At 34.2% G+C, this 144,179-nt stretch overlaps 8 protein-coding genes and 1 long non-coding RNA gene across 9 annotated transcripts; 5 read left to right on the top strand and 4 right to left on the bottom strand.

Annotated features, from left to right (window-relative positions):
• Nucleotides 1–1,436: 1,436 nt before the first annotated feature.
• Nucleotides 1,437–2,472, bottom strand: LOC144553980 (uncharacterized). The gene is made up of 2 exons (XR_013511494.1): nt 2,375–2,472; nt 1,437–1,830 (listed from the first exon to the last, which is right to left on the bottom strand). It is a non-coding gene; the product is annotated as an uncharacterized LOC144553980 (long non-coding RNA).
• A 26,867-nt stretch (nt 2,473–29,339) lies between these two features.
• Nucleotides 29,340–29,882, top strand: LOC144553735 (uncharacterized). The gene has a single exon (XM_078301938.1). The coding sequence runs from the start codon at nt 29,340–29,342 to the stop codon at nt 29,880–29,882; it is 543 nt and encodes a 180-aa protein (XP_078158064.1).
• Nucleotides 29,883–54,590: 24,708 nt separating this feature from the next.
• LOC144554545 (uncharacterized) lies at nt 54,591–58,519 on the top strand. The gene is made up of 2 exons (XM_078302859.1): nt 54,591–57,606; nt 57,957–58,519. Exons 1-2 carry the CDS (start codon nt 54,639–54,641, stop codon nt 58,313–58,315), a joined length of 3,327 nt encoding a protein of 1,108 aa, XP_078158985.1. The 5' UTR covers nt 54,591–54,638; the 3' UTR covers nt 58,316–58,519.
• Nucleotides 58,520–63,278: 4,759 nt separating this feature from the next.
• Nucleotides 63,279–67,414, top strand: BCE2 (2-oxoacid dehydrogenases acyltransferase family protein). The gene is made up of 7 exons (XM_078302567.1): nt 63,279–63,737; nt 64,239–64,364; nt 64,823–65,196; nt 65,302–65,549; nt 65,859–65,947; nt 66,130–66,357; nt 67,089–67,414. Exons 1-7 carry the CDS (start codon nt 63,444–63,446, stop codon nt 67,200–67,202), a joined length of 1,473 nt encoding a protein of 490 aa, XP_078158693.1. The 5' UTR covers nt 63,279–63,443; the 3' UTR covers nt 67,203–67,414.
• Nucleotides 67,415–68,212: 798 nt separating this feature from the next.
• On the bottom strand, nt 68,213–73,505 carry LOC144554293 (epoxide hydrolase 1-like). Its single transcript, XM_078302620.1, has 4 exons — nt 73,115–73,505; nt 70,956–71,138; nt 70,336–70,577; nt 68,213–68,529 (listed from the first exon to the last, which is right to left on the bottom strand). Exons 1-4 carry the CDS (start codon nt 73,475–73,477, stop codon nt 68,283–68,285), a joined length of 1,035 nt encoding a protein of 344 aa, XP_078158746.1. The 5' UTR covers nt 73,478–73,505; the 3' UTR covers nt 68,213–68,282.
• Nucleotides 73,506–79,812: 6,307 nt separating this feature from the next.
• Nucleotides 79,813–116,692, bottom strand: LOC144553949 (ethylene-responsive transcription factor ERF071-like). Its single transcript, XM_078302123.1, has 3 exons — nt 116,689–116,692; nt 80,650–80,886; nt 79,813–80,557 (listed from the first exon to the last, which is right to left on the bottom strand). Exons 2-3 carry the CDS (start codon nt 80,819–80,821, stop codon nt 80,028–80,030), a joined length of 702 nt encoding a protein of 233 aa, XP_078158249.1. The 5' UTR covers nt 80,822–80,886; nt 116,689–116,692; the 3' UTR covers nt 79,813–80,027.
• On the top strand, nt 95,309–99,807 carry LOC144553948 (endoglucanase 3-like). Its single transcript, XM_078302122.1, has 8 exons — nt 95,309–95,689; nt 96,312–96,518; nt 96,830–97,030; nt 97,430–97,522; nt 97,616–97,777; nt 98,327–98,438; nt 98,527–98,690; nt 99,175–99,807. Exons 1-8 carry the CDS (start codon nt 95,435–95,437, stop codon nt 99,505–99,507), a joined length of 1,527 nt encoding a protein of 508 aa, XP_078158248.1. The 5' UTR covers nt 95,309–95,434; the 3' UTR covers nt 99,508–99,807.
• LOC144554380 (protein neprosin-like) lies at nt 113,585–116,354 on the top strand. The gene is made up of 5 exons (XM_078302701.1): nt 113,585–113,635; nt 114,474–114,647; nt 115,029–115,082; nt 115,295–115,447; nt 115,786–116,354. The coding sequence occupies exons 1-5, from the start codon at nt 113,585–113,587 to the stop codon at nt 116,176–116,178; spliced, it is 825 nt and encodes a 274-aa protein (XP_078158827.1). The 3' UTR covers nt 116,179–116,354.
• A 10,131-nt stretch (nt 116,693–126,823) lies between the features above and the next one.
• Nucleotides 126,824–130,931, bottom strand: LOC144553733 (putative disease resistance RPP13-like protein 1). The gene is made up of 3 exons (XM_078301937.1): nt 130,449–130,931; nt 127,548–130,222; nt 126,824–126,953 (listed from the first exon to the last, which is right to left on the bottom strand). Exons 1-3 carry the CDS (start codon nt 130,806–130,808, stop codon nt 126,824–126,826), a joined length of 3,165 nt encoding a protein of 1,054 aa, XP_078158063.1. The 5' UTR covers nt 130,809–130,931.
• Between the last annotated feature and the right edge of the window lie 13,248 nt (nt 130,932–144,179).

The raw sequence follows: 144,179 nt of genomic DNA, 5'->3' as shown, positions 1-144,179 counted from the left end.
GCATTTTCCTTTTTTTAGTTAGAAACTTAGAATGTTATTTTTGTTTTTAGTATTTGAGAATCTACATGTAGTCAATTTTGTTTTTCTTTTTTATTGGCTTCATTTGTACTAATTAAGAACTGTTGTATTCTAATTTTCCAAACACATCACTTATCAATTTGCTGCTTGAATCTGACATTTGTTGAATTGTCGGTATATGGATAAGAGTATGGCATGGAGAGTGAAGACACTGAATGATGAATGGCGAGGGATGATGTTGTTTTGTATTTATATTTAATTGATATGCAATCCTACTTTGGTGTTGCACGAGAAATGTATATTACTAATTTTAATTACTAATTTTAATATATGCATGTTTTTGTGTATCACTTTTGCAATGCCAAACCAGTAATGATACTGAAGAAAAGCTTCTTCCAATAATTCCTTCTATTTACTTTTCTGGCAAGAAATTGGGGAAGCAAATTGTGAAAAGTGCCGCTTTTGTTCTAGACATATATGTGAATTAGTTGCTTAATGGTCTCAAGCTTTTACACTATGTGATTAATTTGTTTGTAATGGTTCTTGTTTGGAGAATAGACTGATGTCTATTTGATGAATTTATTGTAATTTTTGGCGCAATGTACAATATAATTTACTATCATATTGTGTGTGATTTATTGTTTATAGAATAAATTAAATGTGTATAATTTTATCTTGTATGTTAAATTTTGAGATGATTCTTGTTTAAGACACTGGTACTATTTTCATGTTCCTATGGTACCACTTTTTGAATATCATAATGTCTCTATTTGGGCTTCCAACTTCCAAGTGCCATTTTGTAGGAAGGTGAGTTGGAGGTGATGAGAGATGTTAAAGAAAAGGAAAAAATGAGATGCCAAATAAATGATATTTCTTTTGAGAGTATCATTGTTGATTTGTTTATATTTCTTTTGACAGTCATCTTTCTAAAGAGGTCCACTGTCATGGAACAAATATATATGAACTTGCACCATGGAATAAGTTAAAGGAATTTTGAGTTAAATTGCTAGAACAAATATATATATGATCTTGCACCCTGGAACAAATATATATGACATAATTCAAGTCAAATTGCTAGAACCAACAACATTCATCAATAATTTTGAGTTCCACGATGTATGCAAAGTTCTGACACAGGGGTATTGTGAAATTTACACAATGAACCCTTTTGTTTCTAAAAATCACAGTAAACAATTTCTCTCAAAAAAGCAACAGTAAACAAGTACCTGAAAATGAGACAGTATGTCAAAAAAAAAGTAGTAAACATCCACTGTCTCACCGATTCATGCACCAACTCAGTTTAGAATAATAATTCTCATGGAAGTAATAATTTTGTTCATTTATGCATGAATTCAGATGAGATAGTTCAATCAATTTCAATATCGTACCTATCATCCATTGAAAAAAAAAATAGAGAATGCATAGGATAAAAGCCTATAATACAATATCTCTATAATAAGAGTTCATACAAGCATTGACCACATGTAACAAAAAATGATTAAATACACTAAATAGAACAATTTGAATTAAAACCACACAAATTAAGTATGGCACACAAGTTGTATCTCTACAACAAAATATTATTCTCTCTATACAAAACTGGTACTTCAACTGGAGCACTGTCCTCTCTCTCCTTCTACCGAAAAGTCTTTTCTTCATCTGTTTCCTTGGAACTGATTGTTTTGAGTTGTGCTTCAATTTTTTTTTCCAGTATTTATGGAGGTACTACAACCACTGGCACTCGTATGGCTTTAAAAGTGTTGCATCTAGCTAGTTCAAGATTATTGACATGGAAGGCAAAGTCATGGTGGGCTGCAGTTAGAGAGAATTGTTACACGCAATAGTAACAAAAACTCAAAGTGAAAATTTCGTAAGTTCAAAAGAGAAAATTTCACTAGGAATGCTTAACAGTAAAAAAACTATCAAATTAAGCGAGCACTCAAACTGACATCAATTAAATCTTATTAAAGTGTTCTCTATGCAAGGGTGTAAAGGCCACCCAACTCTAGCATTTTTTTAACTGTTTCAAAGAAGCAAAGATTTCTAATTTATCAGTTCTGAATGCTTTTGCTTTTACCAGTAACAAAATCATATCCAGTTGTGGTCATCGATCATCCAGTACCAAATCCGTACCAGTTCAAGTTTTAGGCACTGTCCTAGTACAAATTGAACAAGAAATGAGTATTTAATTGTACTAGTTCCAGTTTCATGTTAAAACTTAAAAGCTATTGGATGAAAAAAAAAATGGGTATTGAATGAAGTTTTTTATTGGGTTTTTGCCCACCAGATATTCTCAAATTCCATCAAATTGGACCAGTAAAAATGAATCTACCAATCTTAGTGACAAGAGAAATACCAGAAGTTAGTGGAAACAAGGCGATGGCGTGGCGACAACTTCTAGGGTTAAAGTGTGGTGCCGGGGTTTAAGGTGTTTTTCAGTTACTGGACCCTCCAGTTAACGAATAGCAGAAAGGAAAGACAGCGCAAAAATTTTTGATTTAGGAATGATATCTGGCCATTGATTAAACATTAGATGTGCGGTCACTGATTGGTGTCAAGATGTGTCACCAAAAATAATGTAATTTTATCCCTCCTCTATTATCTAATAGCAATTACGACAAATTTCCTCGCATTACTTAAAATTACTGGCATGAAAAAATACACAAAATTACTTAAAATATTATAGAAGTATCAATTTAAATTGCATGATAAAATACACAAAATTATAGAAAAAAGATCTGCATGAAATTAAAAACATGAAAAGTATTTTAGGAACTGAGAAATGAATGGGTGTATTCAGTCATAAATTGGGTGCCTACCAGAAAGTCTTTGCCAACCTTAATGTGATAACGACTAGAACTTGTATCTCCAACACTCACTAAGTCTTGACGACTGGACTCTTCTCTGATTGAGAAATGCGAAGACTTACTCGGTCATTAATTAGTTTCCGGTACCATCACTCCATAGTAATCCTTTCTCTATCAAATTTCTATTCTAATTTTTAAAAAATAAGTTTCAAAGTCAGTCGTCTATGATTTCTTTAGAAGAGGTCTAGCTCTGATTAATTGTGATGTAATAATAACAACACCACTTGCTGTGAAATTTCACATTATTTCTCACATATTAAGTTTGTTTCAGTTGTCTATTTGTTTTTTCTTATATAGGGCCTCGTTTTGGCACTTATAGCCAAAACCTCATATATCCTCTCTCTTTTTTTCGGAAATAGAGAGGATATATGAGGTTGATTATATTCTCTCTCTCTATCCCTCACATAGAATAGTAGTTCGTGGGAAACATTTTAGAAACTAATTATTTTCTTGTAACACAATGCATATATGAAGTCAGCTATTAACGGCAAAACCAAACCCTATATAAGAAAAACCAACAGACAATTGAAACAAGCTTAAACTGCAAGGACTAAGGATAAAAATTACCAAGAGTTGTCTTTATATCACACTACAATAATCAATGTGAGAGTTATTCTAAAGAAAACATAGACTACTAATTTTGAAAATTCTTTCTCAGACTTTGAATAGAAATTCTTTCATCTTGACAGGACAGCTTTGACACTGCTTGATTCGAATAAATGATACTCTAATAGAAGACAATCTAATAAATGATACTCCAATATCTAATAGAAGACAATCGAATAAATGATACTCTATATTATTTGTTTATGATATTAGCAATAAATTTTATTTAATTTTGATACTTAATTAGATGAATAATGAAACATAAGAATATTTTATAAGCAATAAAAGTTTCTTCATACAAAATGCATTTTCTTGTATCACACAAATTGTATTACTTGATTTATACGTCTCATCATATCATATGCATTCTAAATTTCTAATAATTTTACCGTCTACTAAGCAAAATCTTGTTTGTCATCAAAATTGAAATTTGAATTTCTGAATGATATCACCATCATACATATACAAAATCTTTACCCACTTAAAATATTTAGCCAGCCCAACCAAGTTATGGTGTGTGTATAACAGAAACAACTTGAGGAAACTTTTTTTATTACACAACTCAAGGGAGCATTTTTATCGTAATTTTTTGAATTATAGTTTATGCCATTAATACTGTCCGAAAATTATTAATCTTTGAAGAACAATTAAAGTCTGTCAGGCTTATGTACGAGTTAGAAGTCGACGAATGGAATCCAAAATAAGTAGATTATTCCTTCATACAACGGGCCGGGATTAAGATCCCACAGGCGAAGCCCATTTAGGACCCAAAACTTCATCCTCATTTTCTTCTCATTTACCAGGGTTATTATTACTATTTTACCATGTTTTTTTTTATCTTATTCAGTCTTCAGCAACATTTTTTTTTAGCTGTTTAATTCTTTCGAATATTTTTTTTATTATGAATTGGCACCCTCTCTTTTACACTTCTTTTGTCTAAATTGTTAATTTATATCCGGACCTTAAGATAGCTCTACAAATTGAAGCCTCATTTGTTTGAATTCACAAATTGTCACACCCCGCGGCCACGGGATGCGACAGTACCCCGCCGTAAGCATACAACTCCGTGTATACTTACAAGACAATTCAATTTACATTCAAACATTCACAACTAATAATATAAAACAGAGTTTATAGATATAAATCGAAGTACATAGTCTGGTCAGAATATAATACATCAAAAGTATTTCATCCGGATACTACCCATAAGGCCTACCCTAAATCTCTACAACAAAACATATATATATATATCTAGGTCATATAAGGGTATACAACCAAAGGCCTACTACTCGCGTGTCTCCCCGGGATCAGTCGCACCAGAACCTGTAAAATAACCCGAAGGGTGGGGGTGAGAATAAATTCTCAGTGCGAATTTGCCACAGTTAGATTATTGGACTTGCAATCAAACTCCATATTCAAAAATGAAACCCATACAATAGCAATTCAATCAAACACATTCAATAATAAAAAGGAATGCATATGTTCGACAACAAATAATAAACCGAATCAAAGTTTACGGAATTTCCAAGTTGAATCTCAAACGGTTTGTAGCAACTACAGATGTCCTTTCGAGCTGGACCCTTTATCAAACCCACATCTATAGGGTTACTGACACCTACAGATGGCCCACCGAGCTGGACCCTTTATCTGACACCCATCTGTAATCGCTTGGCTTAACCGTTTATTAAGGTCTGGTTCAAGTCACATAAAGAAAATTCTCTTTAGAATCGTTTCCAATATTCGTAATATTCAATTGACCTTCCAAATGCATTAACCCGTAGGAGAATGCCACTGAGCCACAGACGTTACACATGTCACCCACGATTCCAATTCACACCTCATAACATAATCACCCTCCCTCGTCCCAACCGGTACTGGGAAACATTGAGGGCCGTTCACCTAAGGCCATTAGGATCCTGGGAATCAAAGCCAGCATACAGCCCGACTTTGCAAATTCATTGGATCTAAGTGCTTAACTTCGTAAATCCATTCACATACATATCAAATCGTGGTGATTTTCAATCAAATCAGATCATAATAGATCGAGACAACCTACAACCATACCAGCATGCAAATCACTCAAGTCACATCAATTCGAGTTTAATTTGATTGGGCTATGCAAATGTTTTACACAATTCAATGATGCAATCAATGATATTCAACATGACAAATGAATAAACAGTTTAATTCCTGAAAATAAAGTATCAAACAAGCCCAAGAATCCCGCACCTGATTACGAAGAGCGTATCTCACGCTTACGGTTCAGATGTCTCGAAAGGTCCTGCGAACTCTTGCTCAGCCGAGCCTATGCCTATAGTAGCATATACGTATTTGGTTTAATATTTGTTCGACTATCGACATGTTTACTCGAGTCATATTAGTTTAAATCATACTTCCCTTGACCAAATCCTTATAACCACATACAATTTACCATTTGGTCCTACAACCCATACACATTTCCAAACATGGGAACATTTGCAAAAATACCCATTTAGTCACTCATTTCTCTAACTCCACAAACCCTAATTCGATTTAACCCAAAATAATTTCAGATTTTGGAAGGGGGAAAAACTTATCGATTAACACCTCTAATTGTTGGATCAAACTAGATAAATCACAATTTTTCACCAATTTTCGGATTTGGACCAAACCCTAGATGGAAAATCAAGGTTTAGATGGAATCGAGAAAGAAATTACCAAATTCACAATATAGAAGCTCAATAGAGATGGGTTACTCACAAATTATACACAATATTCGGGTTCAAGCAAAAATCCTAACAATGGTGAGAATTTCGGATTTTGAGAAGAGAGGGGAAAAATGAAGTACCAATTGGAGCAATAGATGGTTACGAGGGAGAGAATCAACAATTTCCGACTTTCTTCTTCAATTTCTCCAAGCTTTTGATGGATTTTAGAGGGAGAAGAGGGTCTCTCTCTCTTTTTCTTTCTTTTGGGCGGAGCACACAAGGAAGGGGAAAAGGATGGAGAGAAAGAAGGAGAGTCAACAGGAATTTTGCTAAATAGACCCTCACACTGTCGGATAAAACGTTATAACGTTTTGGTAAATCGTTATAACGATTCAGCTGGTGAAAAATGCAGGAAATAGCGTATAAAACACATAATTTAGTGTATAAAACGTTATAACGTTTTCTGAAAACGTTATGACGTTTTATTTGAATCCAGCCTTCATAAAATTGTCATTTTTATCAAGTTTTACAGTGAAAAACGTTACATAACGTTTTAAAAACGTTATAACGTTTTAGGATTATTTATTTTTTTTGAACGTAACACAAATTAGGACAATCCAACATAATGTTTTTACTTCGAGTTTAAATTTATAATTAATTATCAGTGTATTCATCAGAACTTGTAAAACTTCCAATCTCTTTGTCAAAATTAACATCAAAATATCTTATTTGAACATTAAAATTAAAGTTTTTTCTTTAAAACCGTTTTCCTTAATGAATTCATTATTGTCTTTTATAAAAGTTTAAATTGACCAATTTTTCCTACCTCTTAGGTATAAACTTTTATTTTATTCAACGTCCTTTGTATTTAAATTGGTCCAACCAGTATCACATCCCCACATGGAGCTGAGATACGAATGTCCTATGTTCTTCTTAATTTATATGCATTTAATTGGGAAGATGTAATTAAGCCTACAAAAAGAAATAGGGAGGATGTGTTTCAAATGATATCCTCTGCGGAGTTTTTCCGTGCGGAGCTTTTAATCTGGTCCATTCGTTTCGGATCGGACAGACCGGATTAAAAGTTTAACAAATTTGGAGAATTTTTTTTTTTAAATTCGGGCAAGATCTGATCTGGTCCGTCTGATTCGAAACGAACGGACCAGATTAAAAGCTCCGCACAGAAAAACTCCGCAGACGATACGCTTCCGGATGTGTTTACTATGTTCCTCCTCAATGTATTTGACTTTGTTTGCAACTTCAAAAATGAGGAACCAGGATGGTTTAAACAATCTCATAGATGTTATTTTGTGACACGAGAGATAGGGTTTTTCAATGGGCATCAAATCAAATTCGGTCTAAATATTATATCTAGACAGTTGTACTCACGTTAAGATTTGTACTTATTTTAGAAGAATTTTACGTACCTTTAAAAATCTTAATATTACATATTTTCCCTTCTAAAATTCATAATATCATATCATTCAAATTTAAGAAATTTATTAATTAATCAAATTTATTATCTTTTCTATTAACTTAATTTTAAATTTATTCTCATTTTATTCTTTATTTAAAATAATTAATATGTTAACTACTGAAGAGAAATATTTTCAATACCTAAAATACAAAACGAACCTAAGATATAGGGTAACCATATAATTTGTTTTTCGAAAAAAAATAATGTGAATTATACACAGTTCTTTAATTAAAACATTATATATATGGTTGGTGTTTAATATATGTTTTTTACTTAAAAATCGTGTACGAATGTCTTTGCGAAAAATATTAGTGTTATTTTTCAAGAAACGTATACGGTTCTACGTACAATATTGTGTACAATTTACTGATAGTTTCATATACGATGCCTCTAGACATGGTTTTTCAACTGTGTACAACCCCATTTTATAACTGTGTACAATCAATGTTTCTGTAGTAGTGTATGATTACAATCGACCTTTTTTTTGCAAAATCCTGCGAAAAATTCACGCACGATTGCTAAGAGACAAACTGTGTATGAATTTTTATATAAAACACACAGAGATATGTTCACTTTAACCGTGTATGATTTTCAGCTACAATACACGGATTTTCAATATAACCATGTGTAAACATTCATACACGGATTTTTCATTTTTCCTCTCTCTACCATCTTAATTTACAGACAAATTTTTCAAAAACATATCAAATCCGTGTATGATTGATTTTTTTTGTAGTAGTGAATAACGAACAGCTGGATGCTTGCTTCAATTATGAAGACAAATTAAAGCAAGCCAGTTATTAGAAAGTAGCGAGCACTGATAAGTTAGTAGTAATACTTTTGGTTACACAATTAATCTATTCCTGATTTCAAATATCGAAGCACAGTTGCGTCAAAAAATATTTGCAAACATTCCGTTTGATAGTAGTAAGATTATTGAAATGGAGAAGTTAAATAAATAAAAGTCATGTAATTTTATTTTGAGTAATTATAACAAGCCCCTCACCCCTGTCCCCCCATTTATCCTCACACTCTCTCACTTCCTTAACTGTCATATCCCCTCAATTATTTGGCTAAAAATTTTCATTTATCCCCGCATTAAATTAGAGTCATTTAATACCAATTCCCGCATTAATTATGCTTTCCTCTAATAACAATTCCCGCATTAATTATTTCTTTAAAAATAATTTCCGCATTAATTATACTGTTATCTAATAACAATCCCCGTTAATAAATGTTTATTTGTTATTTCTGAGAATTATTTATCCATGTAACATAAAGTATTTATCCATATAACATAAAGTATTTATCATTATGTATGAGAGTATTTATCATTGATGTTTACTGTAACTTGCAATTATGATTGAGAAATATTTATCTATGTAACATAAAGTATTTTTCCATTTAACATAAAGTATTTATCCTTATACATGAGGGTATTTATCATTATGTCTAAGAGTATTTATCACTGATGTTTTACTGTAAGTGCAATTATGTTTGAGAAATATTTATCTATGTAACATAAAATATTTATCTTTGTAACATATAGTATTTATCCATGTAACATAGAGTATTTATCATTATGTCTTAGAGTATTTATCATTGATGTTTTTACTGAAAATTGAAATTATGTCTGAGAAGTATTTATCTATGTAACATAAAGTATTTATCATTATGTGTGATAAGTATTTATCATTGGGTGAGGGGATTGTTTATTTAATGGTCCCCAATTGTGCGGGGACAATCCAAAAAAAAAGGAAATTTTGTGCGGGGATAACTGACAAGTATTTATGATGGGATTGTTTATTTAATGGTCCCCAGTTGTGCGGGGACAATTCAAAAAAAAAGGAAATTTTGTGTGGGGACAATTAATGGATTGATTTATTCAGTTATAAATAGAGATCATTGCATAGGGATTAATACTTTGCAAATTCAGGATAAATACTTTGATACTTCAAGTTAAATACTAACATTTTTTGCGGAGTATTAATGATTGAGCGGTCCCCCCATGACTTTTTTGGCAATTAGTGCGGGGTTTTTTGCGGGGATAGACCTGCGGGGATTGTTATCATGATCCTTTTATTTTATGAGAAACACATATAATATTAAGATGGTGGGGAGAAGGATGTACGCATAAAATTGAGAAGTTCAATAAATAAAAATCGTGTAATTTTATTTTTATAAGGAAAATAAAAAATACTTATAAAAATTTACAAATATTTAAAAAATAAAAGAATAAATGAGTAGTGACAAATTTAGAGAGAGGTAATTGTTGACCCAGGATGCACATTGAAATTTCCTCAAGTTATCCCTGGCGGCTCCTGCCACGGAATTTCAAAGAAATTTCCTCAAGTTATTTGAGGATCTTTCCCTCCAGAAAGAAAGGAAGATCTTTGCAAATACGGAATAACAGTCAGCATACCTTTTTATAAAAATCCAATATTGACCATTCAAAAGAAAGATCTTTTCCCATGTCCGAACTTTCAACTTAACCATTCAAAAGAAAATAAATTATTATGGTCCATATTGTTGGAAATTTCGGAAGGATACAATGAAACAAAGAGAAGAATTTTGCTGCTGAAATTAACTTCTATTGCTTGATTAAATTCGATTACAACATGCTGAATTTATAACTAAACATTATTCTAAATAAGGAATCCACTAACCCCACTACATGCTATTTCTGCCTAGTGTAAATAAGGAAACCATATTCTCCACTAACTCAACTAAACATAGAAATACTAACTCTAGAACACATGACAAATACAGACTTCTAATTTTGGAGAAATTCAAACCCACTAACTTCGGCAGCCATCTAAATTAGATGTGTTAATTTTGAATCAACTTCCAACACTCCCCCTTGATTCAAAATAGGTTACTCCAAGCTTCAACATCATCTTCATCTTCTAAGTCATCATTCCAGATCTTCGTATCCCAACTGTCATCCTCCCATGTCGGTTTCACCTCTTCTATCTGCTCCTTAGCCTCTTTGATAGCAGCTACTTGAGATTGTGACTTGGCTGATTCATCAAACACTGTGGATTCTTCCACAACATTATCAGCCTCCATGACCTCCTCTTCAACCACCTTGGGCTTTTGCTTCTTTATCTCATATTTCAACCTCTCTTTAACCTCAGTTGTACCAGAACTTATACTGCCCAAACCCTCAGCACTTTGTGCAAGGAACTGCAGTCTGATAGCTTCCAAATTTTTCTGCTCCTTCTTTTGTTTCCTAGTTAGAAGCTTGCCCTCTAGCATCTTCTTCAATTGCTTCTCCTTTTCTTTCTCCTTCTTTCTTGTCTTTGCCTCCTCAGCTGGCAATGCACCATATATCATTTCTTGCACTGACACATTGGTCTTCTTTACGTTCTTCTCCACTTTGGTCTCGGTTTCCATCTGCACATGCTTCTCATCAGATTCTGCTTCAGGTTTCGAATCTTGCATGTTAACATCTGTTCTAGCTGTGGTCTCTTTGGGTACTTCAGTTTCCTCCTCTGTGATTGTTGGCTCTTGCTCAGGATTGGCTTCTACAACATGTAGTCTCATCAAGAAAAGTCTCTTTTCTTCTTTCTCTGCCTCCATCTGTACAGGCTGGTCGAAACATGATTCTACCATCCTCAGCACTTGTGTATCAGTAATGGTAACTAGATCCCCATCAGAATCCTTGTACTTGATCAGCACAGATTTTAATGAAGGAAACCTCTTCGTCACAATATCTCTCAACACCTTGAAACTACATTTTTCTGGCATCTGAGCCAGCCGTATATCTTGGTTGTACACCAACTTCAATGGCCTCTCATGAATGAGCCCTACATTCTCCACCTTGAGGGCTTTCTCATCAAACAAAATATTTCTACCCACCATGATTTTGCTACTTTCTGGACTGCTGCCACCATTATCTCTTGTGTGCACTGCTACTGTGCCCTTGTTGCTTTCATCAATCTTGCTCTTGGTGTATGCCATGAAGAGTGCCGGTTGGTCATTTTCTTTTACAGCATAACTTGCTTGATTCTCCTCCCTTTGTTTCTTGTAGCACTCGGATTGGTAGTGCCCAAACTTATTGCAATAGTAGCATTGGATGTTCTTCTTGGCTTCATGGCACTCAGATTGATAGTGCCCAAACTTGTTGCAATAATAGCACTGGATGTCCTTCTTGAATTCATCATATGATTGACTATTTTCAGCAGTGTTGCTTCTACCTCTTACTCTTCCTCTTCCCTTGCCGAAATTGCCTCTGCCTCTACTTCTTGATGTCTCCCTCTGCATGTAAAATGCCTTGTCATCGCCTTTATCTTCAGCCTTTGACATCCTTGCTTCATGAGTCTGCAGTGATCCCATGAGTTCATCAAAGGTGTAGGTTGCTAGATCTTTGGACTCTTCAATTGCTGCAACTACATGATCAAACTTGGGTGTTAGGCTCCTTAACACCTTCGCCACCACCGTCTTCTCTTCCATGGTGTCTCCAAATGCTCGAATTTGGTTGACCACCCCTTGTACTCTTGAGAGGAAAATCTGCACGGATTCTTCCTTGTTCATCTGCAATGTTTCAAAGTCCCTGCGTAGGCCTTGAAGTTTGATTGCCATGACTCGAGTACTCCCTTGAAATGCTGTTTTCAGGGTTGTCCACGCCTCCTTTGCGTTGGTGGCTGCTGCAATTTTCGAGAAGATGGTGTCATGCACTGCTTGTTGGATGAAGAATAGCGCCTTCGCATCTCGCTTCGCTGTTTCTGTTGGTGTGGGATCTGCGGTCGGTGCTCCCGTCTCCACCAATTCCCATAGACCTTGCGACTTGAGCAAAGTTCGTATCTTGATGCTCCAGAACTCGTAGTTGTCTCCCTTGAACAGCGGAATCGACGGATTTGAAACGCTCATGTTCTCTGCCATGGTCGGATCTGCCCTGATCTCTAACCTTTGGCTCTGATACCAATTTGTTGGAAATTTCGGAAGGATACAATGAAACAAAGAGAAGAATTTTGCTGCTGAAATTAACTTCTATTGCTTGATTAAATTCGATTACAACATGCTGAATTTATAACTAAACATTATTCTAAATAAGGAATCCACTAACCCCACTACATGCTATTTCTGCCTAGTGTAAATAAGGAAACCATATTCTCCACTAACTCAACTAAACATAGAAATACTAACTCTAGAACACATGACAAATACAGACTTCTAATTTTGGAGAAATTCAAACCCACTAACTTCGGCAGCCATCTAAATTAGATGTGTTAATTTTGAATCAACTTCCAACACATACAAGACAGAATAACAGTCAGCATTTGACGAATTTGAGGGAATCTATTGTTGTCAACTTCTTTCTAACTATACATCTCCCTTTAACTATAAGAAGAACACTATGGGAGAGAAACCCATTTCCCTCATTACACAAATCATGGAACGTTGTTATAACGTTCGCATTATCTACCTCCTCTTAAGCTTATCCTCCATTTCTCTCGCTTCCATAGTAACCACCAGTAAAACTGACCTATCAGCACTTCTCTCCTTCAAATCCCAAATACATGATGACCCATTTGGAGTCTTTTCTTCTTGGAACGAGTCACTGCACCACTGTCAATGGCAAGGGATTTTGTGTGGCCGGCACCATCCTGATAGAGTGACTGCTCTCGTTCTTGACTCCAAACAATTGTCAGGTTATATATCTCCATCTCTAGCAAACCTCACGTTCCTCCAAAGGATGAGTCTCTCTGTTAACCAGCTAAGAGGTAGCATACCGGTAGAGATTGGGTACTTGGGTAGGCTACGTTTTGTTAACTTGAGTGTGAATTTTCTTGATGGTAGCATTCCATCTACTTTAAATAATTGTTCAAATCTAGAAATTTTTTCATTGAGAAATAATAATCTTCATGGAAGCATCCCATCAAATTTAGCACAATGCAAAGAACTTAAACATATCAATCTGGCGAATAACTTCCTCACAGGAGGCATACCATTGGAATTCGGCCTCATCCCACAGCTCCAATTATTACGAGTATCTGTCAATAATCTCACAGGATCAATTCCATCCACCTTGGGGAACCTTAGTAGCCTAATATATCTTTATCTTGACCAAAATTATTTTGATGGCAATATTCCAGAAGATCTCGGCAAACTTACAAACCTATCAGGTCTTTCTCTTTACAAAAATAACTTCACAGGTTCCATCCCACAAACCTTAGGTAACCAAACCAAACTATCACTTCTCTATCTTGATCATAATAGCATTAGTGGTAACATCCCGTCTGGCTTGGGCAACCTTACTAACTTGCTGCAACTTTATCTTTACAAAAATAAATTCTTTGGTTCCATCCCACACACATTGGGTAATCTTGAAAGTTTAACAGATATTGACCTTATGGAAAATATGTTGAGTGGATTCATCCCTGATGAACTCGGGAAGCTTCAAAACCTCCAGTATTTTAGCATTTATCATAACAAGATTTCAGGTGAAATACCACACACCATTTATAACCTATCAGCATTATATGCTTTGGATCTTGGATTTAACCGGCTTGATGGAACTCTCCCTTTTGATATGTGCAATGGTTTACCAAACTTAAACTATCTACTCCTCTATTACAATCAACTCAAAGGATGGATCCCACAATCCATATCCAATTGTTCTGCCCTTATTGTGGTTTCATTACATAATAATTACTTTAGTGGCATGATACCATCTACTTTTGCCAACCTCACCCAAATGACCCAACTATATCTAGATAAAAATGCGTTTCAAGGATCCTTACCGTTGGAGATATGTGATGTTCCAGGCCTTCGGGTGCTTGACCTTTCACATAACAAGCTTTATGGTTTAATACCTCCTTGCTCTAATCAGTCAACCTTAGAAATTGTAGATCTGAGCCACAACAATCTAACCGGAACCTTTCCAATAACATGGCTGAATATTTCTCATATTAATGCCATAAACATCCGGAAAAACCATTTATCTGGAGAGCTTCCAATCAAGATTGGTAAGGAATCCCATCTCAGAATACTTCAAGCAAGTGAAAACCAATTAGGAGGATCGATACCTGAACAAATATGTCAATTAAAATATTTACGCATATTAGATATATCCCATAATAATCTTTCCGGACAAATACCATCATGCATTACTAATATGGGAACAACAGAACACAATTTTCCTTCCTTCAACGGATCAATAGATTTTGAATTCGAACTAATGTCAAAAGGAAGGTTATATTTCTATGGGGAAATGTTTTTACAAATCGAGTGCCTAATAGATATGTCTTCCAACAAACTAGTAGGCAAGATTCCTGAAGATATCGGTAAAATGAATTGGTTGATAGCTCTAAACTTGTCGAACAACCATTTAAGTGGTGCAATACCGGATTCCATTTCCAATTTGAACCAATTAGAAAGTTTGGACCTCTCTTACAACTCTTTGACGGGGGAAATACCGAGAGACCTTACTAAACTAACCTCGCTGGAATCCTTCTCTGTGGCATATAATGATTTATCCGGTAGTACATTAGGTGTGGAAGCACAGTTTTGTACATTTGGTAATAGCAGCTATGAAGGCAACCCGAACCTCTGTGGGCCTCCCCTATCAAGAAGTTGTGTCTCTATTATTGGTACAACACGGCCTTTTATGAATAAAATGAGTGACGATCGAAGGTATGAAGGCACCGATTTTCTCATATTGTTCTGTTCTTTTTCCTTTTTCTTTGTGGTTAGTTTTTGGGGCTTCATGGCTGTTCTTTATTACAAGAAAAATTGGCGCTATGCTTTGTTTATTTTGGTGGACCGGTATGGTGATATGATATATGTGAAGGTTGTTCGTTTGGGTAGAATGATTAATTGGAGCTGTTCGAAATCAATGGGATAATTGAAGGACCATTTATTTCAGTTCTAGTTTGGAAGGACATCTTTTATTACATGTTTATGTATTCCTTAAAAAAATATTTGGGCGAACTTTTATGTATGTATTTTATGTCTATGCATAAATATTTTATATTTAAAGTGTCCAACAAGTTTCACCACATGTAAACTTGGTACCATTATGTGATTTTGTAAACATGGAAACAGTATATGATTCTATAAAACAACCCTCGGTTACATAATAATCCCAATGAAGACCCTAACTAAATCGGAGGAAGAAAATATTTTAAACTGGAGTTCCAATGGACCGTCCAGGTAAGGCCCAAAATTAAAAAGGATGAAAACAAAAACTGAAGCTGATTTGACAAAACATGCTCCGATATATTTGAAACATACTTTGACTAGTCAAAGTGAAGTTAGCATGAAATATTTTATACCAATAAAAGAAAGTACATCTCCTGCTCGGTTCTATTATCATTTCATTTTATCAGAGTTCAAGTGGGCAGCACTCGAATATTCTGCTTTAACATTTTTTTCTAGCCTTTAGACCAAATTTTATTGAACGTAGAAGAACTTGTACGTGATTCGATCCGTTTGAAATCACATCAGTTTCAATGAGCCGGGCTTAATTCTCACCTGTGAAGCCCATTGAGGACCCAAAAGATCACGGGCCGGGCTTTTTAGTCTTTTTAGAAAGTTTAAATTGATCAATTTATCCGACCTGTAAAGTATAAACTTTTATTTTATTCAACTTCTTTTGTATTTGAATTGCAAAAGCAAACACCATATAATAGAGTCGGCTTATGCCATTGCACTTAGTCCATGGTTCTTGATCTAAAGCTAATTAAAAAAAAAAAGTGTACTTTTATAATTAGATCTTTAATTTTTTATTTTGAAGGTTATATCTTCAATCTTTTATGTACTTATATATTTTAAGCGTCATATTAATCAATTTAAAAGGCCTGGGAACTACTTGACAAATAAAAAAAAGTGTATACGAAATATTTCTCAACTTATTAAAATATATTTGTATATACACGATCGTTTTTTTTTTTTTTTCTTTTGAAGGAAAAAAGTTCATGTCATAGCTAAACTCATGTTTTGAAACTGTATATATTAGAGACAGTAATTATATATGGTTAGAAAAATTAATTTTCTATCAGAAAATTTTTAACTAGGGATCATCGGCATGAAACGTTAATGAATTTTTTTTTAAGATGAATTACATGTTGTAAAAAATTGACGAATCAGCGTGAACTGTTAATTAATAATGTTATTTTTTTTTAGAAAAAGGTGAATGACGTGCTGTTGAAAATGTAAATCATGTAAACAAAATAAAATAACGGACTTTTAATATAAAGCGATCATTTATCAGGTAATTGGGCCAACCGACTTTGTTTAGTTATCATACATGTTCGAAAATATTTTATTTTTACATGATACGTACGCAGTTATTACGTGCGCAATCAATTTTAGTAGAATTCAGTAAAATTTGATACAATTTGAGTTTTAACTATTAATTTATCATCTCCGTCTATTATTATTATTATTTTATTTTTTTTGAGAATTCAAATGCAAACCACTACAGCTAGCAATAAAAGGTATATATCAACGACCGGGGATTTAGTTGCAGATATTTGATCACTTATACTAAGATGATAACATCATCGGTCGCTCAATATAATGTCGCCTCGGTCATTAATTGATACGTTTTTTTTTGTCACTGATGGTGTTTGATAATGATTTCATATAGGGATTTTCAGCCTCCAATTATCAGTCGTTGATGTTCTGTCAGCATTATTTTTTTTGTTATTTTTGTCATTTTAATTACTTTTCTCAAAACATACACAATAGATCGATTCAATTGTAATATAAAATGTTGTACAAATCACAATTCTGTTTTGAGATACAACAGTAACAGTATCGACATACAACAACTCTTTGCCCTATTAACAATATCCTCAACCGATGACATGGAAGGAAGGAGTTATGCTACTGAGGTCAAAAATAGAAAAATAGAATGGAAGGAGGGAGTTACACACACATACACACACTAGTACAGAAAATGCGACCACACACTGATAGCTGTAATTCGTGTAGATCAAATGCACATAATTCTTAATGTTGATCGTACGAATCTGATCGGATACGTAGCTCTAGAAATTGGACTCAATTAGTAATTGAGCTATTTCGCCCTGCATTAATTCACCTATCTCAGTTCTCTTTTCTCAGGTACATTTGATCATCTCTTTTCTCAGAGCAGACGATGGGCCAACCAGAAAAGATGTGTACTCCAACAGTCATTCGGAGCAGCTGCCAGTCAGTCAAACCGTATGCAAATCTTTCCGGGTTTACTGAGGTAATGCAAATTCATATTTAAATTAGTTGGCCTATGCCTTAGTTTCATATATATTTAGATTTTATTCGAGAAAATATATATATTTGTACAGGAGGCAGAACTAAGCTGCAAACTCCTAGCGAATGTAGATGGAAATACTCTTGTAGTGGCCATGGGGACAATTCATGTTCCAGTTGTACCCGGTGGAACAATTCACAACAGGCCGATGCCGCCCGACCATGCAAGAGTAACGGTGGATGCTATTCACGATGCGGACTTCCTAGAGATCCCCTTACCTGTACCAAATGGTGAGCAGTTAACCCTTGCATCGGTCCTCGGTAGTTTCACTGCATGGCCGATGTCCATGATAGTGACAGGTTCAGATGAGGTATATTATTACTAAGTTCTTATACTTCTTAATTTGTATCTATATGACAGAGTTATAGTTGATTCTGGATTTTATTTCAATTTATTACGAAATTTTGCAGGAACCACGCAAAGAGGTACAGGTTCCTGGAGGTCAGAACGCAACGAGTCACGTCAAGACGTTTGATCATATCAATTTTGACAAGCTGGGATGAACATTCAAGCAGCTGCGTGATCGGTTTTCGGAGCTAGATGGCAGTCCATTCAAAATCGATCCGCCACTTGATCTTTTTTGTTCACCAGACTCCATATCCGTTTATGCAGATGATTATGCTGCCTTGCTTAAACCACGGGAGTGGCTCACTGCACCAGTCATTCAGATTTGGATACTGTGAGTTAATATTCATAATAATTACATAATTTAGTACTTTTAATTCAAATTTCACAAAATTGAGAACACCTATATGCCTTTTTCTTTTTTAGGTATTGGCACAAATTCATCAAGGAGGAATTTCCCGATTAGCAGGTTAGTTTCATGGACCCCCAGCGAACGAATGCCACCATACTGAATGATGACTGAGGACATACACTTCAATACATAGGGGAAGCACTCAAAGCAAATCGGGACAAGAGATTGATATTCATACCTTATCATCAGATGTTAGTGTTATATATATATTATAATTTAATTATATTTCTTTCTATTCATATAAATTATAGAATATGACATGCTACAAACCTAACATGCAGAAATCATTGGACATTGGCTGTGCTTATGCCAAGAGAAAGTGCATTGTACAAGAAGAGTAAAAAAATGCTAATGATCACTGCTGCAGTCGAGGAGTAAGTGCCTTCCTAAATTTTACGTTTGTTTACAATGCTAATGATTTTCTTTTTATTTTATCATTTTTAATATCTCTCGTAAGTACTGATCGTTCAATGTGCTCATATTTCAACAGTGTCTTCATCAGGGTAATGGGTACTTCTTTAACGATTCATAACGACTGCAAAGTAATAGTTTCTATTGAGATATGATTATAGGGACCTAGATGCAAAAAAATGTGAATATCTAGACATATAAGCCAGTTGTATGCTCATTAACATATATTTCAATTTTTTCAAACTTGTTATATAGTGCCCACAACAACCCGCCGGCTGGGAATGTGCATATTATGTCATGTTGCTCATGCAAGACATAATAAACGAACACATCAATTCTTTTCCGAACTTAAGGGTACATATGCATTTATATATTTTTCAAAGCTAATTAAGCATTGTTGCTTCAAATATAATAAAATACACAATTAATTGTGCCTACTCTTATATCTTTTAAAAAATGCAGGATATTCCTGCCAAACATATTGTCCAATGCTTGGCCGACTTTCGAAAAATGTGGGTTCAAATTTTCTTAAATGAAGTAAAGCCGAGAAGAAGTACAAAAATTTAGGATGTGATATGTAAACTTAATTTGCATGAACATGAATTGTTTGTAATAATTTAGGATTTGTGTATGATATTTAATTTAGGATGTGTATGTAATTTGTATGCATATATATTTCAATATTTGTATGTGATTTGTATCGGTAGCATATTGGGCCAGCATATATATATGGAAGCTGGCCAAATAAATAAAATTTTATTTTTTAGATTCAACCAAACATCAGGATCGGTTCTATTCCAAAAAACCAATCTAGAAAACTATTTTTAATAAAAAAATTTAAAAAAAATATATCAAGATCGGTTGTACAAACAAAACCGATCCAGATTCTAACCTATCAGGATCAGTTATACATAAAAATCGATCTTGATAAGTACACATCTGGATCAGTTTTGTTTGTACAACCAATCTTGATATGTCTAACAATATAAAAATTTCAAAAAATATATCAAGATCGGTTGTACAAACAAAACCGATCCAGATTCTAACCTATTAGGGATGGTTATAAATAAAAACCGATCTTCATAAGTACACATCTGGATCGGTTTTGTTTGTACAACCGATCTTGATATGTCAAAATATAAAAATTTCAATAAATATATCAAGATCAGTTGTATAAACACAACCGATCCAGATGCTTACTCATCAAGATCGGTTTTTATGTATAACCGATCCTGATAGATTAGCATCTGGATCAGTTTTGTTTGTACAACTGATCCTGATAGTGCAACATCTGGATCGGTTTTAATTAAAACTGATACTAATTGTATTTTTAATGGGTATTAAAAAACGTTGGAAAAAACTATTAGGATTGATTCTGAGATATAACCGATCCAGATAATGCCTATTAAGATCGGTTAGTTAAAAAATAATAAACCGATCCTGATAGTATCAGTATCGCCTTCATCATGATCGGTTATATTCCGATACTAATATGCGTATATAACTGATCATGATTCCTCATTTTCCGCTAGTGCCTCTTTTTTGTGTGTAATAAGTGTCACACCCCGCGGCCACGGGATGCGGTAGTCTCCCGCCGTAAGCATACAACACCGTGTATACTTACAAGGCTTATTCAATTTATACTCAACAATTCAAAACAATTCAATATAAACCAAGTTTATATATATATACACAAATCAGAGTACATAGTCTGGTCAGAATATAATACAACAAAGGTATCTCATCCGGATACCAACCATGAGGCCTACCCTAAAACTATACTCCAAAACATATCTAGGGTCATGAGATCGTAAGCTACTATGGCCTACTACTCGCGTGCCTCTCCAGAATCCATAGCACCCGTACCTGTAAAAATAACCCGGAGGGGTGGGGGTGAGAATAAATTCTCAGTGCGAATTTGCCACAGTTCAGACTATTGGACTTGCAATCAAACTCTATATTCAACAATGAAACCCAAACAATAATAATGCAAACAGATATATAAAATCATAAATAACAGAATGCCAATACTCGACAACAGTCAATCAACCTGAAACACAGTTCACGGAATTTCCAAGATGAATTTCAAACACAACATATATTTGGCTTAATTCGGATCATTAGGGCTTGTAGCAATTACAGATGTTCTTTCGAGCTGGACCTTTATCAAACCCACATCTGTAGGATTACAGACGCCTATAGATGGCCAACCGCTGGACCCTTTATCTGACACCCATCTGCAATCGCTTGGCTTAACAGTTTATTACGGTCTGGTTCAAATCATATAAAGAAAATCCTCTTTGGAATCATTCCAATAGTCGTAATATTCAATTGACCTTCAAAATGCATTAACCCGTAGGAGAATGCTACCGAGTCACAGACGTTACACATGTCACCCACGAGTTCTATTCACATCTCATAACATAATCACCTTCCCTCGTTCCAACCGGTACTGGGAATATCGAGGGCCGTTCACCTAAGGCCATTAGGATCCTGGGAATCCAAGCCAGCATACAGCCCGACTTGGAAAATTCATTGGATCCAAGTGCTTAACTTCGTAAATCCATTCACATACATTCACATACACAGTTCTTGGTGACTTTCAATCAAAATCAGATCATGATAGATCGACACAACCTATAACCATACCAGCATGCAAATCATTCAAGTCACATCAATTCCAGTTTAATTTGATTGGGCTATGCAAATGTTTTACACAATTCAATGATGAAATCAATGATATTCAACATGACAAACGAATACACAGTTTAATTCCTGAAAATAAAGTATCAAACAAGTCCAAGAATCCCGCACCTGGTTACGACGAGTGTACCGCTTAGTTACGGATCAGGCGTCTCGAATTTGCCTCGTTAAGTCTTTCTCGACCGAGCCTACACCTATATTATACGTATACTTGGTTTAATTCGGGTTCAATGGTCTATACGTTTACTTTAGTTTACCAATGGTTCATACAGTCCTAATTAAATTCTTATGCTTTGGTCTCGGTTCTTTTCGGTTCCTTCCTTCTTACTTAAAAACCTTTAAAACTCACACAATTTACTTCTGGGTCCTTTAAACTCTACACAATTCCACTTAGGTTACCATTCATTCACCGTTTCACTACTTTGGTTCTCGGATCAATTCAATTCACCAATTGGTTAACCCTAATTTGGTCAAAACCTCAATTCAGCCGTTAATTGTTCTAGAAATTCAGGATCAAGAGGTAACCTTACTGATTATGAGCCAAATCAGTTGGATTAAACAAATCAATTCGTGATTATACTCAATTTGGGTTTTGGCTCAAAACCCTAGAAATCAAAAATCCTCAAATCGGAAGGAAATCATGAAAAAGATTGACAAATAACAAGCAAGGAGTGTAGAGGAACTAGTCCTCGAGCAATTCGAACACAAATCTCGAGTTTAAAACGAAAATATGAGAAATCGAGAAATCTGAGCTTTTCGAGAGAATTAGAAAGAGAAAGAAATACCAAATAGGAGAGCTAGGAGAGATCCTCGGCTGCTTACTCGGTTCCAAACTCGATTTCTCGCAACAATCGGAAGTCTGAAAGAAACGGAAACTCACACGCTCTTTTTCTTCTCTCTTGGGCGAAAATCACTTAAAAATGGTGAAAATAACGAAGTGGGAGAGAGAGAAGGTTTGATTTGTGTTTTAGGGTTAAAAACACTCTGAATGCGGATGCACCCATCCGCACTGCGGGTGGCTTGACCCGCACTCAGCACTTAGTCGGTTTTCAGAACATGAAATTTAACACAGAAATCATCCGCAGTGCGGGTGGCTTCACCCGCAATGGGAACTTAGTAAATTTTTGACAGAATTTCAGCAAAAAAGTCCGAGCGTAATGCGGATGCATTCCACCCGCAGTGCGGGTCAATCCATCCGCACTGAGGACTTAGAAGAATTTCAGAAAAGTTCAGGTCAACACAAAAATTCATGAGTGCGGCTGAACCCATTCGCAGTGCGGGTTACTCATCCGCACTCAGTACTTAGTCAATTTTCAGAAAATTCAGATCAACACATGGTTTCATGAGTGCGGATGCAACCACCCGCAGTGCGGGTCAATCCCATCCGCAGTGCGGGTCAATCCCATCCGCAGTCAGCCTATAAAGTCTCCAAATCTCGAAATTTCGACGGGGTTTTGATTCATACTTAATTTACTTATTTAGATGAACCTTAATTAAGGTTTAAACTTCCATTTTATTAGCACAATTTTCGATTCTTGCTTTTAATCATTTAAATTTAATTATTAAAAATTTCGCAACGTAACAATAAGATAGGAACGAGTCAGGCTTCTAATCAAAACAATACAATCAAAAGAGTAAAAAAAAGGCATGAATTGCTAAATGAATTTTGAGCATAGAAAAAATGGAATAAAAGATATTATCTATGATAATACTTCACAAATCAACTCAAAAATAGAATAAAAGTTGTCTTAAAAAATTCAATTACATCTCTCTTCATAATATGAAAATTAGATGAAACTATTGTCTTCAAATTGCAGCTCCATTTCGTACCAAATTACATAATTTAGAAATCTTAAATCGGAGCCACTATCAGAGTTACAAATATATATATATATATATATATATATATATATATATATATAGAGTTGGGCTATGGTGCATTGCAATGCATAGGCCATGGTGTGCATTGGACCATAAATCACCGATTCAAAGTCCAAATGACCGATCCAAACCGTTCATCTTGTTCTTCATATTAATATGTGCTTGGAGACCAAATTTTATATTTTTTGGAATTTTTTTACTATTTATTAAGCCACTTTGAAAATCGCTGATCCAACGGTGGCTTCTGATTTTACTGTTCCAAACAGTCACCGTTGGATCAGCAATTTTCAAAGTGGCTTAATAAATAGTAAAAAAATTCCAAAAAATATAAAATTTGGTCTCCAAGCACATATTAATATGGAGAACAAGATGAACGGTTTGGATCGGTCATTTGGACTTTGAATCGGTGATTTATGGTCCAATGCACACCATGGCCTATGCATTGCAATGCACCATAGCCCAACTCTATATATATATATATATATATATATATATATATATATATATATAACACGATCTACTCTCATTTTTAAGTCTTTGCCATTGTGATCTTTGTGGACCATGCTATCCTGGAAATTTGCAAGTCATTTGTTTCCAGGTCAACACCAAATACAGTTATGTAATCATTATATATATATATGAGTAGAACTAGGGTGCTCTTAAGCTCACCAAAGTTTTGGTAAGCTTAACTCTAAAACTCATCAAATCGATTTCAAATGACGAATCCGAACCGTTGAAACCCGCCTACCTTACGTGTGATGCATCTACATTTGAAATTTTTAAACATTCGAATTAATTTAGTATTAAGTCAAGCGGTCAAAATTAGAAGGTTAATAAATTTATTTTAGTGCATTCATTTTTGAACCTTTTTTGACCGCTTGACTTTATACTAAATTAATTCGAATGTTTAAAAATTTCACATGTAGATGCATCACACATAAAGTAGGCGGGTTTCAACGGTTTGGATTCGTCATTTGAAATCGATTTGATGAGTTTTAGAGTTAAGCTCACCAAAACTTTGGTAAGCTTAAGAGCACCCTAGTTCTACTATATATATATATATATACTAGTATCGTGCTCGTGCGTTGCGACGGGACATATTATAAAATTGAATAAAATATGAAAATACTTTGTTATTGATATTCAAACATAATAAAAAAAACAAAAGATAAGGAAAAAAATAAATAACAGTAAAAGAAACAACAATAAATGAAAAAAAGATCAAATATAACATGAAAAAATTCTTGAAGTATCAATGTCATTGATCCTCTTCGATCAGAAATGGACAAATAAAATATGAAAAAGTAGATTATAATTGTTAAAATTGAAAACATATAATAAAATTAATATGATTCGAAACCGAAAAAAACCGAACAAAAGATTTGAAAGGAAATTAGAATTATTGCAGATTTTTTGGACAAATGAATTAATAGGAATTATCAAAATAGTTAGGATTTCGAAACTGGCCTGTAAATAAACTTAGCAGTTAGCACTATCTAATTCTATAAAGCAACAACTCAATTTTCACCACTCAGGCGGGTGAAAGATGGAGGGCCTAGCCCTATATCTCAATACATATCCCTAAATGAAGCGCTCACAGAAGGATCCGATGTTCTTACATACTATACTGGTACAGTATCGGACTTGTTTGATCAAGCAGATGAATTAGAGTGGCGTTGGAGTGCTACTGGTAAATATTCAGCAGCTTCAGTTTATAAGTTGTTGATTTCAGCAGGCAAAACTCGATGGGGGGTTCATGGAGATTTGGAAATCAGCAACTCCTTCTAAGGTAAAGATATTCTCACAATTACTACTACACGATAGATTATTAACTCGAGAAGTACTACTGACAAGGGGCATCCAAGTTGACGAATATTGCATGCTATGTGATGAGTGCGCATTAGAAACTTCCCGCCACCTCTTCTTCCAGTGTAGTAATGCAAGAGCTGTGTGGGCACAATTTGTAGATATCATGCTAGAAATTGATCCTGTAAGTGAGACTTGGGAAGCATCAAGGCAAAATTACTGTACCAATGTAATGAGAAAAAAAGAGGAGTGGGTAGTAAGATTCATGTCAGTCCTATGGTCGTTATGGAGACAACATAATGAATTAATTTTTAGGGGTACAAAACTTTCATCTACGCTTGTTGCAAACAGAGAAGAAGAGGATGCAAGAATGTGGCTGAAAATTTATGCAAGGGGCAATGTACCAGTACCATAGGCTGGTATAGTGAGTAGTAGAAGAAGTTCAAGTGTAATTGATTACATAATCTTAGTATTACTGTATTTAGGATTTGTTGTTGTAAACAAGTTTATTAATGTATTTTTTGGTAGTCACTACCAAGTTTTCTAAAACAACAACTCAATAACTTACAATTCTGAGGCCAATTTCCATCTTCTCAGCATCCAAACAATCTGATATAACCTGACCTGGAAGAGTACAAACTAACGGCACAATTCCCATTGTCCCGACCAGCTCAGCTGCATGCTTCGCTTCTCCAGCAATCTCTATAAGCGACAGTCCTGCATCTGCAGCTGCTCCCGCAACCTGTCAAACAATTGACCAAAAGTTTAGACGGTGCAATAAACAAGAAAGGAGATCAAAACTTTGTAACCCTCAGACTTCAAATCTTCAGCTGGCAAGCCAAAATTAAGCCCATCTCCTGTGTAATTCTGATATATCCATAAACCAACTGATTAAGAACCAAAAAGGAGAATAGGGTTTGATATTAGAACTGATATGGCTTAATAACAGGTCTGTTTAATTTCATTTACTCGACACACTCTCTTGCTGCAGCCGTACCATTTCTGCTTCTCACTTTTGTCAGTTAGAAATAGTATTTTAGTGAACATTTGGAAATCTGCTTCATATGCAATTGCATGACTATAACAATTAATATTTAGAAATTTTCATTACCATAACTATCAGAAGACATCCCTTGGGGCCAATAACAGCTCAGATGGCATGTAAATAAGCCAAACGATTTAACTTGCTCCGATGGTAATTAAAAATTGAATATATAGTCTATTAAAAACTCATTTTTTTCCATAGAAGGCAGTTACCGTTATTTATTTGCTCTTGAAGCTCTTGAAGGCAATATGGTACCATATATAGTTCGTGATTTGCAATTATAAATTTGGTACCATATATTTGAATAAAAATATTAACCTTGTTGAAAACCTTTAATCATGAAAACAAAGAAGGGGAAACAATTCAATAACCCAATGATTTAAATCAAAGATGGGGATCTGAAAAGGGGTAGGAAATTGACCTGAAATTGAAGAAGAGAAGGAGAGGAGGCGATGTGAAGTTCTTCACAAAATTAATACACTTGATTCCGATATTTGTTAACCTGATAGTACAGCCATAACTAAAGTCAATACAGGTTTATTTCATAAAAAACTAATTGACGAAAAATGTCACTTCTAAAGCAACCAGTAAGTATCCTCAGAGTTGAAAGCATGCTTCACTTAATTTTAACAGTGTTTTACAAAATCACAAATAAACTCAATTAAATTTGTTCATAGCCCAATAGAATTCTCATAGTAGTTGCAAACATGCAAACTTGTATCGCTTATATTAACAGTGTTTTACAAAATCACAAATAATCACAGTTAAATTTGTCTCGTAGCCTAATAATTTTATCAACAACCTAGTAAGGGAAGCACGTTACTTCTTAGTAGGGGCATCCAAATGATCGGTTTGGTTAAAAGAGAATTAAAATAGTAAAATCCAAAATTTTATTCGGTTTTCAAAAATCTAAACGAACCGACCAAATTAACAACTGAACCAAAAAAAACAAAGTACATTTGGGTATGTTTGGTTGAACCTAAAAGGGAGATTAAACCGAACCAAATATAAAACACTGAAGTTATTCATAACTTCAACCGAAATGAACCATTTAAACCCAAGAACCAAACCTTTTAATTCAAAATTTGTTGGTTTAGTTGAAAACCAAATAAACCATATCCAATAAACACCCTTACTTGTTAGTATTCATAGTTAGATTTCTCAATGTAAAATTTTTTTACCAGAGGGGTCTTGACATCAACCCAGCTCTCTTCTTCACTGGAATGAACACTGTTATTCCGGCTAGAACCATGTAAATTCTCATCTGACGAAGAGCGACCACATTTGACTATGCACAAGTACTCCTTTGTTCTTTCTGCATCCTTTGTATAAAAAGTCCTGGCACTCGTTCGAGCATAAACTCTGTGAATTTCATACTTTCCCTTAAAGAACACTGCACAAACCAAAATTGATTGATTGAATCCAAAATTGGTAATAAAAAATAAGGATTTGTAAGTGCTAAAGTTGTTGTTGCTTTACCAGTGACTTCGCACGATGAAGGATCATCGGAGATGGATGGTCGGAGTAGAAGTGTCCCATCAGAAGTCAAATCGGGAGCGTCTTCGTCGGAGGTGTCGACAGAGATGGAAGCTTCTAGAGACTACGATCCCTTTGCCACTGTCCAGTTCATCTCACAACTCCATCCCTTCGTCGACGATCCTTCTTCCCCTTCTCTCTCCATCTCTCTCTCTTAGGTTTTTTTTTTCATTGGGAAGAAGGGTTGGGGAGGGGATGGGCAACAACAAAGTTTCGCTGGGGAGAGAGAGAGAGATGGCTGGGGGCGGGTTGAGGTGAGAGAGCGAGAGAGATGGCGGAGAGGGCTGAGAGAGAGATGGCTGAGGCGATTGTTATTTCTTTCCCTTTGAGAAAAGGTATCGGGGAGACGGGGATTAGTTTTTTTTTTCCTTGGGAAGAAAGGATCGCTGGGAGAGGCACCTCCAGCGAATGGATGAGCGTCTCAGCGAAAATATTTGAACATTTGAGATTTAATCTGCACGATTTTTTATTCAAATCCAACGGTGCAGAACGAAAAAACATGTGGTAATACATGTGGCGATACATGTGGCGGGTCCAAGTTGAACTAAATGTAGACTTCTACACATATAAATAATGTATTTAATCAAAATAATGCAGATTATTTAACTGGAGGGTTCAGATTCAATTCGAATTTAGATAAATCAATCCCGACCGTTGGAGTTTCAGGACAGCCTACTCAATTTAAGATGCATAATATAGAGGAGATATATATATATAGAGAGAGTTAGGCTGGGGTGCTATGGATAGCATAGTGGCCTCCCGTGCTACGGCTCAATATTCAAGTTTTCAAAATCCAAACGGTCGATCCGAACCGTTCATCTTATTCTCCATATTAATATCTGCTTGGAGACCAAATTTTATAATTTTCTGAATTTTTTTACTATTTATTAAGCCACTTTGAAAATCGCTAATCCAACGGTTTTACTGTTTTGTGCAGCCACCGTTGGATCAACAATTTTGTAAAATACTTAATAAATAGTAAAAAAATTCAGAAAAATGTAAAATTTGGTCTCCAAGCAGATATTAATATGGAGAATAAGATGAACGGTTCGGATCAACCGTTTGGATTTTGAAAACTCGAATATTGAGCCGTAGCATAGAGGCCTCTATGCTATCCATAGCACCCCAGCCTAACTCTATATATATATATATATAGAGGAGGGTTAAAATGCACCCTCTTTTTGTGCTCCTAATGTGCATCCTCCGCAAGAAGCGCTAACGGGGCAACAGTGCCGTACTCCGCTCTGGTGGGGACCAGCGGGTACATATGTGCCTACAGGACCTCAGATGCTAGAAGAAGTAGCAGCAAAGACGAAAGTTGTATTAAGTCGGCTTAAATCCGCTCAGGATCGACAGAAGAAATATGCTGACATACATCGAAGACTATTAGAATTTCCGGATGGAGATCATGTGTGGCTACGAGTATCACCTGTCAGAGGTGTGCATAGATTCGGCGTTTCGGGGAAGCTGAGTCCTCGATACATTGGACCATTTCAAATTACTCGACGAGTTGGGCCGGTAGCTTATGAACTGGCATTACCACCAGCGCTGGATAGAGTTCATCCAGTGTTTCATGTATCACAGTTGCGCCGATATGTAAAGGACCCGTCGCATTGCATCGACCACTCAAACCTACATGTACAAGATGATCTAACCTATCAAGAAGAGCCGATGCAAATATTGGACAGAAAGGAACAACGGCTCAGAAGTAAAGTGATCAGACTCGTATTAGTCAAATGGGGACGGCATTCCGATAAGGAAGCGACGTGGGAAAGCGAGGAGAGCATACGCGCGAAATATCCGGAATTGTTCGACGATTCAGGTACGTAATCAAGTTCAGCGGACTGAACTTTATTTTAAGGGGGGGGAGAAATGTAACATTATAAACTTGATTATAATAAAAATATATATACAATGGTGTAATTGGAAAATATGCATTAAAATTTATATAAATGAGTTTATGTAAATAAAATATATGTATATATATTTTTTTTATAAATATATATATATTACAAATATTTGTATATATATGTTAATATTGAATTTAGAAGGATTAGGGTGCATTAAAATTTTATATAAGGTTATATGGGTATAAGTCACATCCTTATGTAATATTAGAAATGTGGAGGGACCTATTTGCAAAAATACCAAAACCCTTGTCATAATCTTCTCTTGGTACCGATTGGTACCATTGTGGTACCGTGGAAAAAAGAGAGGAAAGGGAGAGTGCGCAAGAGAAAGGAAGAGAGGAAGGGAGAGAGTGAGAATCGCGCAATCGATCGAACCGTTCGTAATTTCGAGATCAGAACGAAGCCCTCTACGCAAGTAAACAATCGAATTGGTATATATCTCTCAATCTCTTAGAATTTCTATTGAAACCCTAGTTTTCGATTTGATTTGTAATTCTTTCGTTTAAAGCTCGAATTTGAGTCTCGATTCACTATCTCATGCATTTAATCTCAATTCTTGAATAATTAAGTTGAATTTCTTGAATTTAGGGTTTTGGAAATAGGGTTTAGGGTTTGGAAATGTTATTAGGGTTGTAAAATTCTGAAAATGGTGGAATTTGTTTATCTATTTCGATCGAAAACCGAATTGTTGCTTAATCGAGTTATTAAACTTGTATCGACCAAATTATGAATTAAATAGACCAAAATTAAGAAAGTTAAAGCTTGCTTTGGCTGTGAAATAAACAAAAAGGTTTATTGGATTGAACTATATTTGTAGAAGATATAGAAAATTCATATGTAATCTTATTCTTATATACTTGTACCTATACCAATTATGACGTGGATGTGGGTTTGAAACCAAACCCGGTACCAACCTCCAACTAGCACTATATTAATGTTTTATTGTTATGGTGATATTGAGGATGTGGTTCTGACCATGGTACCGATCAGTACCAGTAGGTTTTATCCATTATTCCGGTTCCAGCTATCGAATTGTTAAAATAGAAGAATAGGAGGAATTGACCTATTAAATTACCATAAGCTACTAATACAAAAACTTGTCAGAAGTACCAAGTATATAATATTGAAGATTGAGAATGAAATCTTTGTTATTTCTTGATCGAGTTCAATTACACTGTACATGGGTCTTATATAGATCACATCTCTAATGTAACTAGCAATGACAAAGAGTCTATTACAAGCAATTTATTTAAGTTGTACAAGGTCAGATATCTAAACTATCCTCTATTTAGAAAAAAAAAAAAAAAACAAAGTTATGTAATTAAACCCTAATTGTGTATATATTCTAAATAGAATCTATAAGGCAACCGAGTACGGGATCTCAAGAGACGTCTGAGACGTAAGGTTGGTATACGAGCAGCATATTCAGGTGCGGGGTTTCTGGACTTGTCTGATATTTTATTTTCAGAATTAAATTGTTGTTTCGTTTGACATGTTGAATATTTATTGATTGCATTATATGAATTGTGCATTGCATAAGCATAGCCCAAATATGATTGAATCTGAATTCTGTAATTTGAATGACTTGCATACTGGTATGGTTTATAATTGTGTCGATCTATTATGATCTGATCTTAGATGAAAAGTCACCGGAATTGGAAAAAGGAAAGGAATGGAATATGTCACCAAAGAGTGACGAAATTGCAAAACCTGGCGCGCAGGTTTTGGTAGGACTCTAAAGCTTTAGTTTACCTAGGCTGCCGTAAGCCCTCAACCGGTTGAGGCAGGGGCAATGTGATGATTTGTGGATTGTATGAATATGGGTGACTAGTGTGAACGTCTAAAGCATTATCCGGCGTGATATGCATTTGAATGATCGATTGAGATTACGTTCTAAAGGAATTGAGTGAATTTTCTGAATATGACTTGTAACCAGAAACTTAGGAAACGGTTAAGCCAAGCACTACAGATGGGTGTCAACATTAGGGTGGTAATTGGTGGTCCATCTGTAGGTGTCTGGAACCCTACAGGTGTCGACGGGAACGAAGGGTCCAGTTGGATGGTACATCTGTAGTTGCTACCAGACGTAATTAAAAGAATTAAGCCCTATATGTTCTTTAACTTGAGATTCGATTTAGTAATTCCTCTGTTGTGATTTCATTTGATTAACTGCTGTCAGGTATATGCATTTAGCTTTATATACTGTATATATATATGCACTGTGTTGAATGTGATTTCTTTTTGAAAATAAAACTTGATTCCAAGTCCAGGGATCCGTTGTGGCAAATTATCGCACTGAGAATTTATTCTCACGCCCGTTGGGTTATTCTTTTTCAGGATCTGGCGCAGCTGGTAGCGGAGAGGCACGGCAGTCTTAGGCCTTGGTATTTGTCCTTTTCACCAGTGACTTGTATGATATCTATGATACTTGTCAGGTTTTGGGTTTATGGTTATATGGTGCTACTTTTATATATGTATGATATATATGTGTATGTGAGGTGATATGTATATATATGTATATATACTTAGATTTTTGTATGCTGTGACACTTGTGTATGTTTGGAACTGAATTGGTATATGTGGTTATATCTATTTCGTAGTACTGTGTTGATATATATGTATAACTGTATGTTTGAATGGGGTTTAATTTGGGGAATTTGGGAATTGAATCGTAATTGCCTTGTAGGCATACGGGAAACTGTATGTTTACGGCAGGGACCCTGTCGCATTTTGTACAGGATGGCTACGGGGTGTGACAGGTCTCCTGAGGTGGTATCAGAGCATGGTTAAGCCTAAACCTGAACCAGTCTGGTAGGATACGTGAGAGTGATACGTAATAAGGGGATCGTAACGGATAACGAGGTATTTCGTATAATGATTAGAAAAATAAATTATTATAATCTTATTTTAGGTGTAGTACAGCACTATGGAGACACGTAGAGGCCCAGGACGACCTCGAATAAATCCAGTTATCGTTGAGCCAGCAGCTGCTCGGGATGGAAACGAGTCTGAAGGTTCTGGAGGAGGGCAGAACCGAGACAGAGAACTGGATGATAGGCTGATTGCGGCATATGAGAGGGGCCGTCAAGCAGCCGAAAGGCGAGAGGCAGCACCGGTAGATCAGAGAGGTACCCCTGAGGAGTTCCGCAAGCTTTATGACTCATTTATGCGCTTAAACCCACCGCAGTTCGATGGCACCGGTGGGTATGCAGAAGCGGAAGAATGGTTGGGGAAGTTAAACTCAAAGCTCGTATTGTGTCGGGCACCGGAGGAGGACATGGTGGAGTTAGCGGAACAAATGTTGAATGGAGATGCGAGATTTTGGTGGAATGGCGCTCGACGAAATTACGTCGGGGAAGCGGTAAAGATCCCTTGGGAGTGGTTCGAGCAGCAGTTTACTCGGAGGTTTCTGAGTAACATTCATAGGGAGGCTTTGAGAAGGAAGTTTCTAGAGTTGCGTCAAGACGGACGACCGGTAGCCGAGTACAACAATGAGTTCTTAGCTTTGTCCAGGTATGCTACAGATGTACAGGCTGACAGAGTTAGGTATCACAGACAGTATTTGGACGGGTTAGACGGGAGCATTTCTATGATAGTTGACACTCCGAATGCTACCGAGTTACAATCGATAATGGATCATGCTGAGCAGGTTGAGATGCACGCGAAAAGGAGAAAAGAACAGTTTGCAGAAAGGAATGTGAAACAACGGGCTGATCAGAGTCGGTCGGTTGTGAGGTCGAGAGGAGACTCGTCAGCAGTTAGACCCCCTCAAAGACAGATTATGACTCCTCGGCCATCTTATGGACCGGTAGCTACCTCAGGATTGCGACCGGGATTTCAGCCGAGTTCTGCACCAATGTGGTGCCGTTCTTGTAATCAAGCACATGATGAGCGTAGTTGCAGATTCCGAAACAACTCGTGCTTCGTATGCGGCAGTAGAGGTCATTGGGCGAGAGAATGCCCGAAAGCAACTTGGCAGATTCCGGGTAACAGCAGTGCAAGAAGTACAGTGAATCGGGGTAGAGGTGGACCACAGTCGCGGGGACGGGGTATGCAGCAAACCAGCGGAGGCAGGACTGTAGGACGAGTGTCAGCTCATGCATTGGGTGTTTCAGAGATTGACCACGACACTTCAGATGTGGTACCGGAAGGTGAGAAAGGAACGGGATATCAGACGGATGTGATGACAGGTATAATTTCTATCTCGGATCATGATACATACTGCTTGATAGATACAGGGTGCAGTCACTCGATCGTGTCAAGAGCGTTAGTAGAGAGCTGTCAATGGCCCGTCGAAACGAATAGCCAAGTGTTAAATGTTCAGACTCCTTTCAGTTCCACCGACCAAACCATTAGTGTCTGCCGAAACCGAAAAGTCAGAATAGATGGAAGAGATTTCGAAGTGGATTTATTAGTAATGGAGATTTCCGGGTATGATGTGTTACTGGGAATGGACTGGTTAACTCGGCACGAGGCAACAATTGATTGTATGCATCGTCGGGTTCGCTTTACCACGGCAAGAGGTATGTCCTGTGTACTCAACTGTAGAAAAATTGGAAGACTGATACCTTTTGTTTCGGCCGTAGAGATGAGGCGGCTGATAGAGTCTGGATGTACCGCTTATTTAGCAGCAGTGATCTACACTACCACAGAAGTTCCGACAATTAACACCATTCCAGTGGTATCCGAATTTATAGATGTATTTCCCGATGAGATAGCAGGGCTACCACCTGAACGGGAAATAGAGTTTGGCATTGAGTTGGTACCAGGAACAACATCGATTTCGAAAACTCCGTACCGGATGGCTCCAGCAGAACTAAAAGAACTCAAGGCACAATTAGAAGATATGTTAGAACACGGGTTTATCAGACCCAGCACATCGCCATGGGGTGCTCCAGTATTGTTTGTGAAAAAGAAGGACGGAACCTTAAGATTATGCATTGATTATCGGGAGCTGAATAAGGTAACCGTGAAAAATAAATACCCGTATTGACGATTTATTTGATCAGTTACAGGGTTCTTCGATTTATTCGAAGATTGATTTGCGGACCGGGTACCATCAGTTGAGGATCCGGCCGAGTGATGTAGACAAGACTGCATTCCGTACGCGCTACGGGCATTACGAATACCTGGTCATGCCGTTCGGGCTAACGAATGCTCCAGCAGCCTTTATGGATCTGATGCATCGGGTATTTCACGACCTGTTGGACTCGACAGTGGTGGTGTTTATAGATGATATACTGATATATTCGAAGTCGCGGGAGGAACATGAGGTACATTTACGTATGGTGTTACAGAGACTACGAGAACATCAGTTATTTGCTAAATTTTCGAAGTGTGAGTTCTGGTTGGAGAAAGTGACATTCCTCGGGCATGTGATCTTGGGGGAAGGGCTAACGGTGGATTTAGATAAAATTAAAGCTGTAACATAATGGAAAAGACCTGAGACGGTTACGGAGATTCGTAGCTTCTTAGGGTTAGCAGGGTATTACAGAAGATTTGTGCCCAAATTTTCGCAGTTGGCTGCTCCGCTTACAAGATTGCTACATAAAGGTATAAAGTTCAATTGGGGTATTACGCAGGAACAAAGCTTTCAAGAACTAAAGAATAGACTGGTAACCGCACCGGTACTTGCCATGCCAATAACCGACAAGGAATACACTGTGTTCACTGATGCATCCCGATCAGGACTCGGGTGCGTATTGATGCAGGATGACCACGTGATTGCTTACGCCTCTCGGCAATTGCGACCGCATGAGCAGAACTATCCAACTCATGATCTTGAATTAGCTGCGGTGATATTTGCATTAAAAATTTGGCGGCATTACTTGTATGGAGTGAAATGCCGTATATTTACCGATCACCAGAGTTTGAAGTATGTTTTTACGCAACGGGAGTTGAATCTGAGGCAAAGAAGGTGGTTAGAACTTATGAAAGACTATGATCTGGAAATCCAATATCACGCGGGAAAGGCGAATGTGGTAGCAGACGCACTGAGCAGAAAGAGTCAGGTAAACCTGGCATCTATTATCACAACCGAAACCTGTCTTCTGGAAGAAATGCGTAGGTTGAATTTGTATGTTGGTGCTTCGAGAGAATTTGCGTTGAAGGTAGCGGATAAGCATATCGGAACTAAATCTGAGGTAAGTTCATCGGCAGTTGTATCGGTGATTGTGGCATCAGTTGAGATTCGATCCGAATTACAAGAACAAATCCGAGCAGAACAACAAAATGATCCAAAGTGCCAGCATTTCCGACAACTTTATGAAACAAATGCGGATTCACCATTCCAAGTGCAAGCAGACGGGGTTTTGCGATTTCACGACCGCATATGTGTTCCAAATAATGCTGAGTTGAAGAATCTGATTTTAGCGGAAGCACATGAGTCGGGGTACGCTATTCACCCCGGAGAAGTGAAGATGTACCAAGACTTAAAGAAATATTTCTGGTGGCCGAAGATGAAAAGAAATGTGCAGAGTTATGTTGAAAAGTGTCAGACATGTCAGCAAGTCAAAGCCGACAGAAGGACAAAGGCGGGGTTACTGAGACCGTTGGAAATACCGATCAAGAAGTTTGAATCAATCACGATGGATTTTGTGACAGGATTACCAAGGACCGTTGGCAGGTATGATGCTATCTGGGTTATTGTAGATCGATTAACGAAACTAGCCCATTTTATTCCACTCCGAATTGAGACTTCCGGAAGAGAACTAGCTGATCTGTTTTTGAAATATCAATTCAAGTATCACGGTTGTTCAAGAAATATCATTTCTGATCGAGATCCTCGGTTTACTTCGCACTTTTGGGAAAGCTTTCAAGAAGCGATGGGTACCAAGTTGAGGTTTAGTACAGCACACCATCCGCAGACCGACGGACAATCTGAGCGAACTATACAGACATTAGAAGATATGCTCAGATCCTGTGCATTGGAGTTTCGAGGTTCCTGGATTGATCACCTGTACTTAGTGGAATTCGCATATAACAACAGCTATCATTCCAGTATTGGCATGTCGCCGCAAGAAGCGCTAACGGGGCAACAGTGCCGTAATCCGCTCTGGTGGGGACCAGCGGGTACATATGTGCCTACAGGACCTCAGATGCTAGAAGAAGTAGCAGCAAAGACGAAAGTTGTATTAAGTCGGCTTAAATCCGCTCAGGATCGACAGAAGAAATATGCTGACATACATCGAAGACTATTAGAATTTCCGGATGGAGATCATGTGTGGCTACGAGTATCACCTGTCAGAGGTGTGCATAGATTCGGCGTTTCGGGGAAGCTGAGTCCTCGATACATTGGACCATTTCAAATTACTCGACGAGTTGGGCCGGTAGCTTATGAACTGGCATTACCACCAGCGCTGGATAGAGTTCATCCAGTGTTTCATGTATCACAGTTGCGCCGATATGTAAAGGACCTGTCGCATTGCATCGACCACTCAAACCTACATGTACAAGATGATCTAACCTATCAAGAAGAGCCGATGCAAATATTGGACAGAAAGGAACAACGGCTCAGAAGTAAAGTGATCAGACTCGTATTAGTCAAATGGGGACGGCATTCCGATAAGGAAGCGACGTGGGAAAGCGAGGAGAGCATACGCGCGAAATATCCGGAATTGTTCGACGATTCAGGTACGTAATCAAGTTCAGCGGACTGAACTTTATTTTAAGGGGGGGAGAAATGTAACATTATAAACTTGATTATAATAAAAATATATATACAATGGTGTAATTGGAAAATATGCATTAAAATTTATATAAATGAGTTTATGTAAATAAAATATATGTATATATATTTTTTTTATAAATATATATATATTACAAATATTTGTATATATATGTTAATATTGAATTTAGAAGGATTAGGGTGCATTAAAATTTTATATAAGGTTATATGGGTATAAGTCACATCCTTATGTAATATTAGAAATGTGGAGGGACCTATTTGCAAAAATACCAAAACCCTTGTCATAATCTTCTCTTGGTACCGATTGGCACCATTGTGGTACCGTGGAAAAAAGAGAGGAAAGGGAGAGTGCGCAAGAGAAAGGAAGAGAGGAAGGGAGAGAGTGAGAATCGCGCAATCGATCGAACCGTTCGTAATTTCGAGATCAGAACGAAGCCCTCTACGCAAGTAAACAATCGAATTGGTATATATCTCTCAATCTCTTAGAATTTCTATTGAAACCCTAGTTTTCGATTTGATTTGTAATTCTTTCGTTTAAAGCTCGAATTTGAGTCTCGATTCACTATCTCATGCATTTAATCTCAATTCTTGAATAATTAAGTTGAATTTCTTGAATTTAGGGTTTTGGAAATAGGGTTTAGGGTTTGGAAATGTTATTAGGGTTGTAAAATTCTGAAAATGGTGGAATTTGTTTATCTATTTCGATCGAAAACCGAATTGTTGCTTAATCGAGTTATTAAACTTGTATCGACCAAATTATGAATTAAATAGACCAAAATTAAGAAAGTTAAAGCTTGCTTTGGCTGTGAAATAAACAAAAAGGTTTATTGGATTGAACTATATTTGTAGAAGATATAGAAAATTCATATGTAATCTTATTCTTATATACTTGTACCTATACCAATTATGACGTGGATGTGGGTTTGAAACCAAACCCGGTACCAACCTCCAACTAGCACTATATTAATGTTTTATTGTTATGGTGATATTGAGGATGTGGTTCTGACCATGGTACCGATCAGTACCAGTAGGTTTTATCCATTATTCCGGTTCCAGCTATCGAATTGTTAAAATAGAAGAATAGGAGGAATTGACCTATTAAATTACCATAAGCTACTAATACAAAAACTTGTCAGAAGTACCAAGTATATAATATTGAAGATTGAGAATGAAATCTTTGTTATTTCTTGATCGAGTTCAATTACACTGTACATGGGTCTTATATAGATCACATCTCTAATGTAACTAGCAATGACAAAGAGTCTATTACAAGCAATTTATTTAAGTTGTACAAGGTCAGATATCTAAACTATCCTCTATTTAGAAAAAAAAAAAAAACAAAGTTATGTAATTAAACCCTAATTGTGTATATATTCTAAATAGAATCTATAAGGCAACCGAGTACGGGATCTCAAGAGACGTCTGAGACGTAAGGTTGGTATACGAGCAGCATATTCAGGTGCGGGGTTTCTGGACTTGTCTGATATTTTATTTTCAGAATTAAATTGTTGTTTCGTTTGACATGTTGAATATTTATTGATTGCATTATATGAATTGTGCATTGCATAAGCATAGCCCAAATATGATTGAATCTGAATTCTGTAATTTGAATGACTTGCATACTGGTATGGTTTATAATTGTGTCGATCTATTATGATCTGATCTTAGATGAAAAGTCACCGGAATTGGAAAAAGGAAAGGAATGGAATATGTCACCAAAGAGTGACGAAATTGCAAAACCTGGCGCGCAGGTTTTGGTAGGACTCTAAAGCTTTAGTTTACCTAGGCTGCCGTAAGCCCTCAACCGGTTGAGGCAGGGGCAATGTGATGATTTGTGGATTGTATGAATATGGGTGACTAGTGTGAACGTCTAAAGCATTATCCGGCGTGATATGCATTTGAATGATCGATTGAGATTACGTTCTAAAGGAATTGAGTGAATTTTCTGAATATGACTTGTAACCAGAAACTTAGGAAACGGTTAAGCCAAGCACTACAGATGGGTGTCAACATTAGGGTGGCAATTGGTGGTCCATCTGTAGGTGTCTGGAACCCTACAGGTGTCGACGGGAACGAAGGGTCCAGTTGGATGGTACATCTGTAGTTGCTACCAGACGTAATTAAAAGAATTAAGCCCTATATGTTCTTTAACTTGAGATTCGATTTAGTAATTCCTCTGTTGTGATTTCATTTGATTAACTGCTGTCAGGTATATGCATTTAGTTTTATATACTGTATATATATATGCACTGTGTTGAATGTGATTTCTTTTTGAAAATAAAACTTAATTCCAAGTCCAGGGATCCGTTGTGGCAAATTATCGCACTGAGAATTTATTCTCACGCCCGTTGGGTTATTCTTTTTCAGGATCTGGCGCAGCTGGTAGCGGAGAGGCACGGCAGTCTTAGGCCTTGGTATTTGTCCTTTTCACCAGTGACTTGTATGATATCTATGATACTTGTCAGGTTTTGGGTTTATGGTTATATGGTGCTACTTTTATATATGTATGATATATATGTGTATGTGAGGTGATATGTATATATATGTATATATACTTAGATTTTTGTATGCTGTGACACTTGTGTATGTTTGGAACTGAATTGGTATATGTGGTTATATCTATTTCGTAGTACTGTATTGATATATATGTATAACTGTATGTTTGAATGGGGTTTAATTTGGGGAATTTGGGAATTGAATCGTAATTGCCTTGTAGGCATACGGGAAACTGTATGTTTACGGCAGGGACCCTGTCGCATTTTGTACAGGATGGCTACGGGGTGTGACAATTTGAACTTTGAAAATGAAGATATGAGGGGAGGGTGCACGTTAGGAGCACAAAAGGGAGGGTGCATTTTAACCCTCCTCATATATATATATATATATATAGAGTTAGGCTGGGGTGCTATGGATAGCATAGTGGCCTCTATGCTACGGCTCAATATTCAAGTTTTCAAAATCCAAACGGTCGATCCGAACCGTTCATCTTATTCTCCATATTAATATCTGCTTGGAGACCAAATTTTATAATTTTCTGAATTTTTTTACTATTTATTAAGCCACTTTGAAAATCGCTAATCCAACGGTTTTACTGTTTTGTGCAGCCACCGTTGGATCAACAATTTTGTAAAATACTTAATAAATAGTAAAAAAATTCAGAAAAATGTAAAATTTGGTCTCCAAGCAGATATTAATATGGAGAATAAGATGAACGGTTCGGATCGACCGTTTGGATTTTGAAAACTTGAATATTGAGCCGTAGCATAGAGGCATCTATGCTATCCATAGCACCCCAGCCTAACTCTATATATATATATATATTTGTTATAGTTAGTTGGCAAGGTCACAATAAAAATAAATAAAAAATAGAAGTTGACAAGGTACCACTAACAATTGTAATAACAAAAAAAAAGTATTTCCAGAGCACTAAATGTATGTTATTAACGCAAAGCACTAAATGTAATCATTGAAGCTAATTGAACTTAAAATAGGTCATCGGACCTACTCCTATCTCCCATTCATTTATTTAATTTATTATTATTATTTTACAAAGTTTAAATTGACCAATTTTTCCTACCTCTAAAGTATAAACTTATTTTATTCAAATCCTTTTGTATTTGCATTGCAAAAGCAAACACCATATAATATTAAGTCTCTCCGAAAAGAGATTGGGCTTATGCCATTGCACTTAGTCCATGGTTCTTGATCTAAAGCAAATTAAAAATAAATAAAAAATGTACTTTTATAATTATATCTTCAATCCTTTTTTTTCAAGCTTATATCTTCAAAATCAATTTAAAGGGCCTGGGAGCTACTTGGCAAATAAAAAAAAATGTATACGAAATATTTCTCAACTTATTAAAATATATTTGTATGTAGACGATCGTTTCTTTTTCTTTCTTTTTTTCTTTTGAAGGAAAAAGTTCCAAGTCATGGATTCATATATTTTAGCTAAAGTCATGTTTTGAAACTGTATATATTAGAGACAGTAATTATGGTTAGAAAAATGAATTTTCTGTCAGAATTTTTTAACTAGGGATCATAGGCATGAACCGTTAATGATTTTTTTTTAAAGATAAATTACCCGTGTTGTCAAAAATGTGAATCATGTAAGAAAATGACGAATCAGCGTGAACTGTTAATATATATAATTTTTTTTTTTTTAAAAAAGGTGAACGACGTGCTGTTGAAAATGTAAATCATGTAAACAAAATAAAATAACGAACTTTTAATATGAAGCGATCATTTATCAGGTAATTGGGCCAACCGATTTTGTTTAGTTATCATACATCTTCGAAAATATTTCATTTTTACATGGTACGCAGTTATTACGTGATCAATCAATTTTAGTAGAATTTAGTAAAATTTTATACAATTTGAGTTTTAACTATTAATTTATCATCTCCGTCTATTATTATTTTTTTTAGAATTCAAATGCAAACCACTATAGCAATAAAAGGTATATATCAATGATAACTTATACTAAGACGTCACTGGTCACTGATTAATGTCACCTCAGTCGTTGATATGTTTTCGGAGACCGATTTTGTTTTGTCACTGATGGTGTTTGATAATGATTTCATATAGAGATTTTTATTCTCCAATTATCAGTCATTGATGCTTCTGTCAGTATTATTTTTTTGTTATATTTGTCATTTTAATTACTTTTATCAAAACACACACAATAAAATTATTCGATTATAATATCAAATATCGTACAAATTACAATTATGTTTTGAGATAGAACAGTAACAATATCGACATACAATAACTCTTTGCCCTATTAACAATATCGTCAACCGATGGAATAGAAGGAGGGAGTTATGTTACTGAGGTAAAAAATAGAAAAATAGAATGGAAGGAGGGAGTAACACACACATACACACACTAGTATAGAAAATGCGACCACACACTGATAACTTTAATTCGTGTAGATCAAATGAACATAATTCTTAATGTTGATCGTACAAATCTAATCGGATACCTCTAGAAAATTGGACTCAATATGTAGAGATGTGATTCAGTAGCTCGGACGGATGCGGGAAAGAAGTTAAGGTGGCGATTTGGGCCCAAATCCGCTTAGAAAAAAAGAATTTGAATCCGATTACTGTGTCTTACTGATATTTTTTTTGCTCATTGGTTCAAGGGAATTTCTTAGTGCATATATACAAAAGACTCCAAAATGATTTACAATTGGGGTCCCATGTCCCAACTTTCATAGTCAGTCATCACATACCCGGTCTTCACGGCAACAATATAAAATATTTTTCAACTTTCATAGTTAGTCATCTCAACTTTTATAGACAGCTGGGGCTCGGATGTTCATTCTTCCTTTGTCACATTCTCATGTGTTAATAATCAAAGTGGCAAAGCACAAAAACACAGTACTAATGCCAAGAAAATCTCAAAAATGTTTCCCTTGTTTTTTTCTTTTAATTACATTCCTTTAAATAAAATAACAGGATAAGAAGATAACAAAATTGACAATACTTCTTTTTGTGTGTAATAAGATAGGAAGGGGTCAAGCTTCTAATCAAAACAATACAATTAATCAAAAGAGCAAAAAAAAAAAAATTTGAATTGCTAAATGAATTTTGACAATAGAAAAAATGGAATAAAAGATATTATCTATGATAATACGTCACCAATCAACTCACAAATAGAACGAAAGTTGTCTTCAAAAATTCAATTACATCTCTCTTCATTATATGAAAATTAGATGAAACTATTGCCTTCAAATTGCAGCTCCATTTCGTAGCAAATTACATAATTTAGAAATCTTTAATCGGAGCCACTATCAGAGTTACAAAAAAAAATCTTGAATTGGATTAAAAATATAACACACGATCTACTCTCATTTTGAAGTCTTTGCCATTGTGATCTTTGTGGACCACTATCCTGGAAATTTGCAAGTCATTTGCAAGTCAACACCGAATACAGTTCTGTAATCATTCTCTCTCTCTCTCTCTCTCTCTCTCTATATATATATATTATAGTTAGTTGGAAAGGTCACAATCAAAAAAAAAAAAAAAAAGGTTGGCAAGGTACCACTAACAATTGTATTAATAAAACAAAAAGTATTTCCAGAGCACTAAATGTATGTTATTAACACAAAGCATAATCATTGCAGCAATAACCATACGAATATTGTGACCTTTGTAGGGACCTTGAGTCCTGTAATTAATCATTCTTGCTTTTAAAAGTAATCAAGAGTGCATAATTTATCATTCATTTATAAGCTTACTAGAATAATGACATGCATTAAAAAAGTAGCTTATATATAGGTAAGCATATAACTCCACCTGTATAATTTCTATACAGCCTATTCCAAACCAGAAAAAAAAATTAAACTTTTGATCTAATAGCTATAGTAATATCCACTACGTAGGAGGTCATTGATTTGAAGTTCAATCCGGCCCCCACCTTCTTTAAAAAATAAAATTAATAAATACCACTAAAATCTCAAAAGTGTTTACCTTGTTTGTCTTTAATTTACATTTCTTCAAATAAAAAAGCTGGATAGGAAGATGACAAATTAGCAATCGTTCTTTACTCAATAAATATTGAGCATAAAAAATGTGAAATAAAATTACACCTCCGGTAATACTCAACCAATCAACTCAAAAATAGAAAAAGAATTGTCTTTAAAATTCAATTACATCTCTCCATAATACGAAAATTATATGAAACTATTGATTTAAAATTATAGCTCCATTTTTGTAGCAAATTATAGAATTTAGGAACTTTGAATTGAATTAAGAACGTAAGAGACTCGGTCTATACAAATAAGTCTTCGTATCACAGGAAAAAAGAGCATGTCTCCACTAAATTCTACTAGACTGGAATTATAATTGTAGACCCTGCTAGCCTGGAATTTACAAGTCATTAGCAGGTCAACATCAAATACAACTCCCTTAAGTATAAGAAGAGCACTCTGTGAGAGGAACCCATTGCCCTTATTACACAAATCATGGAACGTTGTTATAATGTTTTCATTATCTACCTCCTCTTAAGCTTATTCTCCTTTTCTCTCGCTGCCATAGTAAGTACTAGTAAAACTGATCTATCAGCACTTCTTTCCTTCAAGTCCCAAATACATGATGACCCATTTGGAGTCTTCTCCTCATGGAATGAGTCACTGCACCACTGTCAATGGCAAGGGATCTTGTGTGGCCGGCACCATCCTGATAGAGTGACTGCTCTCGTTCTTGACTCCAAACAATTATCAGGTTATATATCTCCATCTCTAGCAAACCTCACGTTCCTCCAAAGGATTAGTCTCTCTGATAACCAGCTGAGAGGAAGTATCCCGGTAGAGATCGGAAACTTGGGTAGGCTTCGTTTTGTCAACTTGAGTGTGAATTTTCTCGATGGTAGCATTCCATCGACCCTAAGTAATTGTTCAAATCTAGAAGTTATTTATTTGAGAAATAATAATCTCCATGGAGCCATTCCATCTAACTTAGCACAATGCAAAGAACTTAAAACAATCAACCTGGGATATAACTTCCTCACAGGAGGCATACCTTTGGAATTCGGCCTCCTCCCACAGCTCCAATTATTTGGATTGTATGCCAATAATCTCACAGGATCAATCCCTTCCACTTTGGGGAACCTTAGTAGCCTAAAATTTCTCTATCTTGACCAAAATAATTTTGTTGGTGATATTCCAGATCATTTAGGAAAACTTACTAAGCTGTCACGTCTTTATCTTTACAATAATAACTTCACAGGTTCCATCCCACCTATCTTAGGTAACCTTACCAAATTATCATTTCTTTGTCTTCACCAAAATAACATTAGTGGTCATATCCCGCCTGGCTTGGGCAACCTAACTAACTTGCTGGAACTTTATCTTCATGAAAATAAATTCTACGGTTCCATCCCACATACCTTGGGTAATCTTCAAAGTTTAAGATATATTGATCTTTCCAAAAATATGTTAAGTGGATTCATCCCTGATGAGCTGGGGAAGCTTCAAGACCTCCAGTTTTTTAAAGTTTATCATAACAACATTTCGGGTGAAATACCACACACCATTTATAACCTATCAGCATTATATGATTTGGATCTTGCATTTAACCAGCTTGATGGAACTCTCCCTTTTGATATGTGCAATGGTTTACCATACTTAATATATCTATTCCTCCATTACAATCAACTCAAAGGATGGATCCCACAATCCATATCCAATTGTTCTACCCTTATTGTGGTTGCATTAGAAAATAATTACTTTAGTGGCATGATACCATCTACTTTTGCCAACCTCACCCAAATGACCCAACTATATCTATCTACAAATGAGTTACAAGGATCCTTACCGTTGGAGATATGTGATGTTGTAGGCCTTCGGGTGCTTGACCTTTCACATAACAAGCTTTATGGTTCAATACCTCCTTGCTCTAATCAGTCAACCTTAGAAATTGTAGATCTGAGCCACAACAATCTAACCGGAACCTTTCCAATAACATGGCTGAATATTTCTCATATAAATGCCATAAACATCCGGAAAAACCATTTATCTGGAGAGCTTCTAATCAGGATTGGTAAGGAATCCCATCTCAGAATACTTCAAGTAAGTGAAAACCAATTTGGAGGATCAATACCTGAACAAATATGTCAATTAAAATATTTACGCATATTAGATATATCCCAGAATAATATTTCCGGACAAATACCATCATGCATTACTGATATGGGAACGGCAGAACACAATTTCCCTTCCTTCAACGAATCAGCAGATGTTGAATTCGAACTAATGTCTAAAGGAAGGTTATATTTCTATGGGGACAATTTTTTACAAATCGAGTGCCTAATAGATATGTCTTCCAACAAACTAGTAGGCAAGATTCCGGAAGATATCGGTAAAATGAATTGGTTGATAGGACTAAACTTGTCGAACAACCATTTAAGTGGTGCAATACCAGATTCCATTTCTATTTTGAACAAATTGGAAAGTTTGGACCTCTCTTACAACTCTTTGACAGGGGAAATACCGAGAGTGCTTACTAAACTAACCTCATTGGAATCCTTCTCCGTGGCATATAATGATTTATCCGGTAGTACATTAGGTGTGGAAGCACAGTTTTGTACATTTGGTAATAGCAGCTATGAAGGCAATCTGAACCTCTGCGGGCCTCCCCTATCAAAAAGTTGTGTCCATACTATTGGTACAACACAGCCTTTGCCGAATAAAATGAATGATGACCGAAGGTATGAAGGCACTGATTTTCTCATATTGTTTGGTTCTTTTTCCCTTTTCTTTGTGGTTAGTTTTTGGGGCTTCATGGCTGTTCTTTATTACAAGAAAAATTGGCGCTATGCTTTGTTTACTTTGGTGGACCGGTATGGTGATATGATATATGTGAAGGTTGTTCTTTGGGCTAGAATGATTAATTGGAGCTGCTTGAAATCAATGGGGTAATTGAAGGACCATTTATTTCAGTTCTAGTTTGGAAGGACATCTTTTATTACGTGTTTATGTATTCCTTAAAAAAATATTTGGGCGAACTTTTATGTATGTATTTTATGTCTATGCATAAATATTTTATATTTAAAGTGCCCAATAAGTTTCACCACATGTAAACTTGGTACCATTATGTGATTTTGTAAACATGGAAACAGTATATGATTCTATAAAACAACCCTCGGTTACACAATAATCCCAATGAAGACCCTAACTAAATCGGAGGAAGAAAATATTTTAAACTGGGGTTCCAATGGACCGTCCAGGTAAGATCACGGGCCGGGCTTTTTACAAGTTTCTATATTTTTAGTTATTTAACTCTTTCGAACATTTAATTTTTACTATGAATTAATTATATTTTATGCTTCTTTTGTCAAAAATGTTAACGTCCGGAACTTTTGCTTAATAGTTACATATTTATTAAAACTCCTTTATCTCAATTATAAAATAAAGGCAAAACAGAACATAAATTCCTTGGTATGACCGAGTTGAAATATAGCATTAGCTGTCATTGTATCCATAAAAAAAGTATCCACAGAAAAATTGAAATTCCTATTTTCTCCATTAAATTAAATATCAACATTCTTATTTACCCATTAAAATTAAATATTTTTTCTTTTATTCTCATTCATTGAATTCAGAGTAGGTTCAATGATCATTGAACCTATTTTGGTTTGATGGGTGTAATGACCATCCGATCTTCATCAAGATTTGTGCGCTCTGCATTAAAATCCATGTCTGTTTCAATTTCCGTCCGCACAGATCCTAATGCTAATCGTACGATGTTGAAGCTAATTGAACTTAAATATAATGTTGGTCCTAGAACCTACTCCTATCTCCCATTCATTTAATTAATTTATTATTATCTTTTAGAAAATTTAAATTGACCAATTTTTCCTACCTCTAAAGTATGAACTTATTTTTTTCAACTTCTTTTTTATTTGCATTGCAAAAGCAAACACCATATAATATTAAGTCTCTCCGAAAAGAGATTGATCAACTTATGCCATTGCACTTAGTCCATAGTTCTTGACCTAAAGCAAATTAAAAAAAAAATGTACTTTTATAATTATATCGTCAATCTTGTATATACTTATATATTTTAAGCGGGATATTAATCAATTTAAAGGGCCTGGGAGCTATTTGGCAAATAAAAAAAAGTGTATACGAAATATTTATCTACTTATTAAAATATATTTGTATATACCTTTTTTTAACTCGTGCGTTGCAATTTGATTACACTGTCTAAAATTCGTGCGTTGCAATTTGATATAAAAAAATGCTCTATCTAAATATTTACCCAAATACATGAGCTATTGTTATTTAGTAGGTTTTTCAAAATTAATCATTTTATATTTTCTTTAAAACAAAATTGGAGGTCGAAGTTTTATCTCTGAGATAGATATTAGTGTATTGTCAGCTAATTAATTTTTAAGATAAATATGGGATATTTTCATCTATAATTCGAACATAGAAAATATTTTTTAATCACTATACTAAAGGCAATTTTTTTTTTTTTTATATATACTTCTCTATGCAAGATATTATCTAGTATATTGTATGAATATTGAATTATTTTTCTTTTGTTTATAGTTGGATCTACTATTTGCTTTTGACAAAAAAATTTAGGTGCATGTCATTATTATCTTAGATAAGATCAAAGGGTGGATGATGAATTGGCAGATAAGTCTCTAATTTTGTATACAAAATGCCACGTCAGATCGAGCTGTCTTCCAATGAAGTTGGACTCTAATTGTATCCACTGTACATTTGCTATGAGTACCCAAAGTGGACTCTCTTCTATTCAATTGTTTATACGTCAGACAAAACAATTAAGTTTGATTCAATACAGAAAAAAAAAATATTACTCTAATTTGTAAGAGAAGAAATTTAATGAAAATACTCCCAGGGGTGCCATTAAAATTTATACATTCAGACTACCTCAATAGCAAGCATTAATTGCATTTTTTTTTCCTAAATTGAGAAAAAAAAAACTCGAAACTTACACAAACACAAATTGTGTAGTTTAAATTAATTACTTTTCTCGATTTTATAATTTAGTTTCATATTAAAATTAAATCACCTTTCATTAGGTCAGACACTATATATGTTTCATGTCTTAACTCAGCGTTGAGATATTCAAGATATATAAGTGTTTTTATTATGAAGAGTTCTCATACATTAATTCATACGCCTATGGTTCTATTACGTCTAACCTACATCTATGGTCACATTTGAAGGCTTGCTCGCACAAAAAAATAAGAATAGAAAGAGAAAAGAATTCAGTTTCATAAGAAGAGATTGAAAAGAGACAAAAATTAGAGAATATATCTCTCATATTTCTTTCTCGTACAACTTTTTATAGTATTTACATAAGGAAGGCCCACATGCTCCTTGCATTGTTAATTATAAATTGGGTGTCCCCAATTGCTTTAAAGAAAAAACTGAGGCGAAAGTTTATAAGTACACCGAGAGTTAAATCAAGTTGTTGACGTAGTATTTAAAAAAAAAAACATATTTGATATTCTTAACATATAATCCAATTAAGAATATTAACAAGATATTACTATTATATTATTAATAAATATGTATATTTTAATTAGATATTATTGTTATATTAGAGGAGAAATTGAGCGAGAAAAAAATAATAAATAAAGGGACAATGCATGGTGAATGAAATACTGAAGAAAATTGAGAGGAGATAGAGATGAGGAAAATAGGAGAAATTAGAGGCGTCGTTAGCTCGACGTGGCCAAGAAAGTCAGAGAAGACGACGACGTCTTGATTTGCTTAGTTGATTACTTGTTTTCATGTGGTTGCTCCCGAACAACTCAATCGACTCTATTCTGAATAGTGAGCTGACTTCAAGCCTTTTTGTAGAGAGAGAGAAAAAAATCGCGGACTATGTAGAGAGAGAGATAGAGAGGCGAAAGTGAGGCGATTTTGACGGAGAAAAGTAGCATGCGGAGGAGTAGAAAAGGCAATTTTGGTGGAGGCGAACTGCCCTGCTCACTGTGCGCTGAGCCGGTTTTGGAAGAGTTTTTTTTTTTTTGAAATTCCAAATTGTTCCTATTATTAGACAAAATCTTGTTTTGTTTGTTGCAAGTTGTTTTATTTTGCCAAAACTGTTTCTACTTCATGCCTGACAAATTATTGATTAATTTGTTGTAAGTTTTATACTAAACCGGTAAACCCCACTTATTGATGTCCTCATTGTTACTGACACTCAATTGACATAATTTTGGTTAATTTGCATAAAATTAACATGATAGAAATTATGATTATTATTTTGTATTTTCTTATTGATTTTGATTATGATCAATTGATATGGTTCATTAATATTTGTTTATTATTTGTACTATTCTTAACTGCAAGTTCTTATTACTATTTTTCTTATATACATTAGGCCGGTGATAATTCATATCCGGTACTTTTAAAAACAATACAAGTGGTATATCAAGGAAATACTTCTAGCTAGGGGTGTCAATGGGTACGGTATGGGTCGGGTGGAGACATTTTCATACCCATACCCATTAAAATTGACATTACCTATACCCTATTCATACCCATTAAAAATTGATCTTACCCTACCCTACTCTTACCCGTTAATATTATCGGATAACGAAATGGTAGCGGGTGAATAACGGATAATAATAGTAGTATAATAATTAGTTTTATTATATTTTACAAATTAAACATCAAAAACTCATTCATTTTAACACATATATAAGTGCATTTCTAATAAAAAATAAAATAAATGTGCAATCAATTCCAACTAAATTATTTTTTATAAAGAATAAAAATTCAAAAACACAAATATACATTTAAGTGAGTTGGAAATTGAATTGAATATACATTTAAGTGGATTGGAAATTGAATTGAATATATATTTGGATTTTATAATTACCCTATAGGGTAACGGGTACGAAATAGTCATTACCCATACCCTTATTCATTTATTTAACGAAAAAAATTCTTACCCATACCCATACCCATACCCAATAAGCTAACGAAAAAAAAAACTTACCCATATCCGCCTTATCGAATACGATACGGGTCGAGTAAACGGCTAAAAAGGTACCATTGACACCCCTACTTCTAGCCTAGTGTTTTTGATAAATTGGACTCAATTAGTAATTTAGAAATTACAATCAATTCAATATGTAGAGATGTGATTCGGTAGGCGGCTCGGACAGAGACGGGAAAGAAGTTATGGAGGTGATTTGGCCCACCACCCATTTAGAAAAAAAGAATTTGAATCCGATTACTGTCTTACTGATATTTTTTTTTTGCTCGGTTCTAGGAAGTTTCTTAGTGCGTTCTGAGTGCAAAATAATTCACAATTCGGGTCCCCTGTTCCAATTTTCATAGTCAGTCATCTACATGTGTTAATAATCAAAGTGGCAAAGCACAAAAACACAGTACTAATGCCAAGAAAATCTCAAAAATGTATCCCTTGTTTTTTCTTTTAATTACATTTCTTCAAATAAAATAATTGAATAAGAAAATAACAAAATTGACAATACTTCTTTTTTGACATAATAAGATAGAAAGAGGTCAGGCTTCTAATCAAAACAATACAATCAAAAGAGAAAAAAAAAACATGAATTGCTAAATGAATTTTGAGCATAGAAAAAAATGGAATAAAAGATATTATCTATGATAATACTTCACCAATCAACTCAAAAATAGAATAAAAGTTGTCTTCAAAAATTCAATTACATCTCTCTTCATAATATGAAAATTAGATGAAAATATTTCCTTCAAATTGCAGCTCCATTCGTAGCAACTTACATAATTTAAAAATCTTGAATCGGAGCCACTATCAGAGTTACAAAAAAAAAACCTTGAATCTGATTAAAAATATAACACACGATCTACTCTCATTTTGAAATCTTTGCCATTGTGATCTTTGTGGGCCATGTTATCCTGGAAATTTGCAAGTGAACACCAAATACAGTTCTGTAACCATTATATATATATATATATATACACACACACACACACATACTAGTATCATACCCGTGCGTTGCAACGGGGACATATTATAAGAAACAAATATATCAATGAAAATAATAATTATCTAAAAATTAAAATACATGTTAATAGAAAATTTATATGATTATGTATTTTTAATTAACTTTAATCGTGATCTCTGATAACAATTTGATGATGTGATGATTTTTTATTTTTAAGTACCAATGATATCAAATAATAGCTCGATTTGAATCTAATATCAAATATCATACAACAATTCAATATCAACATATAATATGATATTAAAAAACATAAATAAAAAGTGTTATCGTGTGTATGTATAGGATACACACACACACACACATATTATAAGAAAAATATATATTCACACACACGTTCCAATTTATATTCTTCTTTGTTTTCAATTTAGAACACACACACACACACACACATTGATATATTCTATATCGGAAATATATTCTAAATTGTCCACACCAATATGTATAGAAACAAAGAAAGAGAAATAAGGAAATAAAAAAAAAAGATTTTCATTGGGATCCGTATAGAAACAAAGAAGTAAGAAAACAATAAATAAGAAAATGGAAGGTGGAGTCTTCTCAATTGAAGAGGGGAAATATGGAAAAAAAAAACGGATAAATATATCGTTAAATTTCATAATTTATTCAATTTTAATTGTAACGTATCGTGTGGCAGCATATGTGGTAGGTATGTTTTTAACTAAATTTAGACTTCTATACATAAAACATATGCATTTAATCAAAAAAAGACAAAATATGTAATTGGAGAGATGACATCAAATCCGAAGTTTCATCTCTCAATCGTAGCCGTTGGCGAATCGGACACCCAACGTGCTTAATAATAGAATAGAGATATATATATTTTTATAGTTAGTTGGCAAGTCACAATCAAAAAAACAAAAAACAAAAGGTTGGCAAGGTACCACTAACAATTGTATTAATAAAAAAAGGTATTTCCAGACCACTAAATGTGTGTTATTAACGCCAAGCACTTAAATGTAATCATTGCAGCAACAACCATACGAATACTGTGACCTTTGTAGGGACCTTGAGTCCTGTAATCATTCTTGCTTTTAAAAGTAATCAAGAGTGCATAATTTATCATTCATTTATTACCTTACTAGAAAAATGACATGGATTAAAAAAAATAGCAATTGGTAAGTATATAACTCCACCTGTGTAACTTCTATACAGCCTGTTCCAAGTCAGAAAAAGAAAAGAAAAAAACTTTTGATCTAATAGCTATAGTAATATCCACTAGGTAGGAGGTCATTGATTTGAAGTTCAAATATAGATAATTATACAAGTAGATGAGTTATTGGATATGCACAAATATCTGCCTTCAATCCGGCCCCCACCGTCTAATCAAAAATAAAATTAATAAATACCAATAAAATCTCTAAAGTGTTTACCTTGTTTTTTTTTTACATTTCTTCAAATAAAAAATCTGGATAGGAAGATGAAAAAATTAGCAATCGTTCTTAATTTACTCAATAAATATTGAGCATAAAAAATGTGAAATAAAATTACACCACCGGTGATATATACTCTACCAATCAACTCAAAAATAGAATAAAAAGTGTTTTTAAAATTCAATTACATCTCTCTCCATAATACGAAAATTATATGAAACTATTGATTTAAAATTGTAGCTCCATTTTCGTAGCAAATTATAGAATTTAGGAACTTTGAATTGGACTAAGAACATATATAAGAGACGCAGTCTCTACACTTATTTTAAGTCTTCGTATCACAAGAAAATAGAGCATGTCTCCACTAAATTGTACTATGTTAAGTAGCAACTAGCAAAGCATTGCCATCTTTTTCTCCTAGACTAGAATTATTATTGTGGATCCTGCTAGCCTGGAAATTTGCAAGTCATTAGCTAGTAGCTATAGTACGTATTATCCTTTATATATGTAAGAGGTCACGGATTTGAAATTCGGATGAAATCTTTTATAGATACTTTATTATAAGAATAGATGAGTTATTGGCTATGCACAAATATCTGTCTTCATTCCGGCCCCCACCATCCTATTAAAATAAAAATTAATAAATACCAATAAAATCTCAAAAGTATTTACCTTGTTTTTCTATTACATTTTGTTTTCTTTTACATTTTTCTAATAAAATAACTGAATAGGAATTTTCTTGATGTACTAAAAGACTGAATTTTATATTTTTTATAATTTTTTACAATCTTATTAGAAAGGCAGAAAATCAATTGATTTGAAAATGAGTAACAATTGTGGTCCCATGTCCCAATTTCCATAGCCAGTCATCCCCTGCCCGGTCATCTGCAGGGTAGAATAATAAAATAATTCACAGCTACGAGTCCAATCAAGTCAGTTCCTACTTACCATTGAATCTGAAAGGAACAAATTAAAAATTCTAATGGTTCATACAAGACGTAATAACAATCAGCATTAGACATTAGACGACTCATTAGGGAATCTATAAGAAGAGCACTCTGGAAGAGAGAAACCCATTGCCCTCATTACACAAATCATGGAACGTTGTTATAATGTTCTCATTATCTACTTCCTCTTCAGCTTATCCTCATTTTCTCTCTCTGCCATAGTAACCACCAGTAAAACTGATCTATTAACACTTCTATCTTTCAAATCCCAAATACATGATGACCCATTAGGAGTCTTCTCCTCATGGAATGAGTCACTGAACCACTGCCAATGGCAAGGGATCTCGTGTGGCCGGCACCATCCTGATAGAGTGACTGCTTTCGTTCTCGACTCCAAACAATTGTCAGGTTATATATCTCCATCTCTAGCAAACCTCACGTTTCTCCAAAGGATTAGTATTTCTGATAATAATCTAAGAGGAAGCATCCCGGTAGAGATTGGATACTTGGGTAGGCTACAGTTTGTCAATTTGAGTAGGAATTTTCTCGATGGTAGCATTCCGGCTAACTTAGCCCAATGCAAAGAACTTAAATATATCAATCTGGGTAATAACTTCCTCACAGGAGGCATACCGTTGGAATTCGGTCTCATGCCACAACTCCAAGTATTAGGACTATATGTCAATAATCTCACAGGATCAATTCCTTACACCTTAGGCAACCTTAGTAGCCTAATACGTTTTTTTATTGACAGCAATTATTTTGATGGCGATATTCCAGATAATTTTGGCAGACTCACTAACATGGCACGTCTTTCTCTTTACAATAATAAATTGACAGGTTCCATCCCACCTACCTTAGGTAACCTTACCAAATTATCAGTTCTTTATCTTGACCAAAATAGCATTAGTGGTCATATCCCGCCTGACTTGGGCAACCTTACTAACTTACTGTCACTTACTCTATATAAAAATCAACTCTATGGTTCCATCCCACATACCTTGGGCAATCTTCAAACTTTAGCAAATTTTGATCTATCCGTAAATATGTTAAGTGGATCCATCCCTGATGAACTCGGGAACCTTGAAAACCTTCAGTTGTTGGATGTTAGTAGTAACAACATTTCGGGTGAAATACCACCATCCCTTTACAACCTATCAGCATTGCAGTATTTGGAACTTGGTTATAACCAGTTTCATGGAGCTCTCCCTTCCGATATGTGCAATGCTTTACCAAACTTGGAATATCTACTCATGTATAACAATACTCTCAAAGGACGTATCCCACCATCCATATCCAATTGTTCTTCCCTTATTTGTGTTGGATTAAGTTATAATTACTTCAATGGCATGATACCACCTAGTATTGGATCCTTAAAAAATCTTCAAATAGCTATTTTTAATAATAATCGACTAGAAGCCAAGAGCTCAGTTGACTGGAGTTTCATGGATGCTTTGACCAATTGTACTTTGTTAAAGAAGTTATCCTTAACTAGCAACCAACTTCAAGGAGTGTTACCTAGTTCTATAACAAACCTTTCTACTAGTCTTATTCAACTCTCACTGTATAATAACCCAATTTCAGGAAGAATACCGGCAGAGCTCGGAAAACTCAATAACTTAAACTTCCTTAGCCTAGCCAAAATGTCTCTCAGTGGTACCATTCCGGTAGAAATTGGTAACCTTTTCAAATTGGGAATATTAGCTCTGGCTGATAATATGATTTCAGGTCAAATCCCATCAACTTTTGCCAACCTAACCCAAATGACCAAACTATATCTAGGCAATAATGCATTAGAGGGGGGTATACCGCCAGAATTAAGTAACATGAAATTCTTAGATGACCTGGATTTGTCAAATAATAAGTTGGTAGGTGAAATTCCCAAAGAAATCATGGGTCTACATTCTCTTTCTGTAAGTTTGGACTTGTCATACAATTATCTCACAGGCATCTTGCCACTAGAAATTGGTAACTTGAATAACCTACAATCAATTCATCTCTCGAAAAACAAGTTACGTGGAGAGATTCCTAGCACAATTGATGGATGCCAGATACTAGAAGCCCTTTATCTTGATAGCAATATGTTCCAAGGAACAATTCCATCCAACTTAAACAAACTAAGAGGGCTGCAAAACCTCGATATCTCTAACAACTCGCTCTCTGGTCGAGTCCCTGAATTCCTGGGTACAATGAACTTGCTATATTTGAATATTTCTTTCAATAATTTCGAGGGAGAATTACCAGAAAAAGGCATTTTTAAGAATATCAGTGGTCTAGATGTAAGAGGAAATTCAAAGCTTTGTGGTGGACTGCCTCAAATGCATTTGTCACACTGCATCTCACAACCTACCACACAAAAACATCATTCTCGAAGAAACATGGTGCTCATAAGTTCTGTTGTTGGTTCTTTTGTTTTCATAACCTCAATCATTTGCTTGTTAGTGATTTATTACTGTAGAAACAACCCTCGAAACAACCCACAATCTGATAGAATTTTAAAATATGGGTTAAAGCCTGTTTCATACAATGACCTTCTTAGAGCCACTGAAAATTTCTCTCTGAATAATCTAATTGGAAGAGGTGGATTTGGAGAAGTTTACAAAGCTGTTATGCGCTTTGAGAATGTGACAATAGTTGCGGTGAAGGTGCTAAACCTCGTGAAACACAGTGCTTCTCGAAGTTTCTTAGCTGAATGTGAGGCATTAAAAAATGTGAGAAACCGGAACCTTGTAAAAGTGTTGAGTTTGTGCTCTAGCATTGACCACCAAGGTAATGATTTCAAGGCTTTGGTTTTTGAGTTCATGCGAAATGGGAGCTTGGAAACATGGCTGCATCCAAATGCATGTATGGGTCGGCCATTCAGAAGCCTCAGCTTCATCCAGAGGTTGAACATCGCATGTGATGTGGCAGTAGCCATAGATTATCTCCATTACCATGTACCGGCACCAATCGTGCATTGTGATCTCAAACCTAGCAATGTACTTCTGGATGGTGACATGACTGCACATGTAAGTGATTTTGGATTAGCAAGGTTTTTGGTTCAACCTGATACCATGCCTTCTCAGTCCATGTCGACCACAGGTGGAATCAAAGGTTCTATTGGCTACATTCCTCCAGGTATAATAGATCAACTTATTATTTGAGAAGTTTTTTTTTAGTATGTTCCTGAAACAAAATTATTCACCGAGTTTGCTTATGTTCAAGGAAACAATTGCCTCATTTATACAAAGAGCTATACTATGTATACTTCTTCAACTTATTAATTTGGGCTATATAATTTGAAAACTTGTCAAAAGTATGGATGCCTCATTTATACTAACATGTTTTGAACTTGTATTATCTATGCATAATTCTTTATTTTTCTTCTTTGGGCTATATCATTTGAAAATTTTACACAAATATACGCACGATCACTAGGCTTGAGTACTAAAAATTAGGACTGTAACTATTCACTTTTCATTGTCTAGAATATGGAATGGGTGGTCGGCCATCAGTAGAAGGAGATGTCTATAGCTATGGTATTCTTCTGCTTGAGATGTTCACTGGAGTAAGTCCCACTGACGAGAGAATCAGAGATGGTTTGAGCCTTCAGAAGCATGTTGAGATGGCTTTCCCCGACCAAGTGATGGACATAGTTGACCCCAAATTATTCTCTGAAACTGATGGAGAAGACAAATTGTATGCACCTGAAAATGTCAATGGTTGTTTGCTATCAGTGATTCAATGTGGTCTGTTGTGCTCCAAAGAGTCCCCAAAAGAGCGCATTTCAATAAAAGATGTTACCAAGGAGTTGAACTCAACAGAAACAAAGTTGCATAGGCCATAGAGACCAAGAAAAAGGATCAAAGAGAAGAAGGGATCCCCTAAATATGTATTATATATAAAATTGGATAGCATGCGATTGTGGTAATTTACAGTGTTGTAGTATTTATATGTTGTAAAGAAGAATATTGTTTCTTTATATTAACAAATTATGGGACCTAAGTATTTTAATTGAAAGACCTTTGATATGCACCAAATTAAATAAGAATATTATAATGAATGAAATGGATTAATGTTGCATATTTATATATATTTGGAGTATTCACTAGTTCTTCTGATAAGATTTAAAGATCTATCAGAGTTTTCTTACACCTCTCCAAGCTGCCTTCATGCATGGAATTCAAATGTCCAAGGTAACTCAAATATTGATTTTGAATCCGGACTGTTTTATTATAATCCACATGTATTAAAGAAGCTTATGAATTTTAATTTAGATCCAATTGAGCCGGATTCTAATCGAACAATCTGGATTCAAACTCAAATTTAAATTACTTCAGATATCCAAACCCCCAAACATGTGTTTAATCTCTGTAGAGTTACTCAAAATTAGGTAGGAATTTTATTTGGACTTGTTTAAAATATACGAGGTCCTTTAAAGGTTTGTCAGACTAATGCGAATGATCCGAATCCAACTCAATGGGATGCGGTATCACGATCTCACACGGAGTTTTAATTACTTTTTTTAAATAAAAAACTTACCAAACATTGGTTCAAGAGGCAACTATAATTTTTTTTCAATGTTTCCATTAAGCACCATATTCTTAGATTTATACAAGCAAAAATAAACCAATTAGTAATTACCTTTGTTTTATTTTTATAATAAATTTTATTGTTAGTAAATTAAAAAATATTTAATGCATAACAGCCAAATAAATTATGTTATTATAATTCTAAATTAAAATAAATTACATAAATTATATAAATCATAATTTACAAAAAGTTTTACATTAAAAATTATATGGTTTTGTTTTGGGTTATAAAAGCACGTCTTTTGGTGAAATCATCCATAAATATAATGTAATAACGAAAACCTTTTCTAATATAATTGGTGTGTGTCCCCATACATCCGAATACACAATCTCAAAATAAAAAAGAAATAAGAAGAACTAGAAATAAAGGGCAAACGATATGCCTTATCCACTAAACAATTATAGCATAACGACATCTTATTTCTTGAACAATATAAAGAATTTGAATATATATTTTTTTTGGTGGTGGTAGAAGAATGATTCCCAAATCTAGCATTCTAAATATCGATTGAAAATCATTTATCAAAATGACTCTTTTGGATGTCGAGTTATTATTTTGCTTCCTTACTTGTAATAAAGCATTCTCATTAATTTTAATTAGGTATTATCAGTATGTTATTTTTAAGTTAGAAAACAAATAATTTGAACATTTATCAAATTTAGCAACAATATTTTCTTTAAAACCAAATACAATATCAGTTACTTGATATTCTCGAATATCTTATAGAAAACAATTGAATAGATTATACTTCATATTATATGTTTATGATATTAAAAAAAAATTCTATAATTTTGTAACTTGATCAGATGTATAAAGAAACACATGGATATTTAAAAGCAATAATATTTCTTCATACAAAATACATTTTTTATCACACAAATTGCATTACTTTATTTGAATGTCTCATCATATCATACGGATTCTAAAAAAATTACCATCATATACATAATCTTGAGGAAACATTTTTTTTACTACATACAACTCAAAGGAGCATTTTAATTTTATCGTTTGAATTATAGTTTATATCATTAATAATGTCCGAAAATTGTTAATTTTGGAAGTACAATTAAAATCTATCTTTAATAATTTATATCAGACTGTTATCATCTGTACAAGAAAATATCTTTGTACAAACTTTTTTCTCCAAGTAAAGAGACTTTTTCACAAAATGGTATCGGTGTTGACGGATCGATGAGATAAAAATTAATCGTTTTGCTGAAATTTAAATAGCTTTCTATTTTGTTTATAATTTTTGTTTTTATGTCCTTATACATGATACTTTATTTACAATTTAGAAGTCCTCGAACAGGATCCAAAATGGGCCATGCTTAACTCTCACACAACAGGCCGGGTTTGATTCTCATAGATGAAGCCCATTTAGGCTCCAAAACTCCATTGTCATTTCCTTCCCATTCTCATTTCATAGTGAAATTTGATCTGGGTTGAAGATTTTGACAGAGCAATTTTTAATTTATTCAACGCATACACAAAAATTAAATAACACGGCATAAAACTCGTACGCTGCAATTTGATATAAAAACTAGCTGCTCTATGAAAATATTTACCTAAATACATGAGCTATTAATTGTTAGTAGGCTTTTTAAGATTAATCATTTTTGTACTTATTTTTAAAGGAAATTGGAGGTCTAATCTATATTATTTGTGCATTGTCACCTAGCTAATTAGTTTTTAAGATATATATGAGATATTTCATCTAGAATTCGAACATACAAAATATTAATTTTTAATCAATACTAAAAACGCATTCTTTTATATTATAAACTTCTTCGTGCAATATATTAGTTAATATCTTTTGTTGAATTAAATTATTTTTTCTTGTGTGTTTATAGTTTGATCTGTTATTTGCTTTTGACAAAAAATTTAGGTGCATGCCATTATTATCTTAGATAAGATCAAAGGGTGGATGGTGAATTGGCAGATAAGTCTCTAATTTTGTATACAAAATGCCACGTCAGAGTAGTCTTCCAATGAAATTGGACTCTATATCCACTGTACATTTGCTATGAGTACCCAAAGTGCACTCTCTTCTGTTCAATTGATTATACGTCAGACAAAACAATTAAGTTAATTTGATACAATACAGAAAAAAAAAATTATTACTCTAATTTGTAAGACATGAAATTCAATGAAAATTTTAGAATACAATATTCAAGGAAGAACAAAATAAGATAATTGTGTCTATATACGCCTATGGTCTCATTACGTATATCCTACATATATCTATGTCTCATGTGAAGGTTTGTTCGCACAGAAAAGTTAGAATAGATGCATGGAGAAAGAAATAGATTTCTCAATCAGAGATGAAGAGATTGAAAAGTAGCAAAAATAGAGAATATAACTTTTTTGGTAAAGTTTTTTATAATATTTACATTTTCTCATTTTTTTAATAATACTTAATAACTGAAAATGTAATTTTTTTTTAATTGTTCAGGGCCTCAAATATTTTGCTGAAACTGTAAATGAATTAAATATTAATGTTTAAATATAAATAAAAGTTGTGTGGTAGAAATAAACCGCACACTTGTAAACGAGTGTAGAAAGATAGATGCTCCTTGGATTTTTAAAAACTGCTCTATATATTTATCTAAATACTTGAGCGATTGTTAGCAGGTTTTTTAAGATTAATCATTATTATACCTTTTTTAAGTTAGAAATGTAATCTTTGTCTCTGAGATAGTTATTTGTACATTGTTACTAGCTAACTAATTTTTAAGATAAATATGAGATATTACATGTAGAAATCGAACATAGAAAATATTTATTTTTAATCTAAATATATATATATATAAATAGATTTTAAATATATATATATATATATACACTTCTTTGTGCAATATATCATTAGTATCTTATAGATAAGTCTTTAATATTTTGTTTACACAATGCCACGTGTCAGAGTCTCCCTATGAAGTTGGACTCTAGTTGTATATATCCACTTTACATTTGCTATGAATACCCAAAGTGCACCCTCTTCTGTGTTAAATTGATTACATCAGACAAAGTTCAAGAGTTTGATCCAATTCATAAAAAATTTATTACTCAAAATTGTAAGAGATGAAATTCAATGAAACCTTCAATAGCAAGGGTGTCACTACATTTTAGACATTGAGACTACCCTTGATAGCAAGCATTAATTGCATTTTTTTTTTATCTAAATCAGATTAGAAAATCACATACATCTTATCAATAAAATAATGATAATAAAATAAATAGATAGTTAACAAAAAATAGCTCAATACTTGTATACAACAAAAAATTGTATAATTTAGATTACATTTTTCTCAAATATATAATTTAGTTTCAAATTAGAGAGTCATATTTTACTAACTTAGACACTTTGTTTCATGTGGCAACTTCTATTGAGAAAACCTACTTTTACTAATTAATAAGAGTTCTAATACAGGCAAAAATTAAAAATGACGTCTATCGTAAGTTTATAATATCATGTGATTATGTGAAGGTTTGCCCTCACAAAGAGAGCAAGAATAGATAAAACAAGACATATGTTTGTAAATTATTGGAAATGAACAATAGCAAAAAAGAAAAAATGCCACAAATAAATAAATGTTATAAAAATTAGAAGGCTATTATCTCAGGGGACAGTGTATGGCGACCCATACCAACTACAGAAGAGCAACAATCATTTGTACTATGTTGATTTCTGTGTCCGTTCTTCTACAGCACACTATGTAGCGAATTGGTAACTTACTAAATTACTACATTATAATGTTATAAATAATGGTATGTGCTCTCGGATAGACATGGTACCATCAAATAATTAAGTGGAAATAATTAAAAATAATTTATTATAATAAGAAATAATAATCAATTAGTTAGAAAAATTCATAACAGTTTGATCACCATTAACTAATCTATCAATTAATCAGCTAAACAGTTGTTTTTTACAACATTGCTACATTCATTCTTACATTCAGTGACTGATGCACTACTTCTCAACGGTAACTCAAATTTTGAATTAAGATCTAGACCGTCGATCAAAATTCAGATCAATTCTTCAGGCCGTATCTATGTAGCTGCTCTCGGTGCAAAAAAAATTAAGATATAGTTCTCGGTGGATCATACCTATCAGTCATATAAGATTTCTTCACGGTGTACATACCAGGAGCACGTAAAACAGTAACTTCTTCTGGGACAAAACGGGTAAATATATTAACAAATCTGTTTTGACTTCACACAGCACAGAACTATCTGCAGCATTGTTTTAATTTTACAATCTGTACGCTACTTGAAGTAATAACTTCTCTGTTAAAATCTTTACCTGAATAACTAACGAAGGAAACATTGCTTCTACTTCGCTAACTCTAACAGAGGCCTTCTCTCTCTCTCTCTCGATCTCGAAAATGGCGTGGAGACGTCTCTCTCGATTGAACCTCTTTCGCGCCACCTCTTCCTCTTCTATCAACTATCTATTCTCCAGTACTTCACCAGAGGTCACTCGTCTCTCTTCTCTCAGTGCCTCTTTATCCCCTCAATTTCCCAAATTGACTGGATTCTCTGGCTATTCTCGGAGGTGGTACTCGAGCAATCCGGGGTATGCCGAGGCAGTAACTGGAGGGGAACTGGTGGAGGTACCCCTGGCGCAAACTGGAGAGGGAATTGCGGAGTGTGAACTTCTCAAGTGGTTCGTCCAAGAGGTCAAAGTTCCCATCTTTTTTTCTTTTTTTTTCCAATTCACGAATTTTCTCATGAATCTTTGAAGCTAAGGGTAAAATAGCCATTTTAATTGTTTGCTAATATTAAAATGTATTTTTAGTTGATTAAATTGTAAAATGGGGATATTAGCAGAATAACTAAATGAAGTTTTGATTGGTATATGTATAAACTTCTCATTTCTCAATTAGTTATATGTAAATTGATCATGCATGTAGGCTAATGTAATGTATTCCTGTTAGTATTTGAAGGTAGGGGTAAAATAGTCATTTTTTAATTGTCTCCAATATTATATTGTATTTTTAGTTGATTAAACAAAATGGGGATATTAGAAGAATAACTGAATCAAGAAATTATGATGGGTATATATATAAACTTATCAATTCTCAATTAGTTATATATAAATTGATCATGCATGTAGGCTAATTTATTTTATCTCTGTAGTTAGAATTTGTTTTGAAATGATGTATATTATTTATTGATAGGGGGACGAAGTCCAAGAATTTGAAAGGCTATGTGAGGTTCAAAGTGACAAAGCTACAATCGAAATTACAAGTCGATTCAAGGGCAAAATCCATCAAATTAATTTTACCCCTGGTGATATTGTAAAGGTACTACCTTTTTACACATATTCTTTCAAATAAATCTTTAAAAAATAGGGATACCCTAATAAACTTAAAAATTACGTATTCCCCCCTCTAATATTCATAATATCATATTTAGCCTTCTAAATATCAAAAACTCACAAATTTACCCATTTTATTGTCGTTTCTATCAAAACTGGTTTTAAATTTATAAGTACCCATTTTACCCTCTTTTATGAAAAATTAAAAATATGTACCATGTTTGAGAAAAATGTCAGTTTCTTGGGTCGTTGGAGGGCAAATTGGTCATTTCTGTACTTCATATAATTTGGTTGCTGTCAAAAGCGCTGACTCCTGATTTAATGTCACATTTATCATGGTTTGTATCAGTATGCATTGGAGAGTGGTAATAGTTGTATGAAAAATAAGAATATTGTAAACTTAAAATAAATTATAAAATTGATGTATTCCAATTATTGCCATAGGTTGGGGAGACCTTGTTAAAGATACTTACTGACGGGCACGAGAGCAACTCCTTGGACAGGACGTCTCCAGTTAATACTGGTACAATTGACACAGATGGTGAAAATCAAAGTGAAATGCCATCTGTCAGTGGAGGTGTTCTCGCAACCCCAGCTGTCAGGTCACTTGCTAAGCAATATGGCCTTGATATAAATCAGATTCGCGGGACTGGGAAGGAGGGGAGGGTTTTGAAGGAAGATGTATTGAATTATGCAATTAGTAAGGGGCTTATTTGCACACCTGATACTGACAAGGTGGAGACTTTCAATGAAGGAAGTGAAAGTAGAAGCAGTTTTGTCAGTACCAGTGCATATCAGGATACAACTATTCCTCTCAGGTATCAAATCAGTATAAGGTTTTACTTTCAAAATATTTGTTTGTTGATGTCATTGGATTGATAAGAATATAATTAATACTTCTATTTTTCAAAATTGGTTTTTAGGGGATTCCACCGAGCAATGGTGAAATCGATGACTCTAGCGGCACGGGTCCCGCATTTTCATTACTTAGAAGAGATAAATTTTAGTGCACTTGTGGAGCTTAAAGAAGCATTTAAAAAAGAAAATAAAGACCAAAGCATAAAGCACACATTTCTTCCTTTTCTAATTAAATCCCTCTCTACGGCCTTGACAAAATTCCCTCTTTTGAATAGTTCTTTAAGTGAAGAGACCAATGAAGTAATACTCAAAGGTACACCGGCATAGTTTTTTTATATTTTTTACATGATCTTCATATGAAAATGTACAAAAAGACCAGATTTTATATTTGTTTTGAATTTTTTGTTTTACTATTTTATTAGAAAGGTAGAAAATCACTTGATTTGAAAATTCTAGACCATCCAAAAGCAGTGATTTTCTACCTAACTAAAAAAATAGTAAAAAATTAAAAAAAAAATGTAAAATTTTGCCTACGAGTACATTTTCATATGAAGATCATGTTGTACGGTTCATAGGTAAATTAACCTTTGTATTTATATTTTTTATTTCATTTATTGAGTAGGTTGCCATAACATAGGAGTAGCGATGGCTACGGATTATGGATTAGTAGTGCCTAATATAAAGATGGTTCAATCTCTCTCTATTTTGGAGGTAATTATTCTCTATTTTGTATTTGCTATATTTTTTCAATTGTTTTCCGCACTTCCTATTCATTGGATTTGTCTGTATGAAAAACCTTGTATTCTATAACATTAGCAAATAACACCTTGCATTCCTTCAAAAGAAAGATTATATTTCATGGACATTTTTGTTTCCATTTTTGTTAATTGTAGATTACTAAAGAGTTGTCAAGACTACATGAATTAGCAACACATAATAAATTAAACACAGAGGATGTAACTGGAGGCACCATTACCTTAAGCAACATTGGTTCAATAGGCGGTAAGTTCGGTTCCCCGCTACTCAACTTACCGGAAGTGGGCATCATTGCCCTTGGAAGGATCCAGAAGTTACCGCGGTTTGACGAAAATGGGAACATCTATCCTGCTTCCGTGACAAATGTATGCCAGATAATTTTTTTTCCTGTACCAAGATAATATACCTGCATAGCGGTACTGTTATGGTACTGTAACATAGCCTCAATTAATCCAGAAATAAGTAAATGATCTAGAAAAGAGCTAACCAGCAATGAAAATAGAAAGAAGTAAAAATAACAATGATAAAATCTTTGGACATTTTTGGAATGGACCACGGAATGGTATTATAGTCTGGATTGGAACCCTTTTCTTTAATAGAGTTTATATATTACAGACCAAATAGTATTTCTATACATCACCGAATTTTGTTCATAGCAAAAAAAAAAAAAAAAAAAAATTAAAACTATACCATCGATTTCGGACAATTTTGTTTTATACCACAACCACTGAATTATTCAGTGGTTGAAATCTGTGTTATGAGAGAGTTGGTGCTTCTAAAGATGATACCACAGATTTCAACTGCTGAATATCCGAAATTAGCTATAAAAGTGAAAATTTGATATTTGTTTATGCTATCGATAAAAAAAGGGTACATATCATATGGAAATTGTAGGTTATTGTTGTTGTTGGATAGTAATGATCTTTCAAAATTACCCGCCAATTCTTATTCATATAACCGATCTTATAAAAGTATAAATTGAATCTGTGGACTCGAAGAGATATACAAAATTGTTTCATTTTTCATAAGAAAAAGGAGGAAAAGAGAATGAAAAAGATAGCTTGCAATAACTAGCGACGTGTTTGTTTGTTGACAGGTAACAATAGGAGCTGATCACAGAGTGGTAGACGGAGCGACAGTTGCTCGATTCTGTAACGAGTGGAAGAACCTCATCGAAAAGCCCCAGCTGTTCTTGCTCCACATGCGGTGATAAGTCGCTCACTGAATCGTGGGCCCCACTTGGTTAAACGACATGTATTGGTTCTTCATAGCAATTGACAATAACCACTTCAGAGAAAATGCTGCTCGGAAATGGTTGGTTGTGTAGCAGCATTGTTGCCTCTAATAAATAAATTTGTGTATAGGAGGCTAATAAAATGTATGTGATTTACATATGCTAGTTGTTTCTCTCTATTATTACCAGTCCTGCCAGTGAATTTTAGACATATCGGGCCGAGATGGCACCATGTCGGGTTCACGGCATATTCCTCTCGTCTAGGCCGAGCAATGCCCTTGCCGAGTCGGGTTTTGTTAGCATGTCTCCAAATGGATTTTACATTGGCATTAACTTTCCATTTCCACTTTTGGGCCCATGAACAGAAGCTGTCACCTAGCTTTTTTGGGCCCATGACAGATCAGATTTTGATCCAGTTCAAAATAACAACTACACTAAAGTAGCACTACTTTAATAATACAATGAAAATTCATTTAATAATAAAAGACAAAATTTGCCCAGCGCATGATACCATTTAGGGGTGAGAAAATAGTTCCCAACTCGTAATTTGTTCATAATTCGTTCGCTAATAATTTCTTCATTATCAATTTGCTCGTTAATTTAATGAACTGATCATGAGTAAATTTCAACTTGCTCATTACTAATCAGATCCAAACTCAAGACAAATTAAATTGCAAAGCACCAGGCAGACCCTAGCTAACTCATCGATTATCCCTTTCCTTCTTTGTGTATAGTCTATACTGTTTGGTTGTTAAATTATGTTAAATTCGAAGATTTAGTGTTTTTGTTTTTGGTTAAATTTAATTCCTATTATGTATTATTTAGGACTTTGAGCCTTAAAAAATTCAAATTGCTTAGAATTTAAACATTAATTGGTCTTAACACTTAAGTCTTAATTAACAAGTTGCTTAACGAGTTACGAGTCAATTCGAATTAGTAACGAGTTGAGTTGTTGTCTTCTCAACTCAAGTTGACTCGCTCAAACTCGGTTCATTAACAACCCTAATACCATTACATTACATGCAACCCCTTTCCATTCAGGATACAACAAGCACACTATATCTTACTAATAAAATGGTAGATGTGCTCAGAAACTTCTATTGCCTTCTCTTGGTTGATAAAATGCCCTGCTCCTTCTATGACAACTATGTCTTGCAACAATGGCACATCCTTCTTGAACCCACCCTTGTGAATGTACTCTTTTGCCCCTGGGAAGTGGTACATTAGATCCTCATCTCCTATTATGAACTTGGCTGGAACTTTTATCTGTGCACCTGTCCATGCTGCTGTCAACTCCCAGTTCCTACATTGTTATATTTTCATATAATATATAGTTAGTTGAGGGGGTTATGGTAACATGTGTATTATGGGTCGACCCGTGTTATGAATTTATTATAGTTTTTTCAAAGTTCAAACTGTTGATCTGAATAGTTAAACCTGATTTCCATATGAATATGTACTTTTAAACTAAATTTTATTACTTTTTTTTTAAATAGGTAGAAAATTACTTATTTCATATGATGAAGAACTTTTAAATCAAGTGATTATCTAAATATAAAAAAATTGTAAATAAATTTTAAAACAATGTAAAATATGACTTAAAAATACATTTTCATATGGATATAATGTTTAATGGTTCAAATCAACTCTTTGAACTCCATAAACAGAGATATAGATCCATAGTACGAGTTGATCCGTAATATGCATATTACCATAGTGCCACTCTAGTTAGTTAATACGAAAAAGTTTGTAAGGGTATTTCTGTCTTTTACATGTCAAACTCACTCAAGTTATTGGTTTTGTAAAATTTTATGCAAAGAAGGAAACCTGTTCTTTGACTGTCATCTGGACTCAATAAATATATACAGTTCCCAACAAAACACAATTTATGTGAACCCTTACCGTTCTGACAAAAACTGTGCCTCAGCTCTTTTGATCACATAACTATAAATAAGATTCTCACATCACATGAAAACTTAGTTTATTTATATTGAAAGGTCAAATAAAAGGAACCAAATTCTCTGCCCACATATGAGCAGGAAAATTTTGCCCACCATTGAGTTTAATCATTCTTAGCTTGACACATGACATTTATCTTTTATGTCATTAATTAATTAATGAACATCTTTGTATTCAATAAATATATTATAGATAGATTAAAAAATAGGACGCTGATAACAATCCCCGCAGCCTCCACCCCGCATTTATCCCCACAGATACTGCCAAAAAAAAACATAGGGGGACCACTCAATCATTAATGAGCGTTTAAAAAACTGCAGGTATTTAACTTGAAGCATCAAAATATTTACCTTGAATTTGTCAGGTATTAAACCCTCTGCAATGATCTCTATTTATGAAAGAATAAATCAATCTATTAATTATCTCCGCACAAAATTTCTTTTTTTTTTTAATCGTCTCCGCACAACTGGGGACCATTAAACATGGGGGGACCGCTCAATCATTAATGAGCGTTTAAAAAACTACGGATATTAAAAAACATCTAGATATATTTTCTATGAATAAAGCAAATAAGGATTAATTAAATCTTTGTATTTTACTAAAAAAAAAAATCTGAAATGGAAGGTGAAATGGAAGGTGAATGACAGAAAAACAGAAAAGAAATGATACTCATTAGTTTAGAAAGTTATTTTCTTAATCCATACATAATAAATTAATTGAATAAAGATCCTCATTAATGAAATCAAAGAGGGATGCCATGTGTCAAGCAAAGATTGACTAAATTCAATGGTGGGCAGAAAAATCCTGCCCATATGTGGACAGAGGATTTGGTTCCCAAATAAAATTGGAATCTGATCATGTCAGGAGGTTCAACCGTTCAAGTGAAATAATTGCACAACTGTGTGCTATTAATGGTAGCAGTGTGTACTGCATACTGCTTTAAAATGCTTGCTAGGTCCAGTGCAACATTAAATTGACTATGCATTCTTAAAAAAAAAAAAAATTGAGGACTATTTTTTTTTATTAAAGGTTCCGATACACTCAGCATCTTTTAGATTTTTTTTTGCGAGAATTGAACTTGTAAGTAACACCATATATATATATATATATATATATATATAAGAGGTAATTAGGTTAGATGGACACATACAAGTCTAAAGCACGGTAGTAGTTGACTCCGCCAGTGAACCCGGTATGCTCGAATTTTCTCGTGTAGTAGTCGATATCTTCTTCTGAAAGCCAAGAAGGAAGCACTATTTCCTTCTCGGGCGGTGTCGAGAATCCCTTGTCCTTCGGTACAATCACTGGTTTCGGGTCATGGTACGTCAGAAACTTCTTCATCAACAGTTTCGTGTCGATCCGGGCGAATTCGCCTTCCGCTCTTTCGGTTTCCTACAAGACATCAATTTACAATGGAATGCTTTTCTTCTTTGATCATTTTTTTTTAACATAAATGATATATGCTTTTAATTTGCATTTAACTTTTGTCTGTACAAAATGAATACATTCACATTAATTTGCAACCAAACCATTAAAGACAACAGTGTCATTTTTAGATTTTAGTATCACGGTTAATTATTCAATGTTCTGATCACATGTTCTTCAGACCAAAAACAGTAGAATAGAATTTAATGAAAAGAGACAGCCACCTCAAAGACAGGATCTATGCACCTAAACAAACAAAAACAGACACACACAAGTAGTATGTGTGTATGACATATATAGGAATAGCATGTAAATGAGAGATCATATGAGAAATATATATCAAACCTGGAAAGCACAGATATAGTAGTCATCACCAAAAACAAGCCTGAGAGTGTCAAGAGGCTTTCTAAGATTGTTTCTCGGTGTGAAGGCGACGCTAAGCGCCACCACGCTGCGTACCAAGTCCGGCCTAAACATGCACAGGTTCCACGCCACTATCGCACCCCAGTCATGACCCACCACAAACACCTTCATGGAAAACATCTCAAGCATTAATTAACATTAATTAGACCAATATATATATATATATATATATATACAGAGAGAGAGAGAGAGAGAGAGAGAGAGAGAGCTAGGCTACGGTGAGTTGCGAAGTAAAGCGACTATTTTACTTCACGCTCATATTTTGCGAATTTAAATTTCAAAACGTCGATCCGAACCGTTCATCTTGTTCTTCATATTGAAATGTGCTTGGAGACCAAATTTTACATTTTTTGGAATTTTTTTACTATTTATTAAGCAATTTTGAAAGTTTCTGATCTGATGGTCCAGAAAATTTTACTGTTTTTTTACTGTTCACAGCAAAACAGCAATTTTTAAAAATGCTTAATAAATAGTAAAAAAATTTCAAAAAATGTAAAATTTGGTCTCCAAACACATTTCAATATGGATTAAATATCTAACGGTTCAGATCGGTAATTTGGACTTTCAAAATAAAAATACAGCGTGAAGTAGAAACGCGTTTTACTTCGCAACTCACCGTAGATTACCTCTCTCTCTCTATATATATATATATATACCAAAATGTTAATTTGCATTTGCTTAACATTTATAATTCCTACTGCTATAATCTAACTTGAACAACTTTTTCTCCTCAAAAGAAAAAAAAATAATAAGAGAATAGTCAAGATTTATTAATTGTTGTATATAAATTAGAAAAATTAAGGAAACTTAATAACTAAAAAATTGTTAATTAGACCAAGAATAATTAACATGTTAGTTTGCATGAGTACCATTAATTTTCCTATCCCGCGCGCGCTATAAATTAACTTGAACAAATTCTTTTCTCCTGAAAATAAAATTAATACAAGAATCAAGATTTCTTGTTGTGTGTGTGTATATAGTATGGCTAAATTGCTACCGGTAGCATTTCGACCTAAATGCTTACGGGGTGAAATTTTAGTATTTGATGTTCAAACAACAAATCCAAACCGTTAGATGTTCAATCTATATTAAAATGTGCTTGGAGACCAAATTTTATATTTTTTGGAATTTTTTTACTATTTATTAAGTTGTTTTGAAAATTTCTGCTTTTATTAAATTTCTGCGGCATTGAAAAACAGCGGTTTTCAAACCAGCTTAATAAATAGTAAAAAAATTCCAAAAAATGTAAAATTGGGTCTCCAAATGCATTTTAATATAGATTGAACATCTAACGGTTTGAATTTGTTGTTTGAACATCAAATACTAAAATTTGACCCCGTAAGCACTTAGGTCGAAGTGCTACCAGTAGCAATTTAGCCATACTATATATATATATATATATATATATATATATATATATATATATATATATATATAAGGTTGACTTGGGTGAGCCATGGAGTAAAACGCGTTTGTACTCCACGCCATATTTTCATTTTGAAAATCTAAACAACCGATCCAATCCGCTCAACATGATCTCCATATTGAAATGTACTTGGAGACTAAATTTTACATTTTTTTTAAATTTTTTACTATTTATTAAACCACTTAGAAAATGGTTGTTTTACTGTGAACAGTAAAAACAGTAAAAATTTCTGGATCACCGGATCAGTGATTTTTAAAGTGGCTTAATAAATAGTAAAAAAATTTCAAAAAATGTAAAATTTGGTCTCCAAACACATTTCAATATGGAGATCGTGTTGAGTGGTTCAGATCAGTTGTTTGGATTTTCAAAATGGAAATATAGTGCCAAGTTTTTACTCCATGGCTCATTTTAGCCCAACTCTATATATATATATAGAAAGAAAACTTAATTAATTATAACTAAAATAATGTTAATTAAACCAAAAACAACATTTTAGTATAATTTGCATGTGTACCATTAGTAGTTTTCCTACTGCTATAATTTAACATCAACAATTTTTTCCTATTCAAAAGAGAGAAAAAAAATAATAAAAGAATCAAGATTTATTGTTAGATATAAATTAGAAAAAAGGAAACTTAAAGTGTCAGGTTCCAACCTTTTCTTCTCCGAGCACTTGAATGAGTGCAACAATGTCACCTACAATATGCAACATGGAGTAAGAGTCACACGACTTTGGCGCATCCGAGTCACCGAACCCGCGTAAATCTGGCGCCACAGCATGGTAACCACGGGATGCGAGGTAGGAGATCTGGTGCCGCCATGAGTACCACAGCTCGGGAAAGCCGTGCAGGAGGATCACCGTCGGTCCAGTCCCTTTCTCCGCTATGTGTAGCTTAATGCCGTTAACCGACACAGTGCGGTGTGTGATCTCATCATGATCTCCTATCTCCCCCATCTTTGTGTGAATGTGCATGATCTCGTCATTTCCTATCTCCCCCATCTCTGTGTGAATGTGCATGTGGTATGGTGTGTTTGAGCTACCTAGCTAAGAGGTTGGCAATGCTTGGCATAGTTTTATATATATCAGGGAACTTTTTATTTTAAAATTAATTTTCAGAAAAGATATTGAGTGATTTTTTTTTTCCAAAGAAAAAACTAGATATAGTACCGCACTAATTAATGATATGGTTTCATAATCCGAATCCTCTAGGTATTTGACTCAAGTAAATTGAAACAGACGGTCCAGATTAACTCAAAACAGTGTCTATTCGGAGATGGCAGAGGGGTCAGTATTAATTATTGGTGCTTTAAAATTTGTGCCAAGTTAATTAAAAGAACGATCATGGACCGTCCATTTCTATAATTTGCTCGAGTCAGGTACATGGGGTGATCCGATCATGGTTCCACCATGCATGTGCCGGTTTTTGGGACCGGGACAATAATACGAATTCAGTATTTTATAAATTTTAAATCTCATCTATTTTTCGAAGAAATAAACAACTAATTCATTTTTCGAAGATTTTATTAATGTCTCAATTAAAAAAAAAATTCTAACTTATATATAGACTATAGTGTAAAAATTTGTGGGTCGGTCATGGATCTTAATTTGAAAATGAGGTGCATGCATGCATGGATAATGGGTTATCGGGTGTGCATGTAGTAAGACCCCATAAAGAATAAAGGTATATATATATATATATATATCGATCGTCACGTCACACACATTCCCATGTATATGTATGGATCGAGGTGGGTGGTAGGGAAAGGATTTGATTTAAATTGTACTGTGTGGCAATTAATATATGTCTTAAAACTCTGTGGTGTGGTGTTCGAATTCATTGTTTTCGTCTGGATAGAATTAAATGCGAGCGCGTACCGCCGTAGACTTAACCATTATGAGTTTGCTTCCACCGAGCCTAATTAATATCTTGCTCTGCATAGACTTATTTCCTCGGATACTTCAGATTGGACTTTGTATCTTTACTCATATAATAAGATCGTCGATAACATATTCGGTGATAAGGTCATATGAGTTACATACACAGAAAGCTGTAAAATAACCCCTAACCACTATACTAACTCATATTTCTTGTTAAAATAGTGTAGCTGTGATATTTAGTATAGTGCTATGATCAAGTTATATTTGTACATGTTATGCTATGATCAAATTTGAAATGACAATCACCACATGTTAGTCCTACCGTGACTACATATGAAGTTATGTTATGTTTTTTATTATTATTTTTATAATTTAAATTAGTTTATTCAAGATTCACCATTCGGTCAAAATCTAACAGTTCTAATTACGCATGACTCGTATGATCGGATCTTTCGCATTACGTGCCGTGATAAAATTTCAAAATTAAGATTGTTATGTTACATAAATAGTCACGACACAAGAAATGCAAATTACGGCACGTGAGCACCACACATGCCGTGACGTAATTGTGTCAGTACAGTGACGTTTTTAGATCGCTAATGAGAGTCGTCATGCCGCAACTATACGTACGGCCGGTTGCAAAAATGCCAATAAATTTCTGTACTGTGTAAAATTATAATTAGTTAGTATAAAAATTGAATATTCAAGATTTATGTAATCTCAATCTTATATAATTATTGTTGTATGTATATTCAATACTTATGTACTCTCAATCTTATATACCTTACTCCTTGATTAATTGAGCATTAATTCTTTGATTTTCTCTTTTTAGAAAATTCACAGAAGCTGCGAAGTTGTGAGGAGAAATCGAACTCTTGACCTTTGATTAATAACTAACAATTTTAGAACTTTTCTTTTAACTAACTGCATGTGCTACCTTCCCTTTCTCAATTCTTTGATTTTTACATCAGTTATATTTTTAAAAACAGATTTTTCTCATGAGTTATAAAAATCAACCTCTCTTCCCATTCAAATAATTTTTTTTATAAAATTTAGTCGAGAAATTTGATGTATGGCATTATTTTTATTTGAAGTGGACTTCTTCGATTCTAAGTGAAAACGAGACAATTTGAATTAGATAACTTGGAAAAAAGATAATTAATAATTAACTTTGTATAAAAGAATATCAATCTATTTTTAGTACAATGCTAACTCAGTCACACACCTGTAATTCAAAATTTGTTTGGTTTAATATTTAATTTTTTTTTTGAAGTTTTATTTACATTATTATAAATTTGTAGGTAATTATATATCCAACACCATTAATTTAAGCAGATGGCTTGACTTATAATCAAAGGATAAAAATTTGTATCTTTTAGGACAAATTTCATGTATATTCTTCAAAAACTGTAAATTTATGTATTTTTGTTATTATAAAATTCATAATATCATATTTATCCTTCTAAATTATAAAACAAAATCATATTGAATTATTATCTTTTCTATAAAAATTTACTTTACATTTATAAATTCCCCTTTTATCATCTATTAATATATATAGAGAGAGAGAGAGAGAGAGTGTGGCTAATTTGCTACCGGAAGCACTTCGGCCGAGGTGCTTCCGGGGTTATATTTTAGTGTGTGATGATCAAACAACAAATCTAAACCGTTAGATGTTCAATCTATTATAAAATCTGCTTGGAGACCAAATTTTACATTTTTTTGGAATTTTTTTACTATTTATTAAGATGGTTTGAAATCGCTGTTTTTTAATGGTGCAGAATTTTAATAAAAACAACGATTTTCAAACCATCTTAATAAATAGTAAACAAATTCCAAAAAATGTAAAATTTGGTCTCCAAACACATATTAATATGGAGAACAAGATGAATGGTTCGGATCGACCATTAGGATTTTAAAAACTCGAAATCCAAGCCGTTGTATGGAGGGGTTCTATGCTATGCATAGCATGCTAGCATATTCATATATATATATATATATAGAGAGAGAGAGAGAGAGAGTGGCTAATATGCATTCGGTTGCATATGGACCGAAGTGCTTACGGTCCAAATTTGATTTTTCAAAATCCAAACGGTCAATCTGAACCGTTCATCTTGTTCTCCATATTAATATGTGCTTGGAGACCAAATTTTATATTTTTCTGAATTTTTTTACTATTTATTAAGTATTTTACAAAATTGTTGATCCAACGGTGGCTGCACAAAATAGTAAAACCGTTGGATTAGCGATTTTCAAAGTGGCTTAATAAATAGTAAAAAAATTCAGAAAATTATAAAATTTGGTCTCCAAGCAGATATTAATATGGAGAATAAGATGAACGGTTCGGATTGACCGTTTGGATTTTGAAAACTTGAATATTGAGCCGTAGCATAGAGGCCTCTATGCTATCCATAGCACCCAAGCCTTACTCTATATATATATAGAGAGAGAGAGAGAGAGAGTGGCTAAGCTCAAATCGTTTATTCCTGGGCTTAGGAACAAACGATTCAGTTCTCTGATTTCCGAAGTTCAAACGGCCGATCCAAACCGTTAGATGTTTAATCTATATTAAAATGTGCTTGGAGACAAAATTTCATATTTTTTTGAATTTTTTTACTATTTATTAAGAGGGTTTGAAAGTCGCTGTTTTTTTATGGTGCAGAATTTTAAAAAAAACAGCAACTTTCAAACCCTCTTAATAAATAGTAAAAAAATTCCAAAAAATATGAAATTTTGTCTCCAAGCACATTTTAATATAGATTAAACATCTAACGGTTTGGATCGACCGTTTGAACTTCGAAAATTGGAGAACCCAGTCGTTTGTTCCTGAGCCCAGGAACAAACGATTTGAGCTTAGCCATTATATATATATATATATATAGAGAGAGAGAGAGAGAGAGAGAGAGAGAGAGAGATAGGCTAATGTGTTTTCGGTATCATATGCACCGTAGCCCTCTATGCAATCCATAGCACCATAGCCAAATCCTATATATATAGAGAGAGAGAGAGAGAGATGAGCTACGCTACTCCATGGAGTAAAACGTGTTTGTACTCCACGCCGTATTTTCATTTTGAAAGTCCAAACGACCGATCCGAACCGTTAGATGTGATCTCCATATTGAAATGTGCTTGGAGACCAAATTTTATATTTTTTTGAAATTTTTTACTATTTATTAAGCAATTTTGAAATTGCTGTTTTACTATGAACAGTAAAAATTTCTGGACAATCGGATCAGCGATTTTCAAAATTGCTTAATAAATAGTAAAAAATTTCCAGAAATGTAAAATTTTGTCTCCAAGCACATTACAATATGGAGATCATGTTGAGCGGTTCGGATCGGTCGTTTGGATTTTCAAAATAAAAATATAGTGCCATGGAGCACCAACGCGTTTTACTCCATAGAGTAGCGTAGCTCCTCTCTCTCTCTCTATATATATATATATAACAAGGTTCTAAATAGTGACTATAGCTCTATACTTTTAAGTTCCGAAAAAGTTATGGCGCAACCATTGTTAGCTATTTAGAATCATTATAAAAGAAAAGCGGTTAATAGCGTTATAGCTTTTGAGGTCTGAAAAAGCCAATGTTCTAAATAGCGCCGCTATAGTGTTTTTCTCCCATAAAAGCTATGGCGCTATGTCCAAATAACGCTGCTATAGCGCGCTATTTCGCGCTATATTGCCGCTATTTCGGTATAGTGCAATTTTTTTAACCCGGCCTCTATGACGCAATAAACGCTATTTAAATCATTGGAAAAAGCTATAATGCAGCTATTGCATAACTATAGATAGCTATTTAGAACCCTCATATATAGTCTTCTAATTTAAAAGTTTCTGGTGGTAAATGGTTCATTTTCAACTATTTATGACAAAGTGGATTTGATGAGAAATTATTCTTATCTACCATATTTTATAGACTACTTTTCTGATTCTGGAAAAATGTTTGGAAGCCTTTTGACATAAGAAATGGATCGAGTCAAATTATGACACCTTTGATTTGACTTGTGAATCTATGTTTTGGCTTTCACTGATTAAGATAAGAATCAAAGCAAAAAGTATAACAAAAGATTATGATTAACCAAAGATCATCTAGCAAGCCGTGATTTTTGAAAAAGAAAAAACAAATCCATCACTGTTTGAATGATTAAAAACAAATGCTAGGCAAATAAATTTATTGAAAACATTAATCAAAATTCCTAGCTACTTCGAATTATATACAAGAAAAATAATTAAGGGGAAATTTCATGTATACTTCATACAAAAACTTTAGAATTACATATTTCCCTTCAAAAGTTCATAATATCATATTTAATCTTCTAAATTTCAAAAACTCACAAATTTACCCATTTTATTGTCTCGTTTATTAAAACTCATACTAAATTTATAAAATATCTATTTTATTATTTGTTAAAAAAATATATAATATGTTTCAGATAAATATCAATATTCTAATTAGACGATTTTTCATGACAAATGGGCTACTTCTGATGCTTATACAGTGACATCTAAGTATATGTTTGTGTAACTGTCAGAAGTAGACAAATTACACATTATGCCCTCAGAAGCCGTCCAATTAGATCAATGACATTTTTTCTAAAACATTCTACATATTTTTTTTCTTTTTCTTCTAAGAATAAAATGGATATTTTATGAATTTAACACCTTTAGTTTTAATATAAGAGATAATAAAATGAATAAATTTGTGAATTTTTAAAATTTAGAACGGTAAATAAATATAATATTATGAATTTTCGAGAAGAAAATACTTAATTTCAATTTTTTTTAGGATATACATGAAATTTCCCCAATAATGGAAGCATCACTGCCCACTGGATTTTAACGTATTGAGAAGTCTCTAGAATTCATTATATATAAATAGGCTTTTATCGGAACCTTCCAGATAGCATATGATTAATGCTTTCATGATATAATGCAGTTTTTTTTTTTTTTGAGAGTGATATAATGCAGTTGCCTCTTACGAAAAGCAACGTATGGGCCTTCTTTTTTACTAGGCTTTATACCAAATTCTACCCCAAAATTCCTTGAAGGAACTTTCCAGACAGTACTCGTTCTCTCCATTTACCAGGGACTAATTCTATGAGCAACAACTACCAGCCCACAGATAATTTTTTTTTTTTTTGAAAATTTGATATTGGACTACCAAAAGCTTTATTGGGAGAATGCCCATATCAATTATCTCGTTATCTCCATTTATGTGGAAATGGAGAGGATGTCCATACCAATTTTGTAACCATTCTATTTCCTTTCCCACAAAATTGTGGCCACAAATTGGACTCCTCTGCCGCTTGAGCACACATATAATGTTGTTTAGTATAATCACAACTGGATAAAATATGAATAGTAAAACAATTTTCATTAAAACCCATAAAATAGTACAAATTACACGGTGGATAAAGTCCTTCGGATATTACTACTGATTACAATTATTGAGAGAAAAAGTTAAGAAAAAAATCATCATAATGAAATTTGATTGTTGTAAACTTTACGGTGAGAAGCTCAACCTAAAAAAGGTTAGATATGTCTCTTTCTTTTCTCAGCAATTGAAGAAAATAGTCTACAAACCTGCCAACATTAGAATTTAAGATGTTACAAAAATTTTACAAATACAAACAATTCGAGAATCCAGATTAGCAAATTTGAGCACCTAAACTACCAAAAATTACTAAATTCAAAGTTCAAAAGCAGGGTAGTCGTCGAAATTCCAGAGCATCTGCTGAGTGGGTCCCACTGTCGGGCCCTCGTTCTCGACTTGTGGCGCCACCGCCACCTCATCGACCACCTCAGGCTCTATACACCGGCTTCCTTCCATGTACGGTAAACCGTAGAAATCCATGTATTTCTCATAAGCCATCAATTCCTCTGACAATTCCTTCACCTCATTGACCGTTTCCATCTCAACTTTCGGCACTGTGATCGGTAAATTATAATTTTTGACCGAAAAACCGTTTGAATTCAAATCCAATTGGGTTGATTTGGGTATAGGGTTTGGTTCTTCATTCGGGAAATTGACCTTGGCTTTCTTGCCACGAATGCGACGTGCCTCACGGTCGTATGCACGAGCGGCGTCCTCAGCAGTTGCAAATGTGCCAAGCCAGACACGAACACCTTTTATCGGGTCACGGATCTCGGCCGCCCATTTTCCCCATGGCCTCTGCCGGATACCCCGATAAAGATTCTTCCTTACACGCTTCTTTGACACTGATTTAAATCAAAACAAAATAAAATTACAATTTAAGCATTTAACATTTAAACATCTAAATTGAAGCTAGAAATGAGATAAAAGGTCGAACCTTTTTCCTGAGGGAAGGAGAGAGAGTCCGAATCGGAATCAACATGATGCGAATTAGAGTAGGCGGAAGCGGCGGCGTCAGGCCACAAATCGGCAGCGGAGAAGCGATTGCTATTCCTCCGAGGAGGGTTTCTCTTAGGTATAAAATCGTTGATGATAGCGCCTCCACACATTGTAGCTCCTTCTTGATGAAACAAAGAAACAAGCTTTGATTTGATTGATGTGGTAAAAGAGAAGACTTAGATGGATAGATCAGGAATTAGAGTTGATTTAAAGTGGGATTGAGTTGATTTCAACTTGGATAAGGAGTGTGTTTGTTGTGTTTATATATATATATAGTAGATGAGGTTTAAGCGCGCGATATTTTGGGATGGATCTGTTAGGGGAACAGGATAAGGATGGAGGTACAAAGAAAGCGCGGTACAGATCACGCGTCCGTACAGGTTGGGTCCAGTCAGAACGAATTCGTATCCTCTAGATTAACTCAAAAGGGTATCTTTTCAATTAAGGAATTCTAACCATCCGATCTGTTTTAAGATTCGTGAAGACTTGATCCGTACTAATATTAAAGAACCCCCAATATCATAAGCAGAGGCCGGATTGGCTCCTTTTAAAATCAGACGGTTGAGATTCATTAACACAAAAGATTCCTTTTTGAGCTAATGCAGAGGATACGCATTCAGTCAGAACGTCATTCGCGTCGCAGTAGAAGTCACGTCATCATATGCGTAATTCCATCATTTTCTTCCTTCCGCATTCTCTGTAAAAATTCAAAAGAGTATCTTTTTTAGTTTAATACATCTCGACCGTCTGATCAGGATTGGAGTCAATTTGACATACTCCTATAACGCACGGGGGCTTTTAATGTTAGTGCGGATCTCAATTGAACAGTTCGGATTTATTAACGCATGTTCCGTGGAGGATATGAATTCTATTGCTCACCCGGAAGTTCATATCTAGTGCAATACTATACGAGTGCGTATCCTCTGAGATATCTCAAATTTAACGTGACCGACGTGTCAAGTGCCTATTCGGGGCTGATGTAGGGGGTTCAGTATTATGTGTGCTTTGAGATTCGTGCAGAACGTATTTAAACGGTTGGGATTTTCCATAAAGTCACGCAAAGTTGGAGATATCTCAGAGGATATGAATTCATACTATACATGAGTACAATTAAATCTTTTTTTCTTTGAGAAAAAGTACAATTAGATATGAATTATTAATTTTTGCTTGGAATGAATCACAAAACAGATCTATCTATATATAAATGAGAGGATTCAAATGCCTCCAATATTTTGTGCCCTCATAGTACAAAATAAAACTGTTAGATGTGATCTATTTTATTTTTTCTCTGTGTCTATAAAAAATTATCACATTTTGATTTTGCTTTTATATAAATTAATAAGTTGAAAAATCAACGCCTATAAATTATTCACATTAGTATACATTTTTACAAGCTCAAGATGGCAACCAAAATAAAATTGAAATGCTATAATTTTTTATACGTGCATAGATAAAATGTAGTTTATATCCAACGGTTTTATTTTTAATTTTTAAGATTTAAATTTTGAGTTATTAAAGTTTTTAAAAACGGAGACATGATGGAGGCTCAAATAATTGAGGCATTTGAACCCTCCTCTATATAAATTGACACCGAATTTCAATTATAGTGACAAATGAATTATTCAGATTCAGTTCGACAGGATCAAAAATGTGTGATTCAAGAATAATTCGGATATAATTCAGAAATAATACGGAATGAAGTCAAAAAATTAAGTTCTAAATCAGAGAAATTTTGACACTTAGATAACAACTTCAATACAAATTTTTTATGTACAAAAGATCAAGTTTAAACTTTAAAAGCGAGTGACGTTGTCTAGTCAGATGCTTGACACTTAAAGTTCCTCTTCTTTTTTCAGATTTAGTTGGCTGGTTCCAAAAAGATCTGAACCATTAATTTCATATCCAACCGTTCAAATCTTCATTAATTATGCAATGAATTATTTTTAAATTGGAGAGGATTCTAAGAGATTGATAAGGTTTTGAGGCCGTAACATGTGATGGTTTAGCTAGTCTATAAAGATATGAATACCTCATAATTTTAATTTTTTTTTTTCAGATTTCAAAATCAAGGCGGGACAAATTTTTGCGAATTTAACACGAATAAAATGTAAAATTCTTAAAATTCGTAAAGTTCATCAATAATTCGTTTAATTCGCTACTTAACGTTTTATTCGCTCATTGATTCACAGAGTGTTTAAATCTGAATTATTCACGAATAATTTGCAAATACTGTAATCACTCGGCGAAATTTAATAAAAAATAATTGTCATCGGCTAGGTAACTGGATTTAATAAGATTTAATAGTCAAATTATTATTTTATGAAGTTGGCATGCAAATCTGAAAAACATTCATACGGCGTGAGATCGGGTCAAATAAACAGGTCAAACTTTTTTTTAATTAGCGCAGTATTTAGTTTACTTCCATCCTTACTCACTGACTTGTGGAGCCCATGTTACAGAGGCAAGTGAGTTGTACTCTCGGAACATTACAAGGATGCCGCACGCCACAAGGAGAGGAAAGGAAGGGTCTTGAAAGGTGACAACTTGTCAACTCTCCAGTTAATAGACGTCTGGTAATAATCACTTTCTTGGAGAATAAGATAGCCTGCCTGGCCGCTATTTAAGAAATTTCATATATACCCCTTGCAAGTTTTGAAATTAATTTTATGTATTTTCTCCTCTAAAATTCATAATATTATATTTATCTTTTTAAAATTTTAAAAATTACAGATTTATCAGATTATTGTCTTTTGTATTACAATTCAAATTTATAACATACTCATTTTATCAATTATTAAAAAAAAAATATGTAACCCTGGAAAGAAATATTTCATATTTAGTTAGCCTAAATGTGAGGATTAGTGATTCATTTTTTTTTATTTGTGACAATTGTTAAATTTATGATAACAAACTTTGATGAATTTTAATAAAAAAAAAGAAATAAATTTATTAAATTTATGAGATTTATGAGATTTTTAATTTTAGAATGACAAATATGATATTATAAATTTTGGAGGGGAAAATACGTAATTTTAAAATTTTGAAGGGTATTCATAAAATTTCCCCTATAAAAATAAGAGGAGAAAGATGGGTTAGATTGAGAGTCTCATGTCAAAGTGCAGGACAGCACGAGCACACAGAATATAATTTGTGCGCGGCGGTGGCCGCTGTTTCATTTCAATTTTAGACTTTTAGTACAAGGTTGGTAAGGTTTGTGGTGTACTCCAACAAAATATAAAATTACAACAATGCTTCTAGAAGCTAAGAATTAACCTACGTCAACTCAAATTTTAAAAATATATAATAAAATCTTACAAGAGTCAGATCGGTGCATATTAGAAATCAGTTTGGCAATGAATTAAAATATTTATTTTCAAAATTTAAACAATAGATTAAGATTATTAAACATAATTTTTATATGAGAATATATTTAGATATCAAAATTTAAACTTTTGGATTTGTTTATATTTTTTAAATGGATAGAAAATTACTAATTTATATTGTTAAGAATTTTTAGATTAAGTATTTTTTTTATCTATTCAAAAAAATTAATATTTTTTAAAAAGATGTATAATTTCGTATCCAAATTCATTTTGATATAAAGCATATTTATAACAGCAAGTCCGAGGCAGCCCACGCCGATTGAGCGGGTAGCACAGGAGCGCCAGCCTCGTACTCCAAAAAGAGAGAGCCTAGGACGCGATTCAAATAGACTATTTGAACTTTGAAAATATTGATATGAATTCGCTGCACCGATTGATCTGTAACATACATATAACCATAGCCCTTTGTTACCACGATACTTCATATATAATTTCGTATCATATCTGATACGTATCGATATCCATACATGTATCCCATTGAAAATTAATGTATCATCGTATCCGATACGATACCAGTACCCGTATGGTTGTATGGTGGTTGTACGTAGTGTTTTGAAAAAAACCGATCGGTCCAGGAACAGACGGGACCAACCGTGGAACCGACCCATACTGACTCAGATCGTGGTCAAAACCCGGACCGACCCGTACTGAGGATAAAGAGGGTTTTAGCACGTTTTTTAGTGTGTTTTTTTCTACTAGTTTCGGACTAACCCAGACGATTCTAAACCTGTGGACCAAAACAGGCCATAACTGGACTAATCTTGGATCGGACTGTGCCTAAATCATGGAAAACCGTGCTAACCCATGGTCAAAACTGTGTAAAATTGTGCTAACCCATGGTTAAAACCGTGCTAAATTGTGCCTCAATCAGGGGCGGAACCAGGACTTGAACTTGGGGGGGGCCGAGCTGCCGAAAGACGAAAGAACAACTGTATGGGGGGTGCCAATCGGTATGCATCTGTAAAAAACCACATAAAAATAACCACTCCAGTAAGCACTTCCGCCTCAGTTGGGGGGTGCCTGGCCCCCCCTTGCACCCCCCTGGTTCCGCCCCTGGCCTCAATCATGCTAAACCGGACCAGACTGTTGTCAAAACTTCCAGTTTCTTTTTAGATTGATAAATTCAAATTTTAAAGTTCAAAATAAAATAAAAACGGTTAGACCTGTGGACCGGATTGAACCGGATCATGGACCGAACCAATCCTTGTGAGTCTAGACCATGGTCTTTAGCATGGATTTGGATCATCCTCTCTAAATTTGAACCATCTAATCTGAACCGTGTGGACCTGTAGACCGAAGAGACCTGTGGACCGGAGAGATCCATAGACCTAGAAATTTTGGACCGGACCGGACCAAACCGTTTGCAAAACATAGTCGTATGCATGCAACGTAGCCGTAGCCAGGGGCGGAAGATAGTGCATTTGAAAGGTGGCTGAGTAAACCCCAACATTCCAAAAAAAATTAACTAGTATTTAGAAATTTTACTAAAGTTTATATTTTGCATGTTTCAGCGCCCTGTTATGATACATAAAATTTAAAGAGTTAATATGTAAAAGTAACATCAATTTTTAATTGGTTTGGGATGGTTTCACGTGACCCGTGACCAAAGTCGAAAGCTGTTTAATATTATATAATAGAAAGTGATTTAATATTATAATATAGAAAGTCACAAGTTAAAATTAAAAAAAGACAACATGCGCTCGGAAACCCAAAAAAGAATAAATTATTGTAAGTTTATAAGAACGAAAAAAGCTGTTCTACAAATAGAAAGCAAAGAAAGTTGTTTCTCCGGTTAGAAAAAAAAAATTCAAAATAACAACGATAAAATTAACGCTCTATTAATAATCATTCTATGTATTTTAAAAATAGTAAATTAATTTCTGAAGTTAGAAAATTTCAAAAGAAAAAAGATAAAATTAGCGTTATCATTTACGGGTTTTCTATATATTTCGATGTCTATATGCTTAATTAAAATTTTAGCTCAGATGAGATTATTGTCGAATTTGATCTTTTAGAAAAGTGTAGGTCTAAATTAAAAAAATATATAAAATATGATGTTTAAATATACTATATTTTTTTTTGTTAAACATGTCATTTATTGGTGTTTGTTAATTATTATAAGTTTTCTAAAATCAAATAGTGAAAAATCATATTATTTTGTTTTTTATAGTTTTTGAATTTTATTATAATATTTTTTAAGTACATGATGTTTAGTCAGTTAGCTCTCTATACTCAAAGTTGTGTTCCGCCCCTGCCATAGCGTCACTCAAATAACAATACTGACCTGAACTATTGCAACAATTCAAATTATTGGGCTTGATCAATATGGGCTTTATATTGAACCTTTGTGTTGGGCCTAATTCAATATATTTATGGGCTTCATGGTGAAGCTTGAAGTGACTTGCTAGCTCATATAACTAATAAATTGCCTCAAAAGGCAAGTAGGAGTGTCTTCTTTTCTGTTTCCATTTCAATGGGCCTTGGGCATTTACAGGTGCTTCATTTGCAAAAAGAAAACATAACACTACAAGTTCTTGATAAATTCAAACCATTCATTAATCCATTTTAGAATAAAGGCTCTTTATACATAGATAGATGAGAAACAATGTAATTTGAGTAGAACTTGGGTGTTCTTAAGTTCACCAAGTTCTTTAGTGAACTCAAATCTAAAAACTGTTAAATTGGTTTTAAATGACGAATTCGAACAGTTGAAATCCGTTTACCTTACAAGTGATGCGTCTACATATGAAAATTTTAAACATTTAAATTAATTTAGTATAAAGTCAAGCGGTCATAAAACTTTCAAAAAATGAATGCATTAAAATTAATTTATTAACCTTCTAATTTTGACCGATTGACTTTATACTAAATTAATTCGAATATTTAAAAATTTCACATGTAGATGCATCACTTGTAAGGTAGATGGATTTCAATGTTCGGATTCGTCATTTGAAGCCGATTTGACAGATTTTAGACTTAAATTCACCAAGGGGCTTAGATGAACTTTAAAAGTTCTACTCATGTAATTTTATGGCAAGAACAATGTTTCTCATCTATCTATCTAATTCTTGATATATTGAGTGCTGTAGAATGAACAGTACTAGTACAATACATCTACAGTGTGGAGCTGACAGGTGGTCCCTCTGTTAAGTATATTATTTTTCTCCTGAATTGAATTTCTAGCCTCTTCTTCCACTTTCAAGAAAAAATCGCAAATGAAAGGTTTCGTCAAAGTAGCTATTGCCTTCTGTATGTTTTGTAAGTATAAGAGGTATAAGGGGTAGAGTAAACTAAGAGGTATATATTTCCATGTGCTGTTGGATTCAAATTGAATGGAAAATTGTGAAACAGTGTTGCTGCAACTGATTTATATGTGTTTGGATAAAGACTTGAGTTAGTGAGAATAGTGAGCTAACTTAAATTTGAGATAGTGAGCTAATTCAACTTTTAGTTGAGTTAGTAAAATAGCATGCTAACTCATAAAAGATAAACAAAGAATAGTCTTTTTTTGTTAAACTAAACACATCCAAACGTAAAATAATAGTTCAGAATAGTAGCTAACTCGGGTTAGCACTATTATTTGTCTCATCCAAACGCACTGTGGCTCAGATGCTTGTTGTAGTCGCAAATTTGTTGAATTCTATGGTATGCTTCTAGTTACAGTGTAAATAAAAAATATTAATTCATACTTATTTCAATACGGGTATTTTCGTTTGTCAAATTTTTATTGTTGGGAATTTTATGGGTTTGGATTGTTCTCAATTATTCTCATTTCCTAATTATCATATTTTTTTTATCAAAAGAAATTATATGATTCTAAACAAAAAGGATAAAAAAAAATATAGATATAGATATTATAGATACTTATCTGTATTCATATATGCCGATTTTTTTAATATCTAACATTAAATATAAATTAACAGATATGATTAGTTTGATTGAAATTTTTTAAAAATGCCTAGGCTGGCAAAAGTTTCGGCAGTCTGGTATTTTTTATCTTTGACAGATTGCAATGCAGTTTTGAATGGATAATTGATTTAATAGGAGAAACAACTTGAATGAAGGTTAATTTAACGTAATTGATTTAATATAATTTAGTATATTTCAGTATAATTAGCATATTTTAGTTTATTTTAGTATAATTTAGTTTTTCATTTGTTATTGTTTTTTTATTGTTATTTATTATTTGGATTTCCATTTTTTTCAATTTTTTTATTATTATTATTTTTTTTAAATTTGTGTGAATGTCAAATAAAAAAGTCTCTTCATATTCTATTCAATCTTATAATATGCAACCGTTGCAACGCACGGGCACGATACTAGTTTAACATAATTAACATAATTTAGTTTATTTTAGTATAATTTAGTTTATTTTTAAAATCTCTATTCATGCAGATTATACTAAAATATTTTAATTATGCTAATTATACTAAAATAAACTAAATTATGTTAATTATACTAAAATAAACTAAATTATACTAAATCATTTACGTTAAATTAACCCTTATTGTGGGTTGTTTTTCCTATTAAATCAATTACCCATTCAAAACCGCATTACAATCTGGCAAAGAGATCACACAATCAAAATGTTAAATTATATACTATTTCAAAGAAGAAGAAAAAAAAAATACCAAGCCGCCAAAATTTTGGCTGGCCTCGACATTTAAAAAAAAAAAATTCAGCCAAACTAGTAAAATCTGTTAATTTATATTTAATGTTAGATATTAAAAAAAAATCAGCTATATATGTATGATGTATCCACACAATCAAATATCCAAAAAAATAAAAAAAAATACATACACAAATATTTATCGATATATGTATTGTACAAAGGGATATTGAAATAATAATAAAAATATAAATGCAGATAATAATTAGGCGTATCCGCTTTTAAAATTGAAATCATACTTATATCCATATTTGCATAAATTATACTTGTACCTGTATCCCTATCCACAAACTATTCATATCCGAATATCTAAATACACAAATACACAAATAGTGTCTGATCTGTTGGTCAATGCTCGGTCTTGCTACAAAGTACAAACAATGGAAAGTACAGAGAGAGAGAAACAAATAATTAGAGAGAGAGGCTTTAGAATGAATCTTAAATTGTCATTACATTAAATCAATCATACAACTTTGGAAACATGCAACATGCTTCAATACATGCATCTTAATCATATTAATTATATTATAGTACATGTATTATGACCAGTCAAAGTTGATCAATAACTGTCCTAACTAACTTTTTGTACACAGGATTTTCTGTGGCCATGTCCTCAAATCCCGCCGTAAATTTCTCCATAGGATTCTCTTTTGTTGTTTATGTTTCCACTTTAATTGCCTTTACTCCTTTTTGAAAGGAGAACGATGCCCAATGCAGACTCAACTGCTAAGAGCAGTTGGTACTGTTTTTGCACACCTTTCAAAGTTAAGATCTTGTATGGACAGTTCTGTGTTGTTAATTGTGTGGCAGGTTACTATTTGCAAGGACAGATTTATCTTATTTGGTAAGAATTAAAGTGAATATTGCTTCGATTCAGTTCGGTTAAATCGAAATAAAATATGCAAACTAAACTTTTATTCGGTTTTGAAAAATACAACCGAACTGAATGAAATAAACTTATCAACTGAATTAAAAACAAACCGAACTAAATTTTGGTTTGTTCAGTTAATGCTCAAATAAAATAGATAAACTAAAATTTTATTCGGTTTTCAAAAAATACAGCTGAATCGAGCAGAATACAACCGAAAAAAAAGCAAATAAAAAATTTATTTGGTTTCAAAAATACAACCGACAGAACAAAATAAAATTATCACCTAACTAAAACCAAACCAAACCAAAACCAAACCGAACTAAATTTTTTTTTTTTTCGGTTGAACCCGAAATAAAATAGGCAATCTAAAATTTTATTCGGTTTTCAAATATACAACTGGACGGAACGAAATAAACTTATCAACCGAAATATAACCAAATCAACCAAGCCAAACCAAATTTTTTTTTTTCTGTTGAACCGAAATAAAAACTAATCATAAAATAAAAATTTATTAAGGAGTTAGGCTAATATGACACTAGTGTTATATCAAACTAAATAACACCACATCTTAAACCCTTAGATCTGCTTTAAGATTCGTACTATCCGCTTTTACTGTTCAAGCACTTCATTTTGTACGAATCTTAAAACAGATCTAAGGGTTTAAGATGTGGTGTTATTTAGTTTGATATAACACTAGTGTCATATTAGCCTAACTCTTTATTAAGATGTATTTCAATTTTTTTGCTTGATTCGGTCTAATTAGTTTTAAACCAAACTAAGAAAGATACAGTCATAATTTTTAATTTTTAAAATACTTGGTTCGGACGAGTAACAAGTTTAATTTTTTTTGTCAGTTCAGCCTAACCGATTTCAAAGTTTTCTAAACCGAACCGAACCAAATCATTCAATTTTATTGGAAAAGCCAAACCGTTTAATCCAAACTCTCTTAGTTCGGTTTAAAACCGATTAAACCGTACCCGATGAACACTCCTGTGTAAGAATAATTTGTGAGTGAATCGCCAATTCGCCATACCATAGTAAGTATAGTAGCATACACATGATATGGTGGGTAGTAGTAAATAAAAAACCTACCAGGGGGAAAAGTGGATATCTTTGTGTAGGTTCATAGGGGGTCACACTCAGCCGCTCAGGTGTCATTTCTCAATTTAATCCAACCTATGGCCTATGCTATGTCTCTTATGGGATTTATTGATTTGTCTTAACATAATATAATCTTACATGTAAGTTCTATATTTGGAAATTTAATATTGTAAAAGTTATGTATTAAATAGCATATAATGCATTTTAACAGTTCTACATTTGAAAATTTATAGAACCAATTGAAAAAAATATATATAGATTAAAGCATTTTTAAAATATATCCTATGGCACAAATTTAGCTAATAAACTATTTTTTAATCTTAATACATTGTAAATTGCTAACTTTTGGATGACTAGATTAGTTTCATTATCCAAAAGAATTATTAGTGTTGTTGTTTTCTAAATTAAAAAATACATATATATTATCCTACATAAATTATTGTAATTCCAATCAACATTGTCTTTTATTTTGCGGAGTTGGTTCAATCAACTTTAAGTTCGATGGGTTTCAGAACTATCTGATTCGTTTTAAGATTTGTGCGCTTTATTTTTAATATTTACATGCACTCGCTTCAATTTTCATATGCACTGATCTTAAAGATGGTCGGATAGTCTTGAAACCTATCCGACTCTAAAGTAGACCCGATAGTCATTGGATCTACTCTGTTCTCAACATTTTCATATTCTTTCATATCACTTCTCCATCAACATAAACAAATTTTAGACATTATGTAAGAAGGAACTTAAAAAATCAACTTAGTGTTAATTGAATAAAAAAAATTGCAAACACATTGACATATTGGGTGGTATAAATATATTGCTCACAAGAAATATAATATATGGCGTTCTCAACGCATTTCCAGAAAAAAAAAAATGTAACATTTTTTTAATCACACCCTCCTTTAAGAACAAAGAGATATCCAACTTTACAAAATAACTAACAATAATACATGGTATTAATTGCATTTGCAGTGACTTTTGCAAGTGGAGGAATTTTTTTTTTTTTTTATGTCAGTTCATATAAAGATAGGTAATATGTAATAATAGATAGGTAGAAATTCACTTCATACAAATATTTTAGATCAATTTAAAAGTAATGATTTCTACATCCAAAAAATATTACAAAATTAAAAATAATAAAAATTTAGTCTTTAAGTAAGAAAATCATGTTAAATTATTCAGACCAACTGCTTAAATTTTAAAATAAAAAATATTAATCTATAATGCAAATTAATCTACACTATGCACAACATCATAGCCGAAATTTTTATTAATACCCAAAAAAACAAAATTAAGCAGTCTATCCATTTTCTGATGAGATTTTGAAAATTGCCCCTTTCGGTTACTTAATAACTGAACAAAGGTCTTCTTTCTAATTATTTAGTCCCTGGATTCAAAAAAATAGTTCGATTACTAAATAACCAGAAATGAGCCCTTTGTCCAATTATTTAGTAACCGGACTTGTAATTTTTTTTATAAAATTCGAAAAGCAGTGAAATCTCAGACAGTGAAAGAAAGATAGAAAGATAGACTTGCAATTTTTTATACTGATGCAACTTTTTCGGATCCTCTCTCCCTCCAAAACTTTTTCAACCTTCTCTGATAAGGTGTGGATTCTCTCCAATGCAAAAGAATTCATTGGATCACTACTTAAGATCTGCACCGTTGGATCTGAAATTAATGCTTAAGATCCTTTTAAATCCATCCAACTAAATCTGGAATACAGGAGAGGAACTTAAAAAGTGTTGAGCCCTCCGACCCCTCCCCACTCCCCTTTTGTCTCTCACTGATACCTTCTCAGTTCTTGCATAGAGAGGGAGAGAGAGAGCTTTTATTTTCTTTATGTAGAAAATAGAGCCTCTAGCTCTCTGTGTCAACGACAAGCTCTGCTTCACTTCCCACTGTGTGCGCGTCTCTCTGTTAGTGTTTGATAAACGGGCCGGGCCGAGGGTCTGGGCAAAACCCGGGCACGGGCACGGTTAGCTACGGTCACGGGCGTCACGCGCACATGGGCAAAACGGGCCGGGCATCACGGATTTTTTTTTTCAAAAATCCTGCCGTGCCCGTTTAATACCCGTGCCTGTTACGGGTTCGGGGGCAGGACGGTCCGGTCCGGGTTTTTTTTTTCTGTTTTTCTTATTTCTGTTTTTTTATTTCTGTTTCTTTTTATTTCTGTTTTTCTTATTTTTGTTTTTTATTTCTGCTTTTTTATTTCTGTTTATCTTATTTCTGTTTCTTATTTCTGCTTTTCTTATTTCTTATTTAAAAAACAGAAATAAAAAAACAGAAATACAAAACAGAAATACAAAAAAAAGAAATACAAAAAAAAGAAATAAAATTTAGAAATAAGAAAAACAAAAATAAAAAACAGAAATAAGAAAAACAGAAATAAAAATAGAAATAAGAAAAACAGAAATAAAAATAGAAATAAAAAAACAGAATTTTAAAAACAGAAATAAAAAAAAAGAAATAAAAAATAGAAATAAGAAAAACAAAATTTAAAAAACAGAAATTTAAAAATAGAAATTAAAAAACAGTATTTAAAAAACAGAAATGGGGGGAATTTGGGTTTAAATTTTGAATTTTAGACCAAAAGTAAAAAAAAAAAAAAATCTGCCACAGGCTCACGGGTGCACAGGCACGGGCGTCACGGGTACGAGGGTCCGAGTTCTCATTGGTATTTTTCCAAAAAACCGGGTCCAGCCCGTTTAATACCCGTGCCCGTGTACCCGTGTACCTGTGCATACCCGTGGCACGGGCACGGACACAGACGGATCGGTTCGGGTTGGGCCCCCAGGGGCATTTACCAAACACTACTCTCTCTACTCAAAATAATTGCGAGTCTGGTTACTAAATAAGTGGACCTCTCTTTCGGTTATTTAGTAACCGGACTATTTTCTTGGATCCGGGGACTAAATAACCGGAAAAGAGACCTTTGTCTAATTATTTAGTAATCGGATGGGGCAATTTTTGAAATTTCATCAGAAAATAGATAAATTGTTTAATTTTGTAGTTTTTTTGGATATTAATAAAAATTCCAGACATTATAGGCTCACTCATGAACAGATATGAATCATTTATTCAAAAATGAGGTAATAAAATGTAGTCTCCATCAGTGTTGTAAATAACGGTATGCACTCATCAGACGGATAGAGCTTGAACTAAGAGTGAGTCTATGGTACTATGCATATTACAATTTGTTACTGTGCTACGGCTCTATATTCGAGTTTTCAAATCCTAACGGTCGATCCAAACCGTTCATCTTGTTCTCCATATTAATATGTGTTTGGCGACCAAATTTTACATTTTTTGAAATTGTTTTATTATTTTTTTAGATTTATTGAAAATCACTGTTTTTGGATGGTCCAGAATTTTCAGATCAAGTGATTTTCTAAATATCTAAAAAAATAGTAAAAGATTTTCAAAAAATGTAAAATTTGGTCTCCAAACACATATTAATATGGAGAATAAGATGAACGGTTTGAATCGACCGTTAGGATTTGAAAACTCGAATATAGAGCCGTAGCACGGTAAAAACCCGTGATATGCATAGTACCGTAGACTCACTCTTGAACTAATCAGCTTAAACGGATATTTTTTTTAGAACAATGGTCTCCACTAGCGCAAGAGACGGAGAGCAAAAGCTATTTGATATTTCACATTTTTGTAGTGTAATGGTGGTCAATCCAAAATTTCAAATATAGACATGTAACGGAAAACTGCCAATAAATTCATCAACCATTGATGCTTATCCACAATCCAGTGACCAAACAGAGAAAAAGCAAACAAATGGGGCCAGAAGGTTTGATTTTATGTATTTTATATATTGGAAACTAACATGGGTTGGTTAATTAAATGTGACCCGTCAATGTATTCCCTGTGAAAAGGGTATTTAGGCAACCAATAGGAATAGAATTTAGTACCTTCTCAGAGAACTCATGTGACTATTCTGACAAAAACAGGAGCAGGCCCAAATATTTATAAAAGCACCCCTGTAAAATGTTTATTTTATATAGTATCTTTTTCAGTGTTTCAATGACAAAATATTTTAATATCCACATTTATTTTTCCTCCCAATAAATACAGCTGTGACTGTCAATTATGATTATTCAATTGTTAGGATAATATTGTTTTAAACCAACTTGAGAATTTATCATAATCATGTTTATTTTTATGGAATATCAAATTTTAGTTGGGTTGTGATAGAAAAGTACATAAATAATGCTTTCTTAAACTGTTAGAATAATATTAATTTAAGTGTAGAGTTAAAATGCTTTATTGTTGTAATTATTCTCACATTCTTATCTTTGTTTTCAAAGTTCAAACAGTCAATTCAAGTTGCTCAACATAATCTCCATAATACAATATGTTTGGAGACGAAATTTTATATTTTTTTTAAACTTTTTTACAAAAACAATGAAATATATTAATCCTACTGTTGTTTTAAACCAACTTTTTTTTTGAGAAAATATCAGATCTTTGTTGGGTTGTGGTGCAAAAGCACCTCAATAAATGCATTTATTAACTCTATATACCCCTTCTAATATATGATATATGATATAAATATATCCTCTAATTCCTGTCAAATTAAACCAAAACAGAGTCTCAAAATATTTTGGCGCTCTATAAATAAAGCCTTCCTTTTCCCTCCACTTCTCAAGGGAGAGAAACAGAGCTTGTTCACACTTGCCACCAACTAATGGCCACCTCCAGTGCCTCTTCCTCTGTCATGTCTCTCTTGTTTGTCTCTCTGCTTCTCACCTCTGCCATTGCATTTCCAGCACACAACACACACTCCACACACCCCAACCATGGCCAAGCATCTCACAACTATAGAGATGCTCTCACTAAATCCATTCTCTTCTTTGAAGGCCAAAGGTCTGGGAAACTCCCCTCCAGTCAGAGAATGAAATGGAGAGGAGACTCTGGTCTCTCCGACGGCTCAGCCATGAATGTACATCTCTCTCACCTTCTGTTGTTTATTTATTTTTAATGAGAAGATTATTTAGTTCAGTACTGGTGTACTTGTGTTAACAATATATTATTTGAAAACAAACAAGTGCTAACATTTCTATACTGTTTAATGAAAAATAAAAAAAAATGTTATTTGTACAAATGGACAAATTTTTATCCATTTTTGGAATGTCATTGTTATTTGTTAGATAGAAAAAAAACATTTTTGGGTTAATTATTGTGGATCATTTTCATGGCCCCACTGTCTTACATTTTAACAGACATAATGCCAAGTCATATAACACCCAACTCAGAAAAATAAATGATTCCTTTTTGTTACCTTAAAATAGGATTTTCTTCTTTTAAAAATAAAATATTATTTTCTACCGAAAAGGTGAAATAGTCTGATAGATTTTCTACCTTAAAATAGCATATTGCTTGCACCGTAAAAAAAAGTTCAGTGCAAACATGTTTCCGGTGTTTCCTATTTGTCGGAAACCTCCTGACTTTTTCCCTTTCTAGTAGAAAATAATATTTTATTTCTAATTTTTGTTTTTAAAATATAATGAATTTGGGTTAACATTTGTGTTTAATTTTGTTGAATGAATTTTATAACAATGTAGGTGGATTTAGTGGGAGGATACTATGATGCAGGAGACAATGTGAAATTTGGGTTTCCCATGGCATTTACAACAACTATGCTTTCATGGAGTGTGATTGAATTTGGAGGATTGATGAAAGGAGAATTAGAGAATGCAAAGGAGGCCGTTAGATGGGGTACTGATTATTTGCTCAAAGCCACTGCTCATCCTGATACTATTTATGTTCAGGTCCCTATTTTATCATTATTTACTTCTTTGTCCATTTTATTACCAGTATTTTGTTATGTTTAATTTACACAATGCAAATATATATAGGTGCTCTGCATCACTGCATGTATTACTTCTTTGGGTCATGATAATTTAAAAGGCCCCTATTTTATCATATTGCAACCCTCTAAAACTTGTATAAACAGTAACACTGTTTTTTATTTTTTTTAATGCAGTAAGCTTGGTTTTGGTACTACCCAAGTTAATTATTACTATATCTTAGCAATGAAATATGAATATGATTTATGAATGGTAATTTTGATGATATAAAGGTAGGGGATCCGAGCAAAGACCATGCGTGTTGGGAGAGACCAGAGGACATGGACACACCGAGGAGTGTATTCAAAATAGATGCAGGGACTCCGGGCACTGATGTAGCAGCTGAGACGGCTGCAGCACTTGCAGCCGCCTCGCTCGTGTTTAGAACTTGTGACCCTAATTACTCTAAGCGACTTCTTAATTCCGCCATTAGGGTACTAATTTAATTAATTCATTTTCTCTTCAATTAATAAATTTCTAGGGGTTAAGTAAATGCTACATTTCTGAAATTTTCTTAAAAATACTACATTTTTTAATATAGGGTAAAATGGATACTCTATAAATTTAAAATGAATTTTAATAAAAGCAATAATAAAGTGGGTAATTTGTGAGTTCTTGAAATTTATAAGGATATATATGATATTATGAATTTTAGAGGAAGAAATATGATATTTTTAAGTTTTCAAGGGTTATGCATGAAATTCTCCCTTCAATACATTGAAAAAATTGTATTTTCATTCTTGGGAACTTTTTGTTATAAAGATGTTATTGAATGCCTTGAAGTTTTTATTATTTTTGTATGTATTCATTAATATTACATGTACATATAACAGGTGTTTGGATTTGCTGACAAGCACAGAGGATCATACAGCAATGTTCTCAAAAACGAAGTGTGCCCCTTCTACTGCTCTTACTCTGGCTACCAGGTCCCACATTCACCATTTTCTCTTCTCCTATTGGTCCTCTTAGCATCTCACAACACTTTGTTCTTTTCTCATTTGCCTTTTGCTGCTTTGCAGGATGAATTGCTATGGGCTGCTGCATGGCTACACAAAGCAACCAAAAACCCTACATACCTTAATTACATCACGGTCAACGGTCAAACCCTTGGGGCTGATGAATCAGACAACACTTTTAGCTGGGACAACAAGCATGTTGGTGCCAGAGTTCTCCTCTCCAAGGTATTCTGACCTGTGGGCCCCACCTTACTTCCTCTTATTTTTTTTATCTCTATTTTATTATAAGGGAATATCAGAATATCACACTTTTCTTACATTGATTCTATATTTTTATTTTTTTAAGAAAAGATAAATGAAAACTTTATAAATGTGAGTTTTAGAAAATTGGGTATACATGATATTAAGAACTTTTTAGGGGTATGTAAGTATTTTTTAGGGTTTTGAGGGGGTATACATGAATTCTCCCTTTATTTTATTGTATTTGCCTTATCCTTCCCTTGTTCATTGGACACTTTTTCATTGGTAAACTGCTTGTGCTCAAAGTAGGATGATTCTTTTTTTTTTTACATGTGCTTGCTTTCACTTTTATTTATTTATATTTAATTATACAATGTGTGTTGCTAAAGACTGTTTGCTATTAAAGCTTTGTTAGCACAGAGATAGGAGCACTTTATTAAAACTAAGACTTTATATTTATTCATTAATTACTGTCATATATTTTTATTAACTACCTAAATTAGTGGTTAAAATTTACTAATTTTTTTTTTGTAGGCATTTTTGGTGCAAAAATTGGGGTCTCTGCACGAGTACAAAGGCCATGCCGACAACTTTATGTGCTCGTTGATACCTGGAAGCCCTTCTGCTCAGAGCCAATACACACCAGGTTCTAATTAATATACTTAATCACATCAATTTAACACCAAATGTTGTTGATTTTTTTAAAAAAAATTTATGTTATTTTTCTTATTTAGGAGGGTTGTTGTTTAAGATGAGTGACAGCAACATGCAGTATGTAACCTCAACTACATTTTTACTGCTCACCTATGCGAAGTACCTCACATTCTCCAAGCAGGTCGTGACATGTGGCGGTGTCATCGTCACGCCTCAGAAGCTTCGTGCTGTTGCCAAAAAACAGGTACCTATACAATACTGGTACTCAATACAACTAGAGTTACAGTAGCTGCCAGTAAACTAGTGACCTACTGTATAACAAATTTGCATCCTCTGAGATACCTCAAAAAAAAAAAATTTGCATCCTCTGAGATAATCTTTTGAGTTGATTGGTAGAAAATTTGGACCATTCAAATCTTTTCTGCACGAATCTCAAAGCACACTAATACTGACCCCTAAAAAAATTGCTTCACAGTATAACTAATAACTATACATACAGAAATAATTTGGCTGCATACCAGTAATTTGGTGAAAGAGACAAATGTAGGAGCTGGGTAGGTACTTTGCACCTAGATTTATAAGGAAATGTATTAGAATAAAAAAACATTTCATTGAGACTGATTAGTTTACAACTATTTTAATCCTTACTAACTAATTAAAGCATAAACAAGCAAGCATGCCCCAACAAAACTAATTACAGTTATAAATGTAACTCCTTCCATATTTAGGTTGACTACTTGTTAGGAGACAACCCAGAGGGCATGTCATACATGGTCGGGTACGGGTCGAAATTTCCTGAGCGGATCCACCATCGTGGGTCGTCTCTTCCTTCAAAGGCATCCCACCCGGTAAGAATCAGTTGTTCAACCGGGTTCTCTGCACTCTATTCGGGCGCACCAAACCCTAATTTGTTAATTGGAGCTGTTATCGGTGGACCCGATGCACAAGACAGGTTCACCGACCAGAGAAATGACTATCAACACTCTGAACCCGCTACATACATCAACGCACCGCTTGTTGGTGCACTTGCCTACTTGGCACACTCCTATGGCCAAATTTAACTGGCTGGTTATGGTTAATTAGTGTTTAATTTAGGGTTTATTATATGAAGAGAGTTGTGTTGAAGGATCCCCGGTGCTACTAAGGAGAGCACATGTGGGTGTTACTTAGCAACTCTAGTGAGGTAGTTAATTATGATTTATGATTTAAAGGTATGGTTAAGTGTGCATGTAATGGTGTGTGGTGTCAGTGTGTATGGAGATTGGGGTATTTTGACCCTTTTTGTGTTGGTTTCAATGTTATCAAGCTGTAATCTTTTGTCTCTCTCTAACTAGTATTATTATTATTATCTAATGCATCAATTTCCTTATAATATAATGTTGGGGGAATTCATGTATACACCTCAAAAGTTGAGAAATTACATATTCTCCCCTCCAAAGTTTATATATTATATATACCCTTCTCAATTTGAAAAATGACTAATTGGAAGACTGATACTTTTTTAAAACATGCTACACATTACAAAATGGAATTTTTGTGAGTTTTTGAAATTTAGAAGGATAAATATGATATTATGAACTTCAGAGGAGGAAATATGTTATTTTGAAGCTTTTGAGGGGTATACATGAAATCCCCCCTATAACATTATCTCTTTTGAGAAATCAGAGGTATGCTTTGTGACTTTTTGAGAGAACATAATTAAATAAGAGTAAAAGACATAGATCAGCTTTTTACTGCACCCCTCTATGTTCAATTGCTCTCTCAACAATTACCAATATACCATAAAAAAGTCTAAATTCATGATGAACATCTTGTCAATTCATTCTCTGTTTGTTTGGTTTTCCTTTTTGTAAGAGTTTGCCCATGCTCTTAATAAAATAATGTAAAAGTAAATTTTTTAAGTGAACAAATAATGCCAGAGTACATCTAGATATATACTTGTAAATTTTTTACAATCTTTACAAAAATGAGCCAAATTTCAAATTGTAGACATAAAATTTTCAGCCTATTTACATAGATATGTATATATCAAATGAATCCTACTTTAAAAATTGTGCTGGTATCAATCATATTCTAATAATTTTTTTTGTCTAATCAATTGCGGTTAATAAAAAAATAAAAGACACTGGTGTGGGTATATTCCATCAAAATTTGTAACAATATCTTTTTGGTTTCTTCAAACAAGACATTTTGTATGATTTCTCTAAATAGTTTTAGGATGGACCAAAAGTATGATATAAATGACATTTGTTAGGTGTGTTTTCCCCCAAACTAATTGAATCTGAATTTGAGTATGATACACAAAATAACCAATTAACTGAATTTGGTTTTTTGGTAAGAAATAAATATTGCACCGTTTTTCTAAAAGGTGTAGGTAAGAAATTAATAAACATGTACTATTGTCTTGATTTCAATTTATCCTCATAAATTGTGGAGTAAGGTTGAGGGTACACCGATAGAAATTGTTATTTTTGAGCATATCACTATTATAGACAGAAGTAACCGCAAAGATGCCATCAACAAAAAACATTTTTACCTCGGGAATAGTGACAAATTATTGGAGTAAATAGTCAAACAAGGAGTGATAGGGTCCATTATCATACAATTATCTGTCATTTGATAGGTGTGTTTAGCCCCCAAACTAACTGAATCTGAATCTGAGCATGATACACAAAATAACCAATTAACTGAATTTGATTATTTTGGTAAGAAATAAATATTGCACCGTTTTTCTAAAAGGTGTAGGTAAGAAATTAATTAACATGTACTATTGTCTTGATTTCAATTTATCCTCATAACTTGTGGAGTAAGGTGGAGGGTACACCGATAGAAGTTGTTATTTTTCAGCATATTAGTATTATAAACAGGAGTATCTGCGAAGATGTCGTCAACAAAAAAAATATTTTTATCTGCGTGAATAGTGACAGATTATTAGAGTAAATAGCCAAACTAAGAGTGATAGGGTCCATTATCATAGAAATATCAAAATACATTTCTCAACATCTTGAAGCAAGTAAATTAATTTGGAGTGAGTCTATGGTACTATGCATATTACGATTTGTTACCGTGCTACGGCTCTATATTCGAGTTTTCAAATCCTAACGGTTGATCCGAACCGTTCATCTTGTTCTCCATATTAATATGTGTTTGGAGATCAAATTTTATATTTTTTGAAATTTTTTTACTATTTTTTTAGATTTATTGAAAATCACTGTTTTTGGATGGTCCAGAATTTTCAGATCAAGTGATTTTCTAAATATCTAAAAAAATAGTAAAATTTTTTCAAAAAATGTAAAATTTTGTCTCCAAACACATATTAATATGGAGAACAAGATGAACGGTTCGGATCGACCGTTAGGATTTGAAAACTTGAAAATAGAGCCGTAGCACGGTGACAAACCATGATATGCATAGTACCATAGACTCACTCATTAATTTGAGCTACAACTTAATTAAACTACCGGCCATCTCGTTTATAACAAATGAGGAGTAAAATAGAGTAAAAAAATTAATCTCCTCATTGATTTTATTCCACAAGCAAACATAAACATGATCTTCTCTAAGATAAAAGATACCAATTTAATGAGGAGACATAGTGGTGTGTGGATATATTCGATCAAAATTTGTAACAATATCTTTTTGGTTTCTTCAATCAAGACATATTGTATGATTTCTCTAAGGTATAGTTTTAGGATGGGCCAAAAGTATGATTGATATAAAGAATCTGAATCTGAGCATGATACACAAAATAACCAATTAACTGAATTTGATTTTTTTGATAAGAAATAAATATTGCACCATTTTTCCTGAAAGATGTAGGTAAAAAATTAATTAACATGTACTGTCTTGATTTCAATTTATCCTCATAAATTGTGAAGTAAGGTGGAGGTTACACCGATAGAAATTGTTATCTTTGAGCGTATCAGTGTTATAGACACGAGTATCCGCAAAGATGCCGTCAACAAAAAACACTTTTACTCCGTGAATAATGACAGATTATTGGAGTAAATAGTCAAATAAAAAGTGATAGGGTCCATTATCATACAATTATCTGTCATTTGATAGGTTTCTTTTGCCCCAAACTAACTGAATCTGAATCTGAGCATGATACACAAAATAACCAATTAACTGAATCAGATTTTTTGGCAAAACTATATGGTCCTGGCATGTGATATATATACCAATTACCTGTCAGCTTTTTCAGGACCTCGCATGCAACACTGACAGCATCATGCTGTGTTTTAATTTGTAGCATCTCATGTAACATTTGAGGTTTTATAATATGAAACCAAAAAGTAAAATGATTGCTGGAAATTATTGGTGGGTGCAGAAGAATCAGAACAGGTGACAAAAATATTATATACTAATGGTAACAACGTTTAAGACAACATATTAAAATTGTATATGTGTTTGCCATTATTTGCGTAGATTATACATTGAATTTGGTGCAAGTAATAGGAAATTCGATCATTTTGTATAAATTGACATTAAATTAATTATGAGCAGGTCAGATGTCTCATATCTTTCATACTTTATTTATGTCTCACATTTTTTTTTTATTTTTTAAAATTCTGCTCAACACTACATCTGTATTATAATGTGTTTGGAGTCCAAATTTTATATTTTTCAACTTTTTTTACTATTTTTTTTAGATAGGTACAAAATAATTGTCTTTCAGAAAATTCTGATCATAAAAAACATTGATTTTATATCTATCTAAAAAAATCAGTGGTATAAATAGCTAACTAAAATGGCAATATAGCGTTTTCATATCTTAAAAGCTATAGTAATTTTCAGTGCAATACCGGAGCTATAACGTTGTTTTAGTCTTTCCGCGATGACGCGATAATTGCTCTTTAGAATCTTGAAAAAAAAATAGTAAATGGTTTCCAAAAATATTTAAAATTTGGGCTCTAGACACATTTTAATTTGGAGATCATATTAAACGGTTCAGATCGATTATTTAAATTTTGAAAAAAGTGATAAGGATAATTTTCAGGTGGTACACCATTTTAAGCTGTCATGGGAACCTCCACCTTATATTGTTGTAAGCGCACTATATAGGAGTGAATTCATTAGTATTGAATGGGGCAGGGTGGGGGGTTTCAATTGACCCCATTTTTTTTTTTTTTTCAAATGTATTTATTTACACAAGATTTTAAATAGTTTAAAATAAAATATTATGGATATATACTATGAAATTGACCTTTAGCAACATAAAAAAATTATATTATTGATCTCTATTGACGTTTGACCCTAAATAGTTTGAAAGTCTGACTACGCTCCTGACACTATACATATTGCTCATGGTGAAATAAGAATTGAGTTTTATATAGAATAACAAAGATGATTGTAAATTAAAATTATAAATCAGGAAAAAAAATATTGGTAAACTTTAAAAAAGTTAAGTTAAAAACTATCTAATTCATCAACTATGTGTTGTAATTACAATTTGGAGATTTTGATAAAAAAATAAGTTCCAATAAAATGAAGAGCCTATGAAAAATTGACCCCACCTAACCAGTAGCCAATTAGCCATCAGTCATGATTGAGGCTATCACACATGTGACTAACCCAGGTATGCCACATTACACATGATGAAATGGTACACCACCTCAAAGTCATATGTGTGGGACATAATAAGCATGCCATTGCCATGCATGCATCACCCTCAGCTCTGGCCCTTTGTCACAAGTCATAACCTTTTTATTTTTCCTTAACATTATTATTATTATTATTATTAGTGATTCTATGGTACTCTAACAAGTGCGGGTTGGTCCGTACTATGAATTCATTATTTATGTTTTGTTTACAAAATTAAAACAAACAATTTCAAGAATATTTTTACTATTTTTCTAGATAGGTTGAAATTCACTATTTTTGGATGGTCCAAAAATTTAAAATTAGGTTATTTTCTACTTATTTTTTAAAAAAGTAAAAGTTTTTAAAAAAAATGCAAAAATGCACCCCAATATACATTTTCATATAGAGATAATGTTGAATAGTTCAAATCGACTATTTAAATTTTGAAAATGAATAATAAACTCATAGTACAAACCAATATGCGCTATGCATAATAATGTGGCCTCACTCATTAAGAATACTAAACATTTTACAAAAATATAAAATTGTTGAATGAGCATTGAGAAATAAAAATGGAAAAATAAATTATATTATTATTAATATAAGGATAATTATAACAATCATGAATATTTGTTTGTCTTTTTAACAAAAAAAAGAGGATAAAGATGAAGTCACATTCTATGTTTTTATCTCCCATGTGGAATAAAAATGGAAGAACATGGGTTGTGTCATGCACGCCGCACACTAATTCCTATCCCACATGGCATTACATCACACCACCCTCACTTTGCACATTCCACATGGCAAAACAAATAATGTCATAAATTAATAAGAGCATTGCTACGTACAGTACACGGTCACATTTATTGATATGGACGCCAAGAATACAAGTTATTCTAGAATAGGATTGTTCCGAATAGTAATGTGTATCTAAATAACATTTTTGTTATTCGGAATAGTTAGAATAGTTGTTATTATTTATTCCTTGTAAATATTGAAATAACTACTATTGAAAATAGTGAAGAGATAAAACAAAATGTTTCCTTATCGTATTTCCGCTAAAATAGTTTTCAAATGACAAAGTTGACGTCATTTTTATCATATCTATAGTCGTGACAATTTGTTTGAGACCCCATTTGTCTATCTTTCCTCTTAATTAGTACATTATTAATATTATTTTTCTCGGTGACAATTATTCACTAGTCTAAATGTATAATCAAAATAACATTTTTACTAATTCGAATAACATCATATTCATACTAATATGAAAATCACTATTTTTTTTCTCTACACTCATCTATTAATTCTAAATTTTGCTATTGACACTTATTCCTATCCCACATGGCATTACATCATTCTCCAAAACAAATAATATAATAATTAATGAATAAATTTTGCTATCCACACTAATTCCTATCCCACATGGCATTACATCATTCTCCAAAACAAATAATATAATAATTAATGAATAAATAATAGCACAGTATAAACCTCCAACACAGTACACTGTCACATTTATTGATATGACAGAAACATGAGACATTAAATCTCTATGTTGTAAGCCTGTAACTAAAAATAAGAAACAATAAATATCACAAATTCATATCACGGTATGCATGATTATTAACATGGTTGAAAGCGTTTCTTCGTTTTCAACAATTAACAAAATAACACAAATTTTGATACCCTAAACCAAATCCTCAACTAACAATATTAAGAAATTAAAGGGATTTTGATTCCTTTTACAGATAATTAAGGAACATATCATCATTGGAGTTGATAGGAAAAAAAAAAAACAAACCGGAATAAAATTTACTAATTTCAATCATGTTCTATCTTTAGCACTGGTAAAAACAATTCGACTTCCTCAAATTTATCCGTCGGTATAGAGACGAAATACATACCTCATACGTACAAAGAACATTGTTTTTGTTACTATAACCAGACGTTGCTCCCATAATTTTAATTGTCGATCATTATTTTCCATATTATCTTTATGTTTTAGTTTTAATTTTCTAAGTTTTTGTACAATTTATCCAAATTGACAATTTAATTTGTTATCCAGAATAACTGATTAAACTATTGACATAATAATTGTTAATGGCAAGTGCTCAGTCTTTCACAAAGCAATCGAATAAATACTATTTATTAGTTTCTACTTGTAATCCCAATCTCTGCTGCAATAATTTGTCATGAATGGCGCCATTGATTGGGGCCATGAGGCCATGAAGGGTCCCGTGAAATGATTTATTCAAGAGAGGTTTTTGATACAATGTCAATGGTACTAATGTTGTTGGCAATTGTAATGTGTATAATTTTTCAATTTTTTAAGATCTAACAATTTGATTTCTCGGAGTAATGTGCGCCTTCTTTGGGCCCTCAAGGCACCACCTTGAATCCTCATTTGTTGCGTGATTGATGGCACAGATTGGAATAATCATGAAAAAGGAAGTACAGTTTATGTGCGTGCTAGTTACTATCATAGGTGATGTACATAATTACTGAAATTGAAAGTATCAAATATTTCAAAGCATTTATATTTAATGAAGATGTATATATATAGCCTTGAGTGAGTCTATGGTACTATGCATATCACGGGTTGTTACCGTGCTACGACTCTATATTTGAGTTTTCAAATCCTAACGGTCGATCCGAACCGTTCATCTTGTTCTCCATATTAATATGTGTTTGAAGACCAAATTTTACATTTTTTGAAATTTTTTTTACTATTTTTTTAGATTTATTGAAAATCACTTGATCTGAAAATTCTGGACCATCCAAAAACAGTGATTTTCAATAAATCTAAAAAAATAGTAAAAAAATTTCAAAAAATGTAAAATTTGGTCTCCAAACACATATTAATATGGAGAACAAGATAAACGGTTCAGATTGACCGTTAGAATTTGAAAACTCAAATATAGAACCGTAACACGATAACAAATCGTAATATGCATAATACCATAGACTCACTCTATAGCCTTTGACTCGAGTAGTGGCTACTATCTCAAGTCCATATTATATTGGTACACTTAAGGCCCAAAGTAACAAAGCCAGGCCCAAATTAAGTACTAACGCTTGAATGCATGTATGTATTATTTTGGTACACATCAAGGCCCAAAATAAGCATATTTGGAGCCCATGATATCATCATATTGGTAAGCGTCTCTTTAGCATAGCTTGTTCACTCATAACAGTCAGCTGGATTTCTCATGTACAAAATCAAAGAATAAAGTCTGTTTCAATTGAATGCAACTAATTCAAATTCAAACTATTCTTGGATCTATGCTGCACTATTTTAAAGAACATCCATATTTTAAAGATAAACTTGAAATTCGACATGAATCTGCCAAAAGCAACGCATTCGTCCTTGTCATCGGGACCCAATTGTACCAGTTTCTGTACATTATGCCGATAGTTGCCAACCTGGAATTGATTGAGATTTGCCAAAAATCAGATAACATGTACAAAATGCACATATATGGACACAAAAGAAAGGAAAAGAAAATCTGATATATCATTTGAAGCTGCTTATTGAAGATTTAAACCAGGACAATTAGAAACCTTAACTTTGCAAGGTTCTATACATAGTAGGAAAAATCGGCCGATTCCGATCCGATACTCCGATCCCGTATCGGTATCGGCCGGCCCCGATCCGATCCTGAGCCGATCCTCACATAGCAAATCATAAAGAAAAAAGAAAAAAAAAACCCGATTCTGAGCCGACCCTGAGCCGATCCCGATCCGATACTCCGATCCCGTATCGGTATCGGCCGGGACCGATCCCGATATCGATACCGATTTTTCCTACTATGGTTCTATACAGGAAGTAACTCCTCCGCTGATACATGCAATTTGGAAAAGTCTGAAATATGCAAACATCTGAGTGAAGAAAGGTTTGTCAACCCCAACGATGAGCTCCCATTTGAACTCTCCTGTGTACACATTGTCAATTCAATGGAAGGTTCCTTAATAAAAGAACAAAGGTTCAGACAAACATCGATGGAAAGTTTGACCAAGGATTTCAATTCTTGAAGTTTTAATGGCAGGGACTCTGCTTTTAAGAATTGCAAACTATGACAAGAGGAAATATTCAAATACTTAGTTTGCATAGGCTGCCAATCCATTCTGGAAATTTAATGCATCTGTAACCCTCTATGTGTAGCTTGCTAAGATTAGGGTGAGGCTGGAGACTTATAACCATCACAAAAAAACAAATTTGACCTTGATCAAAAAAATTCTCACTTCTGATGAACAAATTAAATACACTTCCATCTGTTACCTGATAATTATTCGCATATTCACAAGGTTAGCACATTGGACATCCATTAAATTGGGACAATTTTTCAATCCTTGTAGACAAAGAGTTCCTCCCAGATTAGGAAAATCCTTTAACCATCCTATTGTCTCGCAATAGAGCTCCACCTTTAGCGACTTAATTCCTACAAATTTGCTCACACCAGTATCCCTGATTTGTCAGAGTTTGAAGATTTGTAAGGCTCCCCAAGTCAATAGGAAAAGTATTATATCTAGAATAGGAAAATACAGCTGTATAGAGTTGTTGAAGTATTAATTAGGAAATGTACCAATGGTACACTATTCTAACCATTGGTACAATTGTAGTATAAATAGGGAGAAACAACACTGTAAAAATAAATCAAATATAAATACAGAAAACACACATTTTTCTCTTCTAGAAAATCAACATTATCCTTACCCATGGCTTCGACAACCACGTTAGTTTTTGTGAGCATGCTTTTATGTCTATCGTGTTGTATGTCAATCAGAGGATCCAATCTATCAAAGCATCTAGTTGTTGATAATGACTACAAGGTACCTTATTATTAACTTTTTGTTAGGAACTAAAGAGCAGATTGATCTTGTCACAGCAGGAACAGAGTCATCAAAAGAACCAGTGATCTGGTAAAATACCAATACAGTAGCGATGAACAGTACTGTAGCGAATACAGTAGCACACAAAACTATAAACTTGTAAGAAAGTATTGAACACAAGAATTTTACTTGGAAAACCCTAAAATTAGAGTAAAAAACCACGGGCGGCAGCAGCCAGAAGAATTCACTAATATTGGTAAATTGTACAATTACAGCAACATATTCCAACTCTAATATATATATTAATTCCTCTCTTAATTTAGGCAACAACAAAGAAAGGAAGTAAATAATAATAATAAAGATCATGCCAAAGATTCTATTGCTGAGAACACAAAGAAGAAATTGGGCCAGCTGTAGAGTCTAATTTTGGGCATTGAAGTCCAGTAAATTAAGTCGCCTCTTTCAATCTCCACCTCGACTGATTTACTGGCATAATTAGAGAAGTTTGCTACTTAAGTTGCTGTTGTAGATGCTGCTGTACCCGACATATCGGGTCTGATGCTTGCTGCCGCCAGACAGCCAGTCTTAGTGAGTTACCTTCACCAAGTCCAAGCAATGCTCGAACTTGGTACCGGGAAGTACTTTTGTCAACATGTCTGCTGCATTGTTTGTCGTGTCGACCTTCTTCACAATAATATCGCCTTCTGCAATAACTTCCCGAACTTTATGGTACCTTACATCAATGTGTTTCGTACGCTCATGGAACATGCCATCTTTTGTGAGATAGATAGCACTCTGGCTGTCACACAAAATGTTCAATTTCTGCACATCTTGAGTTAGTTCACCGTAGAGATTCCGAAGCCAAATAGCTTCCTTAACGGCATCAGTAATGGCCATGTATTCTGCTTCAGCGGTGGAGAGGGCAACACAATCTTGAAGCCGTGAGCGCCAACTCACGGCACAACCACCAAAGGTGAAGACATAACCCGAAGTAGATCGCCGACTATCGAGGCAACCGGCATGATCTCAATCTACATAGCCAACTAAACCCACCGAAGAGTTAGAAAATTCAAGTTGTTTGGAAGTTGTACCTTTCAAGTATCGAAGTATCCATTTAACCGCTTGCCAATGTTCCTTTCCAGGATTGGCCATGAAGCGGCTAACTACACTAATGGCATGAGCTAGATCAAGACGGGTGCATACCATTGCGTACATGAGTGAGCCAACTGCACTGGCATATGGTACATTTGCCATTTCATCAACTTCTTTTTCTGAAAACGGTGACATTTGTCTTGACAACTTGAAGTGTGCACCTAAAGGAATAGTAACAGACTTCGCCTTGCTCATGCCGAACCTCTCTAGGACCTTAAGAATGTAACCTTCCTGAGAGAGATATAGCTTGTTTTCCTTTCCGTCTCTTGAGATTTCCATGCCAAGAATTTTCTTTGCTGCTCCAAGGTCTTTCATATGGAATTCTGTTTTCAGTTTCACCTTCAACTTGGCAATGTCAGACGTTCTTAGCTGCAATAAGCATGTCATCTACATAAAGTAACAAATACATAAAGGAGTGGCCACACCTTTTAATGTAAACACAAGCATCAAAATTACTTCTTTCAAAACCAATACTGGTAATGAATTGGTCAAACCTCTTATACCATTGACGTGGAGACTGTTTGAGACCGTAAAGAGATTTCTGTAACTTGCATACATAGTCTCTTTTACCGTCAATGTAATACCCCTCTGGTTGCTCCATGTAGATTTCTTCATCTAAATCCCCGTGTAGGAAAGCCGTTTTCACATCAAGTTGCTCCAACTCCAAATCATTTTGAGCAACCATACCAAGAATCAACCTAATAGAAGTGTGTTTCACAACAGGAGAATAAATGTCAGTAAAATCTATACCTGGAATTTGACTGAACCCCTTTGCTACCAAACGGGCCTTGTAGCGAGGATCTTCAATTGCAGGAATGCCCTCCTTCTTCTTATACACCCACTTGCACTTGATGGCCCGCTTACCGGGAGGAAGCTTTGTCAGTTTCCATGTGTTATTCTCCTGTAAAGCTTGCATTTCTTCTTGCATAGCAACTAACCATTTTTCTGAATCAAAACAACTTACAGCTTGATGGTAACTTTGCGGATCAGTTCCATTGTCGATTTCAGACGCTGCAGCTAAGGCAAAACCGACAAAATTTGACTCCTCTATCAGCCTCTTGGGTGCATGTATGTTCCTTCTAGGGCGTGTAGCAACAATTGTTTGGACTGGTGCACCGGTAGCGGATGGAACTTGAACTTGAGCTGAACTGACCCGTGTTGCTGCCGTGTCAGACACACCTGCTGCTGCTCCAGAACTGGACAGCAGCTGCTATCGCATATCAGAACCAGACAGTAGCTGGTTCGGTTGCTGGTTCTGCTCAATTTCATCAGAATTGTTACTGGGCTGCTGCTGCTGCTGGTATAATTCAGTTCCAGCTGAAAATAGTTCTGCATTTGGGGCAGCAGCTGCAGTCGACTGGGATTGTGCAGAATACGGCACTAATTGAAGCTCCACCTTAGAATGTTCCAGAGGCAGCAAGCTGATTATCTTCTGGCGCAGTAAAAGCATCATTTGGACCTGCATTTGCTGCAATATCTTGCCCTCTATTAATAAGAGAACTTTCATCAAATATCACATTTCTAGAGACAATTATCTTAGAAGTATGTGGGTTCCACAATCTATAACCTTTGACACCGGGAGAATAACCAAGGAAAATACATTTCACTGACCTTGGATCGAGTTTCCCATTACTTACGTGTGCATATGCTGGGCAACCAAAAATCTTCAAACTGTTGTAATCAGCAGCCTTACCCGACCACCTCTCCTCAGGTGTTTTCATATTCAAAGACGAGTGAGGTGATCGGTTTGTAATGAAGCAAGCCGTATTAATGGCTTCAGCCCAAAATTGCTTCCCCAGGCCTGAATTTGAGAGCATACATCTTGCCTTTTCCAAAATGGTACGATTCATCCGTTCTGCCACGCCGTTCTGTTGTGGAGTTCCAGGGACCGTCAGGTGCCTCACAATACCCTCTTCTTTGCAGAATCGGTTAAGTGCACCAGAGCAAAACTCTAAACCATTGTCGGTTCTCAATTTCTTTATCTCCCTTTCTGTTTGCTTTTCTATCATAACCTTCCAAGATTTAAAAGCATCAAAAGCCTCAGATTTATGTTTTAGAAAATAAACCCATACCTTTCTAGAGTAGTCATCGATGAAAGTGACCATGTATCGGGCTCCACTAAGAGATGCTTCACGAGACGGGCCCCAAACATCGGCATGGATGTAGTCGAGAATACCTTTGGTGACATGCATGGCTGGAGTGTTGAAAGTGACACGCTTCTGCTTGCCGAATAAGCAGTGATCACAAAAGCCCACCTTGGATATGTTGCACTTTCCAAAGAGACCTCGGTTGCTCAACTCGATTAGACCCCAATCACTCATGTGACCGAGACGCATGTGCGACAATTTCGTATCATCGGTTATCTCTGCAACTGCTGCGTGTCCAACTACCGTGTCACCCTCAAGTATGTAAAGATTACCTTTTCTTATCCCTTTCAACACGACTAGCTGCCCGTGAGAGATCTTCAAGACACCACCTTTGCCCGAGAAAGAACAGCCCTTGTCTTCTAGGGCGCTCAAAGAAATCAGATTTCTCTTCATGTCAGGAACGTATCGGACGTCAGAAAGAGTCCGGACCAAGCCATCTCTAGTCCGAATCTGAACTGTACCAATGCCTTCTATCTTGCAAGAGTTCTCATTTCCCATAAACACTACCCCTTCAGACACCGGGTTGTAGAAGTTGAACCAGTGTTTGTGCGGTGTAATGTGAAAGGAACAGGCTGAGTCTATGGTCCATTCTTCCCTTCTATTCTCTAAACCTTTGGCAACCAGAAGGGCCGTAGAGTTTTCAATTTCAGAGTTTTCCTCAGCAAACAAAGCAAAATCACTTTGGTCAGTAGCTATATTGGCATTTCCTGAATCATCTTCTTTCGGGTTTACACCACCAGATTTCAATTTGTTTTGTAACTTAAAGCAATTTTTCTTAAAATGCCCCTTTTTCTTACAATAGTTGCAAACCAAATTTTTGTGTTGGGATTTAGATCTAGGCCTTGAATTGTCAATTTTGCCCCTTTCAATTGAACATTGCTAAATCCTCATCATCGGTTTTAACACCAAGATTTTCAAGATCATTAATAATCTCACGAAATTCCTCTAAATAGATTTTTAAGGATTTACCTTCCATCCTGTGAGAGTAGAGTCGGGCCTTTGCATACAGCCGTGTAGCGGGTGTCTTTGTCATGAGCAGGGACTCGAGTCTTTCCCATAGGTTCTTTGTGGTTTTCTCCTTGATAACTTGCTGTAGGATCTCGTTCGAGAGGTGCAACCGAACTTGAGCAAGGGCTTTTGCATCCTTTTTCTTCTTCTCAGCATCATCATTGCCTGTTATATTGTTCACCCCGAGGATGGCTTCCTCAAGATCTAGGGAAGTCAAGATTGACTCCATCTTTACCTGCCACAGATTGAACTTGGTTGTTGAAGTGAGCGGTGCTAGATCAATTCTTGATGACGATGCCATGACCTAACCTGGCTCTGATACCAATAGTTAGGAACTAAAGAGCAGATTGATCTTGTCACAGCAGGAACAGAGTCATCAAAAGAACCAGTGATCTGGTAAAATACCAATACAGTAGCGATGAACAGTACTGTAGCGTACTGTAGCACGGAAGATGCTGTAGCGAATACAGTAGCACACAAAACTATAAACTTGTAAGAAAGTATTGAACACAAGAATTTTACGTGGAAAACCCTAAAATTAGGGTAAAAAACCACGGGCGGCAGCAGCCAGAAGAATTCACTAATATTGGTAAATTGTACAATTACAGCAACATATTCCAACTCTAATATATATATTAATTCCTCTCTTAATTTAGGCAACAACAAAGAAAGGAAGTAAATAATAATAATAAAGATCATGCCAAAGATTCTATTGCTGAGAACACAAAGAAGAAATTGGGCCAGCTGTAGAGTCTAATTTTGGGCATTGAAGTCCAGTAAATTAAGTCGCCTATTTCACTTTTCTTATTTTGAAGTCAGAAAAAGGGATAGTCCGATTCACATTACGAATTTGGTTTGATGTCTATTCCAAGCAGTTCGATCCACTTCAAAATTCACGAGGACTGCTTAAATATTAGTGCTGATGAAGCATGCACGAGCATTGCAGTATCCATTACAAAAGAAAAACGATAATACAATAAGAAAAGAAAAAAAAATTCCTCTGCAAGTTTACTAATATATAGGATCTTGCGGATATATTGCAGTATATATTCAAGGAATTATTATGTTGCTAATGTTAAAATTTCATAACAAAAACATATAAGCAAACCTCTTGATCCTACAGGTAGGTTTTACTGGAGGCCCACTAGGAATCGAATCAGCAGATGATTCATCCAGCGACGGTTCAACAAAAAGAGCTAATTTATGTATTAATTCAATCTCCATTTCTGACTTATCAATGAAATATAGTTCTGGTGATAATATATGATATATACAGATTCTGATTTAATGTTTCTTGGACTCATTAGACTGCAGGTTACCAGAGTAGGGGTCTCCTTGGTGATACATTTTGGCATGGAGTAAGAGCTAATTTAACTGTATGGAAAGTATATGATGTGCAACCTCGTTCAAGTAGCGGGGCTTACATATCAGTAGTCAACACAGAAGGTGAAGGAATAGAGGTTATCGGAGCTGGATATCACGTATGTCATTGCATTTGTTCTTCATATGTTTTTAGATTACCATCCATCAAGAAAAAGACGTAAAACAGGACATTCAAATTATGGTAATAAGGTAGTCGTATTCTAACATAATATTGTCATCATATATAACAGCTATATATATATTTTCAAATCAAATATACATGTTTATTAGATATAGCACAAACAGAAATTTAATTAAAAAAAAATATTTGCACGCCTCAACAAATTTGAACAAAACAAGACAAAAAGATCAAATAAATAAAACCAATTATACAAGTATGATATCCTAGTTCTGAAATTTATCAAAAGCAATGACTAAGAGGTAACAATCTTCATTTAACTTGTTACTGCGTATTAACTTTGAATAAAAAAATTTGGCAGGTAAACCCTAGACTTTATAATGATACTAAGGTGCATTTCTTCACATACTGGGAAGTAAGTATTCCAAAAGTTCTTCTCTTTATTTAAAATTTATTGCATGTTCTCATCTCATCTACCTATACAAATTAATTGTTTTGTAATAGCTCAATGGATGGGCTCGTACAGGTCATGGATCAGTTCCCTATGGGATTGCATTGGTACTTTATTAAGTCAAGTTCTCAATTTAATATGGAATACATAATTGATCTCTATTGCAGAGTACGGAGAGTACACATGGCAACACGACAGGCTGCTACAATGAACTTTGTGAAGGTTACAAAGAATCGAAAGTTGCCGATCTTTATCCTGGAGGACGCTTTGGAGCTCCACTATCAATTTATGACGGGAAACAGAGAACACTTACAATTATGATAAAGAAGGTCCTCAGTACTATATATCTCTTTTACTAAACAAATATTTAAACACATGCATTACTGCATAATCTACATATGTCACTATCTGCCATGCATACTAACTATATCTAACAGAAAGTTTCACTAACTCCATATATTAAGATTGTTTCAATTCATATCTTGCATAGTCTGCATTGCAGTGATTTAGGATTATTTCCCGTATTTAATTTTGATTATATAGTTTAAAATCTACTCTACCCTTGATTCAACGAAAGTAATTGCATGAGTAATATCACTGGAATCAAAAGTTTCATAGAACGTTAGTAAAATACACTACTATGTATGAACTTCTTCAGCATGTGTAGGATGAACAAAGTGGCGACTGGTCATTGTACAGAGAAGATCATGATCGCTTGGTATTGCTAGGATGGTGGCCAAAGAAACTCTTCAAGTATTTGTCGGAAAAAGCCGAGACAATTCAATGGGTAGGATTTGTTAGCCATGACTCTAATGAGAGAAGTCCTTCCATGGGCAGTGGGCATCCCCCCACGGAGCTAGAGGGTAAAGCAGCTTGGTTCAGTGATTGCTTTGGGTTGGATGAATCTGGTGAAGTATATGAGGATAATTATGATCCAGTGAAATACTATATAGATAGACCAGATTGTTATAATGTCTCTGAATGGTACGTGTCGGACGAGCAAGAGGCACGACGCCACTTCTTTTATGGTGGACCAGGCGGTTGCTCTCTACCAAAATGAGGAGGCAGTTTGCATAAAGTGTAAACAATGGAATGTATAAGTTCAAAATATGTCATGTGGTGGATTTCATTTGGTTAGTATAACATAGAAATAAATATTGCACCATTGTTCTGAAACGTGTAGGTAAGAAATTAATTAACATGTACTGTCTTTACTTCAATTTATAATAAGAACATATTGTTTGTTCTTCCTTGGAGGATTAATATTTTATTGTATATTTAATACTAATAAATAATTAATTAAGGTTATTTCTGTCTTTTTTGTTTGTTTGGTGCACATAAATTGTGTTGATGAATTAGAAGTACTTTTGTGTTGTGCAACTCAGAGAAAAGCACAACTATTTTTATTAGATTATTAGCTCATACATAAACTTCTGAGTGTAGAATTTATGTACATAGAAGTAAAATATGATCTGATCCAACTGTAACCCGGTTCGGCCACTTGATTTTTATTGACAGTAAAATTAATCTGCTTTGGATTTTATCAATGACCTAAAGTTAGAGCGGTAACCTAGTTGGATTATATTTGAATCCAGAGCAACTTGTAAAATAAGATGTCATTAGTAACATAACCCCAAGTCTGACCCAACTCGAAATAAACCATATTACATACATGCAAAATGACATGAGCTCGGCCCTAGCAGAATATGAAACAAACAATGAAAACAGCTTAGTCTTAATTTGACTTTGGTCGAGTACCCAAACGATGACCTAATCTAAACTTAAAACTATCACCTGTGGATTTTCTTAGCTTCTTAACTATAAAAATATTCATGGTGTACAATTTTCACTTTTTAAGATCTAACAATTTGATTTCTCAGAGGAATGTGCACTTTCTTTGGGCCCTCAAAGTACCACATTGTATCCTCATTTTATTGCGTGATTGATGCAACAAATTTGAATAATCATGGTGAACGATCTTAAAAAAGAGACGCCAGTGGCTTGTCAACAAAATATGTGTCAATTGTGTTAATTTAAAGGAAGAACAAAAATTGTGGTGTCTGACTCAGAGATGTTAAAGATTTGCAAGATACATAAATTGTAAAAAAAGAGAGAAAAATTACAGTTTATGTGCGTGCTAGGTGCTATTATAGGTGATGGCACAAATTTGATTCCCGGAGTAATGTGCGCTTTCTTTGAGCCCTCAGGTACGACCTACAATCCTCATTTTTTTGTGTCATTGATGGCAGAAGTTTGAATAATCTTGAAAAAAAACAGTAAAGTTTATGACATTATGTCGTAATTTTTTAATTTTTTTTTAAAATGTTTGGCTTTGACGGGGGATGATTTTAAAAATTTTGGTCTATTTGATTGAACTGTTTTTTTTTGAAAAATGAACCTAGCCGATCCATTTAACAAGAAAATCAAACCGTTTAAACTGAACTCTCTCGGTAAACCGATAAACACCCCTACTTGCTATCCTAGGTAATATGAGGTACATAATTAATTATCTTGAAATATCAATTATTTCAAGCATTTATATTGGTACGCTTGAAGGCCCAAAGTAATTAACTAGATTTGGAGCTTAGTAGCAAGCCCGGCCAAAAGTAACCAATACAATTCAGTTAATTCATATCTTTTAAACTATTCTTCGATCTATGATGCACTATTTTAGACATCCATATATAAAAAATAAAATATTGGTTGTAAATTTGTCAAAAGCAACACAAGAGTAACGGAATACAATTCAGTTAATTCAAATTTTAGAGAACATCCATATGTAAAAATAAAAAAAATGGTTGCGAATCCGTCAAAAGAAACACAACACAGTAGCAGGGGGGAAAACACATGTATCCACGAAAAAATCAATTAACTCTTTGAACTAAAGCCTCAACATAGCAGGTCTTCTTCCTTGTTATCAGGATCCCCAGTTGTACGAGTTGCTGTACAGGGTGTTGATAATTGCCAACCTGGAATTGATTTAATGGCAGTTTAACACAACAATATATGGAAAGTTAACAGTTGTACCAGTTCTTCCGAAGTTGTAGCAGTTAACAGTTTACACGATAATTGCCAACCTGAAATTGGTACCAGTTTTACCAGTTCTAATGGCAGTTAACACAATAATCGATGGAAAGTTTTACCAAGGATTTCAGCTTTTGTATTCCAGGCATATATATTATCTGATCACATTCATAAATTTCCAACTCTTCAAGTTCTAATGGCAGTATTTACAACACATAATGTATTGAACCAACCTGTAAGGACTGTTAACACAACCTGTAAGGCTATGTAGAAGCTCTTCCGATACGGCAAGTCATCTTTCTCTAGAAGCTCTACATGCAGTAGCACATCACTTGCCTACATTTACCAGCATACAACCAATCATTGAAGACACAACATGACAAATTTTATTAGATCAAGAAAATAAAATTTTCAATTATTACTTATATTTTATTACCCTTGCTTCCTACAGGAAATATATGGTGAATCAGTTCTCCTGTTGGTAAAAGGAGAGCCTCTAGAGATCGCATTCTCCTGTAGTCTAAGCCATAATTAATATGTGCCTGACATAGCAACAAGAATGTAATTAATTTTCGAAACTGGTACCATCCAATATGATTTATTGTAAAGATTACTTATTTGATTAATTCTATCAAAATATTGCATGTTATGTGTTGAATATTGTATTGTTAGATAAGGGTATTTAGGTAAAAGTGTGAATAGAATAGTTATAGGGACTAAAGTGTAAGATTGTGTGTGTATATGTAGACAGACCTAAATCAATGAAAATCAATCGTTCCAGTTTAACTCACCGTAACTTTATGGTATCAGAGCGGGAGTCCGTTGCGTGAGCGTGAGCATCCGCCGCCGCCGCCGTGGTCCGCTAGTTTCCGCACGCCCAGCGCGAGTCGCGTCTCCAGTGCGAGTTGCTGTCGCCGCGTCCGCTAGTTATAGCGTGAGTCGCTGTCTGCAGCTCCAGCGTGAGTCGCTGTCTTCGCGTTCGCAGCTCCGGTGCGATTTCCTCTTCTCGTTACTCATCTGAGCGTGAGTGAAGGGTGTGAGCGAAAGTTTTAGCCTGAGCCGTTTTCTGATCTGTTTTCCCTTCTCGTTAGCGTGAGCCATTTTGATCCGTTTCCCTTTCTCGTGAGTGTGATCCGTTACTCATCTCAGCCCAAACTCAAAAAAAAAAAATTCAAAAAAAAAAAAAATTTAAATAAAAAAAAAATGGCACAAGACAGCAGGCACTTCTCTAAACCGTCTCAGGTCATCTCAGTGAGATTGAGTGGGGCTGAAAACTATCTGTTGTGGTCAAGGCAAATGCTTATGCACTTAAAAGGTCAGAGACTAACTGGATATGTTATCGGTACAGCAAATAAACCAGTAGCTGTGGGACAAGAGAAGTTAGAGGAAAAAACTGAGTTTCAGAAGTGGGAGGCAGACGATGGGCAAGTTATGTCATGGCTGGTCAACTCGATGGACGTTAGACTGCAAAATCAGTTTATGATGCTAAACACCGCTCGACAAGTGTGGGATCGGGCGGCCGAGATGTACTCTCAAAAGGGTAACCACGGGCAGATCTATCACCTCCAGTCTAAGTCAGACAGTCTGGTACAGGGAGAAATGGGTGTGACCGAGTATTTCTCAGAATTGAATAATATGTGGGAGCAAATGGATTTCTTTGATCCTTTGGCGATGACATGTTCAGCAGATGCACTAGCCTTTACAAACTGGTTGGAGAAAAGAAGGACCTTTCGCTTCCTTGCTGGCCTCAACACTGAGTTCGAGCAGATCCGACAGAGTCTCTGGCAGAGGAATCCTCTGCCTGCTCTTCGTGATGCCTTTGCAGTAGCAGTTCAAGAGGAAAGCAGGAGGAAAGCAATGGTATCTTTGCCAGTGCAGGAGGGTTCGGCTATGTTCAGCCTGCCACACACAGTATCCTCTCAGGGTGACAAAGTCTGTGATTATTGCCACAGGAAGAATCACACTGAGAGACTTGCTGGGATTTACACGGAAGACCAGCTAGAGGTCGAGGTCGTGATGGTGGCCGTGGCAGAGGACAAGGTAGAAGTCGTGGACCAGGACGTGGTGGAGGATACCAAAAGGCGCATATGGCTGACAGCACTAGTACACCAGGATCAGGCACTGATGATATGGTGACTCAACTGGTGACTCAGCTTGCAGCTCGGTTCTTGTCCACTACCCCAGCTAGCAGTGCCTCATCTACTGCTGCTCCATCTGGGGCTGATGGTTACACTCTCTCATCTCTTCTTACCACTGTAGTTAGACCTGTTGGCACTGTTATAAAAGCCCTAATAGCCGAGTCTAGTTCTGATCGATCCTGGATCGTAGACTCTGGGGCATCTAAGCATATGACCCCTGACCCTACAATGTTCAAAACTTATAAGCCCATGTCTGGGAGAGAAAAGGTACAAACAGCCGATGGCTCACTTTGTTCGATAGCAGGAGTTTGGGATGTAACATGTACTCCAGACCTCCAGCTATCGTCGGTCTTTCATGTTCCTAACTTCACCAATAACCTCCTATCAGTTAGTCAACTGGTGGATGATCTTAACTGTGTTGTTTCTCTGTCTCCTACCCATGTTGTGTTGCAGGAGCTGAAGACAGGAAAAGTGATTGGTATTGGCAAGAGGAGTGAAGGCCTGTACCGACTCAAGCAAGGAGGGGAGTTTTTGGATCCACGAGCCTGTTTGGCAGAGACTCCAGAATTGGAGATGGTTTTGTTACATAGCCGTTTAGGGCATATATCTTTTACTGTGCTTGGAAGGTTGTATCCCAAGTTGTACTCTAAGTGTAATAAGACTAAACTAGTATGTGATGCGTGCGAGTTTGCTAAGCACACCAGAACAATGTATCCCTCTTTTGGTAATAGAAGTTTTTCTTGCTTTGATATTGTTCATTCTGATGTTTGGGGGCCCTCGAGAGTTGCTACTCTATCTGGTTCAAGATGGTTTGTCACTTTATTGATTGTTATAGCCGAATGACTTGGCTGTACCTATTGAGAAGTAAAGAGGGAGTTCTGGAGTGCTTCAAAACCTTTCACAAGATGGTGGAAACCCAATTTGAGAAGAAAGTGAAAGTGTTACGCTCAGATAATGGCACAGAATACACCAACAGGGCAATGCAAGACTTCTTGCGAGGTAATGGTATTATACATCAAACTACATGTGTGAATACACCTGAACAAAATGGTGTTGCAGAAAGGAAGAATAGGCACATCTTGGAAGTAACAAGGTGCCTTCTCTTTGCCATGAATGTTCCGAGGTACCTTTGGGGAGAAGCAGCACAGACTGCTACATATTTGATCAACAGAATGCCTCTGAGAGCGGTGGACTTCAGTACACCACTTGAAATGCTCACAGGGACCACCTCATTTAAGGTACCTCCCAAAAAGTTTGGTTGTGTGTGTTTTGTTCATAACACAACTCCAGGTATTAGTAAACTTGATGCGAAGGCCCACAAATGTGTGTTTGTTGGGTACTCCAGTGGAAAAAAGGGGTATAGATGTTATGACCCTGTGAAAAAGAGGATGCTGGAAAGCTTGGATGTGACATTCCGAGAAACAGAACCCTATTTTACTCTCTCCGATGCACAATCCAATACATCTGCAGTCCCATTTCATGATCTTCTCGAGGTGGTTGTCACCCATTCCTCAGACCGAGTTGGTCGAGAGGGGGAGAGTAAGGAATCTGACAACAGTATAGCCGATGATACTACGATTGGCTTGAGTCCAACTACAGAGACAGATCTGGACTCAAGCATGAACCAAAGCCTACCACCTCCTGATAGGCATATCAACAAGGTTTACACTCGAAAACCTCGCCATGAGAATGTTGAGCAACCTCCGATCCAAGACCAATACCAATTACATGCTCCTGTCGACGGCTCGCCCACACCACAACCTTCAGGTAACTCAGAGTTACCCTCAGGTACTCCTCTTTTCTCTGATCTCGATCTTCCTATTGCATTGCGCAAAGGAGCTCGGTCAACTGTCCTAAAGAAAGAGGAAGATGCCTCAACATCACATCCTATCTCTCACTATGTCTCATTTGAGACACTTTCCCCGACTTACAAAGCATTTGTAACCTCCTTACACTCTAACTCTGTTCCATGTGATTGGAGGAAAGTAATGCAGGACCCAAAGTGGAAGAAGGCAATGTTCGAGGAGATGAGAGCATTAGTCAAGAATGACACCTGGGATATGGTCCCTAGATCGTCCAACAAGAACACTGTAGGATGCAAGTGGGTATACTCGACAAAATATACTCCAGAGGGAAAGGTGGACAGATTCAAGGCCAGATTGGTGGCGAAGGGCTACACACAGACATATGGTGTGGATTATGAGGAGACCTTTGCTCCAGTGGCTAAAATGAATACTGTTAGAACCCTCATCTCGTATGCGGTAAACTTTGGGTGGGATTTGTGCCAGCTGGATGTTAAAAATGCCTTTCTTCATGGTGACCTAAAGGAAGAGGTATATATGGAGATCCCACCTGAGTTTGAAAATGAACAACTGAAGGGTAAAGTGTGTCGTTTGAAGCGCTCCCTGTACGGGTTGAAACAGTCACCCCGAGCCTGGTTTGACAGGTTTTCTATGGCAATGAAAAAACTAGGCTATCAGCAAAGTAGTGCCGATCACACTATGTTCATCCAAAGAAAAGGAGGGAAGATTTGTATTCTGGTTGTGTATGTGGATGATATAGTGTTAACAGGTAATGATCCTGTTGAGATGAAGAGGCTTAAGGCCAGCTTAGCCACAGAGTTTGAGATGAAAGACCTGGGTGAATTGCGCTACTTTCTAGGCATTGAGGTTGCTCGTTCAACAAAAGGGGTAGTTCTCTCACAGCAAAAGTATGTTCTAGATCTGCTGAGAGACACTGGGATGCTTGGGTGTCGACCTGTCAATACACCCATAGACCCTAATAATAAGCTGAAGGGAGGAATAGGTGATCAAGTAGATAGAGGACAGTATCAGCGCCTAGTAGGCAGACTAATCTATTTGGCACATACTCGACCTGATATTGCATACGCTGTGAGCGTAGTGAGCAGATATATGCACGACCCTAGAGTTCCACATCATGAGGCCGTGTATCAGATCTTGAGGTATCTCAAGAGCTGCCCAGGAAAAGGTGTGTTATTCAGTAAGAATGGGCACACTAGGATTGAAGTATATACAGATGCCGATTGGGCAGGGTGTCTTGACGATAGAAAGTCAACTTCAGGCTACTGTTCATTTGTTGGGGGTAATCTGGTTTCTTGGCGAAGCAAGAAGAAGAATGTAGTTGCAAGGTCCACTGCAGAGGCTGAGTATAGAGCCATGGCCCAAGGTGTGAGTGAAGGGTTGTGGTTACGAAGATTGCTATCGGAATTGGGATTATTGGAGAACAAACCCATAATGTTGTATTGTGACAACAAGGCGGCTATAAACATAGCAAACAACCCAGTACAACATGATAGAACTAAACATGTGGAGATTGACCGACACTTTATCAAGGATAAACTTGACGAGAGCATTATATGTATGCCTTTCGTTCGAACCAAGGAGCAAATAGCTGATATCTTCACAAAAGGGTTGAGTGTCACAGACTTCTCCAATGTAATAGGCAAGATGAGCATGATCAATATTTATGCATCATCTTGAGGGGGAGTGTTGAATATTGTATTGTTAGATAAGGGTATTTAGGTAAAAGTGTGAATAGAATAGTTATAGGGACTAAAGTGTAAGATTGTGTGTGTATATGTAGACAGACCTAAATCAATGAAAATCAATCGTTCCAGTTTAACTCACCGTAACTTTATTATGCAATCAATATTGTAAAATACATTATTGTATGTGTAACCCAACTACAAATTTCGTGTGTAAAAACAATGATTGAGTTGAATTCCTTCAAAAATTCAATCTATTAAACAAAAAAAACTAGAGTAATGCAGATCAAGTCTACGTTCTGCCCAGACAGACACGCAGATCAAATCTGTTGTATGCTATGTTTCGAGATTTTCCAAAAGACCGATTACCTTTAAATTTTGATTGTTTTAAATGCTAATATTAATAAATTCAGCTAAAGCCTAGCTCAACATAGCTGCATTCTTCCTTTTCAACAGGCTTTCAATAACTGACATGCAGAAAGTCATCCTGAAAATGATTGAGATTTGCCAAAAATCAGATAAGATGTCCAAAATGCACATATATATGTGGCCGGAAAAAAAATTGTAATATATCATTAGATATTTTGACTACCCGCAGATATTTTATTTGAAATTAAATAAATTCTTAAACAGTTATTTTCTCATGACCAATAATTCTGATTTCTGAAAGCAAAATCCCTTTAATTCCAACTTCAAAAATTAAAAAAAAATATTCCTTCATGTAAATATACCTCTAATACCAATCAGCAATGTTATAATTTAAACTTTGAGCCTCCAGTTTGTGAATTTCAGTTTCTCTGTTTCGAAGCAATAAATATTCCCTAGTATCTAGTATGAACAACATATTATGTACTGAACCAACTTGTAAGTATTGTTAACACAATAAAAACTTCTTTTGGAAATAAAACAAAATAAAAAGGAATTTATTAGCCATACAGTCCAACAGGCCGGCAGGGCATTCCAAGCTCTTTAGACAGAAAGTCGCTGGTCTGTACAAGCTCTACGAACCAGTAGCACATCACTCGCCTACATTTACCAGCATACATTAATGACAAACCTTTATTATATCAAGAAAATGGAATTCTCAATAATTACATACATTTTAGGGAAAATTGGTATTTGCCACTCCAAAACCTTCAAATTGTAAAAATGCCATCCCGAAATTTGAAATTGTAAAAATGCCACTCTAAACTTCATTAATTTGTAATTTTGCCACTCCAAATAATTAATGACTAAAATGCCCTCCCTTCTTCATCTCCTGCCTCCTCTTCTTCTCCTGCCATGGCGAAAACAAATGGGCCCAATGTCAACACAACAAAATTCAATCTTAAAATTAAAAACTGGTGCTGGACTACAACATAAAGAAGATAGACCTGGTTTTAAAACTGTTAGTATACAGTATGGGCAGTGAAGTAGTCACTTTCGGATAGGAGGTGCGTATTGTGTGTGCATTAAGAATATACCTTTGGAACAGGAGGTGTCTTCACTGAACAAGCATCAGATAGGTCATGGAAGAGATAATTCGCCAATTCTTCAATGGATGGTCGCTTTTTATAGAAAAAAATCAGCAACATCTGTGTCGGAAAATCCCATTACCTGAACAACATTTTAATTGATTATTACCAATCATAAAATATTTGCAGGCTTGTAGCCTTAGAGAAATCATACCAACCAGGGTTTTATTATCCCCTACAAATGGTAATTTATTTGAAGTCTTTGGTCTTAGCTGACAGTGGGTATGAAACCGTCTGTTTGTCTGTTTGTTGTTTTCGTCATTAATTATTGAGAAGAAGAAGAAGGGAGGGTATTTTAGTCATTATTTAATTGGAGTGACAAAATTACAAATTAATGAAGTTTGGAGTGGCATTTTTACAATTTCAAATTTCGGGATGACATTTTTAAATTTGAAGGTTTTGGAGTGGCAAATAACCAATTTTCCCTACATTTTATTACCCTTGCTTCCTAAAGGAAATTTCTAATCAATTGTCAATCAGTTCACACTATAGTCTATGCCATACTTAAACTGTACATAACTGAGCAACATGAATCTAATCAATATTTCAAGCTGGTACATACTCATACATCTAAATAAAGAATTAAAGGATGCAAAAAGACATAAACACAAGAGGCTAATTCTGGTAACAACATACACCCAAAGATTTGTCAAGTTCAATTAAAAGGTAAAAGGTAAAAGGAACAAGATACACTGAAATATAAAACCTTAAATTGATAGAGGCGAGGTTATGCACAATAGAGACATATTAGGTCCTCAAAAGCAATGTTTACTTGGACAAAGTTCTTTCAGAGACAAAGTTTCAAGTTAACTAAGATAAAATGAGAGAAGTTTATCTTGAGGAGCTGGCACCAGCCTTGCGACAGAGCTTAGAGAGATGAGGGAAGGAGGCAAGGGTGAGATTTATCAGACCTGTTAGGGTTGAACCAAATGAGCAGTTCAATAGACAACAGTTCGAGCTGCTTAACAAGCCTTCCAAAATCACCCAGGCTCAGCCTGTTTGAATTGATAGAATTAGAATATTAGCTGAAGTCTTTGCATATCAATTCGCTCCAACTCGTTAACTGTTCGGTCCGTTTGTCTACAGGCCTTCCTGTTCAATTAATAGGCATATGTAAGAGGTAGCTGTTTCGAGACAGGTTAAAAAATCTCTTGTAAATATGTAAAGTTTAATTAATAGTTGTTTCTCATTTTTATCTGAATGAAAAGAAAACAAAATCATTCAGAATTGTTTAATATCAACAAAGCGCACTTGATGATTGTTCAGATTCATGACAATGCTTTCCTCAAATATATAATGGCAAGATAGCAAATTAAATAATAGAAAGTACCTTTTAGGAAATGCTTAATGGCAAGAGCATTATTCCCTTAACCTAGGGCCAGTGTTGTGAAATCTTGATTCAAGTCGTGAATTGCTCATGGCCACTAGGACTGTCAAAATCGCTTCCTCTACATCTCGTTCGGTTTCAGAATTGACCTCTTGCTCTTGCCCTTCTTCTTTCATTACCATTCCTTAAATTAATATTTAAAATCTCTGGTGGGTGCAGAGCACCCCTGGTGAAAGCTCTGCACCATGGACAAGAGCTTCTCTTTTGAACAGGCCACCTATGACTAAAATGGCATCGCGATAGTGGGGGCCTCTTCTCCGGGGGGTCCTGAAAATTTTGGAATTTACTAATTATCAGAGTTCTTAGATATAGTTGGCAAATTAAGCATCTGAAAACAATAATTAATTATCTCGTTACTAATATGATATATATACATTCTAAATTTCACAACTAATTTGAAATTACGGCACGTAGTACTTTATAGGTGGTCGAGTTGCAACTTGCAATGAAATCATTTTTTTTAGTATACACAAGACATTACCCCATCTGGGTTTTGAACCTGCAACCTCCGACTCGGAGGGCATTGCCTTGGTCACTAGACTAATTAAAGTTTGGTTCTCAACTTGTAATCAAATCTTATTTTCACATTTGGCACCATATCATACAAATTTCATCCTAGGTGTATGCACTGTGGTTTGTACAATCCAGTATAATTTAGACGATAAACAAATTGCATCCATACCAGCTTGTATGTAACAGTATCATATGGCACGAATACCAAAAAAATGTAAATCCTGAGTTGAATGGTATGTGTGAAAAGAAAAATAAAATAAAAGGAAAGAAATATAGTCTGAATTAAATTTTGTATTCGAGAAAAAGAAATAAAGCTTAGGAAGTACCTTGTAGTTTATTTTATGTTGCCTGCACCACTGCAATAACCCAGGGCAATTAGTAACCTCAACTTTGCAAGGTTCTACAGGAAGCAACTCATCCACCAATACTTTCAATTTCAAACAGTTTGAAATCTTCAAACTTCTGAGTGAAGCAAGGTTTCTCAACCCCAACAATGAGCTCCCAGATGAACCCTCTCGTGCACCCATTGTCAATTCAAGAGAAGGTTCCATAAACGAGCACAGGTTCTCACAATTATCAATGGAAAGTTTGACCAAGGATTTCAACTTTTGGATTCCAGGAATAGATACTAGCTGATGACACCGATCAATATCCAACTCTTCAAGTTCTAATGGCAGCAACTCTGCTTTTAAAAATTGCAAACTATGACAGGACGTAATTTTCAAATACTTTAGTTTGCATAGGCTGCCAATCCATTCTGGAAATGTTATGCCATTGTAACTACTTATCTGTAGCTTGGTAAGATTAGGGTGAGGGTGGAGACTATCCATCACTGAAAAACAACTTTGATCTTCAAGAAGTATGCTCTTATCCCATTCGATGACCAATCCAAGCACAGAGGTACCTGGGCTGTCCCTAGTATAATTCATGTAACTCCACTCTAGTATCAAGTGCTCCAAGTTATGCATACTCACAAGGTTAGCACATTGGACATCCATTAAATTAGGAATATCTCCCAATCCACATATACGAAGAGTTCCTCCCAGATCAGGAAAATCCTTTAACCATCCTATTGTCTCGCATTTGAGTTCAACCTTTACTGCTTGAATTCCTACAATGTTTTTCATGCTGGGTGGTAAATAACTAACACCAGTATGATTGATTTCCAGAGTTTCAAGATTTGTAAGGCTCCCCATGTCACTAGGAAGCTCTTCAAGTTGGTAGCAATGAATAAGGCATAGTTTCTGCAAGGCCTTTAATTGACACAGGGACCCAGGCACCACTTGGAGGCCACAACAATGCTCAATTTGGAGCTCCCCTAAGCTAACTAGCATTCCTATGTTGCTTGGTAACTCCTTAATTTCATGGCATTTCTTAATAAATAGTTTCCTCAAGGCCGTGAGTTGACAAAGGGACTCGGGCAACAACGCAAGGGAATGACACTTATCAATTATAAGTTCTTCTAGGCTAATTAGATTCCCTATTTTTTTTGGCAACTCTTCAAGATGACATTTCCGAAGAGTTAGATTTTTCAAGGTGTAAAGGGAGCATATGCATTCAGGTAACACATTAAAGATCACCCGGGTAAATGAAATATAACGAAGATGTTTGAAATTACCAAAGAAGGGAAGAGATTCTAATTCAAAACCATTGGATCCCCATATTTCTAGAGTCCTTAATTTTGGTGCCATTGAAAGGTCAAAAGTACTGAGAGAGTTGTTGAAGGTAGAAGAAACTATAATGAGTGTGCGTAGAGCAATTAACTTGTTAGAGGGAATAGGATCTATTAGGTTATCATAATGAGCTATATACAAATGGTACAATACACTAGGAAAAATTGGGACCTTACTAGCCTCCATTGAATAACAACCATTTTCCGAATTATATCTTGCTAAATCATGAACTATATCATGCAACTTAAACACATTCCTCTCATATCTGCCTTCTCTTTGAAACAAGGACCTTTGGCACAACTGCTCTACATATTCAAAACCAATTTGTTGTGCTGTCTTGTTTCCTTTAGGCTCAATAAAACCCTGGTACATCCACAATTTCACCAAATATTCTACATCGTATATGTGATCTTTAGGAAATATGGAACAATATAGAAAACAAGACTTTAGATATGTGGGAAGACGTGCATAACTTATTTGAAGAGGTGGAAATATCTCATTTCTAGCATCAGATTCCCACAGTTCACTTTCTAAAATATCTCTCCAACTCTCTTCTTCCGCCTCATACCTCAGAAGGCTAGCAATGGACTTCACAGCCAGGGGCAACATTCCACACTTGTCCATGATTTGCTTCCCAATTTTTACAAACATTGAGTCCTTCTTTTCTACTCCACTGAATGCATAATGTTCGAACATTAGCCAACATTGTTCAGCTGACAAAGACCCGAGGTTGAATGTCGGCTCTGTTTGCATGATTCGTGCGACTGGATCGTTCCTTGTAGTAACTAGGATTTTTGCAAATGCTGCTGACATAAAAGGAGCCTTAAATGAATCCCAAAGATTATCGTTCTCATTCCAGACATCATCGAGGACCAAAAGTATCCTTTTCCCACTTATCTCCTTTCGAATATTCTCTTGCAAAGCACTCAAATTTGTAAGGCCACACTCCTTTCTTGTAATAGACTCCATTGATTCTCTAGTAAGCCTTGCAACATTGAAACCCTCAGATACACATATCCACCCACATTTCTCAAACCTTTGTTGGATTCTTTGATCATTATAAACAAGTTGTGCAAGGGTAGTTTTGCCAATGCCCCCCATGCCAACAATTGCCACCACTGAAACAACATCACGTTCTGAGGACAGCAATTCAATCAGCTTTTCCTTTTCCCTCTCGCGCCCAATGATATTGGCCTGAACTACAAAGTGGCTAATCGGAGCTCTTTGTAATTCGTTGTTGCAACGCTTGGGCCCATCTCCTTCTGACAGTTGAAGTGCTATCCGATCATTCGTAATCTCATCAAATCTGCTCCTTATTTGCTGAATATCATTGAGTATGCCGTTTGGAACCTGAGAAATTATAATTACATTGAGTTTATATATAGTACACGTCTTCGCAGAACGAAATAAAATAATTTGTTACCTGAATTAGCCTCTTTTTAGGAGAATCATCTATTGCGTCAATTTGTGTCCACAAGAGTTTGACTGACATGTCTTTGATCTCGTTCTGCTCATGAACACAAAATCTATCACATATATCATTTGCACACAAGGAAATTTAAATTACATTAGTTACCTGAATTAGCTTCCCTTTATGAGAATCTTGTGGAGAAGCATCTCTTTCCTCAACTTGCGCCCGTAAGACTTCATAGTGGTACTCACCCAGTACATCCTCTGCATCATACGCAACACTCTTGAGCTCCTTCAACCAGAGCTTGACTGATGAGTCTGTGATCTCCCTCTGCTCCGCATCATACAACGTGGCCTTGATGCGCTCCAGCATCCTCATCAATTTCTTCAATTCAACCTCAATTTGGTGGTTTTGATCTACACCAGGAGACGAGGAAGAAGACGAAGATTGTGCAGATGCAATGACAGTGGGCAGCAATTTGTCTCCCAAAGAGAGAAGGTTCGAAATCACTCCACCTAGACCCATCGATCTAAAATTACAAAGTTCTTCTCTTCTACTGTGTTGATATGAAATGCTGGGTAGAGAAACTAATTATTGGGGAGTTTGGGAAGAGTGGGTGTTAGGTTCTTGTCTGCTCGCGAAGAAGCTTGGAAGATACCTAAACTAATTCTTGGTTGCTTTTCATCTTTCAAACTATGTTACCTAACAGCATTGACATACTCAAACACACTCTGAATATTCGGTGTTCACCTAAGTACAAGAGGAACAGACAAATCAAAGATTAATTAATTAAAGATAAAAACAATCTTATCAGAGTCAAGAGTCAACAGTCAAAGCTCAAGCTGTCCGCAACTCAAGACCTTCTACATGGCATCATCGTTACTCGTGGCTGATCACTAATTAATTAGTTAAGCCTTAATCACATAAAACCTCAAAAGTGTAACACGTGTGTAAACAACTTTAACCCATATATTTAATTTGTAAACAAACAAGGACAAAAATCGATCAACAAACTATTTAATTTACCCTTATACTTAATAATCATAGTAAATTATATACTCACAAGCATCTATAATAGGAATAGTAAAAATTGTGTTACTATGATCGCCATTGCAGGGATCAGTTATTTAAATACGATCCATGCAATCATATGTGTATGCAGTCGGTAAAATAGCATTTTTTTTTTATTAAGAGCATAAAAAGAAATTAAAGTTGAATATACGGCATTGATTCTGAAAATTTTCAAAAATAACCTGAACGAGATGAACAATTAATCCCAGCTAACCAGCATTTTGTTTCCAGCCATATTTACTATTTATATGGCCGTAAACAAAAATAAAAAACTATTATATGTCGTACCACATTAAATAATATTGAAAAATATAGAATTAAATTTAATAAGTTTATTTTTATTATTATGATTGACAAAATGATCAAGATAGAGAAACACAAGCCCATGTTGTGTTTTACTCCAAGAGAATATGCTAAACATCCGACAAGTAATGTACTAAATAAATAAAAAATAGAAACAAATTATTTTTTGATCACATATTAATATGTTGATCACAAATTTATTTATTTTAATTTCAATGAATTAATTTGCAGGAAAAAAATATTATTAAAACAATATCCATATTTACTATTAAACTATTAAATGTTTGGTTTATTTTCTCACTGAAAAAAATCATCTAAACAAATACATCAGTAGCTTAAATAATGGAGCTAATTTTTGCTGCTTGAGGGAAACGAAAGGGGTTGAATATAAAAGCGGCATTGTAAAACACATATATACATCAATGGAGAGAGTTACTAAGTCAATTCTGCCCAATTTTTTTATTCATCATATTAAAGAAAAAAAGTTAAACATATATACATCAACTTTTTAAAAATATATAATTTATACCACAATGATTAAAATTTAAAAAAGAATGGCTCTCTTTCAGCGTATAATCAGCTTAAACTTGTTTCTTTTTTTTTTTGCCTCTTCTTTACACCCATATTTTGAATTACTGGACCACTAATAAATTATTACTTGGGGTTGTTACTGGACCACTAATAAATTATTACTTGGGGTTGGGACACTCATGGATGATAGCAGTCTGGGATTTTATATAGGGAAAATTATGAGAATGTCACTACAAAATCTTGAAATTGTGAGAATGCCACTATAAAACGTCCATAATTGTGAAAATGTCATTAACAGTGTATTCTTACAATATTTTATATAGGGAAAATTTTGAATTACTGGACCACTAATAAATTATTACTTGGGGTTGAGAACTATGGAATTTTGGGACCCAATCTTCTGCAATAATTTGTCAATGATATTGGTTGCATGCAATTGAGTTGCTGACATGAGGGTCAGGCAAAATGATTTCTTCAAGAGAGATTTTTGTGATTTATTATCTGTTAGCAGACTCAATTGTAGGGGTGAGTAAATCGCTCATAACTCGTGAGCCGCTCATAACTCGCTCATTAAAAACTCGCCTAAACTCGCTTATTTATCCGCTCATTTAAACTCGCTCATTAACAACTCGCTCATTTACTTAATGAGCGAGCATGACCATGTCCCAACTCGCTCATAACTCGCTCATTAAGAATTTGCCACATCTAATCCTTGCCACATTTAATCCTATGTAATTATGTGTAACATCAAGTTTGTCTCATTAAGATTGATAGATAGTGAGCATAGTTTCATATTTAATCTTGTGTAATATAGTGAGCACAGTGTAACATTTAATCATGTGTAATATACTAATATTCATAGTTTCATATTCATTTTTTTTTTGTAAATCGGCAGAACCAAAACCTCCACCTAAAGCCCAAAACAAGTAATAGTCATAACAACTCGCTCATTTAAATGAATTATGACAATTTGTTGGATTTTGTTATGATGACTTTTAACAAATTTTGTTATGATGACTTTTAACAAATTTTGTTATGCGTGGGCACACTATATAATTATGTTATGAGTCATAAGTCATAACTCGTGAGCCGCTCATAACTCGCTCATTAAAAGCTCGCTCATTTACAACTCGCTCATTTATCCGCTCATTTAAACTCGCTCATTAACAACTCGCTCATTTACTTAATGAGCGAGTATGAGCATACCCTAACTCGCTCATGCTCGCTCATTAATCACCCCTACTCAATTGTACCCATGTTATTGGCAACTATGATGTATAAAACTTTACACTTCTTTACACTTTCCACTGTAGCGAGAGAACCGTCATAATTCTTGACTGCTGCTACAGTGTTTTATTAAGATTTATTTTTTTATTTTTTAAAATGTGCCATCTATATAAACAATTACTGAAAATAATTACATAATATAAGAATTTATTTAATATTTTTATACCTGATTATTATAATAATTAAAGATTTAAATAGTATTTATCACATCATAGCTCGGAATAGCGCGCTATAGCGCTGATAGCCCCATATCTTTTATGGTCTGAAAACACTATAGAGACGCCTATTTAGAATCTTGATAATAACTAATAATCTTTTATACAATTTCTTAATTAAAAAAAAAAACTAACATATATAATAATAATTCAGTGGATCCAATATGTCAGTCTAAACTGCAATTTCTGGCGAAAGTAAGATATTTTTTTCTAAACAGATGGAGTTTGCTACTTCCCTAAGAAAAAAAGGAAAAAAAAAAAAAACCAATGGATTTCGTTTTTGGCAGCTCATCCTCTAATTTTAAGTGTACATTTGATTTCAAGCTAAACTGTTGAAGTTCTTAACCCAAAAATATTAAATTCTTTATATCTGATCCATTTCAATTTCATCAAATTATTCAATTTAAATCACAATATCAGCATTTGAGTTATGTTAAATGAAACATCACCTTAAACAAACATTGCACGGTTTACAAAAGCAAAAAAATAAAATAAAAAAATTAATGAACGTTGGCGGCAAAATGAACAAAAGAGGTGGCAGATAATTAGTAAGCAAATATGAAAAAAAAAAAATTTAGTAAAACAAGAAATTAACATAATTTTATTTTTTTATTGAAAGAAGGTTGGAAATTGCTCCCGCCTAGACCCATCAATCTAAAATTGCAAATTCTCTTCTCTTCTCTTGTGTTGATATGAAACGATTACAAATGCTAGCTAAAAAAAAAATTAATGGGGTGCCTGAGAAAACTGGGAATCAAGTCCTGAAATTAATTATTACAAAGCCTCTCGTTTGGTGTGCATGTAATTAATGGTGTGGTGTTGGTTTCAATGTAATTAATGGAGCTGTAATCTTTTGTCTGTAGTAGTGTATTTATACTCGGGCGGGTATGGGTACCCCGGGTATACCCGGGACGGGTACGGGTATGTCTCGGGTACGAGTATACTCGGGTACAAGGGTATACGGGTACGGGTATGGCGGGTATAATTTTCAAAAACCATACCCTACCCGTTCTATACCCTTACCCGTGTACCCTTGACGGGTAAGGCGGGTACGGGTATTTTTTTTTTTTTTTGCTGTTTTTTTTTTTTTTACTGGTTTTTTTGTTGGTTTTTTTTTTGTTTTTTTTTTGTTTTTTTCTTTGTTTGTTTTTTTTCTGGTTTTTTTGTTTTTGTTTTTTTGTTGGATTTTTGTTGGTTTTTTTCTGGTTTTTTTTGTTGGTTTGGGGGGGAAAAAAATCAGATTTTTTGAATTTTGAAATGGGATGAATAGTGGTCAGGTATACGGGTACGGGTACTCGGGTAGTCGGGTACGGATAAACTCGGGTAGGGTATGGTCGGGTATTAGTCCAAAATAACGGGTCCGGTCCGGTTTTTGCCCGTACCCGCGTACCTGAGTACCCGACTCATACCCGGACTCGGGCACGGGTACCCCGGGCGGCGGGTACGGGCGGGTATGGTCGGGTATACCCGACCCGGGTTTTATTCAAACTCTAGTCTGTAGCTAGTATTATCATCCAATGCATCACATTGCTTATAAAATAATATTATCTCTTTTGACAAGTCAATGGTACGCATGTGACTCTGTGAGGAAACACATAAAGAAGAGTAAACACAGATCCGCTTTTTACTGGAATGAATTCTGCCCCTTTTCTTGAGAAAAGGAGGACCCTCCTATTCTCCATCCGAACCGTTTAAAATCGATCAAACGGTTTCAATTATATTTGATTTATTTGTGCTTTGAGATTCGTGCCATGTTAAAAAGAAATTGAAGCCATTTGATCGATATTGAACGGTTCGGATTGGAGAATAGGAGGGTCCTCCTTTTCTCAAGAAAAGGAGCAGATTGGCTTCCCTTTTTACTCTACCTCTCCATATTGAAATTACATTTATTTTACTGACAAAATTAATTTATATTGATAAAATAAAATTGCCAGATTGTCAAAAATTAACCACACAAAATATGAGATATCTCAGAGGATACACACTCAGAAAAGGGTTGCAATTTATGTGTGGAAATTTCGCTTTTTAAGATTAACAATTTGATTTTTCGGAGTAATGAGCGGTTATCGTAAATCCTCATTTTTGCATGATATATAGATGGTATACAAAATAGAATAGTTATGGAATCATGGTGGACAATCTTAAACAGAGACGCTGGCAGCTGATCAAGAACATATATATCATAACGTGTCAATTGTGTTTTGAATCGAAGAAACAATCCACCTACCTCTTTAATTAATGACTATTTCTTTATTTTTATTTCAAAGTCCATGCATGTCTCAATTTTACACTGCTTTTAGCGGTTTGGGTTATCATGTGTTAATATTCTTAAATTAGATGCTACCCTTAGTACACTCATGTTAATATATCCCATAGACAATTCTCCATGATGCTAGTTATAAGTTACAGATTCAATCTCATCTCTGATTGAATCTGTAACAAAAGAAGAGCAAGTTAAACAAAAATAAAAATAAAAAAATTTTAACTGCATTTGTTGTATGTATGGTATATATAAATATTTTAAAATACGACCGTATATACATATACATGTGGTGACTAATTCGCACCAAAAATAATATACAGTAGATATTATGCACGCTACATATATGACTACATGAATGCATTTAAGCAGTGTGCATAGAAGATCCGCATGTAGCATTTGGATTGCAAAATTCCTAAAAGTATGTGTGTCAGTGTGCGCAGATACCACTTGATTTTGATGAATATATAGTTTGGTTTCGTAATTTTTTTTTGCTCAATTACAAAAGTAATTAAAAACAAAAAACTGTAAAATCGGACTGCATATGCAGTATGCATACTGAGATTCTTATATTTAAATCCGTATTTTAGAATACTTAAACCGATAGATGCAATCGTATTTTAAGAGTTTTGAAATGTGTTTGAAAAAATTATTGAAGAAAAAACCTTAGCCAATTTAAATCTTTAATTACATTCAAGACAAAGTTTGCTGGTTTTATTATTTTAAATACCTTAATGAGGTTTAAATATCTCTTAAAAGTATATAGAGATATTTTAAATATCTTGAAAGTATCAATTATTTCAAAGCATTTATAGCCCAGTAGCCAGCTTGAAGGCCCAAAGTAACAAGATTTGTAGCCCAGTAGCCAGCTTCAAACTCTTTAACTGGGCCTTATCTGTATTTATGGGCCGACAAAAGGAGTAATTTAATGCCAGAGGAGTGCTATTATGAGGAAGTGAAAGGCCGAGTTAATTGGACCAAATTCGGTCCAATGCCCAATCTAAACCGATCCACATCGAGAACTACACGTCTATTTTGATTTGATTTGATTTGATTTGATTTTGTTTTAATATTGTTTTTTATTAGATACAAATACATTTATTGCTCTCTATTAAATTAAAATTATATTGTATTGTTTGACAGCGCAAATTTTACTTCTTTTCATGATTTCTTTGTTGAAATAGCAAATCAAATGAAAAAGAACTCAGTTTTGTATGCAATACAATTAAGTATCATGGGTTTTATCAGGGTGTATCTTTCCATCATATGTTGTTCACTCAAACAGTCAGGTGATTGTTCATGTACAAAATCAAATAATAAAGTCCGTTTCAATACAATTCAGTTAATTTAAATTCCAACTATTCTTATATCTATGGTGCAATATTTTAAAGGAACATCCATATATTAATATAAGCTTGAAATTGGTTTTGAATCCGCCAAAACCAACACAAGAGTATTAGGAAAACAAATTAATATATGTATCCATGACAAAAGCAACACAAGAGTATCAGGACCCTTTTGTACCACTTGTTGTACTGGTTGTCAATAGTTGCTAACCTGAAATTGATTGAGATTTGACAAAAATCAGATAAGACTTACAAAATAAAAAAAAATCTTACTCATCATTTGAAGCTGCTTCATTTGAGATGTTGACTACCAGTGGAATTCTTATACAATCAATGACCTATTTAAGTATCACTTTCATTTTTTTCTTTTCTTTTGAAAATCTTGACAGATATCACTTTCATTCTCAAAAGGAGAAATTTTGAGGGAGAGAAAGACAAAGAGAGGGAAGAAATGCAGAAAATTAATTTATGTGTGCAGGAGGACATCAATTCAATCCACAAAGAAACAGGCAGGAGAGACACAGCAAAGAGTTCTCTTTAAAAAAAAAAAATCAAGAAAGAGAGACCTAGGGATTGATACCAAAAACAAAGGAATTAAGCAGCAGGAATGATTTCAATATACTGGTACAAAAAAAAGGAGAAATTTGTTTCAGGAACAGAAACATAGGTCAATTCTGGTAATAAATACTGCTAACAAGTGAACTTGACCATGTTCACAAATACAGGCTTGGCATTTCACATTAACAAGGGAATTAGAAATTACATCATTTTTTTGTCTTGCACTTCATTGGCAATTCCATTTATTTAATGGAAATTAACCAACCAAGTGCTCCTTACTCCTCATTTTCATTGTCAGTTCCCCAACCTCACTTTTACAGTTATCTTAGTGACCCTGACTGATGAACACAGAACCTATCACATATACCATTTGTACCAGAAAAATTAAATTAAATAAGTTACCTGAATTATCTTCCTTTTGCCTCAACTTGTGCCCCTAAGACTTCATAGCGGTACTCATCCAATACATGATACATTCTCCGCACTGCACGCAACTGTCTTGACTTCTTCAACCAGTGCTTCTCCTTCAACATAGATAGTCAGTGCAGCACTGGTTCAAGGAGCTCAAGAAAGCTGCATGAAATGTGATCCGCTTTGTAATCTCCCTTTGCTCCAGCATCCTCATCAATTTCTTCAATTCAGCTTCAATTTGTTGCCAAAAGAGAAAAGATTGGAAATCAGTCTAAAATTGCAAAGAGAGAAGGTAGAAAAACTAATTATTGAGGGAATGGGAGACTTGTAGAAGACTCTGGGTCTCATTTTTATATATATTTTTTTTGGAGGAGCTCCACTGGGCCTAAAGAAATTAGTAAGAATACAAGGAGGGTAGATTTGTCATTTATCTTATTTAACTATCCTCAGTCCTAATTTATTTAAAGATTTGTTTTTTAGCGGCCACGCTTACACACCAACAAAGTTTTGATCGGATCAGAATTTTTTTATTTTACAAATTATTACTAATAAATATAGAAAAATATATGAAGTATCTTTAAATTTCAATGTACCAGAAGGAATGAGACTAATGACCTTTATTGAAAGTTTGAACTGGAATTAATGATCCGGATTCAAATATTTTTCATTTGTTTCCGCAGCAACATTCCAAGCAGTAATTTGATGAAAATGTTGGCCACGAAAGATCCGACCTGAAAATGTGTAACTGGTCCATGTCCTTCTAGTTCATCAAAATTTTAATATACTACATCTATTTTTCTATATTTATTAATAATAATATCTAAAAAAAAATTATGACCATATTCAAATTTTTGGTTGGTGTGAAAGCGTGGCCGCTGAAAAAAAAAAAATGGATCGGCGAAATATTACAGATTTAATGTTTTTGATTGGATTATGAGCAAAAATCTTGTAAAACCTCAGAATATTGGAGACGAGGAAGAAGACGGAGCTTGCGCAGATGCGACAACAGCGGGCAGCAATGTGGCGCCCAAAGAGAGAAGGTTGGAAATCGCTCCACCGAGACCCATGGATCATGGACCGATTTTTTTTATTTATATTAAAAAAATAAATAAATTTAAAAAATTAACCAAATCTCTTGTTTATTTTGAAAACTACTCAAACCGGAAATTTTTTTTCCGGTTTCAATACCAATTTTCGGAAATTTTTTTTCCGAAAATTGGATCCTAAATCCGGAATAATTTTTTCCGGATTTAGAATTTTTTTTTCCTAAATCTGGAATAAATTTATTTAATATGTTTTTTTTAAAAATAGATGGAATACTATATAATTTGATTTATTCGAAAGACTACTACAAATAATCCGGATCAACATTTTTCATGCCGAATTTTTTATGGCCGTAAGAAAAATTAATATAATATAATATATGTATATGTATATATAATATAATATATAATATAATATATTTATATGTATATATAATATAATATATGTATATATATGTATATATAATATAATATATATGTTAAAATGTGCTTGCATATCAAATTTTATATTTTTTTGAATTTTTTTACTATTTATTAATTATTTAACAAAATTGCTATATTCAGACCATTGAATTTTTGTACCCATTTTAATAAATAGTAAAAAAAAATTAGAAAAATATAAAATTTGATCTGCAAGCACATTTTAAAATATCCATCATGTTGAATGGTTTGGATTGACTGTTTGGACTTTGAAAACTTTGAAAATACTGATCGTTGAATGCCTACCGTTGAACGAAAACTTAAACTGAATTTTTGAGGCACTAAACGAGGGTTCCAATGCCTCATTTTTTTAATACCTCATCATACCTCATATTTTATATCTTCATTTTCTTCATATTCAAAGTCTAAATTGTCGATCCGAACCGTTCAACATGATATCCATATTAAAATATGGTTAGGGATGAAATTTTATAATTTTTGAAATTTTTTTACTATTTTTAAAATGGGTAGAAAATCACTGTTTTTTGAAAGGTTCGGATTGAATAAAAATTTTAACATATATATTATATTATATATACATATATTATATTGAGATGGGCTACGGTGAGTTGCGAAGTAAAACACATTTCTACTTCACGCCGTATTTTTATTTTGAAAGTCCAAACGACCGATCCGAACCGTTAGATGTTTAATCCATATTGAAATGTGCTTGGAGACCAAATTTTATATTTTTTTGAATTTTTTTACTATTTATTAAGCATTTTTTAATATTGCTGTTTTGCTGTGAACAGTAAAAAACAGTAAAATTTTCTGGACCATCAGATTAGCGACTTTCAAAATTGCTTAATAAATAGTAAATAAATTCCAAAAAATGTAAAATTTGGTCTCCAAGCACATTTCAATATGGAGAACAAGATGAACGGTTCGGATTGACGTTTTGAACTTTAAAATCACAAAATATGAGCGTGAAGTAAAATAGTCGCTTTACTTCGCAACTCACCGTAGCCCACCTCTATTATATTATATATACATATACATATATTATATTATATATACATATACATATACATATATTATATTATATTATTTTTTCTTACGACCGTAAAAAATTCGACATGAAAAATGGTGATCCGGATTATTTGTAGCAGTCTTTCGAATAAATCAAATTATATAGTATTCCATCTATTTTTAAAAAAATATATTAAATATTTGTAATACTTCAATACAAAAAATAAATAAATTATAAAAACTGAAAAATGAAAAAAAAGAATCCGAAAAAAAATTCCTAAAAAAAAAAAATCCTAAATCCGGAAAAAATTATTCCTGATTTAGGAAAAAAAAAATTATTCTGGATTTAGGATCCAATTTCCGGAACTTTTTTTTTTTTCCAAAAATTGGTATTGAAACCGGAAATTTTTTTTTCCGGTTTGGGTAGTTTTAGAAATAAACAAGAGGTTTGGTTAGTTTTTTAAATTTATATATATTTTTGGATATAAATAAAAAATTCGGGATCATGGATCTAAAATTGCTAAGTCTGTTGTTTTTTCTTTTGTTGTGTTGATATAAAATGATGCAAAGAGAGAAGTAGAAAAACTAATTATGGGGTAGAGTGAATGGGAGAATAAAATGGATAGGAGTCGTCAAGAATTTCTTTTTCTTTTTTTTGTTAAACATATAACTGTTATTTTTCAAGATATGTAATTCTCAATATAATTTTAATTAAGTAAAAACATTTCATATAAATAAATATATTGTATAATTTTGCATATCATTCCGAAAAACATGTCACATGGGCAACGGAAATATCTTCTGACGCGCCAAAGAAATTTTGTACCATCATACAGTGTGTGTGGGCGAAAGATTGATTCCTGTATAGTGTGCGGGCCCTTCTCTTTTATTGACAAAATTATATTTATTTTACTGACAAAATAATAGACAAATATTATTGACAAAATTAATTTATTTTAATTAAAAAAATAGCCAGGCTTCTCAAAGATTGACCAATAATTTCAATTTTAGTTTAAAATATATTTTTTAGTTTTAATATAATTCTTTGTAAATTTATTTTTACAGTAAAGAAAAGGCCCGCAATTTATGTGTGGAAATTCTCACTTTTTAAGATTAACAATTTGATTTTCACTTAGTAATGTGTTTGCCATTATTTCTATAGATTATACATTGAATTTGGTGCAAGTAATAAGAAATTTGATCATATTTTATGAGCAGGGTTTAAATGTTTGTGTCTTTGATGTTTTGTATTCTTATTGTTTGTTTTTTAAATCTAAACAGTCGATTTGAACTATTCAACATAATCTCCATATTAAAATGTGTTTTGGAGACCAAATTTTATAACTGTAATAACTGTAATTTAAAAAATTTATGACCATCCAAAAACATTGATTTTATACCTATCTAAAATAATAGTAAAATTTCCGAAAAAAATTAAAATTTGGTCTCCAGGCACATTGAAGATCATATTGAACAATTCAGATTCATTGTTAGATTTTGAAAACAGAGATTAAAGATTTGAGATACGAATGAGAGACATCAAAGGCATAAATCATTTGAACCCTACTTTGAAATTATATATAACAATTTAGTGTTAGCGACATAAATAATTTTCAAATTATAACAAATTAATTTGATATACAGACAGTATAAATATAAGAAAAACAAATCTATAATATATATGTACATATGATAATTAAACAACCAGAGTTCACTAAACAAAAGGCATGATTGTATTTTGAGATCAACCTCGTCAAGATAATTTGTGCGTTAAAATTGACTTTAAATGACGAACTGAAGCCGTCTTGCCGATCTGTTTAACAACCAATGTTTTACAATTTATAAAAATTTAAGTTTACTTAGTATAAAATCAAACAGTAAAAAAAATTGATGAGTTAGACCTCATCATTATCTGATCATATGTAAACAATCATTAATTTGTCAAATATATATGTTATAGGATAATGAGCTGTCATGAGAACCTTCAACTTAATTATATTGTTGTAAGCGCACTGTATAGGAGTCAATTCATTAGTATTGAATGGAGGAGGGAGTCAATTGATATCTATTTATTTTTATTTTTTTAAAATAATATTTAGTTTAGAATAAAATATTACAAATACTATAAAATTCATCTTTATTTGTAGCATGAAAAATTTATATGACTACTATTTACACAACTCTCATAGTTTGAAAATCTAACTCTCCACCTGACACTGTACATATTGCTCATGGTGGAATAAGAATTGAGTTTTATACGGAAGAACAAAGATGATTCCCAAAAAAAAAAAAAAAAAATGAAGAGGGTGCCTATGAAAAAATGACCCCAACTAAGCAGTAGACAATTAGACAAAGTCCTGATTGAGGCTATCACACACGTGACTGCCTGAGGCATGCCACATGACCCATGATGAAATGGTACACCATGCAGAATTCATATGTGTGGGACTTATAAGCATCACTCCCAGCTCTGGTCCTTTGTCATCACCTTTTCATTTTTCCTTAACATTATTATTATTATTGTTATTGTTGTTGTTGTTGTGAGTGAGACCATGGTAATTTGCAAAGTAATCGTCGACTTTTCAAAGTTCAAATAGTCGATTTAAACCTCACTATATGAAGTGTAGTTTGACACCGGATTTTATTTTTGTATCAGTGCAGAATTTTTAAAATTAGGTGTTTTTTCTACTTATTTTTGTACTTATATACGTCAGAAAATTGTCACGCAAAATGTTTGTATATGTTGTAATGGTTATTTCTTTAAACCCTTATATAAGTAAACATATTGTGTAACAATACATGTTAATACATGTTATATGATTTAGAATTAGATTTTCCAAAAGCCCAAGGCCCAAGGCCCAAACTAAAGAAAAAGATATAGAGTTTGGTGATATTGATGTCTCATATTTTGAACAGGGCATTTGTTATGTTGAAGCTTGCTGGCAGAGCCCAAGGACCAATCTTAAGTGAAGACATGTTATCTGATTTATACTTTGATTTTTGTAACATCCAATAATATAAAAGTTGAGCTGACATTTGTTTTCTATAGAGAAAAAAGGCATTTAAGTACAAAATAAATATATATTTCGGCCCATATTCTTTGTTTATTTTTCTTTTTGGGCTGAACCACTTCGATTCAATTTCATTTCCCTTCCTTTAGTCCATTATATTCTTGGGCAGCTAGCCACGTGTTATTAATTGGGAGTATATGTTTCTTTCTAACATTTTTATATTGTTAGTCGAACATTCTTCTTGGAGATAACGATAGTGGTAATTCTATTCCTCTTTCTGGTCATTCTTTCCAGCATCCACGTTTTTCCCATTGGAGACATCGAACAGAGATTGGATTGTGGGGGAAACAAGTAGAGGAGAAGAGGGCAATTCCTTCAAACCCCAACCTTAATAAGGATAGCAACTTAAAA

The sequence above is a fragment of the Carex rostrata genome, chromosome 5, assembly GCF_964058835.1.
Source record: "Carex rostrata chromosome 5, lpCarRost1.2, whole genome shotgun sequence".
In the NCBI taxonomy this organism is placed as follows: Eukaryota; Viridiplantae; Streptophyta; class Magnoliopsida; order Poales; family Cyperaceae; genus Carex; species Carex rostrata.
Note: the sequence above shows the minus strand (reverse complement) of the source record. Positions and strands in the feature narration are given on the sequence as shown.

Excerpts from the sequence above, each read along its gene's own strand:
- LOC144553735 (XM_078301938.1), top strand. The coding sequence starts at position 29,340 with ATGCTAGAAGAAGTAGCAGCAAAGACGAAAGTTGTATTAAGTCGGCTT.
- LOC144554545 (XM_078302859.1), top strand. The coding sequence starts at position 54,639 with ATGGAACGTTGTTATAATGTTCTCATTATCTACTTCCTCTTCAGCTTA. Across the intron at positions 57,607-57,956 it reads TATTGGCTACATTCCTCCAG|AATATGGAATGGGTGGTCGG; the intron begins GTATAATAGATC and ends TTCATTGTCTAG.
- BCE2 (XM_078302567.1), top strand. The coding sequence starts at position 63,444 with ATGGCGTGGAGACGTCTCTCTCGATTGAACCTCTTTCGCGCCACCTCT. Across the intron at positions 63,738-64,238 it reads TCAAGTGGTTCGTCCAAGAG|GGGGACGAAGTCCAAGAATT; the intron begins GTCAAAGTTCCC and ends ATTTATTGATAG. Across the intron at positions 64,365-64,822 it reads CCCCTGGTGATATTGTAAAG|GTTGGGGAGACCTTGTTAAA; the intron begins GTACTACCTTTT and ends TTATTGCCATAG.
- LOC144554293 (XM_078302620.1), bottom strand. The coding sequence starts at position 73,477 with ATGCACATTCACACAGAGATGGGGGAGATAGGAAATGACGAGATCATG. Across the intron at positions 70,578-70,955 it reads ACTATATCTGTGCTTTCCAG|GAAACCGAAAGAGCGGAAGG; the intron begins GTTTGATATATA and ends GATGTCTTGTAG. Across the intron at positions 68,530-70,335 it reads TACTACCGTGCTTTAGACTT|GAACTGGGAGTTGACAGCAG; the intron begins GTATGTGTCCAT and ends ATAACAATGTAG.
- LOC144553949 (XM_078302123.1), bottom strand. The coding sequence starts at position 80,821 with ATGTGTGGAGGCGCTATCATCAACGATTTTATACCTAAGAGAAACCCT. Across the intron at positions 80,558-80,649 it reads CTCCTTCCCTCAGGAAAAAG|TGTCAAAGAAGCGTGTAAGG; the intron begins GTTCGACCTTTT and ends GATTTAAATCAG.
- LOC144553948 (XM_078302122.1), top strand. The coding sequence starts at position 95,435 with ATGGCCACCTCCAGTGCCTCTTCCTCTGTCATGTCTCTCTTGTTTGTC. Across the intron at positions 97,778-98,326 it reads CCAGAGTTCTCCTCTCCAAG|GCATTTTTGGTGCAAAAATT; the intron begins GTATTCTGACCT and ends TTTTTTTTGTAG. Across the intron at positions 98,439-98,526 it reads TCAGAGCCAATACACACCAG|GAGGGTTGTTGTTTAAGATG; the intron begins GTTCTAATTAAT and ends TTTCTTATTTAG.
- LOC144554380 (XM_078302701.1), top strand. The coding sequence starts at position 113,585 with ATGAACAGTACTGTAGCGTACTGTAGCACGGAAGATGCTGTAGCGAAT. Across the intron at positions 115,083-115,294 it reads ATTTCTTCACATACTGGGAA|AGTACACATGGCAACACGAC; the intron begins GTAAGTATTCCA and ends CAGAGTACGGAG. Across the intron at positions 115,448-115,785 it reads TTACAATTATGATAAAGAAG|GATGAACAAAGTGGCGACTG; the intron begins GTCCTCAGTACT and ends CAGCATGTGTAG.
- LOC144553733 (XM_078301937.1), bottom strand. The coding sequence starts at position 130,808 with ATGGGTCTAGGTGGAGTGATTTCGAACCTTCTCTCTTTGGGAGACAAA. Across the intron at positions 130,223-130,448 it reads ATAAAGGGAAGCTAATTCAG|GTTCCAAACGGCATACTCAA; the intron begins GTAACTAATGTA and ends ATAATTTCTCAG. Across the intron at positions 126,954-127,547 it reads GGGTTATTGCAGTGGTGCAG|GACCCCCCGGAGAAGAGGCC; the intron begins GCAACATAAAAT and ends CAAAATTTTCAG.